Source organism: Numenius arquata, chromosome 6, assembly GCF_964106895.1.
Source record: "Numenius arquata chromosome 6, bNumArq3.hap1.1, whole genome shotgun sequence".
In the NCBI taxonomy this organism is placed as follows: Eukaryota; Metazoa; Chordata; class Aves; order Charadriiformes; family Scolopacidae; genus Numenius; species Numenius arquata.
This window is the reverse complement of record NC_133581.1, coordinates 8,971,385-9,115,563: the sequence shown is the minus strand read 5'-3', so window position 1 is coordinate 9,115,563 and position 144,179 is coordinate 8,971,385. Positions and strand designations below refer to the sequence as shown.

General features: G+C 43.2%; 1 protein-coding gene across 4 annotated transcripts; it reads right to left on the bottom strand.

Annotated features, from left to right (window-relative positions):
- Positions 1–48,106: 48,106 nt before the first annotated feature.
- BCL11B (BCL11 transcription factor B) lies at positions 48,107–138,270 on the bottom strand. Of its 4 annotated transcripts, none has more exons than XM_074148609.1 (4): positions 138,213–138,270; positions 124,114–124,482; positions 96,077–96,292; positions 48,107–50,118 (listed from the first exon to the last, which is right to left on the bottom strand). In XM_074148609.1, exons 1-4 carry the CDS (start codon positions 138,268–138,270, stop codon positions 48,107–48,109), a joined length of 2,655 nt encoding a protein of 884 aa, XP_074004710.1. The 4 variants fall into 4 exon arrangements, with proteins under 4 accessions (XP_074004710.1, XP_074004711.1, XP_074004712.1 ...); XM_074148610.1 differs by having other exon boundaries at positions 124,114–124,479; XM_074148611.1 differs by lacking the exon at positions 96,077–96,292.
- Between the last annotated feature and the right edge of the window lie 5,909 nt (positions 138,271–144,179).

Sequence of the window (144,179 nt, the reverse complement as noted above, 5' to 3'; positions counted from 1 at the left end):
TACTCCTGATGCATGCAAAGTGCATCATTAGAGACAGCGCGTATTAATGCCTCATGAGAAATTGTAGGTCAAACCACTTTTAGGGGCTATTCTTTCTCTGGAGTGTCTATTTTCTGGTTGTTTTATATATCTGTATCTATAATATATACACATGTATGTGTATATGTGTGTACATATAGATATATATATTTCACTCCTGTGTCTCCTCACTGAAAAGCCTGTCCATCTTACTCCCAGTCCCTCAAACATGAGAACCCCTCTGCTGCCAAGTACACTTTGGGGACAGAGGAAAATACTGGACTCTGGCCCCAAGCACTGACAGGAGTCCATGGAAGACTTTCTGGAGAGCTGTCACAGCAAAGAGTCAGGAAGAAGAGGTAAGGAGACAGCACTGAGTGGGAAGGAACGAAAAATATTCCAGCAGATGCCCATATCGAAGTATTTTCTGGGCTGACATAACTCACAGCAACACAGAGCTGCTTGATATTGCCTGGAAAGTCAATTCTTCCCCAGGCAGCCCAAAACTGGGGAATTAGAAAGTGGCCTTTTACATGTTCATTGTCCTTTCTTAAATACCTGTTTCAAACCATGCTCCTCAGCTCTGTTTCCTGCTGCTTCCCATCAATGCTGCCCATGAGAAGGCGGGCAACCTCCCCTACCTCCACAATCTGCTGACAAAGCACAATACAAAAAAGCTGTTCTCCAGGGTACACACCTGTGTTTTATCACACCACCCTGTCTCCCTCACTCCCTCCTCCCTCCCACTGCCATCCTCTGATGTCTTATAAACAGAATTTCCTCAGCCTGAGACTGTAAGACCCTCTGGGCAGAGACCTTGTCTGTCGGTACGTTTGTGAGGTGCTGCCCCCTTCCCTGGAGTTCAGCCCTTCGTTGCTCTTCCATCTCTTCAACAACACAGGGCTTTACTCTCTCTCTGACATAAAATCCTACTGTAAAAAGCTTTCGTACCGTTGTGGGTCTTGAAGCTCCAGCAGCAGCAAGGCAATGTGTTCTATAAATGGCACGAATGCTGATTGGTAATATCATGTGTTAATTGGCAATATCTGCCTTCAGTAGGCTCTGCAATATGTGTTGTATCACATTGACTAGTTACATAGCCATGATAGTAGGTATTAACTATTTGCAGGATAAATGTGTGGTCCTTTGAAGGAAGCATGTGAATTTAGTAGTTTTGTTTAATTAGCCTTTACGGCCTGTCAAAAGCAGGAAAGTGAAGAGAGCGTCCATCGAATGTGACATACTGTCAAAACCAGGCAAAGCAAGTATTGTCTCCCCCGCTGTACAGTTCCCTCAGAAACATCCCCTTGAGAGAATCATCTTAGCAGTATCAAACTCTTGGCAACCCTGACCTGATCCAGAGCTCACAAAAGGCAATAGGAGTCTTCCACAGACTTCACTGGTTCTCAAGTGCATTACTGTTGCTCCTTTGGTCTTAGCAGTTAGACAGGACCCAGTTCCCCCCAGGACCACTCTAGATAAGAAAACAGTGACACAGTACAGCGATCTTCTCTAGGTTGTGTTGTTACTTTTCCTTTTTTTTTTGCCAAATGGGGTTTCTGTACCCACTTTCTGTATCCAGAATTCACCATTCAGCACTACCAAGCTCCACACCTGAGACCCTCGGTCCCACTCCTGCCGGCCCAGCCCTGTTCACAACTGCTCCTCCTGGATTTCGGGTGGCTTTGCTGCCACCAGACGCTCAGCAGCTGCAAACCCAGCATCCCCTCCCCTATGTGCCACCAAGGAAATCCGCCTGCCTACATGCTCAGCTCTGACCTGGCATGTGCTGCCTGAAATCCCTCCACTGTCTCTGCCTGTTATTTCCTTCCTATTTAAAAAGGCTCAGTTGCTTCTTCTTCAGAGCCTGAAAAGGAGTGTTTGGCAAACCCACTGATTTTAATGAGATCTATTATTGTCTTTGGATCAAAGGCTCACTTGATGGCAGCTATTAGCACCTTTCACCATAACAGTAATTTAAAGGTGACCACAGGCATCTTCTGTTTACTCCTCAACAGTGCCCCCTCTTTCTTCCACCCAGACTGGAGAGGTCTGTGGGCACATACTTGACCAAGAATGAACCTGGTGCATGTCTTCACTGTAAACAAAGGTGTAGGAGGGGGAAAAGGGAATCTCGGTATTATAATCCACTTTATTTCCTTGCAAATTCAGGTGGAATAAAAGCTTTAGTTTTCATCCTTTTGTAGGCACCACTGTAATCTCTTCACTTACACCGCCAGCTTTACCTAGCTGGCATCCAATATAAACTAGAGCATTCAGTTCACCACAAGAGTATAGGAATATTTCTAGCACCCATTTTTTACCTTGCATAAGCCACTATTACTGGGGGGAACTACTGGTTTTACTAGGCTGGCCTGTTCCACTTAAGGGAAGTCATCTCCATCATTTCTTCTCTCCTTCTACATACTATCCTGCCACAGCTGCTTTATCCTTACGGGTGAAAATAAAACAGAACTTTCTTCTAGCAGCTTAAGACTTAAATTAGGCTATTTCTGAAAGAAAACGCAGGCCAGAAACCTAGTCATTTTAATAAACGGCCAAATTTCACCTTACACAGGACTGAGCTGATAATCAATTGACCATATCAGAGAGTAATATCTAATTTATAATACTGGTATCACAGATTAGATTTTCCAGGCTGTCCAGTTGATACACAGGAGAATGCCAGGTCTCTGGCATGTCATTTTTCAGAATGGGCTCCTGATAAGCAGTGCTGTATGTTAGAAGCCATTAAACATGCTAACATCTTCTTCTATCTTCCAAATATCTACTAAGCCAGGTGCAGAGGCACATGGCTGAACCTAACATCCTTTGCAGGGTATTAATGTTGCATATAACCACTATTTATTATAGGACTACAGAAGATGAAATATGGAAAATGAAACACTTGCACTATCTCCAAGAGCAATGGTTTCATTCTGTCTGTTTGCATGACCTATAAAGAAATTTCACGTAACTATTCTTGTCAATCATGTTCAAATAGCTCAGCCCTGCCCTTTCTGTGTCACTCTGCCTTCTCTCCATTGTGCTCACAGTCACTGCTGCCACCTTTACATCTATTAAAGCAAAACATTCAACCACAAATTGTTAATTTCTGCAGTTATACATATACTCTCTCATTACTATTTCGTGGAACTACCATGTGTGTCGTTTATTTTTTATAACGGCTTCCAATTAAATATCACTAATTCAGTCTTAACATCTCATTTTTTACTTAACTTCAAAGGCGACAAAGCAACTTATACACCAAATTAATTATGTCTATTATCACTTAAAGAAATCCACTTAATTCTGTCAAGCCTGGCGAATGATATAAAAATGTTGGTTTGATAATATTAACATCAACAACTGAAACTGTATTTAAACTGGGGAGGAAAAAAATAGAAATAATTAATTGCTCATCACAAATCTGCCCAATATGGAATGCCATGTGGTTCTGCTTTTCTAATAAATTAGTTTGCTTTCTCTGCACTATTCTTTGTGAGGTATATAAGTAGTTAAAGGAGCATATTGAAAAATGAACAATCAGGCTAACGAGGAAAGTGATTAAAAGTTATTAAAACCAGAGCCAAAATACTGAGGAAGATGTGGAAGTTTTGAAATGTTGTCCCATGTGAGCAGGACCAGAAGGAGTTCACCTTTTCCTTTCTATTCTTCTGTTTCTATTCCTCCCCTAACCAATATAAGAAAATTTTATGATGAAAAATAAACCAAAACAACAAAGGAGAGGAACTGGGACAACCATGTTGATTTAAGTGCTCAAAGCCACAAAGGGAGGGACAAAACTCAGGCGATCTCAGGCCTCCAATGTTACAGACGCTCACACTGTGATGAGTTTACTAGGACTCTGCGTGGGAAGCAGGGATGGCTGAGCAGACCCCAGTCTCTTTACATCACACCATGGCCAAACGTGGCCAGGAGCAGCCACAATCAGCCAGCACCCCTCCTCACTCCACTCCCCCCGGAGCGCCCAGCAGCCAAAGGGTGCAGCGGATGCCGGCATGGGCGAGTGTCACGGCAATCTAAACAGACAGAGCAGAAATGAATTTCACCACCAGAGATTAGCCAGCAAATTAAACTCAACTTCCCTGACGGAGAAGCACAGCGCTGGAAAGCGCGCTCCTCACTCTTCGCTACGCTCCCGACAGCGGCTCCCTCAGTCCCGCTGAACCCAGCAATGGGGACATCCCATTTTTTGGCTGGGCAGAAGCCAGAAGGAGATGATGCGCTGCTGGTGCAGCCCCTAAACAAGGGACGAGGCCTCAGGGTGGGCCACTTTCTGCGAAAGCCTCTCACAAAATAGATAGCTGGAGCCACCACAATTAAAGTTCATTAATCTGTTTACCCGAAGGGAGCAATGTTGACTTACACGAGGTGATGGCCCAAAGTCCCACATTTATTCCCAGGGCACAGGTTCATTTCGGTGTTCAGACTGCCCTCAAAAATAAGCACTTCACAGTGAGCGTTTGCAGAGTGAGGCACTATTTATCTATTTTCTGACACCAGAAAATCCCCCTCTCAGTTTGCCCGTCCACATTCTCACACGTTTTTCTCACTTTATCTTCTAAGGCCATGTTAGTCAGATGCCTACCATGACCAGAGCTGGCTGCAGTTTTGAAAGAACCAAAAATTCACATCAGAGTGAAGAGTAGAGATTCCAAAGCTGGAAATGGAATGGAGAATTTGGGCTGGGAAAGCTACCGTAGATGATTGCAGTGCTTTGGTTAGAAGTCCTGAGATCAAGTTCTGGCAGGGGAGCCCAAGCACAGACACCTCCAGCTCAGCAATGGCCCTATAAGCAGAACAGAGCCCGGGAGCCCCAAAACATCCTGCCACAGAGGCACACCTGGCATGGGGACCTGCAAGGACACTTGTGGGGCTGCAGGAGGGTCACACCAGTGGCAGGAATAAAGCCTGGGACCAGCCCAGCCCAGGCAGCCCACAGGGAGGACAGCAGAGAGGGAGCAGTAAGGAGCCAGGCTGGTTTTGATGGAAATCTGCTTCACTGTCCAGTTTTGAAATCTTTTGGAAGATGTGTCAGAACAGGCCTGTTCTTTTGAAATGTCTCGGTGCCAGCAAACAAGTGTGTTTTGAACGGAATAAATGTTTCAGCACAAAAGCTTTGACCAGATTCTCAGAGGAGCACAGTCTGCTAAATGTCTTCCTCAGCAGTCGATCTATAGGATATGAGAGTCTGCTTTAGCCAGGAAAACGAAAGCCCAGTTTTGTGCTGTCACAGCTCAGACCTTGTACCTTTAAAGGTCATCCTCCAGCATTTAGCCAGGACAGCAATCTGTAACAAGACCTCTGCTGACCACTTAAATCCATGTATAAGCCTGATCCAAAGTTCAGAGAAGATGGCAGGAGGTTTTCCATCATCCTCAGTATACACAAAGACCTTAATGAAGAGCGTGGATGTTCCCAGACAGTTTTCACACATTCATGACTGTTTTTCCACCCACTGAAAGGGCTGATTTTATCTTGTATTGCTTGAGTCCAACCATGAGATGTACTGATTGGAAAATCTCAGAGGAACATCTGCTAAATAGGGATACAGGATTCTGCCCTGACGCAGCCCCTTCACTCCACTTCAGTGGTGAAAAGGGGATATCATGCCTCCATTGTTTGCCAGTACTGAATTCCCAAAGCCTGCTAACCTCACCTCCTTCCCTGCAAGGCAGAGAAGGAAGGAGACATGTCTGGGAGGGTGTTTGAGGATATAACCTCCGTTTTGTCACCAAAACCTCAGTGGCAAAGATCCCCTTAGCAGCTGTTTCAAATCAAAGCAACAAAGCAACATCTAACTCACATGGGGAAAGAACTGCTGGGAAATCAGGGAGTCAGTATTCTACCAAGCAACTCCTGGAGTAGAAAAGAAATTGGTCTTGTGCATCTAGTGTCCTTCTACCAGAGTCCTACCCTCAGGAAAGACAGCAAAACAGAACGAAAATCACCTATAACATAGAGCAATATAGACATGGATAATTTAATAACTACCTGGAGAATGAGAGATTTAAGCTCTTGGACCAGCAGTGAAAGCAAGCTGTAAAGTCAAAGCCTTTCTCCTTGGCACACGCCCAACCAGCAGCTATTTCTGATTTGCACACACAAAGTGTGTTTATATCTTTCATGCAAATTCCTATGCAAAAGAGGGGCTGCACGGCAAAAATTACCCCTGGCCGCTTTCCCCTGTCGTCCCCGCTGGAGAGCGCGGAGCGTGCTTGAGAGATCTTCTCCAGCCCCACTGGGAGGCTTTGCCGAGAACCCGTTTCTAGCACATGGTCCTAAGTGGTATCAAAAATAGTAATTCAGCCATCTCTAAGCAAACAAAAACAGAGTCTGCAAGAGACAAGAGGCTGCCAAATCTGAAGTGATGCATGTAACGTTTTTCTTTCAGGAAGAAGGGCTGTTTTCTCTTTCATCTGTTTTCTGTTTGTTCATTTGGTTTCATTCATTTACAAGAGTCTCCTTTTAACCAAAGGGAAAAAAGTTGATGTTTATTTACATCCTCTCTGCATAATAAGGCCCTGGCCCTTACACACATATGTGTAGTACCGCTTAAGTCAATGGGATTACTTGCCTGAGGAAAGTTAAATAAGTACCAAAGTCCTTGAAGAAGCACGGCATAAAATAGCTACCTATTGACATAAAATAGCTACCTACTCCAGTAATAATCAGATTCAGCATTGTCCCCCTTTTCCCCCATTTAATCCATAAAGTAGTGTTCTGTTTTGTTGTTAAATCAACATAAAGTTATCACCAGAGTTAAGGGGGCGGCACCCAGTCTGATTTCCACACTGCCCGACATGCAGCCCTTTGTTATAATCATCATAATAATATTAAATAAAAGATAAGGACTGCTGTCAAAAAGTTAATCATCAAAAGCTGGAAATCACATAGTGAATCTGTCAGTCGTCTGAACTGGACGGGGTCATGAAAATGAAAGGGGAAGAATGCGCAGTCCGCAGACGATGCTTACATGCTAATAAAATCCAGCCAGGCAAAAACATATATGCACAAGACTGAGCAATTTGTCACCCTGGGCTATCATGGCTGTTCCCCTGCCTATTGTAACAATGCCAGCATTCAAAATAGTCAGAAAGGAGCTTACAGGAGCTGAATGCCAGCACATGTGTTTTTCCAGCTGGAGCCGAGTCCTGGACCAGCTTCTGAATTCTAGTTTAAGTTTCTTACTCGCTCCCTCAAACAGGAAAAACACATAATGCAAAGACTGAAAGCCCTAAAATAAAAATGTTGAAGAGAAACTAACGCTGGAAAGAGTCCTAAAAACATAGCTGCGAATTTGGAAGTGTTAACCATCCCCCTGCTGCACACATACCTTCCGCTCTCCATAGAGCCTCGCTGAGGCTCACCTCCCTGCGGCGCGGGAGCCTGGGGACCACAGACCCCCCCTGGGCACCCACCCTGCCTTGCACCCACAGCCTAGCACGCCCTCAGCCCTACCGAGGCTCTGGGGCTGGGAAGGGCTTTCTAAGTTTGCCTCAGCCTGTCATTGAACGCTGTACCCCCATAAACTTTCAAAATGCTTCACTCCTTTCACTGTTTTGGTCTTGCAGTATTAATAGAGCTTCCCTCTCAGCCCCTCGCCTTCTTCAGCAGGAATAGTTTGATGCTTGTGCAAGTGCTTCTTAAAAAAAAAAAAAAAAAAAAAAAAAGTCGTTTGCAACCCTCTCCAAAGTTTAGAGTCATCTACTCCAGGCATAATCATTTCAAACTCTGCAGCACTTCACATTTGGTTAAAACCACTTCAGTTTAGAAGTGATTAGAGGTTGAAGATCTGCAGTTTAAAATTTAAATTAAACTGTTTAAAATTATTGGAACACTTCACACATTTAAAGCAAATAATTTTTTTTTTTTATATTTATTTATCTTTCCTTTCCAGTAGTTCTGGATTTTCAGCAGCAAACTGCAGAGCAGAGGCAGCTATTAAGAATCAGGAGGGACCAGAAGTCAGATTTAGGTTTTCAAATCCTAGTAACTTAGAGAAAGCTGTGAAAAGGACTATGTTTCCACAACAGCAAGGACAGCAAAAATATCTGTAGATACATACAGAGAGAAGCATGGGAATGGATAATAATAGTGCGTGGTTTAAGGCTTGTGCTAAAATACTACTTCTGATCACTTGCAGCCAAATTCCTTTATTTATAAAAATCCCGTACCAGAGGCAAATAAGCACACTATACTCTTTTATCATTTCATTTTAGCTTTCTTTCATATTTTAGTTAGCCAAATTAACAGGACAGTAACAATAAATAAAAGTATATGTCTTCTTCCCCTCCCAAAGACACAGACAACATCCCCAAACTTATCACTCCTACAAATTTATGTGGCACAACATATTATCTTTACTTGACCTGTAAACTAAGCTGCTGTCTGTTTAATAGAAATTAATCCTGAGTTCCTCCCAAGAAGCACTAGTGTTTGCGTTGAATTGCAGCTCCCAATTCAGAACAAGAATCGCACAGTGTGCACACGTCCGTAAAAAACACGAGCCGTTCCACAGAGCACAGCCTTACGCTTCCAGCTCCAAAGGTCTGACAAAGCCAGCCGAAAAATAAAATATTTCCTAGTTTACATCACTACTAAAACCAGGCAAACCCCACTCGCGGATGGGCCGGGAGGGAGGAGTGGAGAGCAGCTCCTCAGACGGTTCAAAAACAAACCCCTGCTCCAGCTTTCCCCCCGACGCTCCCCGAGGCGGGGGCGGGCAGGGCCGGCAGCCGCAGCCGCGCTCCGGCCGCTCCCCCCCCGGCCCCGCTCCGCTCCTCCGCCGGGCTGATGGGGAGCCACCGGGCTTTGTGTGCCTGTCGGCTGGAAGCGTGGGCTTGTTTTGTTTCTTCCTTCAGGGACGGAGCTGAAAAAGAGGGCAGCCCTCATATGTAATTCTTTTAAGTGCCCCTAAAAATACAGTTTTATACATGTATATATACACTTATCACCGGCTTTCATCAGTGTTCCTCTGGCTTCAAAGATCAGTGAAGGGCCTTTATAGTTAGCAAAGAGGGATGTACAGTTAGTTTTTTACAGTGATTGGGCTCCTTCATATTGTCACAGAAAAAGAAAAGAAACATAAAAGTAAGTGAAAATCAAACCCAAGACATACGGCATCATGTTTAACAAACCCATCAAAGGCAGTTTCCATCCCTTTCTTACATATCCTTCGTATTAGCACTAGCTAACAAACCACGTTTCCTCATTAAGTTCATTGACAGCTATATATGTACATGAGAGATTAGATATACAGGTTGTATTAGACTCCTGTACTAATTCTTCATAGATGGGAATTCCCCATCTAAAACCCCTCAAAGAAAAAAAAAAAAAAAAAAGAGGGGAGAAGGGGAGGCAGAAAAAAAAAAAAAAGTTGTTTTTTTTCCCAAGTATCCCCAAGTAATACTCAACACTTGTACATTTGGTATTCAAATCTTTTATGATCTTTATATTAAAACTTCCTACTTGCCACATGCCTTTTTAAGCAGTACTAGTCTTTGACACACACACTGAAATCTACCCAGTGTGTTAAAGTTATTGAACTGTCGCGAGCTTCCTGACAACAGTGCTCTGCTAATGCCAGTTTTGATTCCGCTGACATTAATCTTGGTAGGGCTGAGATGTTGTTAATACTCACTTCCTAAGCGAGGTAACCCCTTCAAAGGCTGACACACACCACCTCGCCTTGTTCATCAAATATATAATCTTACTAAATGCTGTAATCTTAAATCCCAACCTAGAGTAACTAGCAGTGCTTACATTATCATTTTTCTTTAAAGTTCATCTAAAGGGAAAAAAAAAAATTATCTATTAAAGAATTGCAGATTTCAAAAACTACACAATCAGAACTTCGGACCAACATCTTCTCCATATACTGCACCAAACTGCATATTAAGCTTTAACATTAACACAATCTAAGATTATTCCTGCCTTTCTGCCAGTCCACCCACACTCCCATGCACACAACACACATGAATCTTCCAGAAGGTCCCATTGAAATTTTAAAGAGCGCTTTTTTTTTTCCCATTTGACAACTTTACATCCTCAAATTAAAAGGGGGGAATGTGGTTATAGCATATGATGTAGAAGGAATTATAAAAATGGCCCTTCATTGCTAGTGCTATTCAATGACAGCTCATTTTCTTGTGCCAATAGGAAGAACAAGATTAGAAGTGACTCTAATTCTTACCCAGACTTCAGGCCGGTGAAAGTCAAGTTAAAGAAATAAGGCTCTCAGTCTCTGGAGGGCAAGGGTACCAGTCACTTATTTCTTATGAACATTTGCTGACATGTGCACTAAGCATAATAATAATAATTTTATTTATAAAGTGCTCCCCCACTGAAGTGCTTGGGGCATTGTACAATATCATAAAAGCAATTTAAAATACATTTTAAAACATAGGAAATAATGGACCACCCTCTAATAATAATAATTTTTATTTAGAAAATTATGACAAGAACACTGGCCTAATGTTAGGCACACCCATTAGCTACAGCAGAGGAGAAAGAAAAAAGGAGAAAGAAGGAAAAAATGAGAGGAGAGGAGAGGAGAGGAGAGGAGAGGAGAGGAGAGGAGAGGAGAGGAGAGGAGAGGAGAGGAGAGGAGAGGAGAGGAGAGGAGAGGAAAAAGAAAGAAAAATAGAAAAACAGAAGGAAAGAAAAAAGAAGAAAAAGAAGAAAGAAAAAAAGAAGATGAAAAAGATGAAAAAGAAGACAAAAAAGGAAAAGGAGGGAGGGAGGGAGGGAGGGAGGGAGGGAGGAAGGAAGGAAGGAAGGAAGGAAGGAAGGAAGGAAGGAAGGAAGGAAGGAAGGAAGGAAGGAAGGAAGGAAGGAAGGAAGGAAAGGAGAGAAAGAGAGAGAGAATGAAGAGAAAAACCTCTTCTGGTTTTGATTTACAAGTTCTAAGGCTCCTAAAGCATCTGGGTTTAAAAAATCACACATTTGAAGTAGGGCTGTTTTCCTATGTATAATGAAAATCATAAGGGAATAATATGACTAACAAATTGCAGTCAGGTAGTTAATTCTCGGCTCCTGTTAGCTGGCATTGATGCTTCAATTTTCCAGACTAGCTTGAATTACTTAATTTCCTAGTTTTCACTGTTGTAAGTGATATTTCTTATAATGTTAATGCAGGAGCAGTTGGGTATTTTCTTTTCCTTTCATATATTTTATGTATGTAAAATTTTTAATTAATGTTTATTTAGGGATAAAAAGAAGAGTTTTTGCATCACAGGAATGGCCAGATTTATCACACATGCTAATCTACTACTGTCAGCAAAGCTACCCTAGGGATATATTTGGCTCTATGTATAACACTATCATATATAATTCCAATAACGGGCATCTCCTGGGGAACAAGAGATAGAAACCAGAAAGAGAACCGGGAAGTTCAGGGTGGGATGTGGGAAGGTGCTTTGACAGCTCCTGGCGCTGGATGGCTTCTCCCCACACTGGTGTAGAAGGGGCAGTAACCCCGGTGCCCCTATAGCACTGTCCTGACCGAGACCCCCAACCAGACCCCGAGGCTGAAGCACTGCTCACAAACCAGGGCTCTGCACACAGTGGAGCAAAAAATGGATTTTTTTTTCCTTTTTTTTAGGGGGAGGCCATCCATGAAGATGCCCACCGTGATCATCACACATCCAGACAGGTTCTGCAAACAGGTTCAGAACCACCAAAAATTTTGGCTAAGTAGGACTGGGAAGATCAGATAGAAAGACTTCCTTGCTAGGCACAATCAGAGAGCATAGATCACATTCCTAATTAGGACTCTAATAATTATTTTGAAAGGATGGATATGCTTAACAAGAAACTTCTGCTGAGTGTCCTTATACATTCCACATTTCCTGTGCCATCAATGTTTTTGCACCTACACTTAGAGGTTAAGATTTTCAAGGAAGACTCAAAATAGATTCATTTTAATAGAAGCTGCTGAATAAGCCTCCAAATTTGCTTTGAAAATTTTATCAACAGTGACAAGGAACCCATCTAGTCAGTCTCTACACTCCCAAGAGAAAGGTTTATAGCTTTACTTATATTTTGGACAACCCCAAGCAACTCTTGGTTGTACTTAGCAAATACAAACACATTCAGGTAGGATTGACTGGTCTCACATTCTCAAATGTGCATATGCATCCAACAGGCAGACAGCTCTGCTCAGGAACAGAACTGAAAATATTATAACCAACTCACCACTTGATTATTTTAAGCCTTTTTCTGTGCCCGTTGCACCTTTTCACTGAGTAGATTTACTTTGGTCTTTAAATTGTATTTTCCTCATTGAATTTCCATGTTGCATGTTCCTTTGCATGTTTCATTGCTCAGCATTATCATTCATTAATGTTTCAGCTGCTTTCTTTTGTCTGCTGCCCTTTTCCTGTTAACATCAAGTTTCTTTGCCAGTCAAATAAGTTATCCCACTCTTTTTATAATGCCGTGGTTTCAGCTTTTTAAAAAAAAAAATAAAAGCAGGAGGATACAAAATCTTCAAATGGCTTATTAGAATTCAGTATGACTGGCAAGTGTCATTTAAAAAAGAGATACTGCACCTTTAATAAATTTAATCCACGTCTGATTACAGAGGAAGAAAGCTCTTTTTTAATCTTACAGGGCTGGAATATTGCAATAACTGTTCCATCTGATTTTAAAAATAAGATTTGCTAAAGGTCAACATATCTCCTGGCCACATATGCAGCAACATTGAAATTTCCTTGGCCAGGGAATAAAAAGATTCTATCATTAAAAATAAAAGCGCAAGGACATCTTGCAAGCCCATAGGGTTTTTAGAAAGAGAAGGAGACATTTCGTTATCAACTAGCAATCATAAGATTTTTAAGCAATATCTCTAATCTGCTTCTCTTCCCCCCACCCCCGCTCCCCACAACCCCCCTTTCCTTTTCACATCAAGGTCTTTTTATCTTCCAATTTTGCATCTAAAGATGAGGTGAATGCCATTAGCTCAATTCAACCTCAAGTGTAGTCAGATGTGCCTGTGATTTCTGAAAAGCACTGTCTAAGGTCACATTAAAATGTATAAGAGCTTTTCTATTCCTGAGAAGGGGGCTTATTATCCATCCATGGTGTAAGGGAGTAATGTCAGTGGCCACAGACTAGGGTGAAAACAAAAGAGATACCAGGGTTTCAGGCTTTTGTCAGGGAACCTCTCTGCCTCCCTTTTATTGCTGTCTGAAGCCCTACAGATAGCGCCAGACTGTAAACTTGGGCAGCTCTGGGGGAGAGAAAAACAAGTTCAACAGGCTCAGACTCTCCTCCCCTGAACCCTCGCCTTCAAACGCTTAACTCTTTCCACAAAACTCAAAACCGAGAGCACAGCTCCGCACCCACCGAGGGGTTTTGCTCCACGCGTTTCCCAGCCGGAGACAGCGGCACCCGCTTGGCTTTGAACACACCAGTGTCCTCGGAAACCAAACTGCTAAATGCTCCTTGGGCTTAGAGTCAGGACAAGATCAGAGTTGCCAAATTTGGCAGCAACTTGGAGAGCCTTTTTTTTTTTTTTTCCCTTTAATTTAAAAACGGCTGTCAAGAAAAGTTAATGAGTGTTTACCTGGGCATGATGTCCGTATTTTCCTGCAATTGAATTAAGGAGCTGTCATTCAGGGATCATGCGAGTCATCAGTAAAAAATATTACAGTATCAACAGTTTCTGTTTTCTTCTGTTTAAAAAAAAAAAATTAATGATCAAAAGGAAAATTCAGTCACAGGGGCTTTTCAAAAACAGATATTCATGGCCTGTTTTGAAATAGGTTTCAAATGTAATTGTATATTTTAGACTCGATTCCCATCTCAGACCTTTGTGTGTGATGTTATAGCTTTAAGTACCTTGTAGATATCCCTTCAGGGCCATGTGCATGGCTGACATACAGCGGTCTGATGTCTTTAAGAGACTGCAGGCATGCTCTTTCTACTGTACGATGCTGGGCTGAACTCCCATGACCTGGTACAGAAGATACACTCTCTTGGTGATCTACTGCTGAAGCTGCAGGTAGGCCTTTTCTGGAAAAACAAGGGATTGTTTCCACAACTTCAACAGCCATTTGCCCTAAGGAATGGGCAAACTAAAAGCATGAGATAGGTTTTTTCTTCTTTTTTTTCTTTTTCTTCCAAACAGCAAGTCTGATTCATCTCCTCTCCGAAGCACATTAAACACAATCTAATTTATAAAGGGTGGGCCAAATGTATTCAGGGCATAACACTTCTGAATGCTACACTAGGAGTTAATCTGACCCATAATTTTCCAGCTTGGTAAATTTTCCCATCTTGCAACAGTGATGCCAGTTAAGTGACTCACTGTGATGAGATAATGTAGTGACTTAATTACCATTGTGAACAATGAAGTTACCATGCAGTTTGTGTACCTTAAAATGGCATGCAAGCTCATAAAGGTAATTCCTGGCTTTAGTGAGTACCAATGAGCTTATTAGAAGGAATAATAGATTGATATTTCTCTTTCTTTTTGAGTAGGGTTGATCGCTTCTGCAATATTTTTTCATGATACCGCATATTTGCAAACCTTCCCTCTGAACTCAGTAGCTTTTTCCCATGCAAGCGACTGCCTGTGAAAAGGGAGCTAAGGCATGTTTGCAAACTCCAGGCAGCAACACAGATCTGTAATGCAGTCTGCACAAGCATTGTGGCATGCTCGTGCAAAGGAAGCTTTGACATCTCTGAGATGTTTTTTGCCTGGTAGACAACGTGAGCTTGAGTAGAAATCACTTTGTTTCTACGTGCCAACAGTGCAGTTTACATGTACAGGTGATCCCAGTATATAGCTTTCATCTATCTATTCCAAGTACAAATAGAAATGAATATTCAGCATCCCAGGATGCTTAAGATGATATCCGAAGGCAGGCCAGCTCTAAGCACAGCAGAGACAAAGCAAGCTCTTCTAATCCTTGTGGAAAAATAACAACATGTTCCCTTTTCCTTTCTTGAGAAAAAAATGCCATTGGTTGGACAACACCCATTCCTGGCCTCATGTGGCAATAGATATAAAAAACTAAGCTCTTGGTTACATCACTGTATTTACCTTATTTGTCACTTGGTTACGTCAGTGTTGTCACTTTCCATCAACCCCACGGAGCACAGGCAGCAGATGGCCCAGCTCTTCAGCCTTTACCCTGGCCTCACTATGTCTAGAGGCCATCACTTGACCTCAGTACAAAGCACACCTGGTGCCTCTCACAGGACTGAAAACGCTTCCTCTGCAGACTCCAGCCAGCCTGGGATCAGAAGGATGAGTTAAATACATAACTTCAAATATAGTCAAAGTTGCAGTAGGCTACTTGGTTGGTTTCCACACCCCACATGCCAAATACATCCTCTAAATTACTTCCTTATTTGTCATTTATGTACTTTTGAATTTTAATGAATAGTTCTCTCGTTCTTTGCCAAACTCCTATATTCATAGAAAGCTGGCATTTCACAAATATCAAAGAGTGCTGCTAAGTGAACCAACCTCAGAGAAACTCGGGAATCATCATTCAAATTCCCTGTTAAAACAGGAAAACAGCTAACTGACATTTATCTGTTAAAATACAAATAATATTTCTGCTTATCCCTTCAGTGATCCTGCACAGCACAGGAACATCTCCCAGAGTGCTGGGGCTGCAATTTTGTTATGATGCCTTGAGCTTAGCCTTCAAAATCTGCAGCAATATGAATCAGATTGGACTTTCAGCTTTCTGCTGTTCTTTTTAATAGGAAGGTTCATAAAGAAATTAACCCCTCTTTTTTTGGCAGCCATTTGACAGTAGATCATCTTTCTTTTAGTAACCCACATCACTGTTTCCACAGTAATACCGCAGTATTTCCACAGTAATACTGCAGAGCATGGACATTAGCATACTGATAACTGCAGCAATGTGAAACATTTGTTTCATATTCGTCTAGTTTTGTTCTATTTATTTATTTCTTTAGAAGGAAGGGTTTTTTCTGATAAGCAATCTCTGACTTAAGGAACAGGTATAATTTTGTTTAGGGAAAATGAAAGACCTCCTCAGAGATCAAGGAAAAGAAACAGGGAAAGAAACGAAGCTGAAATCAACCCAGGTGATTTTTTTTCACAGAGCCTTCCAATACAATGCATTGGTGAAGAAACGCAAAGGCAGATATGAGACACAGATCACTATATTCTCCCACAGCACAGGGAAAAAAGATTTTAGAATCAAAGAGCATTCGGCTATCTTCTGTGACGAGAGATTGCTGCTTTGCTTAGATGGTCTCCACTAAAACAGAGAGAGTGACAACTTCTCAGGTACAAAATTGGCTTGTTACGTGGGCTTTAAAATAAGCTGAAAGGGAAAGCTTTTACTTAATCCAAAGAATCAAGAGTGTGCTTTTAACACACAAAATAAGACAGAAGTTGAGGCTCTGAAATAGAAGATGAATAATAAAAGTACTAAAGTCATAAAGTGGCTTTATGTGAATGGAAATTCTATATGGGAAACAAGCAAGAAGAACTAGAAGTATCACTAAATAATGGAAAGTATGAGTGAAAGTGAAACCTTGTAAAATGATTCTCATAACCAGAATATCAGTACAGACAGGTTCAATTTATATAGAAGAGATACAATGGGAAGAGACAGAGGAGGGATGGTTTTGTATGTGAAAAACATCTCCAGTGCCAGCAGACGACAATATGAAAATGGAGAATAGGGTAGTGAAATTCTTGGATAAAGACAAAAGGAATGAAAATCAAAGGGGAATCTACAGGAGGTAAATGCTATAGATCACCAAGACTGGAGGAAAGCAAGAATAATAATTCTTGGACCAACTCTCAAGATACTTGTAACCACAGGATACCCTCCCCATTAGAGAGTTTAATTTCCCAGATATTTACTGTGCAGCTAGAGCAAGATACAGGCTACATCAAAGAGATTTTTAAATTGTGTGGGAGACAGCTTCATAATCCTGACAGGAAAGATTCCAACCGGTGGAAAAGTCAACCTGGAAGTAATTCTTCCTCAGAGGCTTGAATTAATCATGTAGAAGCGACCAGCAAAGAAACTTAGAATGAGTTAACTACCATCTCCTTGCCCTGAGAGGAAGGGATTCATGGCAAAGTATACATTTTAAGAAGTCATATTCTGGGTAGGAATGTTAATTTAAACTCAATCCTCTTGCCTTCAAATCAGTGATAAAGTAATCATTGATTTTGTTCTTTGATGCTGGCTTCATCTGCATCTTGAAGTCACTTCAGATTGAGGTGAGAATTTGCAGCACACCAGCAATTCTGCACGAAGGGGAGGGATTCACCTACGAGATGTTACAGAGGAACCGTCTGAGACATCAAACCCAAGTGCCAAATCACACTACCTAGTCAAGAGACATCTCCCCAGGGTGTTTCAACCCACCTAAGATCTGATTGCCCTCTGGATACGACTAGGTTTCTATGTGAAGCACCTTAGGCACCTACAGTTAGGGAGAATTAATCTCCTCACGCGGATGCTGCTATGCTCCCACTAAGAATATCTTTATGTGAAGCAGCTTACTCTGACGGTATCCATATGGAGAGTGGATAGGAAATCGTGTCAGTGTTGCATATAGTATGCTACTTTTCCTACCTAAAGAAGACTGACAGATGTATTAAAATTCATCTGTGAGAAAGCAAGCTGTGAAATCTCAAAGGACATAAGAAATGTTTGGTTTTAGGGTCTACATGTAGCTCTCAGCCATTGTTTGACCACAGAATGGCGGTCTGGGTGATTTTTACACCATTTTTGCTTATGAAGCTACAAATAATGCTCCCATGCAAGAGGGCGGAGGCAGGACACTAGCTTCTCTTGTCGAGCTCTTTCTGCCTCTTCTCCTGAGACAGGTTCCTTGCCTGTCTTCTTCCCAGTAGATTCACATAGACATTTTTCACCCATTTAAGTTTATCTTTACTCAATAAGAGGGAACAGAATTACACTGTATATCCTATTCCAGAGGAGATCCTTCTCATGCCGTATGCAGCATCATTAATATTTTGCTATTTCTAGTAGGTGTGTCTTACCTGGGATTTCCTTTGCCTTTTTCACAGCCACATCATTGTCAATGGTTTAGGCACATCTCTGTGTATTAGTCTGCCATGTCTAAGATGCAGACATTTGTCTTCTGTCTAAATGAGTCTCATTTTTCTAGCAGAAATTGTTGTTATTGTTTCCTAAGTGAAGTACTTTGCACTTTGTACTGCTAAATTTAAACCAATTTCCGGTACTAATATTCTCCAGACCATTTGTATTTCTCCTTCTCCTAGCTTTTGGAAGCATAGAGCCAGTTATCCAGTGATGATGGAAACTCTCATGGTTTCTTGTAGCATGAAATCTGGGGCTAGCGGCAAAGCCCAGAACACAGAGAAAAATTTTCAGACTGTGTAAATCAACAAAGCTCCTTTGATTCAGTTTTCACAAGGATGTGACTCAAAATCTCTAGCATGTGTTCAAAAAATGCAGTCCAGTTAATGTGGAAGAAAATCCAAGTGCTATTGTTATTTTGAAGATTTAAGATTATTATTCATGAAATACACTGGGACAAGAGAAATCTCATAAAGACAAAGCAAACCAAGAAAAAAAAAAACAAATATGTAAGATTTAAAATTAACTTGAAGATTTTTATCTTAATATGGAAAATAATTTTTCTACCATAGAGTTGAGATGTTAATAAGTTTTCCCTTATGCAGACTAACTTGAAAAGAATACAAATGTCATAATCTGGATTAAAATCATTCCTACTCTATTTGAGATATACATCTCGTAATCAAGAACATCCAGGTCCCCCTTTCACAGGCACTGCTATATTCCCCAGGGGTTTTCCATGCTGAATTTAACTTATGCAGGTAGAAAATTTAGACAGAGTGAGGCTCAGAACACCAACATACAGGGCAGGAATCTATATACCTGAAAAAATGGATGAACTCATTTTAAAACTGATTTTGCTAGATGTACGCTGTCTCTTAAGGGCTGTCTGTTGCCTCTCCTGGGTTCTCAGAGCTCTCTGTGAGTTCGGAGTTGCAGCTCCTTACTGGATAATCACCAAGGCAGCTTGTGATAAGTATCACACACAGCGATGGAAGCAGTTCAGAGTTTCTGAAGGTAAGGTAAATAGGCTTCCATTAATTGGAAAGAGCACTCTTTAATTACTTTTCTAGCCTGGACTAGCCTATTCTAATATATATCATAATTCAGAATACAGTATACTAACTAACGTCTACAGAATTTTCATTACAAAGGGTGAAGAGCTAACTTTTTTGGAGCCAAAGGTAGTTATGCCATTGATTTTAACAAGGTCAAGAATTCACCACAGATAGATAAAGTTATTCCTGACTAGCACTCTGCTCTTGTACGAGCAAGAGCAAGTCACTTCTCCAAGCACCTGTGGTCTCTTCCACAACTTGTTTTTCCACTCAAGTCCATTAGCGCAGGGACTGTCTCCCACATTTGTTTGATTGGCCCTAAGAGGGTGGGAAGAGCAGCAAACAACAGGTCTCAAGGTGGCAAAAAAAAAGCTAATAAAAATAATAAAATATATCGAGTGTAAGACAAGATTTCTAAACACCGGACACATAAGAACATAAAACACATCCTGGATCAGATGACAATCTGCCCAGCCTGCACCCAATGATGGATGCCTGGGGAAGCAGCAGAGACAGAGCTCCAGTTTAGGTCAATCAGTTTTAAAGACCCCGTGAAGCAGAGTTTACTTCTGAAACATATGATTTAACAACCACCACTGGACTTCAATGAATATGTCTAATTCTTTTTTTAATTCATTTTGACTTTTCACTTCCGCTATATCCTATTCTCCATTTTGATTATGTACCGCACTAAAAAAGATTTTGCTTATTTCAAACCTAATAATTTCACTGGATTGCAAAAAACAGAGCCTAATCCTTCCCTAATCACATTCTCTGCTGTATTAATTTTATGATAGACTTCTGTCATATCCCCCCAGAAGTTCTTTTCTAAGCTAAAAAGTCCAATTCTTTCCAACACACTCTGTATGGAAGGTATTCCTGTATCTGGTAAAACACATCACATTTCTCTGTACCGCTTTCAGGTTACCTTTGTCTTTTTTGAGATAGGTTAAACATAAATGCATTGAGTTATGATACAGATTGAGTTAAGATACAGATATGTCATGAACATGCATAATAACATAATGATGCTTTTGATTTTTTCCCTCTATTCTTTACTTATTCTTAATGTTCCCTTTGCCTTTCTTGAGCTGATCCTTTGGAACAACTCTCCAAAAATATTTCAACATTTCTGGGTACCTATACCATCCTGTCCATAGATATATAAACATGAACGGGCAAGGATTTTAGGGAGGATTCCTCCCTTTATACAACTATATTGCAGTTAGTACCATTGTATTTCTTTTGTCATCTTAAAACACAGTCTATGTGGATCATGGCATACTTCAATCAAAGCTACTAAATGAAAGCCAGTCAAAAGTTAATTTTGGTAGATGAAACTTTTAATAATTTTCCTGTATAATAATTGGTCCTATTGTAACCAACTCAACTCCAAGTTATTCAGGAGTCTGACAAGGTTGCAGAGTCTCACTAGAGTTCCCACTGAAAATGAGAAGTAATATTGATGGCACAATAGATCATACTGATGCAATCTTATAGGAGCAGACAGCATACAAGAAGACACAGTTGATGCTCCATGTGGCAATTACAGAATTTAGCTGTAGTACTTCGGTTGAATACTTGTACCATCTCCTAATTAGATGATTCTGCTTCACAGGACAGCCATACAGTCCTCTGATTGAGTAAATAAAGGACTGTACAAACTTCCATCATCTTAGCAAAGTTTTTCACTTTTCCTCTTTTGCTTTTGGTCTTAGATGATCCCTCTGCTTCTGCACCTATCATAGGGTAGGAAATATAAGAATGGAAAACAATTCTGAATAATAAGTAACATAAGATGTTATGGAACTCAGCATCCCTGTGGAACATAGTATTTTCCAAATAAAAAGCACCCCAAGATACCCTAACTTAATTATATGTTAAATTTCTCCTGCTTCTGATTAAAGAAACCTTCCATTCTTTTCCAAAAATTAAGACGTTATGTGTATATGTATATATATAAAATATCTAAGATAACTGAAGGAGAATGTTTTCCCAGTGCTGAGCCAAGAAGGGAATCATTTGGTAAGTAATGGCAGGAGCCTGATGTCATCCCTCCACTGCACAAGACACCATCCAAAGAGCACCACACAGCTGCAGTTATACTCAAGAATTTTTGGAGTTCTGTGACAATACAAAAAAAACCCTTGTTTTCCACTTGTACTCTCAAGACAGCAAGAGCTTTTCTGACATTTTATTATATTTATAAAGATATATTCTAAACTAACATATAAACACATTATTTTTTACAAACATAGATATAATAATATACACATAAAATATAAAATATATGGTTATGCTTTTATAGATATGAATAAGTCCATAGGTATTCTATAGGGCTTATATAAAAATGTAGGGAAATTATCTACTGTAATGTCAGGGATTAAAGGAGCTATGCCCATGATGCCCTGTTATTTAATAATTTTATATGGTACACATCAGATATACAGCTAGTGGAAAAGCATGAAGAGATCATAGTTCTCAACTTATTTGGAAACTACCAACATATATGACATGCCATCATTCTTAGGCTGTTACGTTAGCATGAAAAAAGAGTAAGCCAAATTCACCTCTTCTGGAACATCACTGCACTGGATGATGGGTGAATTGCTGTAGCTTTTCCTATGCTGACACATCACACAGGGTTCATAGCTTACTGGCAATTTTATTTTAAGCCTTACGTTCTATTTAGGATGCATCAGTAATTGCAACTTTTAGTGCATAGCCTGGAACTGGCTTTTGCAAATTTGCAAATTTACCTTGTAAATCTGGAGAACCCCAAAATTAGGTTCTCCTCCTCTGTTTACAGAAGAGAAACGACACATGTGGTTTACAGAATGTTTCCCCAGAAGGAGAGCACTAAACATCTGAGTAATGCATGAGATTTACAAACTAAAGCCTACGAAAGTGGTTTTCCAAGAGTAGCAATGATTAACACAACCCGTCAGAGCTTTATTTATTAGTTGGGCTCTCTGTGCCAACTCCAGCCACAGAGTTGGAGGCATGAGCATGCGTGCACTCATACACACTTGTGCACACGAACACACGATGCATTTGTTGCAACATGCTATTAAGATATTTTCTTCCTTTCATATATAAAGCATTATAGAAAATTAACCATCTCTCCCTTTTCTTCACGGTGCTCTGTGATTCTCCAAACTCAGAATTCGTGTAACTCTGAAATTCAAACTGGAGGAGGTTTTCCTCATTCTGTGCAGATCAAAGGCAAACAGGGAAAAAAAACAAAATTATGCCTCATATACAATGCAAGGGCCTCTTCATTTCTAAGTTATGCAGATGACCCCTCCGCAAAAATAACAATCTCTAGGAACTTGGAAGAAGAAACTGTAGTCCCAGTTGCTTTGACCTAAATAAAGTGTCTGTGTAATTATCTTCAACAGGGCTTGCCAAAACATCATTTTATACTGTTCAAATGCATATTCTAAGAGGGGATGGAAATTTGAGGGACAGGATGGCAAGCAAAGTACATTTTATTTCTCTGAACAATTAGAAAGATTATAATAATACAGCAAATACTGTGCATCCTGCCACTATGTGCCATCTTTCATCCCAAAGGATCTCAAAGGGACTTGTCACTAATTCCATTTTTCTCGTTCCAAAATATAACATGTCAACCTTTAACTATTTTGTTCCATACAGTACAATAAGTACTTAAATTTTCTACTTCCCTTTTCATTCTCACAAATCTGCCAATGTGCATTTGTTTGGGTTTTTTTTTTCCAGAGAGTTGGGATTCCGTGCAGTCTTGATAAACAGGCATCTTTGCTCAAATACAAGCCAAATTTTGCTTATATCATAAATTTTGCTTATATCGTACCTTCCTTCTTCATTGCAGACACTTTGCAAAACTTTTACTTGAATATCAGAGAAGATCGGGCAATTTTAGTTATGCAATGAGAAAACTGATAAAATCTTATTTTGAAAGGATTTGCCTGGAAACAAAATCTCAGTTCAGTCAGTGAAAACTGAGGAAATGAGAAGTGAGAATTTTTTTGATTAATACATTTTTTAAAAAATTGAACTTTTGATCAAAATGTCTATTAAGCAAACAAACAAAGCTATTTTAAATCGATAATTCGTTACACTGGAAAACATGATTTACAGGATGATGTAAGAGTTCAATACCATAACATCCTTTCATGACAGAAATACAGATTGATTTGTGAGATACACACCCCAACAGCTGCCTGAAACAGAGGATATGTCAAAAAAATAGGAGAAACATATTCAACATTCCAAAATGTTTTTCAGATTTTTGATAAAAAGTGAAGTTCTATTTCCTCAAAATTTACAAAAAAAAAAAAAGAAAAAAGGAATAAACATCTCCAGCGTTCTCTTCATTATCTTAAGCTGACATTTCCTTAACCTGGCAAATTAAATTCAAGAGTCTTTAGGACTTGACTGTTCGTAACTTCGAGAGGGATTTTTATAGACAGAAAATTATTCCCTGACTTGGAGTCTGGCCAGGGCACTGCAGAGAGCAGCATCTTGAGAAAAAGCGATCTGGTCAAAACAAGGGATATGCTCATGCTAAACTGTTTAATATAAAACCCTCCTCCTGGAAACGAGACAAACTGTCAGACACCACCGCAGTGACCATCCCAAACAAAGCAGTAAAGCATTTCATCACGAATGTTATCCCACACTGTGTAATTTCAGACAATAGACACTAGTTTGTTCGCAATGAGTTTGAGCAATTTACCAGGAAATGTGAAAGCTGGTCAAGTAGAGAAAGGAAAAAATTTCCAGCCTATTACAGAAAACCTCAATGAGGAAAAAAAAATAGAGCGAGAGGATCTCTCCCACACAAGACCTTACTAGGTTGATACCTAGATGCATGACAACAGTCCCTGTGTTGTTAGGGCTTTATTAGAGCCAACAGCAAAAGGATAGGTAAGACAAAACCTGAGACTTCCAAAGTTCAAAGCATAAAATAGCTGATGTACTAGTGACATCTCAAAACTACCATCGGGAGACCCTGTTGGGATCAAATGTAATCTCAGAGGAAATAATATATTTGTGAGGAAGATGCGTGTGTTGATCAGATAAAGCTTCAATCATGTAGCACAGCTGTGTCTGGGCATATTATTCACAAATATCACAGATATACACTTATTACAAACTCGGGACATTAACATGAAGGTAGTACTGAGACTCAGTCAGCAGGATGTGGAAAGGAACATAGCAGACAAACAACCAGTAAACATCAGAACAGACTTTCAAAACACCCTGCTACAGAAGAACCAAATACAAGCCAGTCTCTTATCATCACAAGAATAAATTGCATTGGCACCAACATCAAGATGCCTGCAAGGTAAACACAAGACTTTGTACAATACTGGCATGAAAAAAAGTAACTCTCTTAAACCTAGAAGAAAACACCTTAATTCTCCAAGCGAGTTGGAAGCTCACAAAAACTATAAAAGAAATAACTTGGTGTGAAACACTGTTGAGTTATATAATTGATGAGAATTTTAAGTATATAAGAAAGTTCTGCTAACCGCATTTAATGTTGCTATTTTAAGTACGGTAAAAAGCACATTAGGAAAGGTGGCTTCCAAAGAAGGGATATTGCATTTTGATAGGCTGCTTATATGACATATTTATGCCTGGTATCTTCGAAAACTCTGCTTTCAAGAAGTGCTTTATGAGAGAGGACATTATACGTGTAGGAAGGACTAAAACCTGAACTATGGACTGCTTTGGATCTCTCTCTTTTTGTGCTTGAACATCAAACACCAAGGACATCACTTCACTTTTAGTCCACCTCTTTAGCTTACCCGATAACCCTTCACACTTTCTTTCAGGGAAGTATAACTTCTAGGTGCTGCCTCTTCTCCTTTCTTCCCATGAGTGCAGTAAAGATGAAGCTACTAATGTCCTTCAAATGAAATGACAACAGCTGTAAAAGAGAAGGCATTGTCTGGGGTTCTGAAGAGACATGTTACTTGTCACCTTCTGTGTTACCCGTTAGTGCTGTGCTGACTTACTCCTTTTTTTCTCTTTAAAGTGGATTTCACATTTTTCTCTAGCAGCTCCTTTGGCTTCTGCAGGCCTTTGTTTTCTTGTTTATTTTGTTTTTATCTGCAGGAACAATGCATGCTGGGTTTCCCACAGTGTTTTTTGTACACTGTGACCCAAAATCTAACACTTCCATTTCTTATTATCTACAACAGAAAATTCCAATATCTTGAATTAACTTTTCTGTTGAGACCAACCTCGTCCCAGCATAGGAACAATCACGTAGCATGTCTGTATGCTGTATTGCAGGTAGACGTGAACACTCTGCCAGTGTGCTAAGCCAACCACACTCCGCTCAGCCACAATTAGCAAAGCGTTAAACCTGACATAATAAGCCCAGCCGATAATAAACCCAAATATGCTGACTGCAAGAAGGCAGACAACTGTCCCACTGCTTACGATGTCCCATTTTCTGCAGCTCAGCAGGGTTATGTCCTCCTACATGTCAAATGAGTGTGCAGCTCATGCACCATATCAAGGCACCCACCTCTGAGAGGAAGCCAAGCCAATGGATTCATTTCATGTATCTACAGCCACTAAATATTTGCAGTGAGCTAAAACACACATTCAGATTACAGATTTCCCTTGCTAAGATTCATGTTTAAATAATTTTCAACTTCCTTTTTAATTATGTGCCTTAGAGCCCTCTTTCCAGATTGAATCTTTACACTAGGCAGACTGGATCTATGCTAGAACAGAATGTCTCCTTTCAGCAGGTGTCTGGTTGGAGATGTCACCCAGAAAGCCAATCGCCTTCTGCAGGGGAGGGTGAAACACAGGGAAGCAAAGCTGGGGGTGCTGAGGACCCCAGTACAAGGAAACACAGTGAGCAGATTTGGATGTGCATGGCATCCCTGTCCAGTGGTGTACTGGTGAGCAGAGTCTCTGATTCTCAGCCCCAGGCAGCAAGGACAGCTTGCTATGGGAGGGCAACTAGAGCCAGGCTCAGCCTTCTGAGGCCAGAATTTGCCCTGTCTACCCAAATTCAGAAAGGAAAGCAAGGAAGCTGCTGCAGATGTCCTGACTTGTTGGCCTGTCCTTTTAGAACAATGTAAATCATGTGAGAGGGATCAGCTGAGGAAATGAAGGAGACAGGCGGCTCCTGTGCTAACCAATGACCCTGTGAGGCCTTCCCATCACACATCTCCCCAAACCCCACCAACTGAGGCAACACTCAGAGGGACAAAGAAGTCCATCGTTTTCCCCTGAATACATCACAAACATCTCTTGCCCATTAAACCACTCTCTCCTGTACACCCAGAAAAATCACAAAGCCAAATTATCAGAACTCGTAAAAAGTATCACATTCAACAATCTCTAAAATACTCCAATGGCTGAAGATTGGATCTGATATGTCTGATGGTTATGGACAGCAAATTCCAAAAACTCTTTATCATTTCATTTCTCCCTGGGTGATTTACATGTTACTGTATTAAATGATGGCTGTTGGTTATCTGAAGTTTAATTTCCAGAAGAATTCTCTTCAAAGCTCCCCTTCAAAAAGCAACTAAGAAATTTGTTTTCCCCACTGAAAATAGCTCCTGCTTTTGGGCAGTATTGGAATCGGTCATTATCAATCCTTCTGTGTGAAAATTATCTCCCACAGGCAAGTCATCACAGCAGGTACCAACAATATGCACCTACAGACTTCCAGTCACTCGATGTGGGAACAGAACTAAGAATTTCTTCCTTCAGTCACAATTATTTTTTTGTCTCTGCCTATCTATAGCTTTCTCTGTAGGGAAAGTGATATTTGCTGTCATAGCTTCAGCCTAACTATGTAAGTTAAAAACATGCCCTGTCTCCATTACATGATTACAGGCAGACTTTCAACTCTGATAGTCTATGAGCAAGTCAAGGAACGTGCGCCAGCTGTTACAAAACAGTTTTCCTGGAAAATAGCCACCGGACCAGCAGTCAAACTAGGACATTCTACATACAAGGAAGAATAAAATAAAAAAAAAGCACAGCAGTACAACACATGATTTTAATAAAGTCAGGAATGCCATGAAATGTCCAGAAGAAAACATGTCTATACTAACCACTAAATTTGATGATCCATGAACATTCACTGCAAGAAGAGCACTGTGGCACTAAAACACTCACCCCAGCATCTTCACTTTCCATTGAAATCTGTTGCAGAAATTCAGGTGTCTTTCTGTCCTGTCGAAACTTGGATACTTGCTCATCTGAGTATCTGAGGACATCACATTATGTGATGTGTCTCACATCCATCACATGTTCTTTGTTCTCTCATCATCTCCCCATGGAGGAGGAGTATGTGGCGCCAGGCCTCTTGTTTTCCTAGGCATTTTTTTTTCTGGTTTTGTCTGCACATGTTGCCGCATACTGGATAAAGCAAGGTCACAAAGCATGTCTCACACTTGGAGTGAAAGACTGCGAGGCTTGTGATGGTCCTCAGTTTCTTAGGCTTTTGTTTTAATTGCTGGAGAGCTTTCCAAAGGCTATGTTTCCTTCACAGACAAGTTTTACCCAAATGGAAGAGTGTTCTTTTGAGCCAGAAGAGCAAAACTATCAGTGTCCACCACCAGAATGCCATTTATGTAGCTTTCTACAAACTTCAGTGGATAAATCCCAGGTGTCTCCTAGAGAATTCAAGTGAGTAGTTGTGGCTTGGGGCCATTTCTGATCAGAAATGACTAAGCCTAATGCTCCTCATATTATGAACCATAACAACAAGAGAAAATATAGGTACTCTAGCTTTATTTAACACCCGAAGCAACCTCTGCAACAAATGTTCGCACCATTTAACTTCAGGAGAGAGCTTTGGTGACTAAGTTAAGACTGAACTCCCATGTGTTCAGAGGCTGGGGGTTCAGAGCTAGAAGCCTACTCGTCCTCTCAGATGCCCAGGCTCTTATGCTGATTTCTTCGTGCCAGTATGGAAACAAATCACACCAACACTAACCACAGACCTACTCACAAATAGGAACAAACGTAAGGACTCAGCTCCCTCCAGACCATAATGTTATGTAAAATCCAAGAGGAGCAGTCGCAAGATGTGACAACACCGCGTGGCCATGATTGCTGGCATATATTATGAGAGGAAGGAGGATGTTTAGTCAGCTTGTCCAGGATGCATTGAGAGCTGTTGGCAGCCAGGAAGGACAGTTTTGGGCAGTCGTCAGGGAAATTGCAGATGGATTAAACATTTTGGAGGGTCCGGGTATCTCTGTGCAGGCGAACGAACAGCTGGGTGGAGAAGGGGACTGTGAGCACTCTCATCATGGCTAGGAGGTGCTTCTCCGGGACTGTCTCCAGTTGACCTTGTGCATTTGGATGGCAAGCATTTGGATGGCAAAGCAAAGCCATTCTGCCATGTAGAACTAACAGTGACTTTTTGAGTTCAGCTTTTTGGCTGTTCTGCTGCAAATTACCCAAAGGAACTGCTGTTCCTGGTGGCTGAGGTTCACAGTGTGGGACTGAACACCTAAGTCAAAGAAAAGGTAGAATGTGTCTATCTGTGCATGTGTAAATAAGCATATTAGCTATCCTGAAGATTCCAAACAGAATTAATTGTTCTAGAAGCAAGAAAGCTTACATTTAAGACAATGAAAACAATGTCAGGCCACCAAGAAAAAACGGAGAATCACGTTTAGCATATGCACATCAAGGTTTTTAATGTTATCAGAAGGGAAGTTCTTTTAAGAAATGCAAAGTATCCTGATTTGGCTTGAACATAAGTATTCCCTTAGAAATGCTAATCAGTGAGGTAAAAATCTACAGAAGAATATTTTGTACATATCTTTTGTCCTAGATATGGGTGAAACAGGAATAATTTCATGATAAGATATCTACTATGTTCCTCAAACAAGGCTCAGTATATCATCAGTTCTAGCTCTACCTTCATCCATGACAGCACCCCTCTCATATTTTTTTGCATTAGTACAAGCATGAGCATTTTACTGTACATTGCAAGCATCCTTTCAAGGCATCATATTCATGTTGTGCTTCTAAACATGCACAGATGTGTTTGGACAGGGCAATACGGGTTAATTGTAACTTTCCCAGTTATATATTGCAAACAAAACACTGACAATAAAACAAGAGACAGAAAATCAATATGGTGTCAGACAAATTAATTATCAATGGTATATGGAGTTAAAAATAATGGAATGAGATCATCCACTTAGTTATTTTCAATGGTCTGCCTATCTGTGATCCTCTTTTGAGTTTAGAAAATTCTCCACAGGTCTGCAAAAGCATAATTACCTGTTCAATCAAGCTCCTTTCTCCACCTGCTTCTGTAATGAAAACTTCAAACACACAAACACCAGCCTCACTCATAACCCTTTGCCTCAGATCATACCACTTCCAGCCTTGCTGGGACCTCCTGGTGCTCTTATCCCAACTGGGAAACAAGTACTTCCAATTTCTAAATGTTTCCCCCTTCTCCCACTTCCCTCTGAGGTGCCATCACTGAAACCCACCTAACCACACTGCTGACCCTCACCTCCCACAAAGCCCTGCTCTTTCTCACTGCCTTCCCATTTCCCTGGCCTGGATTCCATTCCCATACATTCCTTGTTCGCTCCTTGCTTCTTTTGGTCTACCCCCTGTTTTGCATCTTCCACATCACCCAGGCTTTCTGAACCTTTTCTTCAAACATGTTTGAAGGGCTTCCATAGCTCCATCCCACCTGCAGCCCCTATAATCTACTGTGCTTTGTGCCTTTAGGCCAGGTTTCCAAGTTGAATGATACAGTTACAGACTGTCCCTTTCTCAAGACAAACGTAAATGTCTTTGGGCCAAATCCTGAGTTCATATGCATCAGTTTGGCTCCTCTGATTTCAGGAGAAGGATGCAGTCACAGAGCAGCTCATACAGCTTCGCCCTAAGGGATGACTGCAGCACATCACACTGGGAGCTGAGAAGTTCTCATTACCCCAGTAATGGCTATGGCTAGCCCTGCCCAAAAGCCAAAGACGGGAGCTGGAATATTGTGTTTTTATAGTTGTGGGTCATTCACAGTTCTGTCAGATACATAATAATCACAACAGACTTTGTTTGGCTGTTTTCAAAAACTTGGAATTGCTTGGGGGGAAAGGGGTGAAAAGCAACAAAAGGACTTAATTTAAGTGTATTCACTGAGGTCACCAAGTTATGACACATACATTTGGTTAAACAATTACATTTTTGTTCATTGTCGCAAAAACTGGCAGTTCAGATTTACAAGGCCAGTTTGTCTGTTAGCTCACTGGTCTGTCTGGAGTCTCCCCTAGTGTCAGCGTGTGAAAGCAGTGGCCACCGATAACCAGCGTTTACATAGGACAAAACATGATTTTTGGAGCCCTCCTCCCGCCTGGATTACCAGCCTTTAATTAACAGGGCCCAGAGATCAGTAACTCAGACTTTCTGCATTATGAGACCCTTTCATCAACAAATTATGGCTCAGATCAGACCTCCAGGTGCATCCCCGGGGCAGCACTAGGTGATGAGGACGAGTCAGCCCAGGGGCAGCCCTGGGAGACTAAGCAGCTCAGAGACAGCCCCAGCAGCGGCACACAGTCCCCCTCCTGCCCCTTCCTCAGGGTAGAAAACGCTATCTACCACCAGCCTCTTCCAGCAGCAGCCTATAGCCCTCCCGTGACAGCCCAGCCGTCCCTCCGAGCCACTGCCCACACGCCTGCCCGTGGGAGAGGGAAGCAGCTGAGGAGCTCCACCCGCAGCACCACTGCACACCTGGGCACGGGCAGGTTCACAACGTCCTTACTCCTCTGCACGGACACAGAAATCTGCCCCGACAGGTTTCTCTCCCCAGCCGCAAAGTGACTGAAATATTCTGCAGATGATAGGTCTCTGAGCAAGATAAATGAATTAACAGCCAGGGCCAAACCCTCAGCTGGGGAGATTTAGAGCCGCACAGATTTGATGCAATATGGAGATTTGATCTTTTTTTCCCTCCCCCGTATATTTCCCTGCAAACCAAAGCTGTTGTCCAGCAGATTCTTCTTGGAGTAAACTTTGACTAGAGATTATATTATTGCTTTGGCCACCCTTCTTTTTCACCCCCTTCATTTTTATTTTTTTTTAAACACATTTTAACCTGAGAGCTTTTTAAATAAAACGTTTCAGTGCTTACATAACTTCCAGTGTGCCATCCTGAGTGATGAAAGCCAGCAAATCTCAGAGTAAAACCCGCCTGAATAATGGTGCTACAAATGAAGAAACAGAAGACACAGAAGACACTTAGCAGAAAGTTGCCAAGAGAGGCTGTGAGATGCCAGATAAAAGCCAGGGATGTATCTGAGGAAACAAGGCAACTGCAAGAGATAAGAAGGCAGATACAGAGATTTAAGCTCAAGAAATAAAGCAGATTTTTGTAAATCAGGACAACGATATAAAGACAAAGATGAGAGAGAAAACCAGGAAGAACAATATTGAATTTATCAAGACAAGACTGAACAAACAAAACAAAACTTGAAAGTACAGTAGTAGGAAGAAAGCACAAGAGAGGGAAATATCACTTTATTGCAGTGCTGGGAAAAAGACAGAACTCCGTAAGCGACAGGGCACAAATCATTAAAAGGACTGGAGTATTCTACAGAGACTTAGAGTCCTGCGTTTAGAGCAACTACCCGAGAAAAGAGTTTTTGCCTTCAAAAAGCACCTCTGAAATCACAAATGAATGAAATGCGTGGCCTGACCAAAGCATACAGTAGGTCAAGGCACTGGCAGGCAGTTGCCTTTGATAATCCATGGAACAGCCTGTCAGACAGCAGTGTGTCCTTTCTGATGTCTGTTTGGTGTCCTGTATAAAAAGAGCTGTTGGTTCCCCTTGCAGGAGATGTTTGTCTCTCTCACAAAAAACACCAGGGCAGCTGGCACGACTGATTCTCTGAGCAGAGATGCTGAGAGATGACTGGACATAGAGAAGTATTTTTGTGTAATAAGGGCCACAGAAACAGAGACAAATACAACATCACAGTTGCAAAAATTCTAGAAAGGTGGCCTGAAGTGCATACACCACAGTGCATACCATAACAGCAACCATACAGATTTGACTGTCAGCCCCTGAGTATGACCACAGCAGCAATGTGTGGCATCTGCATCTTCTTCCTCCAGCAGTGCCCAAATACAGGTGCATACAAAGCACCTAAAATCAAGGCAACATGTAAAACATTTCTCTAAATAGCCTTCCAGCCTCCACCCCTTTGTGGCTTAGCAACTTCCTAGGCCAGCAAGGGTTTCAGCATATTCAGGAATCCTCAGAAGGTTTCTCTTCTGCGAGCTTGCAAAGCCTCCGCCTTAAGGCATATAAACCTTTCAAAACATACAGTAAGGAGTTCTACAGCTTACATGCACACGGGGTGAAGAACCACTTGTGACCATCCTCAGCCAGACATCATTTCATCCACCCCTATCCACCCACACAATTTTACAGACCTGATCAGATACCTCTTTCACAGTCTGAAGAGACCTTTTCTTAATTGTCTTCTTTCCATATCTTGGATCTTCACTGTGGACCTTCTCTGAATAAGAACCATGCTGAACCACCTGAAAAAGCAAGCACCACCAAAGGTCTTTGTAGCTGACCTGTGGACCAATGGAAGGCAGTTTCATATCAGGATTAAGTGGGGGGGTGGGTAGGGGGATGTGGATTTAAGGACAGAAGGGAGCAGAATGGAAAACATTGTTTCTTTCAGGAAAAATAAGTCAAGGGAGAGTTGACAGTTCATGAAATGAACTAATTTGGGCCCAACACATGTAGATATGCAATGCAGGTATAACATAACATTTCTGTGATAGAAGTGGCCTGTACAACCAGAAGGCAGAAGAATTCTCCTTGACCTTTTTGGAGTCACATGTCTCTGGAGCAGACCAGCAGAACAGGCAGACTGTGCTAGATCTCAGACCAGCCCCTCTTCCTTACTGCCTTACCACTCTGGTCCAAGTTGCCACAGCACCAAAAGCCAAAGCCCCTTAAGGATGGCAGCAAAATACATGGTCTTCCTAATGAGCAGGAGGGAATTTCTGAGTTACCTGGGAAGCTTCATTCCACCCCTTAATCCAGCCCAAAATTATTCTCAGAGGAAGTGACTTTGCACTACTCTTATCTTAACTCCATTAAATCATCTTTAACCCTACAGTGGCCCTTAATTTTAGTGAGATCAACCACAGATAAGACACTATTCAGTGCAGGAGTGACCCTGCCCTCCATTTTTGCCTCTAAAAATCACAGCCTGGGAAACTATTTTATAACTGATATGTTACCTCCCCCTCCCAGATATTTAAGAGGCCAGTCTGTTTGTTTAGAGTATTAATTTGTCCTAGCCTAAGCAATCAAGTGCTACCCTGCCTAGGGAGCACAGCAACACTCACAGAGCACTAATGGACAAACGCTTACAGAGAAAAACAAGAGAAAACAAAGACAAAACGCTTGCAAATCCTTAAATCTTCTTTAACATCACCTACAACCCTCTCCCACAAATGCCACGGTAATTGCTAACACAGCGGGTATGGGCTCCAATTAGGCAATCTGCTGAGGGTAAACACTTGGGCCAGATCTTGGAGCTTCTGCTAGTTTTTAGCAGCTACAGATCTGGCCTGGGATCTGCTGTTTACCCGCGACAACGGCGAGAAAGAGTATGTCTTATACGTCCTGTTAGCATTCGAGCAAACATCGTGTTTAATATTAGAAGCCAGTATGCATGTGGTTGCTTAGGAATGAGAAACATCCCTTCGATATGCCCTCCAATATGCACCGGGTTGCTGTGGGATGTTTTTGTGCATTCTACTTGAGCAGTTACCAGGGTCTGGAGTCCACGGGAACATGACATTGTAATCTTGGTCATGTTTTATTTATGGGGAGTAGTGCAGCAGATAGGGTGTGTTAACAAACAAAGATGATTGCTTCAGGGGCACTCTCTCGTCCTGAGGTAATTAAGACAAAGTAGTTTCGCTGGTTGGGGGATTCATACTGCAGACAACCTTTCCCTTGCTAAAATGATCTGCAGCAACCGGGCCAAAAAGGCTAAATCAGAAGCAACATGGGTAGTGTTTTATCTTTGGTTAAAGGTGCATCATTAAATGGCACTGGCATAAATTATACTTCTTAAAAATCCATATAACATTAAAAACTACTGAGAAGAAAATGTCAGGCTCAGAGATGTGCAGATTTGCAGCTGGAGAAATATTCGAAGGATTGCTGCTGTGGCCCAGCATCTCTTTCACAGCCTGAACTGAAAACAGTGACTGTCACCAAGGCCACCCTAACCACAAACCCTGAGAGACGCTGGCCTGACAAAACATGTAAACTCGGAGTCAGGCTCAGCTGTCAAAGAATCTCAGCATCACGAGGGAAATCTATTCCACCATCAAAGGTCACAACTCAGAGACTTATGGCTGCTCACATTTGTTGGTTATTTGCAAACTGTACGGCTGTGATCACAGCCCTGCAGTACTCGCTCCAGAGGAACTCACAGACATACACACAAGGCATAGGGCGGGTTTCACCAGGAAATACACTCAGACACTCCTCCTCGCCCATCACCTCTTCTCTCTTTCTTTGTCTCCAGCCCCATCCCTTCCACTGCTGCAAGCCCAGGAGGAAAAATCCCCCCGGCTCCTTCTCGCTCTCCATGGCAGGTCAGGCTCTCCTGGTGATGGGCAGGTGCGTTGGGTGGCTGAGGTCAGGCTGATCCTTTGTCGTCCAATACAATCATTCTGTACTCCCCCCAAAAGCGGAGGATGGCCTTGCTCCTTGCAGTTTTTACCTGACCCACTGAAACCAATGGGGAGATTTTTCGTTGCCTTGGACAAGCTCTGGGTGAAGCTTGTGTGGAAAAACATTTTTTCTTACACCTTCAGATATCACATGCCATAACAACACATCTACCAATGGATGGACTTTCCTTTAGGACTGAGGAACGAGATCAAAACCCACCAGAGCTGGACTCAGGAGATCTGCACAAAACTTCTGGTTACTTCACAGAGTTTTTTTTTTATGACCTTAAACAAATAACATTTCTGTGCTTCAGATCCCCATTCATAAAGCTACTATAGTAATTTTTTCTCTTACTGTTTATATGTGCTGCCCAAAGATATTAAGTCTCTCACAAAGCCAGAGGCAGCAAGCTCCAGCGTTACTTTTCTGAGACAGTTATAGGCATATGGGGTATTTCAGAGACATCAACAATAAAGTATTTCATTTTCAGGATTCCCCATCTTTCACTAATAGGGTACATTTGCTGTGTAGGATGCTTACAGCAGTGCTGCTGTCTTCTGTCACCATTAACCCAGAAGAGTGGTCTGCTCAAATGAGAGACAATTTGAAAGGAAAGAATAAATACACTTAATGAAACCTGACAGGTACCTTTCACACCTTTCCAGGGAAAGACATTAATTGCCCCCTTTGCTTTTAACTGTCCTACGTTGATATTTTAAAATAGATCAATATAGTATAAAACCAGTATCTTGATTGCTTGAACTGTATGTTTAATTAGGCTAATTTACATTTTTCTCTGAGTTAAATTAAGGGCTAAATTCAGGTCTGGCAGAAGAAGGAGGAACTCTTTCAAAGGTTATGTTGCACTAATTTACACCAGGTCTGAATCTGGTCCACAGGTCTCTACTTACTTTTGATAAATCCTGGGTGAAGGCAAGTGTTGCCATTGAACTCCCTTGTTCAGTAAACTTTTTAAAAAATCTTTGCTTTTTTAAGATGCCAATCAATGGAGTCCTGACCACTGCTTTGTGAGGAAAGGAAAGGTTTGCCAAGGAAAGGATCTGGGAGTTGCATAAGGTGAAATTCCTTGTGAAGGTGCAATGGATATGTTTCTTCTTCCAGGTACCATGAAGGCGTATGAAACAATGGAAGGGGAGAACATCTTTACAACATGTTTTTCACTACTTGAGAAGAGTTATCTCCCTCCTTCACTTTGGCTCCTTCTTCTGCTTTTTGAAATCCAAATGATTTCAACATTTCCTCATCAAACATACACTGTGGACTTCTGATCACTTCCTTTGCTCCCTTCAGGACAACCTTCCAACTGGCCTACATTTTTCTTGAATTTTAAGAACAGAACCTACAACTGTGTGTCCAAAGTCCTCACCAATGCTGGCCAGAGTGGACAGAGTACATCATGTCATTTGCAGGCTACTGTTTTGTTGATACATCCCATGGTGGTATCTGCCTTTTTTTGCAATAGCATGTCATTGTCTCCCTGTCACTTGTGATCCTTCACGCCCTTTTTTCCTCACCGGTGGCTGTTTAGTGAACTTAGTGAGATATTAAAATTACTTTGAACAGCACCAACAACTTTCAACACACTTTTGATCTGTCCCAATTTGGTTTGGTCTACAAATATAAAGTGTTGTCTCTAACCCAATATCTAAGGTTTTAATGAAACACTGCACAGAACTGCTCCCAGTACTGACCCCTTAAAACCTGCTCCATTTTGAGAGTGGCTTCTCCAAGATGGCTTTGTTTTCCTCAGGTTGTGCGTCTCTTTCCCTGAACAGAAAAAGCACCCTGAAGAGAAAACCAGGAGCATGTAGGAATTCAAACAAACTGAAATACGATGTGTGACTGGTAGACACAGAGGCAAGCCAAGCAACATTTTACTTGTAGGTGCGCAGCTTGTTCTGGTGTCCTTTGAGCTCAGAGTGTCTGAATTAATTTTTGCTAAAGCTCCTATTTTGCTTAAGCAGCTGTTGTGTGGGAGAAATGCAGAAGCAGATCTCCAGTCCTCTGGGCCAGAATTGTTTCACAGGAACCAAGAATCTTTCCTTGAGGCTCAATCAGCAGTAAAAATTAATTCACATTAACAGTTTAGGGAGAAGTCAACGTCCAAGACTGGCCAGAGGAAGAATGACCAAAGCCTCATCTGTGGGAAAACAGAACGGTGAAGAGAAACATACCAGTTTTGCCATTGAGGAATCACTCATCACCAGGATTAAAGTCGTAACATGAAATCACGTCTGAGTAACAGCTAACAAAAGAAACAGTCTCTGAGTATGGAAAATCATGTGAACTTTGTGGCCAGAGTTTCTGCATATCAAGACAAGTACATACTTCTGGGAAAAATTGCTTGAAAGATTACGTCAGACTAAAATGACAAAAAAGTTACTTAATTCTGCTGGCTGATCATTCACATACATCACAGAAGTTCCTACTGACATGCACAGCCTACTTAATTTACCAAGAGCTACTGCTTGCTACTACTCTTTTTGAGGATTGACTTACTAGGGAATTCACACTCAGAATCACAAAGCAATCAAGGAAATTTGGTTTAAAACACTTCTAGCTTTAAAAAATCTGAAGAACATCTTAGTCTTTTTGAAAAATATAACATATTGAAACCATTTACCAAGCTGGGGTGGATAGCACAAATTTGAAAATAACTCTCAGGTGATTGGCACAACAGAGCGATGCTGATTTACACCAGGCAATGCCCCAGTTTGATTTGCTCTCTCACAAAGTAGAATTATAGAATACATTTTCTAACTTGCTACTAAAAAAAATAATCTGCTTGGAAGAGAAGCCATCTTTGCAGACATACCCCCATCTCCATTGGTCATTACCCCTGTTGTGCATACATCTGCTGTGGAGTATCATAGCGTCACAGATGGACGAGACATTCTACAGTCGTGGTCAAACACCCACTGCAGAGCAAAATGTGGCAATTGCAATTGTACTGCTGAGGTCCTCTCCTCTTTCCCTGACTTTGCACTAGAGTTGATGAGGAGCACCCATGCAAGCTATCCTGCAACTCTTTTATAGAAAGGATAAACTATGGCAGAGGAGTAAACTGCAAATACTTCACATACAAAACTTCAAAATTAGCACATAGAAATATTTTCCTCAGTGAACATTTTTCGTACAGAGACATGATTTTTGACTCAAATTGTGTTTTCCTCAACAAGAAACTTCATGTTGTTACTCAGTGGTAGTTTGGGCATTTTAAATAGCTACAATTTCATACTATTACTTCAAGAGTCTTTGCAATAAGCCAAATTATGGATCTAAATTTGAACCTCCAGCAGGTAGAGAGGTTTCCACCAGGGTATCATTCCAACAGCTTCTCCATAGGCTACTGGGACACTTATGAGCCGTATCAATCTGGAAATGACTCTGCAGTCTTTCATATCTACTGAAAAGGTGAGACCACTGTCCTGGCCATCTGCTGTTTACCCTGAATTTGTGCATTTGTTGGGTACAGTTATGGGTTTCTAGACCTGAAATATAGGGAGTTAGGAGTTATGTCTCTCTTTATTAGAGATGAGGTTAAGCCACAACTGAGACAAGATGAGTCTGGCATTCCAATTTCTCCATGTTCAAAAATGCTCAGACATTAAAAGTAATAATTTAAGACGTTGGAATATGAGCAGAATAATATCTATGACAGGATATTTTTTTTCTAAAATAGCTTTGGACCACTGCCTTATTTTCAAAAGTCACTTGGAAATGCAAGGCTTGTTAAAAATCACTGGGTCTTAGAACTCAAGTTACCTCTAAAATGGGATTTAAACTCCCATTTCACTTAGGTATTTTGAAATGTCTAACAGGCTTGATTCATCAAAGATCCTCCAACACACTCCTTTCATCTGAACATTATTACCATGTGAAACATGATTTTGTCTCTTGTTTATATGTCTTAAAATCTCCTTCCCTCTCCTCTTCTAATTCTGTAGCATATCATTCTGTCAGTCATTTGGGAGTATTTTTCAGGAATGGTGCTTTTCTTGGTGAAGCTGCATTATGTTACATCATTGCTAAGAATTCCAAGTATTCTGTGATAAGCACCTGGTTTCTGATTAGATTGATGCAACCACATCCTGAATAAAAACTACTGTTGCTATCAATATCAATTTTCTCTGTTTTTGCTGATGGTTCATATTGGGAATAGATCATATGAAGACTTTACTTCTTCGGCCTCCTTCTTCATTTCAAAAATTCTTCTCACTGTCACATCACAGAGAGTTAAATGATGAGAGTTTGTTCTGGAGTGTTTTCGTGTCTGCTCGGCTTTTGTAATTTATCTTAGTTTTGCTCATCTCTCCACGTCTCACACCGGTGGGAAGACCCATGCACCATGACAAGTGAAGCCTCACATCCCCCAAACACACAGGTGGTTATATCCGTCTTTTCATATAACTTAATAAATACAGTGAGAAAAAGAATTATAAACATACCTCCTAGTAGTACTTTGGTACTGTGGAAACTTCACGTGTCCTAGTAAGTCTGGCTAGTCACTGAACTTTGCTTTATGATCTATTGGTTTCTAGTAAAAAATGGCATTTTAGGGATTTTAATAGTGTCTGCTAGAATGTTATATGGACTTTGCCCACATGCAATAGCTACTCCAGTTGTGATTTCTAGAGGAGAAGCGAGGGGTCTTCATTTATCACTGTAATATCAATTTTAAATCATCTTTGCTAAAGTAACTGGCAATCTTAAGGATATAGTGTTGTGGACTAAAATGAGCTCACACTTGTCTGTTAATTAGGAGGAATTCGAACAAAATCAATATTATAGTCTAGCTTTCCACAGTACACTTGAAATTTTAATCTGTCATGCAAACAGAGATGTATACATAGTTTTTGAACACTCACACACCTATAACTAGTTAAAATTTTTTGAAGAGCAACGTGTATTTTTTGCATTATTGTAATTCCTAGCCAGTTTATAGGAATCATTAAAACGTGATTGTTTTTCCTTCACATTTTCATTAGCTTTGGTGTTGTCTGATGATACCTATGACTTCTACCATAATCAGCACTGGCACTTACCAACTCTACATTAAAATATGTAAGTGGTCTTCACTGGCACAGGAGGTATTTCACAGGTATCTTGACAGAATAAGAAATAAATAAAAAGATACTCATAAAAGGAAACCTACGTCTAACTTTTGCGCAGAAAAAGTAATCTGTAAATCAGTACATTGTATAACACAATAGGCTCCTGATTAGTATAGGAAATAGAGGAATTAGAACATCTTTTGCACCTAGTCTAACCCTCAAACTACAGTCCAATCAAGCCCTGGAGCATGTGTCCACTCTCAGTGGATGTAGTACCATATTGTTACATCCTGGGATTAAATCCATGGGGAAATGGCCAGTGACAAAACTGGATGAAGAATCTTTTCTTACCAGCCTTTTTTTTTTTTTCAATGGATAGGTATAAAATTATATTTGGTTCTGTTCTGCATAACGTCCTGTTTAGGAAATGTATTGAAAGAAATAATCTTGCACTGGCAGTGGATGGGCAAAAGGAGAGAACAGGTCTTTTCCAACTCTAACACATGTGATCCCAGTGAACAGTCTGTCATCTGTCACACAGTGAAATGTATGTTGTCATTGAGTAGCTAAAGGTCAGTGTTTAGCTGAGCTAGGAGAATAATTCAGAGCAAATCAACTATTAGGCAAATGTTGCCTCTTTTTTGCTTACAAGTTGTCTGCAAATAGATCACAATTTTCTCAAATATATTCATTATTCAGAATTATTTCCTGAATGATTTTGGTGTATAATTATTGGTCTGTTCACAAGCCTTTCAAGTGCTCAGTTTCCAAGCTGTTTTAATTGGACATACAGATCACATGGTATCTTTCTGTCCTTTGATAGGGTAAATGTAACTCTATGACTCTAGTTTCTGGTGAAAACGTCTCAACTACGGAGTTAGAGTTCAATGGCCACTGCTATCCTGTTATATGTTCTTATCATTTACGTAAATTTTTTGTATGTAAAACCCCTAAGTCGGACTCAATCGCATGGAATACTTATGTAAATCAGGAATAAATCTACTGAATCCAGAGAAGTAATATGATGTAGAACCACTGTGAGAAAAAAGGCCCTTGAGAAATTAAATCACCTTTATAACATGTTTCTTCATTATAATAATTAATAATTACAATGCTGACTTAAAGTATCTCTCATTTCATAGCAAAGTTTGAACTCCATTGGTTTCATTTGGATTTCACAAAGATTTTTCTAAACCTTTTTCTTTTACTGATTATAACAGAGTTCTTGGGTGACACAAGCATGTGTAAAACGGGAGTATCCAACGCGAGGATGCTGCAACGAGACTCATTTGGATTTAGTTGTTTGCAGCCTTGTTTGTGTGATTTCTCACATTTCCTCTGTCAAAAGGGTCTAATCTTGCTTTTTCCCTCATGCCAACGTGTGTGAGTAATCAGGGCTGTGACAGACAAGCTCTAGCAGATCCAACAGTGATGAGTTATGGCATTACCACTTGCTGGAGGTCCATGCTTCTCCTTGCTGGGAAGATACTACCTTCCCTAGCAGAGGCAGTGGACAGAAAGTCCCCCTGTGCCTCCGGACCCTCCCAGCCACTGACCAGGATGCTGCTGCTAAATCTTCAAACACCACACCAACATCTGCAAGGCTTGAAACGCCTTTAAAGCTGACAAAAGAACACAGCAGTGTAAAGCTCCACCAGAGTGAAGTCATGTTTATGGGGTGTCAAAAACACCCCATTCAAATGCAAACTGTACAAAATTTAGAAGTAAAATCTAACAGCCTTTACAGCTCACTGCAGAAGGCATTCAAAACGAACGTGGCATTTTGGGAATTACAGCGTGAACTATTGCCCAATATAATTGTCAGTGTCGGGTTCTGATTTCATTTTCACTGGTTTTTCATGAGTGCAACTTTTCAAAGCCTGTAACTTTTATATCGCTCTGAAGCCTTGATCCAGCAAAGCACTTACACACATACCTAAATTTAGATTGTGGATTCAGGGAGCCTGAGATCAGGAAGGGACCATCTGTAGGAGCTCTTCTGTAGCACAAACCACTTAGCTTCCCCTCCTGACTTCTGAGTTGAGCCAAGTACTTTAAAGTCCAGGAGCAGTTCCTTTGAAATGAATTTCAATTACCCACCTGCTTTGAATCACAAGCCTGTTACATGGTTTGTTGGACCAGGGCCTCCAGGAAATCAGAATCTGGTCTTCGACACTCCAAATCTTTCCTGAGCTTTCCAATAATGGTTTGAATAACAATTCTCTCATTTAAGATTTCCATGCATTCGCTAAGAGGTTGGCTTGATAAAGAATATCAGGACAGTGAACTGTCTGTAGCCGTCGGCTCTTATCCTCAAACTGCAAGTTGTGCAAAATTCTGCCTTTAACTGTGCATGCCTTTGTCCCTAGCTGAGGAGGAGGAGCAGACATTTAGCTGCAGTTACGTTTTGGTGCTTCTCACGTAATAATATAAGGTCTGTGGCCCAAATTCAGCTCCTGGTTAAATTGGTAAGTGTTCTCCCTATTTGTGTTGGCATCCAAGAAGCAAAACACGTTACCAAACTTAGGTGCATACAGCACGCAGTCAAGCTTATGGGGATGGAAAGAAACACAAGAGCAAAGTCCTCCCTTTCTTCAGAAAACTGTGCTAATTGCCCCAAACATTGCACAATTTCGTATAAGAAATTTGACTGTTTCAAGCATTTTTCTACCATTTTTTTCTCAAGACCCCTACTCAGGAAATACATTACATTATATTTATGTCCAAGGAATGTAAGCAGGACTTGAGCATCTGCTTAGCATCATGCAGGTGCTCACATCCTCCCCAGACAAGAATTCTCTCCTGATTTGACTCCCATGAGAACTGTCAGAAAATATGGCATGAGCTCTATGACCTGTACTGAAGCTTCAACTCCTCGCTCCCTCCTTTTTTCCCCTTCCCACCCCTCACTTTCAAAAAAACAGGAAAGACAAGATTTGGAGATCAAGTCAAATGTCCAATTTATTTTTATAACTTGAAACTGGAACAAACGTTGTTTTGAACGAGCGTACAAATGAAATGGTAGACACATGCTGAACTCAACATTGTGACAATAAGGGAAAAAAAAAGAGGCCAAAAATCTTGTACAGAGAATAAAAGGAACAATAAATATTTCACTAAGCCATATTGAAATGACCTCCAGCCATCTCAACATTTTATCCATAATAAAAAAAAAAGTGCTCTTGTTTTTTAAACAGAGCACAAATACCAAGCAATAATAAATAGTTCCAAACTTGTAGTAAAAGACAAAACCTCCAAGTAAACAACAAAAGCTCATACAATAAGTAATAGAAAAAGGTAATAAAAATATTTTGCCTTGCCGGTACAAATGCAAACAACTTAAATCAACGTTACTTTGCTTTGCAGTTCTAAAATACAAAGAGCACCATAAAAATGAGTTTGCCTGTGATAAACAAAACCTTGGACTGTCTTTTACATAGGACTGGGATGAAATGCTGATTTTTTGACCCTTTCCTTAAAAATCAGTATTTTTCTTTCTAAAACCTGGTTCTCAGACCTGTCCTGTTGCCAAGGGAGTCGACTGGAGTTTTTCTCTGGACTTCAAAGGCAGCAGGACTAGACACAATGGAAGTAATAAATCCAACCTTAAAATAATAATTAAAAACTATTTAAATTGTGAAGAGAACTATGGCAGCATTCTAGCTATTTTATCTCTATGTAATATTGTGCTTATGGCCTAGTAAACTACAGTTCTTCTGAGCAAGAAGAAAAGAAGGGCCATTTCATTGCCACTACAGTCTGCAGAAACACAACCCTTGTGCTTTTGGGTGACTTATTGTTAGTTTCCATGATTCAAGTCACAAAATTAGACAACTGCTGGTGTTAGCTATGCTGGATAATTAAAAACAACAGGGAGACCAGAGCTCCTAAGCAACTTACACTAAAATGAAAGGTAAACTTCTTTCTTAATGAATTGTGGATTGAAAATATGCAGTTAACTTCTGATCTTCGTTACACCGATGCATGTCCAAGGAATTCTGCTGAGTTCTGTGACATGACTCTGGGTATATATGAATGCCAGAGATCTGAATTTTCAACAAAAAGTGAAAATGTGCCTTTAAGGGACCACATGCCAACCTCAGCTATGCTGGAGTAATCCAGGACTAAGAGTGATGAATAATTCCTGATTTATATCAGTTTAATTGAGATCCAGAATTTGTCCAGAAGTCTTAAGGGTACGTTGTTCAAGCCAGGAAGACATATATTTATCTGTTAGGTAGCTGGACCAAATTCTCCCTGCTGTCACACCCATGCCTCTCCAATTGCTCCAGCAGTTCTGCACTGATGAAAGCAGCAGAAGAATTTGGCATGGCAATATTTTTTTTTCTTGTTTGTGTTTTAGTTTTACCGTCATTTCCTGCAAGAGCGGTGAGCATTTTCTCCTTCTCCCCTTCACTAGAGCATCAGTGCCTCTTCTGCCACCTGTCTTCCCCTCGACCCAAAAGGGAGAGAGCATGAGAGAGAGAGAGAGAGAAAGAACAGCAAAGAAGAGAGAAATCAAAAGGCACAGGATTTCATCCCAGTCCCTCAAACATTCAGAAATTTATGGAATGTACAATTAGGAGTGAACAGCAGCAAAGCAGCTAATAACATGGACTGGCAAGACCTGTACACAGAGTAGGTCCTGTTCTGACAGGGAAGAGGAGGGCTGTGCCTGGACCAATTTTACTTCAACCCGGTTACAGCTGTACCAACAGCAGCCCGTTTTACCATTTTACGTCAAAGTGGATGCAAGACCTCTCGCTGTTTGCCGTAAAACGTCTTTCTTCCAGAGGGCAGTGGCAGGGTGAGGGGAGCAGTGAGTAGGGGGCGGCCGGGAGAGGGGAGATGTGTTGGAGAGCTTCTTGTTTGGAAGGGAAGGGGGGGGGGGGGAATCTCCTCTCTCTCTCTCGAATCTGTGGGGAAGCTCTGGGATGTCACCCCAAACACCTTTATGGGAACTGAATTCCATTTCACACGAATAGGCAATAACCATCCAGCCTGGTTCAACCATACCTGGTAAAACCTTGATGCAAGGGGTCCAGGCAACTTTTGAAGTTATTTAGAGCCCTGTGGGAACAGCACTTTTTTGTAGGCCATTTCTGACAAAAAAAATATATATACAACTAAAATTATTTGTGAACAACAACAACAAAAAAAATAAAAATAAAAAAGCACTTAATTATTTTGTTTTGTTTCTTTTACTCAAAGGTCGTCTAACAACCCCCTTTTTTCCTGTACAATAAGGACTTCACATACAAATTTTTTTTTATTTTTGCAATATTTTATCCTGCCAAATTAAAAAAATATATTATGGCAGCCTGTTTGTTTGTTTTTATTTTTATTTCCAAATTCACTAACAAAAAGGTACATTAAATCCCTTTAAAAGGACAAGCGTACAGTTAAAAAATTACAAGCTTCAGTAAAAATACAGCAAGTGCCTACATCATATGAATCAACCAATATCAATATCCATTCCAGAAGGGGAAGGGAAGGGGGGAAGGGGAGAAAAAAAGAGAAAAATAGGTACAGGTCAGAAACGTGATTTTTTTTTTCTGCAAAGCAATAACAATATTAAGCACTTTTTTCTACATACTTTTTCTACATGGTGTAGCAATCACCTTTTAATCCCCAGTACAGGATTCTATACATTTTTTGAAATAAAAATTCAACACCCAAGGCAGAAAAAAATTTACTAAAACTCAAGACTTTACAGTTACAGTGACAAGAACAAATTTATAGACCCACCATTTAAATTTTACTGCAACATTTTCAAGGAAAAAAGAAAAGTTTTTTTTTTTTTTTTCTTTCTGGTTTTGTAAAATGCCCAGGCATTCTCCATTATTACAAATACTGGTCCACTTTTACAGTAATCAAGAAATTTTAATATATATAATATATACTAAAACCCCGTCACCAAAAGAAAACAATATACACATGGCCATTATGGCATTTTTTTTAATAACCTATTAAGCAAACTTTGAAAAAAAAAAGATTGCTCAAACACACATACACACAATTTCTTTTTTACCCTTGTATGTATTCAATACTGTAAACGTATTTTAAGACAGAGTGCACTAAATTTAACTTTTAAAAAAATTAGCCGTTGTTCCTGAATTGTTTTTTCTCATTCAATGATAACAACTTGTAATTTGTGTCATTTGAGTTTTAATTCAGCAGTAAATCATTTCCATTCCATTTCCTAAGCAGCGTTGTCCTGAAAAAAAAAAAAAGGCTGAGAATAATTCAGCTAATGGATGTCCGAAGTTGTGCTGGGTATACATCTTCATTTGATTGGGTCTTATGGCATTTTCATGTCCACTATCTTCAACCAGTAATTATTTTTTTTAAGTAAATGTGGCTCTTTTTTTCTAAAGAATGTACTTTTCTTGTTTTACTTTTTTTTTTTTTAAAAGTCTTTTCATTTCACAAAAACATTTTGCATTTGTCTCAAGAGACTCAAATAGGAAGATCAGTTTTCAAGGCACTCACGTCAAATTGAATGGCAGTAGAAAAACTGTCCAATAAATTATTTTATTTATTTTTCTTTATAGTGCCAGTATTGTGAATGCCATGCTTAGCAACACTGACACTTAATCTCAGCTGTTCCCTTACAGTTTAACCCACCTTTGGGCCAAGTAGAAGAATATGATGTAATTTCTTGTTGAGAAGCCATTTTTCTCTTAACCACAAACAAAAGCTTTAAAGTGCGGGTCAACATAATTAAAATCTCTAACCATAATTGTCCACTGTTTGTTAATATTAGTCATAAAAAGCTTTAAAAAATTTGGAATTTGAAAGTAGAGCAGGTGCATTTTTCTTTACTTTTTTCTGTCATAATGCTTTTCTCTGAATGCAATTCCATTCTGTTCCTAATTAAGTCAAGGGGAAAGCTTTTAGCGACTTCAATAGGAGCAGAATCCTGCCAAGACAGGTAAATCAACTAGAATTTATTTTTCCCTTCCTTGTAATAACATCATTGTACATCATATAAGATAGTTCTAATATTCCCATTCATAAACCAAATGCCTATGAGCTGAGGCTTTTCATTGAGAAATTCACACACTCTCATCCTCTGGTAATTATTTTAACTACAGAAAATCTGGACTAAAGTTGATGTCCTGAACTCAGATTTATGATTTTGCAGTTTAAAAAGAAAAAAGCCTTGGCTGCCCCAAGGTTTGAAAAGACTATTACAATACTCAAGATGTACATTTACTGTCTCTGGGAAGAGTGGCAGGAGGGGAAAAGGGAGGGACAGACACTCCAAAAAGTGACAAAGTGGCACCATAATGTTGCCATAGCTTTAACAACAAGAAGAAACTTTCCAAGTAATGCACAATTAAGAAAGTTTATGGGTTTTGAATGTAGCTGCCTTCTGCACCTATGTCTTTTTTTGTTGCCATAACTTCAGTGATGAAATCCATCTAGAAAAGGCCTCTATCGTCAGCGACATTGTCAGTGCTACATATTCGATCCAATTCCAAATGAAAGTGCTAATTTCAAAGATTGTTATCCGCTGTATAATTTTGTTTTCCCTAATCTTCAAGGTTATTTAAGAAGAGGAAAGGAAAAAAAAAAAGAAAAGAAGGGAAAAAAAAAAAAAAGAAAGACTTCTGTTCAAATGCTGGCTTCTTCACAAGAAATTACACACGCTTAGCTTAATTTTCAACAAAGCAGCGGCCCAAAAATTATAATTTAAAAAGATATGTTTCTCCCCTACAATGCAAGTAATCTCAGGCTACAACTGGGTAAAATTAAAAAGGGATACCCAACAAAATTTTAAAAGAAATTTAAACAGAAAGAATAAAAAAAAAGTACCTGCACATGCCAAAAAATTACAAAAACCCAATAAATACAGAAATTATTGCACAGTTAAAAGGCTCCACAATTTTTACTGCCTTAATCAACCCTCGGGTTTAATAGAACTTTGTAGACACAGGTTATATTTTAAGTGCCAAAGTCTGGCACCTACCATAGTTATGCTAAGTTATGTTTACGGAGGCAAGTTAGGTCATCTTTTCTCAGTTGGCAATAGTTAAACTGTACAAATAAAATGTTACCTAGACCCCTGAAATTTAACCTAGCGGGGGTGGGGGGGAAGGGGAGAGGGGGGGGGCCTTAGCTTCTTTCTGCCTGCTCAATTTTGACGTCATTTGTCAGCAAATGTTCTCCATGCCACTTTTTCATGTGTTTCTCCAGGGTGCTGTAAACACTGAAGGGCATCTGGCAAATGTCGCAGCGGTAGACCTCCTTCCCTATCTGGCCATGCGTTTTCATATGGCGCGTCAGCTTACTGCTCTGGGCACATGCATAGTTGCAGAGCTCGCATTTGTAAGGCCGCTCTCCAGTGTGGCTCCGACGGTGCACCGTCAAATTGCTGCAGTTCTTAAAGACCTTGCCACAGTACTCACATGTATCGCTCCTGCGCCCTTCCTTCGAACTGGGTCGCCCGGGGCCGGGACCGCTGATGTGGGGGGTGCTGCCTCCGCTCGCCGTGCCGCTGCGCCCTGAGAGCCCCCCGTCCAGCATGTCCCCCGGCGGGGTGGAGAAACGCAGGCTCCCGTTCTCCGACGAGTGCTCGGAAGAGGTCGCGAAGGGGGATTGTCGGGAGTCTGTGAATCCGAGGAACGGATCCTTCATGAAGTGCCGCGATGCTGCGTACCCTACCAGCCACTGGGAGTAAACGTTTTCGGAAGGTATTATCGTTGCTGGTGGCAAGTCCAAATCTTTCTCTACCTTTATTCTTTTAGAGGAATTGTTTAAACTGGGGCTCGTGATAGGCGTTGGCTTGCGGGGGAACAAGTTTGGGAAGGGTTCGCCCGGGCCAAAGTTTCTTCCATTGACCGTCCCTTCCTCAGTGCGGTCCAGCTCTCCTACCACTGAGTCTTCATCGCCTGGATCTCTCTGACAGAGGTCTCGAGGACACAAGTCTCGCTGGTCGGAAGACCTTTTCATGAAGCCACTCCTCTTCTGTTTTTCAGCTAGCATGTCATTATATTGCTGGATGGCACCTAGACTTACATTCTCGATGACTTTTCCCAGGACAAGGGATTTCTCGTCCGGTAGCGACTTGGAGCCATTTTCTCTGTTACGACTCAGCTCTGAGTCCATACTGAAGCTCGACTCTGGCCGGCTCTCATTTTCGAGCTCCTCTTCCTCCTCCTCCTCCTCTTCCTCTTCTTCATTGTCATGGCCCAGGGAAGGATCGCTCTCGTTCCTGAAATCTGCCTCACTGGATTTCAGTCCCTCTCCAGTGAGCTCACTTGTGCCTGGCTCGGGGGAACTAGTGGTGGACAGTCCATCGTCTGACCTGCCCGTCATGGAGCCAGCTTTATGCATATGCGTTTTCATGTGGCGTTTTAGCTTGCTGGCCTGGGAGCAAGCGTGGTCGCAGAGCTGACACTTGTAGGGCTTTTCTCCTGTGTGGCTGCGCCGGTGCACGATAAGGTTACTCTGGAACTTGAATGTTTTCCCACAAAATTCACAGGACTTGCTCTTGGCCTGAGGCTGGGGAGGCGTAGTGCTGCTGGGGGGCATGGGGGGCAGTGGTGGGGTGCTCAAAAAAGGTGATTTAGGACTCGGCTGAAAAGGATTCAACAGGCGATGCATAGGGTTGGTGCGACTGGGCGAGACTGGCGGAGGGGTGGAACTGTTTCCTGCCAGTTCTCGAAGCCTTCTGGAGAAATCCATCGCTGGGGACTCAATTGCCATGGGGTTTAAACGCATAACTCTGTCAAAGGCACTGGGATGCTGGGCAACTAACCCCATTTCTTCGGCACTAAGGCGATGTGGATCCAGATGATGACGAGGCGGTGGGCTGAACAGCGGAGGCGTGTTTGGGAGCCGACCCTCACCAAAGCCAGGGTGTTCACGCAAGATGGGTCCTGTCATCCGCAAAAGATTGAAAGGGTTGTTGTCTCCAAGGAAATTCATCAACGGGGACTGTGCAACAGTCTCCGGTCCCAGAGGAGGAGGGATGGTGATGCGTGGAGTAAGGGAACTGTTTGAAGGGCTTGTTTCCAGGTAGATGCGGAATCCATGTGTGTTCTGGGCATGCTGAAGCAAGAACCAAGCGCTATTAAAAGGCTGCTTGCATGTTGTGCAAATATAGCTTGAAGGCTCATCTTTACCTATAGAAGAAAAACAGAAAGAACACTCAAAAAATAATACAGCGGAGAACATTTAAATACAGTTGGCATGTGCTTTATTTTGCTAACACATTTCCTCCTTGGCATTTCTGAAAGGAGGACTTAATTGCAATGTATTGACTGATATAAATTGTTGAACAGCACATTTACTCACCACGCTTATTCACTTAACATGTATGACAAATATCACACATACGCATTGGTGCTATATACATTTATATCCTCTAACTTGCAAATAAAACCTTCCTTTATGATGCATAGGGATCCAAACCCTTTCACGTGTTTATTCCACAAAAAGGAATTTGTTTCAAGGGATTTATGACTACAGCTGAAAACCAAGGAAAATGCAGTGCGGTAGGTTTTACAAGGCACCTGCAAGGAGCTTCAGTGTCATTTTCACTCTTTCATTTTATATTTTTATATAATTCATGCAGCAGTCCCCTGAGATCTTGCTGAATTTAATTTATACATGCTTCAGTCATGCCAGCATTTCCATTTTTAAAATACTATGTAGGTATTTAGCTGCACAAGTCCTATTCAAGTCAACAGGAGCTTGGAAAACATACCCTTGCATAAACCACTTTTACATTCTTTTTGCCAAAACACCAAGAAGCCACTTAAATGAAACATCCGGTAATCAAAGCCGACAGCACAGTTGCAATTAACAGTAACAAATGTCGGGCCGTGCTTGAACTGGGTCCCAAGAATTTCTGAGCCTGAGCCTGTCCTCCAATGCAGAAATGCTCACCGGAGCCAAAAACATTGTTCTGTTTGCCTTTCTAGCCTCTTTGAACAACTGCATAAAGGTGGAAAGCATTCCTTTAACCTTGATTCAGCTTTACATAAAGGACAGGTGTGGACAAGCCTGCACTACAGTCATAATTTTGCTAGCTAGAAAATTCCAGTCCTGGGCACAATATAAACTACGTGCTATCTTCAAAAAGCACTTCCTCCCCCCCTCCCTTTTTTCAATGCCTCTGCAAGACTCTGATAAATTCATAAATATGTGTCAACTTGAAAATCATGATCCAGGATTTGGTTGGGTTTTGTTTGTTTTTTTTAAATGAGGGGGAGGTTTCCGGAAAAACAATTACCCGTTTTGGAAAATCTAAAGCTAATTTCTTATTTGTTTGTTTGTTTATGAAAGCACATATAGCTGCACCTAAAGGCACTAAACTTCCTGAAAGTTTAAAGCTGAACCAAGCTTCCCGCCTGACCCGTATCTGCATAATAACCCTAACGAAGCCCGATCCCAGCCTCTCTGCAGGAGCTCAGATCCGAAGCTGAACTACACAACCCCTTTCTATATGGACGGGGGGGCGGGGGACGGAGACAGCTGCGATTCACAAAAGCCTGTTGCTTGAGCTTGAAAATGAAAGAGTTTATAAGGTGAACAGAACTGTATTATCCAAACTACCTCTGTAAAGAGGCCTGACTCATAGCAGTCAAAGAAAAAAAAAAAAAAAAAAAAGGAAAAAAATTTAACTCCGGCACACCAGGATTGCTGCTGACTGAATTCCCCTCTTCTGGCTGTTGCAGGAACGGCTGCTGCTAACAAAACCTACAAAACCTTAGACAAGGAGGCTAGAAGATTATCTGCCTACCTATCAGCCTGTCAGTCTATCTAATCTCATCACCTAATGTACATCCATAAAAGCGGAAGGGAAAGCACATCTTTCAGGCTGAGACTTATTTACAAAGGTAGGTGATAAACGTGGCGCAGCTCCTCACGCTCCTATTGATTTAGTGGGGCTATTGCTGTGGATAGCAGCTTCAGACGCCGGGTTTGGAGAAGCCGGCTCTCCACAGCCAAGAAAAACCATGCAGAACACGGTGAGGGTTTCTGCCTGGCTGACATGGCCCCCATGCCCCAGCCCTGTCGTACGGGACAGAGCCGGTTGCTTTGATTAATCTCTAACAACCGCTATTGGAAAAAAGCCCAACAAGTTTGGGAACTGCACTCGGCTCGGAAAAAGTGCCCGTAACTGCTATTGACATTAACGAAAGCCACATACAAACACGGAAAGGAACTGATACATTATCCCTTAAAAATCTACTCAGCACCGAGGCAGTTAGGGAGCTTTATGTCAGCTCTGCAGCCAAAGCAACAGTAAATGCTCCCATTATTACTTCAAAAATTTAAATTTCTGTTTCTTACAGAAATATGATGAAAATGTCTAGACCTTTAACTTTTCTTGAACGGCAACATGTGTAGTATAAAAAGTGACAGAAATCACTGAAGCAGACTAAAGTATATAACATACTCTGTCAAAAGGTTTTTTAACAATATGTTTTACCTCAGCTCACCCTAGAATAGATTTTAATAAAGCCCCTTCTGAAGTGTGATCTAATAGCAAATGAAGTGCAGCATCTTACAAGGTCATATATCTTCAAATTAAAGAGTGCTCTGCACCCTTCACCTTCATTTTATCCACTCTAATTAATCGATTTATTACCCACAGCTGTTCAATTCTTTCATTTTTAAAGTCACAGCATGCATTCTTTTTTGTTGTGGAGTTTTTTTTTTTTAAAAAAATAAAGAGTGTGTGTGTGTGCGCATTCTCCTTGCTTAGCTCAAGAGCTGACAGGAGGAAGAAAGCAGCTGTGTATTAGATGACGACCACGAAAACAACAGCAACACGTTTACTTCAGCAAAGGCACATACATAAGGAGAAAAATTCCTGAGCAGGCTGAGGATCAAGGCCAATCTAAAAGTGAAATGGCTGATTAAAAAAATTACCCTCAAAATGGCAGCTGGCTGGATGCTTGCTACTACATGTTACGGAACTGAGATGTTTTGTTTTGTTTTGTTCTCCAAAACTTCACCTCCGTGAAATTCAAGAGAGGAAAGTAAATCCCCCTCTTTTTTAGTTTTCTTTCAAACAGAGCAAATTAGTGCTATTAGTGATCTAAGATTTACAAGCTAGCAGTCATAAAACAGTCTTCTCTTCCTTTTTGTTTTGTTTAGCTTTTATGCTCCTTAACACTCCTCTTCAGGAGACCCTGACACAACAGCAAAATTGACTGCAGGCTACCTGGCTACCAGTCTCTGACTACTTCACGTCTGTTCGTGTCTGTGCTTATATATATTTTAACTTTCACAACCCTCAAATACTCTCCCCAGACTCCCCATTTAAAAAAATGAAAAAAAATAAAATAAAATGTTCATTTCCATATTATCACTTCATGGTTATCTTGCCTAGAAGTTGCCCTGAGCGGTGTAGATGCTCACTTTTAAGAACAGAACAATGTCAAAAAGTCTTTGAAGATCCACTCTGAACATTTTTATATTCAAAAACTTGCTAAATATTTTAAACATGCCCAGAAACAGCCACGTATTGCTCAAGAATGATCCTTATATTTAATAATGCAGTGCACCTACACTATAAAACTCTTTGTTATAAGGCTACTTTTGATATATGGCTATCTTAATCCCTTGCCACCTGCACTGAAGTCTGTTTAAGTACCCACTTTATGACAACTAGCTATATAGGCTTTGCCATATGCAGTCTTTATCATTTTAGCATATGCTTGACTTTGAGCATGTGAGTAATCAACATCAGTGAAACTTAAGCATAGGCTGAAGTGCTCTGTTGGATAGTGATGAAATTATTCATGTGCTTAGAGTTAAGCACAAGCCAAGACTTCATTAATACTGTTCAATGAATTGCACATGGATTCAACCCTACAGTCTGTAACTAGGCACGATTTGGGGGGCTGATGGTTCAAGTATAACTTTTTATCTTTATATTGGTTGATAAATACGGCGTATGTACTGAGATGAGACATGCAGGCCATAAGCCCTGAGCAGTCAATGGTAGCCTCAAAGTTGCCCTAAAGCCAAATAAATACTGCCACTGGAGTTCAGACATGAGACGGGTTTGTAGGGCTGGACACTACAGGTCTATAGGTTCAGAAATATTGATCTGAAGGCTACGAAGGACAGTGAAATTAAAGAAACAGAGGAGTGGGATAATCCTTAAGGGTTACTCTTGTCCAGTTTCTGACCCAAGGGATGCCCATATCTATGCATCTACTCATATCTACAGCAGATGCTCCATTACCTCATCTCAAAGGCCAGATGGAGAGTCTACAACCTTCCCAAAGTCTACCTCATTCCTTCTCTCCTTTACCATCATGCAGGTTCCCCAAATGCCTAATCTAAATCTTTCTTCCTGCAATTTAAGATCATAATATTTTGTCTTACCTACATACACATGAAAAACATAGGAAACAATTTAGTGTACACCTCATATGCAGATATCATCCCAGTGATTTGCAGTTGAACCACTTCACGTCTTCTCCCAACTTGATTTGGAAATGCCAAGTGAGAGAGAATTCACTATGTATCAGAGTAGTCTGTGGCAAGGGTTGACTATCTTCAGTATTAAAAAACCATCTTCTTTCCGATTCAGATTGCTGAGTTCAACTGCCAACCATTAGATTTTGTTACATTCTTATCTGGTAGATTAAAAATCTCCCTAGTATTTTCTCCCTAAGCAGATAATTATAAACTAGAAACTTACTGAACACTCTTGCCTTTTCTCCGTATTATGACAAAAGATGGTCTTTTCCAGAAATATTAAAATGTGTTCCCTCCATTACTGCCTGACAGATTATGTTCCATTCAAAATGTCAAAGCAATAATGAGCTTTTTTCTCTTTCGTGAACACCACAAAACAAAGCTAAATTCCGATCCCACCCCCAAGATGCTGCCCTTACAGGGGGCAGTGAGAAAAGACAGGTCGGTTTGCCCAGCCCAGAAGAAGAGTAGCCTGGGTCTGTGGACATTCATCCCGCTGCACCAGGCAGCCTCAATCCCCCGACTTATCTGTCTTCTGCAGTCTGACTTGTATCATTTAGCAATACGCAGATCTTCCTTGCCCGGTTGGTACACAACTTTCTGTATCCCCTGAATGCTGAGTGCCTTTGCCCTGGAGATAAATTTCCCTCAAAATATCCTCAGTTATTCTGGATACCATCAAACAATAATCAGTGTGAGATAAGAATGGTTGAGAATTCATTATTTTCTGCTGGGTTACAGTGACATCCAGTGCCTTACGAATCCTTCCCTCAGCATGCCTGAATAATTCCATTAGCTATAACAGAGAATGAACTCTCCCCCCCGCTTTTTAATCACCCACCCATAACCCCTGCCAGGACTGCGGTGAGGACCTGCAGTCAGGTACATATAACCACTGCCATTCCTTACCTCTAGCAATACTTTCCAGATAATGTTTCTGGTTCCCTTTACAAAGTTACAACAGCAGCAATAAAAATGTTAAGGAATTTTAATGCTGCTTTACTGCACCTTTAGAAGTTCAGGAAAAGTAGAAACTTGCGAGCTTTAAAGAAAGGACACCTTTTATTGTAGCACTCGTGAACAGACACGTATCAGGTTCCTGCGATCTCTCCACCAATGTTACTCTCTTCTCCACCACTCAATTTTTAATGAGCATTTAAATAATTACTCCTGGTTATTATGATGGTTACTCTAATAATACCAATAAAGGTAGCGTGGATGTTCCATAAAAAACACACCTTTAATTGAATTATTATTAAATTAAAATGCCATAATTGAGAACACTACTTTAACAAGTCTCCTTATAAGACCAGCTGACATTAAAGAGAAGGGCATTAAATACTGGAAAGATTTAGTGTTTCATAGTGAAGAAAATACATGGTTATAGGTGGTTTGATGGGTCACCTAGACAAGGGCCAAATACTTTCCAGGTGCCTGCAGTGTGGATCTGCAGTGTGAACTATATCGGTCCATACCCGATGCTTAATTGGATATGCAAAAATATCTCTAATATAGGTATTTCTGCTGAAGAGGTTTTATAAACCATATTACCACTCTAAATGATCCAAGTTAGCAAGAACATTTACTTACATATGTTTATGATTGAATAAACGTATGCTGAGCACACCCCGTATTGAGAGTTTTACCTTCCCTGCACTCCCTGGGGTGTTTGGAAGCGCTGCTACCTCCATTTCAGGGGAACTGACAGTCTCAATAAGAAAGACAGAAGTGTGAAGTACTGTCCAAGCCTGGATGAGGATCGCCACTGCCAGTCACTACTTTTAAACACCAAACCCAAAGGAACCATCTCTCTTCATTTTAATTTTGTTCTGATGGCAGCATGAGCTGAAGATGTAAAACAAGCACAACTGCTCTATGCATCCCCAGAGCTAATGCAGCGCATCCAACCCTACACTGCCTTGTCTAAAGAGAGGGCTTGAGAGAGTCTTGCAGGACATCCTGCTGAGGGTGACAAGGACTATCACCAAGAATTCATAAAGCAAGCATCAACTGGCAACTAACGTTGGTGTTTTATGACTTAGGAAGACGCCTGCAGTCTCACAACCTAAGCACCTCCGATTCTTCACTCAGATAAACAGCCACTCTCCTGTAAAGCTCAGCCAACCTGAAGTGCATCTCAGTCAAGAAGAGGAGATGAAGGTTTAGGTGCAAGAGCCCAAGCATGAGGGGCCACAGAGCCTGTCATCATCTGGAAATGGGGAATCTCAGGATGAGGTCGGTGAAAGGAAAAAATGTGACAAGGAAACAAAAATGAAATGTTTTTAAGAGGTGGATGGAAAAATAAGGGTGTTTGAAGAAAGGAGGAGAAGTAACCAAGAAGTGTTACTTCTCAGTAACAGAATCCTGTTTCCTCCCATACTAGGCCCTGTTCTCTTTTTCCACCTTGCCTCTTGAGTAGCCTATCTCCTCCAGAGCCATCTTCAAACAGAAGAAAAATCACGACTTCATGCAATATTCTTCTCCCACACACTGCCTGCCTGTTTTACAGCTTTCTCCATCCTGTTTCTACCTTGACTAGTGAGATTGCAAGTTCTCTACAGAGATTATGCAAGAAGCTTTATGCAAAGAAAACCTACAAACCCCACAAGACCCTCTCACTCCCAGCACTGATTTTAATTAGCGATGTGAGTATTCTCGAGAGCATTTTCTACCTGTTGCAGATCTACAATAGCACTAGTTGACACCAATATTAAAATATATTAATATTATACTACGATTAGTAGTGTGCTACTAATTCTTTCTACGCTAAAGCCAACTGACAAAATCTGGTTTTGGTGGATTAAATACTGCCCCACTTTTGCGAGTCTATTTTATTTTCTGAAGTCATTTCTGCATTTCAGCAGTGTTTCTTTTCTATTAGGCAGGACTGCAAATTGCCTATCATTCTTGTAATAATAAATATATTTTTTGTCAAATGAACTATTTTATCATATGAGTGGAGAACCAAATAGATTAATTACCAATCACATAGTTGGGAAGTCAGACTGTCACGCTGTCTGTCTACAGCCAATCCTTTCATAATTCCAAGAACAAAGAACATGAGACCTTGAAAGATTTAGAGATATCAATCTGATACCTTAAAATCATACTCTTAACCAAACTCTGATTTGAATTACCCTGCTATGAATTCAAACTAGCTCTGATGACCACCACTGCAGACTTTGAATTTTTCCAGATAAGCTATACCGGGTTATCAGAAACAAGGATCTTAACTAGGCTTATATGAATATACCAAGTTGTGATTCCTTTTTTTTTTTCATTAAACTTTCCCCAGAAACACTTTATATGTCCTCTCTGGCATTTATACTTATGAAAAAGAAGGAGACTGCAGGCAGACTACAGCCATGCATAACACAAACAGATGCTTCCTGCTTCTTAATGGACACAGGCGACCTTTGGCTGAAGATGCAGCTTGTGTTCAATAGACCCATTTTCTGTGAGACTTAATCATACCTCAGATCTGTACTGCCAGATTCACATAAATGAGCCAAATGCACAGCTCAGTTTAATTTCTAGTGCATTACAAAATGGCAATATTATATTTTTAGGTATAAAATGTCAATAGTCATTTTGGGCAACTTCCTTCTGGATGTCCAATTTCTCATTCCTTAAAAGAGTTTGTGGCTTACTGGAAGTTAATGTTCAGCCTACAGAAGTATAAGAAGTGCTTTTACTTAGTGCAGAAAAAGAAAGAAAAATGCTTAGCAAAAAATTGGAACTCACAGCACAGGGATTTTGACCCAGAAGCGCTATTAAAATGGAAGATAAAAAACGTTTGTCATCTCTGAACACCTTCTTCTAATTGGTGTTAAATTCTAAAATACAAAGGCAATTTATAACACAGAGAAAGGGAGAAGTGTGAAAAGTAAGGAGCAAACAGGAAAATCAATATTGAAAGATCAATAGTGAATGAGTTAACTTTTAAATTAGCCCTTTGTGATACAACAGTTTCAATTGACTCCACCTTTAGCATCTAAACAGCTTTGTGTCTTTTAGTTAGTTTCTCTGAACCTAAGACATCAGCTAGCAGATTGAAAGGCTGCTTTACAAACCTGTTGTACAAAACAGTGAAAACCATCAGTGAAAATGGGGGATGTAATACTGGGGGGAAATGTACCCACTGATAAGATGAAAAGACCAAGGACTACCCATGGCTGGTGGTTTAATATATAGGATCCCATTTACAGCATTCATGAAAAACCCTTGTACTGCTCAAGGACACTTTTAGGCCTTTTCTTTGCATAAGGTATTCAAATACATTTGAAATAATGTCAGTCTTTTCTACAACATATGAAATATGCCAGCAGCTTCCCTTTAAATCGGTTTCCTGTAAGTAGTTTTGTTTGAAAACTGGCAAGGGCTGGGATTTTTTTTTTCCCACAGACTTTTCTAAGGTGCCATTTTCTCATCTTACAAGAAAGAATTCTCAGTAATCTGAATAGGAACTTAAAGGAGGATACATAAAGGAAATTGTCCATGTCATATAATGGAAAAATAAAGAGTAAATTAGGAAACAATAAAAAAAGCCAAAGGGTGAAAACAAATTTTCCTGTTTTTTTCCCCAGGAGTACTTCAGCCTGTTTTACTACAACTATTTCTTAAGGGTATTAGGTGCCTATTCATAGTTAGCAAATGAAATAGCATTTTTGTTTTAATTCATTGCTTCTTTAACAAATGCTAACTCCCATCTCTGCTTCTTTAAATCCACAAAATCTCCACATTCAATCCTAAGAAGTATTATAAAGGCTGTAAATCTTGTTTTAATGGAATGTACATTTAGCTATGAGGAGATAATTGACGTTATGGAGGGCCTAGATGCTGAATTATATAGGTTATCTAATACAAAGGGGACTCATTACCGAAGCACTACAAACAAGTAGTAATATATGTATATTGTTCTGAGTGGCGTTATAGCAAAAGTGTTCGGGTCTGCAGGGATTTATAAAACACAAGAAAACAGCAGACATGCACTTGTAAATTTGTCTCATTTGTCTCTGAAGTTAAAGGTTATTCCCTTGATCTGAATTTGTAATAAAAACATGCTAGACTAAGGTTTGTAGAGAATGTTTGAATATGTAAATTGTGTATAATGATAGGCAATTATAGGGTAAAAACTGGACCTTATGAATGTTACAGAATTGCATGGAGCATCAAAGTATTTTCCTTCAGATGAAATATTTATCTTTTATGCATGTTATAAGCACTTTTTCAAAGGTATTCAGCAACCTATTTGAGTGGAGAGTTGACAAAAATCAAACCATTATAACCAACTAAGACTGTGAGCTTATGCACAGGAGAAGCCACAGCTTTTTACAAAATATACATAATAAATCTCTTGAACTAATGGTTCCGGAGATGGATCCTCAAGGACAAGTTCCACTGATTTTCACTCCTTTAGATGAAAGCTGGTCAGATGTTTCTGGATTTTTTTATTTAAGAAGATGTGGGGGTGGAAGTGTGGGGACGGAGACTGGGGAGAATAACTAGGTAAGAATGCGAATTTTCTTGGACTGATTCAATGAAGCCCCATTTCCCCTTCAGTTCGTTGGCTGCTGTTTTCAGGGAATAATATATATTAAAAAATAATAATAATAATAATAAAAAAAAAGGATGCTGCAGTGAAATAGAAAGGAGCAAAGCCAGGAGATGATACTGTAGTTTATGCTACTGAAGATAAGGTTTTCTCCTTCTCTGAGCACGACAGTCTGTTCAGGTTAACCAACTGCAGTGTTAGAATAACTCCAGCCGACTTGTCACAGAGTACAAAAGTCATCAGCAACTGAATGTTCTTTTCTGCACCGCAATTAAGACGAATCAATACGACGTGCCACAAATGGTATTTTACTCTCAATAAGAACTCGGGCTGAGTTTATTCAGAATATTTTAGCGCTTCCCCAGGGGATTTTGGTCCGACGCAGATGGCAAATAAAGTACTCAGCCTAGGGCTAGAGCACATTATGCTAATTCTAATGTCAGATGTACTTTAATATACAGCTCTATTTAATCACCCCATTATTTCACATTTCCATATGAAAAACCTGCGGCACTTCTGCAGAGCTTTCACTCTGCGACAATGCCAGCTTCCCTCAACTAGCTCGCTGCGAAAGAGAAAAGGAGACTGGTCATTCTCGCCAGTCAAAATGTTACAGTTTCAAAGTTTCAGTATTCCTGAATTTAAAGTGGGTCTTCCAGTGCAATTAGCAGATCGCTCAGCTAGAATGCTGATATGTACAAAATGCTAAGGAGGTGTGATTAAAAAAAAAATAAAAATAAAAATAACAGCCCTCCCTCTCTACCTCATCCGCTCGCGCATACAGACATAGGCAGGCACGCATCACAAATCTGCCCGCAGAACAGTAATAATAAAAATAATGAAAATATTTTCATAGTGCAATTCAACCAATATTCTCAACACTTGTCACCAAAACACTGCTATTCCCGGCTGCATGGCTTCCGTTTCTCAGAAGAACAGACATGGCTGGCGCAGCTGCCAACCTACAGATGTCTCTGAATAAAACCTTCCTTGTGTATCAATAATTTTTGCCCGCAACAAACTACACCTCTAATTAGGTTTAGAAGCCACACAGCTTCAGCATGGGCCACTATCCAAATTATCTGTAAATTTACCTTGATGCCACATCTCTGGTGACCACAGAATTTGGACCTACGGACTTGAAGATAAAATGAGTCAAAATTGCATTTACATTGAAAAGAAAGAAGAAAAAAACTTTGCTATGGAGCTGCTTTTCGAGCCATGTAGGCTCTTGATGTGCAGACGGGGAAAGCAGAAGCAGTCCTTGGAGCACCTCTTCAGCATCCAAGCAAGCTTTCCCTTTAGAGTAATTCTGTGAAGGACCCTTAATTCAGCATTCGTGTATGATCACCAGTGAAATGAGTTTCATGGTCTCAACAAAATCTTCCCCCAGTTTGGCATAACTGGGGCTCCATGACAGCTAGCACTGCACATCAGGGGGAGCCAGGTCGGGACTGGATTATACCGAGCTGCTATTAGAGGAATGTACAAAGCTTAAGTCGATCATTTTTTTAATCATTGCGTTAAACCTACAACATATTTCACAAAAAAAACCAAAGATCTATTTAGGAAAAGACCTACTTTTTCCTCCTCCAACCACCCAATCTGCATCCTTTAAAAATTGTTCAGCAATGCATGCAGCAGCCAGCACCTGGGGCCAGATCTCACCTGGTTTCACTGTTACGCATCAACATTTAAAGATACAGAACTGCGCTGCCGTGCCTTGACACGGCATATGCCACAACTTCCACATCCTAATTTGAACACAGTGGATGATATCGCTCACATTCAAGGCAGAAATGCTTCCATTTTCAAGCTTTCTTTTATTTTTTTATATGTATATATGTGTGTATGTGTGTGTGTATATATACAAGTATATATATTTATATATGATTTCCTCCCTGTAAGACTGCCTATGAATACAGCACTATGCACAAAGGAGAAAGGGGGCTGAGGACAGGGCAGATGTCCATCTTTCACCAGCTATTCCAACTAGACCTTCAAAAACACGACTCAATCTTGGGAAAAGTGCATACAGCAGTTTCACCCTACTGGAAGTTTTGCCTGAATGGAAAATAACAGCACAAGTTAATTTCATAAATTAGGCCAACTTTAAGATTTACTAAGTAGAGAGTATCTCACCCTGAATATGAGTAGTTAAATTCAAAAGCACAGGAAATGAATGTTTAGTATCCCAATACAAAGCCCACCAAAGTCAGTATGAATCTTTCCACCAGCTTCAATGGGCTCTGGATGAGGGTCATCTTCCACGATGGGATTTGTTAGTCTCAAGACACTGTCTTCAATGTAGGGATAAATCTGGTTTGTGGTGGTGTAGTTAAAAGAAGAGAACTGAGTTCACAGCAGCTATAAGCCTAAAGAACCCAGCTGTAAATATTTTAGAGGAATAAATGGAGACATATCTTGTAAAGTATCTTTAGTTAAAAGAAAACAATTGAAATAAGAGAAATAAGAGAAATACATGAACTGAAATTAATCCTTGACAATTCTGTTTCTTTTTCTTATGCTGATATTATTTTGGGTTTTGGAAGTAAAAAAGGATAGTAATAATTCTCCGTAGATCTATCCTATTTCTTTAGCTCACTTTACATAAACTGACTGCATTCTTAAACTCCGTTATTAAGAATTACTTGAAAAAATTGTAGCTGAGACTAGCAAAATTATTTTTTTAAATAACATATTTATTCTTGGCAATAAACAAATTTGTGGAACCCCATTCAATTTCCATCATGATGGAAATTTTTTGAATGCCAGAATGTCTGCAGACACATCTTACACTAAATGGTTCCTACAGGACTCAAAAGTCCTGTAAAGGAAAATCCCAGACTGGGTGAACAAAGAAGCAAAACTAGCAGAAACATTAGAAGTCTAAATATGGGGGGGGGAAGGGGGCACAAGGGAAGAAGGAAGGTATAAAATACTTAAGGTGAAAAATAAAATGCATGAGTTACAGAAGCAGGGATTTTGGGTGTTGCTCTAGATTAAACAGTTAAATTGCAATCCATTACTATGAAGTTGCGAAAGATTAATATCAAATCATACTTCCTGAAGTGCAAAGATATAAATACAGTTATTGCTCCTTAAATAGGTGGTGTTTTATGCCACTATAACACTACAGAAAATAATACCAATGTTGGCTTAAAAGAAGATCTTAAAAACTTCCTGTTTTATTTCTATACAATCCAGATTGATCACCTAAGAGAAGCATAATTAAACAATGCTAAGCATCCCAACCCCTTTGAGAATGCGCTGCCGAAAAATATTTTTAGAACAATCACTGTAGTAATTCTTCTTAGTTGTAGAAACACTCCAAATCAGAAAGTCAATTTTTCCTCTATTTGCAGAAGTGTGCTGGTTTTCACTGGAAAGGCGCCTGTGTTTTGTTTGGCTGCTGTTCATATACTGCCTTGGCAGGATTTCCTTGGATTGCTTACAGTGAACATTGCTCTTGCATACAGTAGCACTCCCATTTTAACCGTCCCAGCCACACGTTTTCTAATAACACACGGAGAGCTGCAAAATCCCTATAAGCACAGCTCTTTAGAGCAGCAACAGAAGGGGGTGGGGGCGGAGGATGGGAGCGGGGGGAGGCTCTGCCTGTTCAAAATCCAGCGCTGCAAACAGAGGATAGTCCTTTTAAAAAACAACCAATGTGAATTGTGTTTAAGGAGCAGCTTTCCAGGAAAAGAAAAAAACATCTCCGAGAAGAGGGGCCTGATTCAGCTGATTCACCAAATCTGATCTGCGCTGGCTGGGCTCCGAATGTCACTGAATTGGGTCCTAAGTACCATTTCTTTTCTTTTTTTTTCTTTTTTTTTTTCTAAATTTTTTTCTGCCCTTCTGAGGGGCATGCAGATAACTTAATAATTCCTGGTATTACCTTGCGTGTTTGAAACCCTGCACCTGAGCCTGTGTTCATCATGCATCCCAATTCTCTGCCCCGTCAGGGTGAGGCTGGGGTGCACGGGGCGCACAGGGCTCCGCTGTGGGAATGGAACGGGCAGGCGAGATGAAAGAGGAGGACATATATCTCACTGAAATAGTCGCAGGAAACAAATGCAGCATTTCTACCTAGGGCTGAGAGAGAGAGAAAGCCAATAACAAAACCGTTATTCAGCTCCGTGCCCTTTACAAATAGGACTGACTTGTTAGTGGACAGCTGCAGCTCAGCCCCCCTCCACGCCATTCCAACTTGCTGCCTTTGCCACCCTGCTTTTGGAGATCGACAGCAATTTGCATCTCCATGCATCTCATTTCTCGTTAAGTAAGTTGATTAATTTGGGCGAGGGAAGTTGTCATTCCAAAAAAGAAAAAACAAAACCCAGAAATTTCCACTGGCATTATTTCTGCTTTTCAAAATTCGCTGACCTGCGCCGCAACCCCCCCTCCCCGTCCCCTGTCCCCCGTTCAGCCCCCACTTCACACCTCTCTTTCTCCCTGTCCCTTTCTCCCCCCTTCTCGCTCCCTCCCTCCCTCTCCCTCTTTCTCCCCGTTGTTTACAAAGGTTTCATTATGTTTTCAACTAATCAGAAAGGCCTACTAATACACAATTAACATGTGACTATAAAAAAAATAGCTTCCAGAAGAAGGAAAAGTAATTAAGTAGAGAATGCTTTTCAGTAAGTGCTCGCTTTAACCCATCGTCAGAGAACAGAGTCTAGGTTAGTCCACAATGGATGGAACAGATGCCAAGGGCGAAATGTTAAAAGCAAATAAAAAAGGACATTATTTTCTTTGGGAATAATAACTATCAACGCCACAAAACCGAACATCAGACTGCAGTTGTTTTTATCTGACCTCCTCCTCTTTCTTCCACTTTTCTAAAGTGCCTTTTCTGTGTGTTTCATTAAAATAAATACAAAAATAAAGGTATCGTTTATTGCATCTTTGCTTCCAAGGTGACAGGAAACCCAGTAGTCAGCATCACCATCACAATGGCACAATGCTGTAGGTTATTAAAAAGATTTTACTTTAAAATATTTCAGGCCTGAACATACACATAAACTAAGCTCCCGGGAAAGTCGGTAGGAATTCTGCCCAAGAAATTACAAGGGGTGCTGGACCCTCTGCAAGTTACTCTGTGTTATCTCAACATATAGGACCTATAAGGGACAGTTTTAAATATTGTAGTGCTTGCAGGACTTCAGTTATTAACTTTGGACCTACCTGCTGACACTGTCCTCAGCCTGAGAGTTGCCACACTGAGGACACCAGCATATATATAACGTACACCACATATATATGTGAGTATATGGGGTGGGGGGATAAATTAAAATGTTGCTTAAATAGATTCAGCCTTTTTTTTTTTTTTTACCCAAGGATTGTCAAAATACGTCCAAATGCTCCCTGTGTTCTTGATGCATTCAGCTGACCTCCATAGCAAAAATGGTTCCCTTTGGGAAAATGTATATTCCTCTCGATGTCTGTCCTTGGAGTAGAGCATTTGGGATATTTTTAATTTCTGTTCCCCTCCTTCAAATGAATTCTAAAATGAACAGACACTTAGTTGTGTATTTTGAAAACCAAATTCTGCATGGAGCTCAGTGTTTTCTGCAGATGCTGAACACCACTTTGGTCCCCCTGAAATCAAGGGGGAGCTGAGGGGTGTTAAGAGGAACAAGTCCTCCGAAGTCACAAAGGACCACATGCAATAACAGCTCCCTTTCCTTACATTCCCCCCGCCCCCCCCCCCCCCCAATGAATTTATATTCCAAACTATGTATCACATACAGAGCATTTTTTACTATCCAAAATCCCATTAGTTTCATTGGCACTTTAGGTAATAAGATTTGCATGGTAAAAATTCCATTTCTATTAGATTGGGTCCATAGGACTCACCAGCCTGATATGATTGTCAGAGGAAAGGGAGGATCTGTGGGTTTGTTACAATATGAGGATTTGTCCACACAGAATTTGGCACCAGTTTAATCAAAAGAACTCACTTAAACCAGTGCAAACCCCAGTGTAGCCTCTATTTCTGTCAGCTTAAAACTGGCTATATCAGGAAATTTCTCACTGTAAATTTATATAGGTATGCTAAAACAGGTCAGCTAAACTCGGGTGGCAATCAGTTAAAACAATCTATACCCTGATTCCAATTCTGGATTATTTGTCTGAAAGACCCCTTGAGTTAAACTAGTGGAAGAGAATGTTCAGGCCAGACCCAAACGCTGCATTGGCTTCACACAGGAAGCCTCTAAGAGAAATTATGGCATCCTGGGCTGGAACCTCGAGGTCTCTTTCAGGACAGAGTGAAATCAGTGAGATCCCATCAGCCAGACACTACTGCTCTTGCTCATATAAGTATGTAAAATCTCTGGGTCGTGCCCACAGGCAGGACCTTGTTTTCAACCATGGCCACCAGCAGAAGCTTAGGGAAAGAGCATGTGAATCAGGGTAGAAAAAAGATCACAACTAGACCCTATCCAGACCTCCCAGCTCCTAGCAATCAATGATTAGTACCAGGGGTTGATCCAGACCAGATTATCATTTTTATTAACCACCCATCAAATCTTCTTGATTTTGCCCAGTCAAATTGACTGAATAGATTCTTGTTCTGTTCCCACTCTAGGTTTACCATATAATCTAGGCTTAAACGTCTCAAACAAAGGAGATGTATTTACCAAATGCTAGGAGATGGGTTATAAGTACTTCGCTGAAACTTGGCATTTTTCCACCTCTTGAGAACACTCTACAACCTGAAAATCAATCATTGTAGTCACTGTCTGGAAGTTTTTCCTAATGCTCATTTCACACCTAGTTCAGTCTACCTATTACTCATGGCTGTAGTTCTCATTCTGAAAATGCACCTGGTGCGTAGCATCAAGCCGATACTGAAGCCCCATTGGCTTCATGGACTTCATATCCTCACTCCAAACCTTCTGGAAATCGGGGAGGTGGGGGTTGGAGAGGGTGTCACACTACTGAATCACCCCCAGTGTTCCCTGTTACTTGAATCATATTCCCTCTACCTGCTCCTTATTTAACTTGCTCATATATTTTTAGTTCATCTTTCCCTATGAAACGGTCCTGCCAACATTTGAATTGCTTTTGCTTTTCTTCTCTGAATTACCTCCAATTTGACAACATCCTCCAATTAGCAAGGTGTGCAGAATTATACACAATCTTGGGTCATTGTTCAGTGGAAAAATCGTTTTCCATTTAGTCTTGCTGTGGATCAGATTCTGACTTCAGGAACACCCTTGGATGGTGAAACTGAGGACTGAATTTGGCCCATGTGTATAACAAAGGCTGACTGAAGTGTACAAATTGAGAAGTAAGGGTATTTTCCTCAACTCGGTATCATTGTCCCTGGATCAAGCAGTAATTAAGAGCCTTCCCTCCTCTACGACCCCTGAGACCAGCAGATGGAGCTGGGTGACAGAGGGATTAATTGACAACCTTCAGTCTGGACTGTTTTGCCTTTATCAATCTCAGGCAGATGCTTAACTCTACTGAGAAGTTATTTTCTAACCAAAACATCATGGCACGCCAAATTTACAAAAAAATGCAATCGAGGGATGTGGGATGCAAAGCAGCAAGAAGGGCCCCGGACATGCACAGAGCAGACAGCAATCAGGCTGACTTATAGCCAGAGTTTGGTGGGAGGCTCCAGATAAGCATCCAGGAGTGTCTGACAAGGGACAGATAGTGAGGATGCCAAGGAATTGTTTGGGGGATCCCACTGGGGTATAGCAAGAAGTAATGGGATTTAATTGGGCCAGTGACAGTGTAGGCTGATTATCAGGAAAATGCTTCCTAACTCTGAGGCCAGCAAATCCTTAAGAGAAGCCCCAAGCCAGCGGCGTCTCAGACGAGGAGGAGCACTTGAGAGTACATGACAAAAATAATGTCGCATTGCCAGAGTCAGGGCAGCATTATGAAACAGGCATTTTCTGCTTTCTAAATTTACAGCCATGATTCACAAAAAATGAATCGGGTTGCTCCAAGTACCCCGTTTAGAAACACCGGAGTCAGCGTGAGCTGCACACACCCCCTCCAGCCTCAACGGAGGCTGTGCTGTATGGGAGCCTCGGTGTGCTCCAGAAATGAGTGTTATCAATATCAGTCACCGAGAGATCAGGTCAAAACTGTTAATATCTCATCAGTCACACGAACTGCGCCTCTTTCCCAGCACACACCTACAGATTTATTATTAGGCTACTTCAGCTCTTTTGTATTTTTAAATCAAGCTGATTCACATACTTTAATTTTCAATATACAATTAAAAATATATGGTGGTAAAAGATTTTTTCCTAACTCATTAGGAAACACATATGATATATGTTTATAAATTGCATATTATCATCTCTTTAGACCTAATGATGTGTGCTTTCTCAGGCAAGATGACCTGTTACTCAGCCTAATTGATTCTATTTTGTATCTACAAGCACAAGGTATTTTTATCTAAGCTTGGTCATTTGGCTCTATCCGTAAAACATGTTCTTTGGGTTTTGCTGGGAGGGGGAGGGTAGAAGGGAAAGAAGATTGAACGCTTGAGTCAATATTTATCCCTTTGTCAAGATGGATGAGGAATGGATAAATCTGGTGTATATGCTTCGTCTACTGAACTTGGCAACATGGACTCTGCTCAGCAGACCCATCAAAGTCAACAAATACTCTCCCAATTAACTAGCAGTGACTGCTAGGTACCAGACATATAGAGAAGTCCTGACTGCTTCGGTGAGTAACATGAACTTTCACGATGACAAAATGAGCAGCCCTTTCCACTCCCCCCAAGAGATGAGATAAACACTAAAGGTTGTTGAAGTGTTGAGAGAAATAATAAAATGATTTTTGAGGTATCAATTCAAAAATGCCTGTTTCTAGAGCCGCTTCCTCCACCCCTACATTTAGTGGCCTTCAGTTCTTCCAGACCCCAATGCACGCACAATTGTTCTCAACTGCACTCGTGTTTCAAAAAAGAAATAAGAGTAATGCATAAACCTTGCCTTCCTGAAGTCTAAAATAGGACAGGGGCATGAAAGCTCCCCTAATTCTCTAGCCCTCAAAGCATGAAAAGGGACTTGCATCTTTTTATTCTTCAAATCAAAGAGGACTTAAAGTGGCCACTCCTGCTTCAGCCTATGGACCTGGCCTTCCTTGGAGATTCAGAGCGATTTGTCACATCTCCTGCACAGTGTGGGGTGCTCTGAAAACACAAAGCACCAACCAGTGAAGGCTGGAGCAGTATTTCACACGGCTCCCCACTGCCAGCTCTCCCTCCCCTGGGTACACCAGTGTGTTTGTGTCAGGCTTTGGAGCTGGAGGCTGACCGTAGGCAGACCAAGTTCCTCTGCACCTTGGCCATGCGCTGCCCCCCTCACAGCCATCACCAGCTCTGCAAGGAGGAAAGGCTGCGGCCATGGCGCACACAGTCTCAGTGGGATAGGGTAGGGCTGAGAAGGGACATGGGGACCGTGAAAGGTAACCAGAGGTACTGCTTGCAACAAACCCACTGGGCTCTGACAAGGAAATCCAAACGACAGCAAGGGTGACATCTGAAAGCTGCCCAGAAAAAAGGACCATGAAGCTCCATTGAAGCTACAGGGAACTAGAGATCTAAATTCCTCCCTTCAAATCTCACTCTGTGATACACACACTCCATTCCTATCTTTTCCTCACTAATTATCCTTCCCTCCTTTGCCAGATTCCCCTTTGTTTTACCTCCTATCATCAAGCTCTCCTCTGGTGGCTTCTGTTTAATTTTTCCACTGCTGAAGTACCAGTCGGAAACTGAGGAGACCAAATTTTGCCCTATTGTAAATCTACCAGAGCCTTTTACCAGAGATAAATGTAGTCCTGCTGACACAATAGGGTGCAACGGAGTGGCATACGGAGAGATCTGATTTTCATTACCATGAGGATACAAACAATGCAGTTATGTGATGATTATTATATAACCCACACCTCTATAATGGACAAACAGGAGTCAAACTTGTGCACTTAAGTAATAAAAGGTTTACAAATGGGCCTCTTCTATTAATGTAAATAGTCTTCTCTATTTTATTAAGATCCATCTATTGTACGGTGCACTGAGCTAACAAGCAATCTGCAGTTGCCACCTCGCGTGTCTGCATCGCATAGTACAATTCCTCCTAGATAAATATCTCGAGAGAAGCAGGAAAACAATTAAAACTAGAAGGTAATAAATGATGAAGAAGCCTATGAACAGCAAGCTGGCCCTCTTCCCAGTCTTCATTCATGCATCAAAAAATCCCATAGCTCTGAGTCTTTGAGAGGGCAGCTGGGCAGTAGGGATGTCCACAGTAATATAAATGGGAATTAGATATGATCGAATGTGCTCATTGCATTTTCAACAGCACATGTAATCTTCTCCCCCCTTCCCTCCAGTTCCCCCACCTCTCACCCTGCTACCAGAATAGATGACAAATGATCCTGTAACCAAGCAACTGGGCAATTGAAGAGTTTCAAAGTTCCAGTACATGATACTTTAGCTATGATCATTTGGGTGATCAGGCTCTGACTGGAGACGCCATCCCTATTTTCTGAGTTAAATACCTTTGCTCTCTCCAAATAGCTTTACCCTGGCAAGGGTTTGCAAGAGTTGGCAGAGGTAGAATTTTGTCCTCAGAGCTTAGCAGATCTGTCCATTACTTCTGCTGCTCCCTGACACATGCAAGAGGATGATGACCACCGAGGAAATGAAGATGAAGATGCATCTACTTGACAGTCACCTGCATGGCAGCAATGGAGGCAGCCCAGTTAATACAGCCTTGGTGATACTCCATCAATGATATCCCAATGAGATCATCCCCAGTCAGTGACTGCTCATACAGAGTCCATCGGTAGGTACACTTAGCACAGTTTAATCCACCATTATTCTATTTCTTTGCATAATACAATAACATTATTTATAAGAATTAAGACAATGAAAACATTTTAAAATACCTAAATCTTTTTTGTGGGCCTATTCTAACTGCAGTAGCCCTTTCCACTGGGGGATGGATTGTGAGATAATTGATTTTGATGCCACCACGTGCGCCCTTGCTTTAGACTCAGGACACATAACTCACGTGGAGGTCAATTATCTCATAGCACAGTCCCCAGTGGCAGAGTCTGTGGCTTAAAAAGATCCTATGCTAGAAAAAGTATACCATTATCACAGGCTGGCATTTGTTTCCAAACAAAAATTTAATGGTAAAATTATGTTTGTTGCCTATCCAGATATACGTGTGGATACGTGTGTGTTTATAAAATATATATCGAATATAAAAGAAGTATGTTGAATGCATGTCTATTTGTACAGGTATGTCTGTAACTCTAACAGCTGCAGTACCTTTGATATAGATATAGAAAAATATACAGCAAGGATTTTTAACTCTTGCATTACAAAGAGAATGTCTACAGTAAGGACATTTGGTTCTACCCATTTGAATAAACAAGGAGAATAAATGTCTTTAAAAGAAATGCAGCCCACAATCTGCTAACTATTTTTAAACTCTGAGCTGCATTAAGCCTTCTCAAATCCTTGGATATCCTGGCAACATTGAGTCAGCATTCCCATATCATCCATAATTGTTAACTAGCCATCGCAGATGAAAACTATTAGTAATAAAACTCGACCCTATTAGGTTGACCCAAGATTAAGTTTTCTGAGTGATCACTGAATGGGGGTGGTCAGACATGCATTTGTACATCTCCATTTAGGAACAGGGGCCCAGAAGAACGTGGCAGTATCCTAAAGAAAACTAGTCATAGGTAACTAAACCCCCGACAAAAGATTTGGCAAGCCACCCTGAGACCACACTGCCAAATACCAAAGAGGGGTGAGTGCTTTCCAATCTCTCACTCTTTGGTGAGGTAGAGGTTAAATCAGTATCAGGTAAAGAAAATTGGTGAAAACAGTGGCATCTTCACCAGGCTGGCATTCAAGGCTGCGCAGTAAGAGGTAGAATGCAGGTAAGGGGTATGACAGGAAAATCAGTCAACTGCAAAATATCATATACCCTTTCTTCAGCCCAGCTCCCTGATGCCTGTCCATAAGCACAATTCTCCAGTCTTGGTTTTTAAGTTACATCCAATTTCTGACCACTGGTGAATGTTAAAAGTATTCACACCTTACCACTTACAGCTCCATTTGTTTTTTACCACCTTAAACCCACAGCATATAGCCTCAGCCACTTGATTACCAAGCCTCAAGTTGATGTTAGCCCCAGTGAGACATTTGCCAGTGGGACTGAGATGTGCCTCAAAGCGAAGACAGTGAAAGAAATTAGGAAAACTATCTTAGGAATACACATCCCTGTGAACATTTAAAGCTAAATGAGACCTGAGTTCCTTTTCAAAGTCAGGCTGAAAATCAAAGAGCTTCAAGTAAGAAAACACACACTTCGGGAAATTAAAAGGTTAGTGCAGCTGGACTTTTTTATCACTCCTGCTTAGTGTAGGTTTATTGGCCACTTTTAAGTAGAGAAAAGAATGTCTAGCAAAGATCATCTCCAACATGCAGAGCTTTAAACCTGGAACTATTAGCATCCTCTTCAGGGTGAATAATTACAATCAATAAATTCACCCTCTTCATCCATGTTAGAATTACTGTGGCCATGGATAGTGCAGATATGCTGGAGGGATTTGGGAAGTAACCCTCCCCATTGCACTGCTTTCACTGAATTTACATCTCATTGTATTGGGCAGTAATTAACAAAAAACAAAACGACTAAAGAAAATTATTTTAAAGAGAAAAAAGACCACAAAACCAAAAGAAAAACCCCTGCAGATCTTGTGAACTGTGGGAGTGCAGGAGGCCAGGTCCCTGTAGAGTCTGGCTGGTTTAATAACACTAGTAAGAAAACAAGAGTGGTAAAAAGAACGATCAGAGTGTTCAAGAGCAGCGAACAGAATATCAATCACAGCGCAACTGCCAAAACGCTGCCCGTTCTCCTTCTTGCCGAGACAACTAACCCCGAACAATTTGCTGCAGCAAAGGAGCAGATCTAATGAAACAACATGGCCAGGAGGGTTGCGGTGGCAGGACGCCTGGCAGACCATGCTCGGCAGCACGCAGGCACCAGTGCTGGGCAGCGCGTGGGCTCCCACCTCCTCGCAGGGTGCTGATCCCCTCCCCTGCTCTCCAGCCACACGGCAGTCCCCGAGAAGCTGTGCAGAGTCACAAGTTCACCCACTCCTGCTCCCTCCACCCTTTCTCCTCTGGAGCAAACCCCAGGGATGTAGCTCATGCGCTCCAGAGCTGGGCTGGCGTTGGAAATGCTGATGTGAGGTGAAGCAGGAGAGGAATGGAGGACACTCTACTGCTCGCACAGTGGTGTTGGCAGAGATCTCATTCTTCCCTTACGAAAACAATTCGGAAGCCTCCACGGATGCTGACTTTGCTCCCCAAAACTGCTCACTGATCTTCAGGAAGACCTATTTGCAAACAAACTATCCCCTGGCAGGGTTGAAAGGACTTGAGCCCAGGGGGCCCATCATGACAAACCTGAAACTTTCAGTAACTCAGCTTTTGTCCCAAAATGTGCCCTCCTAAGTTTGAACAGAGGTGACCAGCATGTCCTACATCTGCTATTATGATTCCTGCTTGATTAACAGACTGCTCAGTCTCCCTGACCATGCTCCACAACCCCGCATGCTGCATGCGGAGCAGCACGGGCCCATCAATTCAGCCTGACACGAATTCTCACAGTGGAGTGATGTTTTGCACCAGGCTATTGTCCACAAACCATTATTTGTCGAAAAACAAACAAAAGGAGAACATTGGAGATACTTTTACATGATACTTTTCTGGTTCCTGAAAATGTGAGATAATGAATAAAAATGTTCATTACAGAATTATTCACTTTTCTCCATGATTCACGTCCCAGTAATTACCGTGACCAGCCTAATAAAAACTGCTACAAAACGAAGGTCAACTAGCAGTTAGAAGTGTTCATTTTCATTTCAATGTATTCATCTCTGGCTCCTAATGGCCTCATTTTCTCCTATGCTCTTTAATAAATACCACTGAATTACAGGTTAAATAGCTAAATTAAATTATTGCAATTACAGCGTGCAGAGCACTGAAACTGGTTTACCTTTCCCAGTTCAATTAGAGGGGAAGTTTCAACAGCCTGAGACTCCTGATTGCTGTCAATATTCTGAATCACTAGGAATCCACACTAAAGGCCAGGTTATTTGGTTACAGACTGGGTAATTTCTACACCCCTCTTCCTCCTGTATAAAGAGGAATGACTTGAGCGCTCTCAGCTAAAACAAAATGAGGCAATCAAAGTATTTTGGGGGAAAGCAACCGCAACGCATAATTGATTCTTTTTGACTGAAGAGGAGGAAGCCTTGAAGTGGCTCAGGCTGAGGGAGAGTATAGGAAACGACAACCTTCTTCCTCTAAAGGAGAGGCAAGTACATTTTAATAAATATGAATGCTTAACCTGCCATCGGCCCACAATTGTTTTACACGTACAAATTAAAGATGTTCTTCATTATTTAAATATATTCCAGCATTTGTTGATGTTGCCCCTTCCACAGGCTTAATTATTTAACGTCCCTTTATAGGAATGAATATCTTAATAATAAGAACTGTTGGAAGAGAAATTTTTAAAAAAAGGTTTGTTTCCAAAGATCCCAGAGCATGCAGCGATATTTGTTGTGGAAGAGCTCCCCCTTACTTCTTCACTCTCATGTTTGCAAAAAGCACCAAAAAAAGCTATCAAGGATGGGGGATTCTTTCCTGCAATGATAACAGGACATGAAAAACACAGGCACGCTCAAATACAGTTAGAACGAGAGACCGAAATATTTTGACTGCTCAGTGCTACTGCTATTTCTAGCATCAAGGGGAAAGAGAATCTGTTTGTCTTCCACCAAAATCCACATGTTCAAAGCCACATGTTCTGTACTGCACTTAAACAGAGAAATGATACTGTCACTGTGAGAGAAGTGAGGTGGACCACGCAGCTAAATCACTCACAAACTTGGATTACTCCTTTTTAGGACACCTACGGGAAGCAGCAAGAAAGGGAGCTACTTTGTGCCAAGTTGAGGAGCCACATTAAAACATCTCTACAGCCAAAGGAAAAATATATATACTCATTAAGGTAATTGGGAGCGTACACAAAATCCTGTTCTTTTATTATCTCATCTTTAGTATGTTTTGCCACTACAGGTATTTAATTCCTGGTAATCAACTGGGTGTAAGCAAGAACAGAATATAGCCAACACACCAAAATGGATCTGGGATTAATATGAATGTTCAAGAAGAGGACACTGCTAGAGACACAACTGTGAATTAAAGATGCCACCAACTCCTTGCATATGCCACATCAAGGCTGTGGAAAATAAATATGATTTTGCCTACTGGATTTTGGGTGGGGTTTTTTTGGATGTGGATCCTGCTGCAAATGAGCCACAATATTGCATTGGTGTTTGTTCTCAGTAGCTTGAGCAGAACTGAATCCCTATCATATTTTCTACAAATTATAAACCACATGTCTCATGAACTTGGGTGGAGAGACAAATTCTACATGTGAATTACCAAGAGAAGATCAAATCTGCAAGGAGGTAACCTACAGTGTGCGGCAGATCCTGAACTTTGTAACAATGCAAGAGCTAATTAGTGGCAGCACCTGGAGCCCTGAAGGAGAGGAAAGCACTGTATAGCACTTTGGGTGACTCAGCGGAGAAAGCCAGAAACACAAATAGAGTGAAAGTATTACCCAGGATCACTGTGAAGTCCTGAGTAAAGAGTACTAAAGGTCTCAGTGCACATGGGAGTAGAGGAAGAGGATGAGGAGCTCTGAAGGTGTGAATTTCTCAGACTCATCCCTCTAAGCAAACTTGAAAGGTTTGATTCTCCACCCACGCTTCCTCAACCTGAGAGCAGGGTTCAGTTCACATACAACCTTGCAAACTGAACCCTGCAGGGCTTGAACAGTTCTAGCCAAAACTGTAGCAATGGAAATGAAATGAGTGTTTTGTGATAGCTGACAAATTAGGTTACGTATCGCCGACTGTGAAGTGCATCCACTCTACCAGGTATGATTCCACCGCTTTCCTCCCAGATCTAAGAGGGCACCTGTAACACCCCAGGGATGAATGACCCATGTCTGGACTTTCAGATCCTATTTGGAATCTAGCTGGGATAAACAGGGCATGGAAGAGACAATTGGAAGGCTTTTCTTATATCTATCACATTTGAAAAGCTCTCGGAGGATAAGTGTACCAGCCAAGCAATGTAATCAATGTATAAAGCCCATTCCTTTTCACAGGACACCACAGATCCTATCTTACAGATTTGACTTACATGGTTAAGTTAACAACAAGTTTGAAGACTGGGGACTAGAGCTGCTCAGAACACTTTTACCAAAGACTCTTGACAGCTAAGATGACCTGAGTTAAGAGCTGAGTTTCAGTGAAATTTCATCAGAAAGACTGTGCGAGAGAGAGAAAGGGAGATACCTAGTGGTCAGGACCTCCCCTGGTAGTCATGAGACCCATATTCAACTCCTTTTGTCAGACTGCAAATGATTTGGGAGAAAGATGCTGAAACAGCATCGATACTGACCAAGAAGCCACCGGGTTTGAAACAAAATATTGTGGCTTTGCCTAAAAAACTGAACATACAATTCCATTTCTCAGAAATCTTTAAGTTTGGGTTTCATTCCAGTAGGAAGAAAAACACAATTTGAAACTTTAATAATTGATGCAAAGCGAACATTTGTTATTCTTCTCAATTCTTAGGACACAAATCCTTATGAGAAACCTGATAGAAGTCAACACAAAGTTTCTAGTGGGCTGAACAGACCACAGTTTCACACCTAGATCATGTGGGGGGTTTTCCAGAACACCAGTGCTAGCAGCTGAAAAAGTGAAGGAAAATTAATTTTTCTGGGCAATTTCAAGCTATTATATCACTACCAAGTTCAAGTTTCCTCAGCTAGAAGCCAGGTAGTAAGGAATACTAGTGCATTAATAAAAGGAAACATAAAATGTACTGCTACAATTCCTTGAATTACAGAAACCAATCAAAGCTCAGACCACTTGGAAACACAACCCAATGCTAACTTCTTTTTGGCTCTTTTTGTTTTACCCTGTGAAGCATAGTTTGTACCCTCTAGGGTAAAGCCTTTATTATACTCCCTAGGCAAGAAACACCAGCTTGCTAAAGTCACTCCTCCTCTTATGGCTGAATTGCCACTCCCTTCTTCAAGGTGAAGAGAAAGGGTAATATCACCATAATGCACTATCGAGATCTCAACGATTTCAAGAGACTCCAAACCAGCCTCTCAGGGCTGGTGGTAAACTGCATTGCCTGAGGTAGGGTAGCGATAAAGTCTAGAGACTTCTCCAGGGCTGACAACTGTATCACAGCAGTCAGATGCAATTACAGACTGGAGCAGCTAGCAGGAAGGGGGATTGACAGTGACCAAGACAGTGGAAAGGCCTGGGAGAAAGCAGACCAAACATTAGTAATGCAAAGTCAATGCCTAGATTGCTAAATCTATGCGTTACACAAAGGACCTCTTTTGGCAACCGTTACTCAAGATGACTAACGTTTGCTCATGCTGACTTCAATGAAAATTAAGTGCCTGAGAAACTGCTACCTAGGGTGAGGAAGGGTATGTCTACATGGTATTTGGCAGGCTGACAAAGGCTCACCCTGCCTGCACTCCAACCTGGCCAGACACAAGCCAGCACCAGTGCAAAGGACATGTAGCTGTGGTTAGTACAACCCCAAACCCGAGCTAACAAGCCCTGCAGAGAGATGGGAGTGGGGTTCAACATCCTCACTCACACAGCTGTACGGCTTCCGCTGCAGGGCTGGCTTGTGTCCAGTTGGCTTGAAGCATGGGCAGAACAAGCTCGTGTCTGCTTGCAAAATACCACGCACACCTACCTTCACACAGCTCTGACTTTCGTCCAGGAGGTTGAAGAAATGAAGAAATCCCACATAAAGCAACCATTCTAGATTCTTGGCTTCTTCAAAACCCAGAGATTCACACTGTAGAGCCAACCCTGGTTTGCTATCCTAGCAGGCTCTGGGTATCAAGTACTTAATCTCAACAAGATAAAATTAGTTGCATTTAAATTTTTCAGGTCCCCTCTTTTTTTAATTTGTTTCACCTGTTCTCAATTACAGTAAAAGTTAAAATTTTAGCAGATCCCAGAAATGCTCCAATATCTCCATGCATATGTTTTAGCCCTCCTAACTAGGAATTTTAAACGTACTTTTGTCATACATTTCAATTCTGACTACCTTGGGCCAAAATACTCTTATCTCCTGCAAGATAACTTGATAACTGCTGACCTGGATTATGGGCTTAATCCAAATCCAAAGAAAATCATGTTCAACTATACATTCACTTTACGTCTATTGTTCATGTAGCGACGTGACCAGACCAGATTTCTAGAGACTGGGAACTTACTAACCAAGCCTGTGCCCAAACCCTTTTTTTTCTCTGCTTGTAAAATGGTCATACTCACCTGTGAGGGCTGATTAGCAGAAACCACAAAGATGAACTATGCTACACAATCTCAGGCAAGTTGCAGCATTTTTAAGGATTATCACTCCATTTCTAAACCACCAAAAGACTACACTTCAGAGAGCAGAGGAGTCAAGAAACACTACACTCCCTGACCCCTACACAGCTTAAATTCTTAGGAATCTACATGTCAACGTGATGGCCTCTAATCATAAGTAACAGACCTGGCCACTGTACCCTGGTGCTTTCCAATCAGACCAGATTGCTACACCCATTGCCAAAAATAATGACTAATGGAATGACTAAGAGGGATGGGTAACTGAAAAGGAGAGACTGCAGAAGGAATGACACAATACTGTGAAGTATTAGTTCTGTAAGGGAGCCTGGCACTGTTTGAGTATTTTACATCCTTTCCTCTTTGGGAACACAATCCCAACCCAGTCTGGTCATTTTATTACATAGGAGAGGGGAATTCCTCCTTGCAGCAGGAAAATCATCACTGCAAAGGAAGAAGTAAAGTCATCCAGAGGAACAACAAAATGTTAAAGCAAGGCTGTATATTAGAGCTTAAAGTGGGACTCAGAAAGGCAGCAAACGACAACTGAACCAGAATCTTTTCTTGCCACTTATGGACACAGACATAAGAAGTGAGATGGGAGCATGGCAATGCCAAAAATGAGGGGACTGTTCCAAACTTTCTCTTACTATCCTTGCCAAAATGCCCTGTTGTTTCCTGAAATACAACATAATGGCAGCCAGGGAGTAAGAAGCCTGATCTAATGCTCACTGAATCAATAGCAATTGATTTTTCTGATAACTCCCATGGACTTCATCTATGTCCTGCCCTGAAAGAGTTCATTTGTTCCCTCGCTATTTGATCATATTTCTTCCTAGACTGGATCTCCAAGGGCTGAATTTCTCTGAACATACAAATCTGTTCACAATAATCCTGTTTAGGTTCTTGCACTGCTTGCTTTATCCACATTCCCGTTTACCTGAGATTAAGCCTCATGTGTTATTAGCCCTTCCACGTCCCCACTAGAGCGACACACTGAGGGAGTAAGGGAGTTGGCCAGTTTCACAGATCGACTGTGTGATGGGGGCAGCAGCAAGAAACCTCAATTTCCACTGGCTTCCCAGTTCGGCATTGGAGCTGCAAAACTATCTTTGCTGTAATGACTTGTGTTTTATTTTTTATTGTTTGTTCCATCTTCAAATTAGAAGTGCTCTGGGCTCCTTGGGATGAAAGGTTCTAGTTAAGTATATATTGTTGTTGTTGTTGTTGTTGTTGTTATTATCATTAAGATTATTCACAAATAGAAGCGTCAAGGTAGATTCAGAACAAGTTCTGCTGAGGCTCATATATCTTCCAGGCATCTACCCGTGCTGTTATATAGTATTAAGGTGTGAACAGAGAAAATCATGTACCCAGTCAGCGCTGTGTTTGAGTGGCCTGCCAATTCCAGCTAATCACCAAGTTATTTACTTCCAGTTTATTAGGCCGAAACTGCCACTAGCTGTTGGCAGCCTCTAATATTTACACCTTACTTTCCTGGGGTCTCTTCAAGCACTGCTGTAATAAAAAAGCCATTTCTTCCAGTTTAGATGCAAGAATTAACACGCAGAGCACCACAAAAGGCCAAGCCAAATTCTGATCTCAGTTACAAATGTGCAACCCCATTGATTTCCAGTGGCTTAATTTGCAATGGTCTTGAGCTGCTGTACCTGAGAGCACAATTTGATCCACCGTTTTCACAGAGAGGAGTAACAGCAGTACCTCTTATACACTTGTGAGTATTTTAAACACAGTAACAGTTGGACAAACATCAATCACTGTCAATGGCCCTCAGACTCATTTCCATCACATCCAATACCCAAACCCAGAATGAGCAATTACTCAAAAAATTAGCCTAAATTATTTTCATTCATTTTATATACCACTGTGGCTTTTTATTATTTTAGTATCTGAGCATCTCAGAAACTTCCACATCTTTATCCTCATAATACTCTTGTCAGAGAGTGGTGAGTTGGAATTCCTTACTGAATTGGTGGGAGAATTTCCATGGAGAAATTAAGGGACTTTTCCAAGATCACAGGGAAAATTCAATGGAGAAACAAGGCTTGGGTTTAGATTTTTCAAACTGTAGGGAGTAAGACATGAGATACAAGAATCTCCTTCTCTTATTAATACTTTTCACGAGGTAGCAATAAAAGCATACAGCAAATTCTCAAATCCACTCACAATGTTTTTCAACATGGATTTTCCTTTTTTAGCCAGATACAGGGTCCTTTCATTGATATCACTGGACAGGACCTCTGGACAGGAATGCTTTATTTTCTCCCAGTTGTATAGACAGCCTGTTGTTGGCCCCCTAAAGCTGCCTTTTCCAAAGTACGCTCCCTGTGCGGTGTTCTTTTTTGATTTTAGATGAATGATTAAAACTTAGAGCCATGCCCTCAGTTGTGTAAGGCCAACAGAGTATCTGCCCATGCAGAGCAAACATGAGATTCCTGATGCTGAGCCTCTGGTGTGCATTGAGCTATGTGCTCCACGTGAAGTTCCCAACCCCTTCCTGCTGCCAACACAAGGGAGTTCCACAATTTGCTCAGGGCCAGGCACACCTTTATTCATAGGAGAACCTGCTAAGAAGCAGCCAGAGCAAACCAATACTGACTCATAGCACATGTGTACTTGCTCAAGTGTCCACTTCCAGAAACAATAAAATACTGTGGGACAAGCCCTGTCCTGCAAAACTTACACATTCACAGCTCATTTGGCAGGTTGGGTTCATTGCAATGAGGAAAGCCACCATGTTACAAAGGATAGCTCTCTTTACACATTTTCTCAAGGATGTTTTCTCCTATCCCAGGTAAGGATGTAGGAACGACCAGTCAGTAGACTACACTAAGAGAAACTGCAACACATTTTGCTGACTGCGCTGTAGGCTGTGCCCCATCTCTTGACTTCAGTCCTGGCTCACCTCCACAGAAATGGAAGTTTACCATGTGCTACAGACTGACCAGCAATGGTATCAGTCACATGTGTATCTCACCAGCATCATTTAGGAGAGTTGTATTTGCATCGATTACATTTCTTCCCTATAAAAAAAGAAAGGTAAGAAAAAAGTAGAGAAAGAAAGAGAAGTAAAGGAAGACAAAAAGCAAGTTTTGTTTTTTAATAACTTGAAAGTGTGACCTGACAGGGAGAGAGCTACTGTTTATTTTATTTTGGTCCACTTTCAGATTTCTAGTCACTTTGTGAGGTGTATCAGTTGGGAACTGTTGATATTATAGCACAGTCAGGTAGATACAGGCCAGAAAAAAATCATCAGAAATAATCTAAAAGGCGAGGTTTTACCCCAGTAAAGTGTAGTTACTTTAACTGAAAAATTCTCACTGCTCAGTTCAGTACCATCTATGAAACAAAACCCAAATATTTTAAGAAATAATTATATTTTAAATTAATCTTGTTATAGTTACACCCCAAATGGAAAAAACAGATAAATATATAACCAGTCTCTCCTCCGTTCTCACTTGCCTGCGGTATGTAGAGTCCTATTCAGGTACCAGGGGAACAGAAGGTCCCACTGGAAGTACTCTTCTTTGCTGTAATTTTTACATGACTACAGTACATAAGCTGATGTAGCCAGAGCTCTGGGATGCCAGTACCTATCCTTCTCCATGACTCCAAGTCCTTTCTCTGAACCTTTCATCATCCATCTCCTTTCCTCTCCTCTCTCTTTCTCCTTCCATACATACATATCCTAAAGCAGCCTGATTTATAGACAGCAAGGAAGGTTTGTGTTGGTCTTTGCATCCCCATCTGCCCATCTGTGAAACAGTTTTCTAGTCTGGTATCATCTGAATGATGATTTCATAAAAAATAAAAATGCAAAGGCCACTTCACAAAAAAAAGCAAAGTGACTAAATCTGTTAAGCTAAGTCTTTTTTTCTCTTTTGTTCACAGGAATACTGGTGAACATTTAAAGATACCAGGAAAGATTTTTAAAAGAGGCTTTAAAAAGCAAGCCCTTTCTGTTTTCTGGAAACACTGTCAATCCTAGTGCCATTATTAGAAATGCTTGCCCTTGGCCAAAATTTCTCCTCCACTCTGACAGGGACTGGCTGCTAACCTGCTGTTACTCACTGGCTGGGAAGCCGTACTCCAACGGCCAGGAGAGCACCGCTTGTGAAAGAACTGTAAAGCATCACACATTAGTAAACTGGAGAGCCCGCGTAAAAAGATCCTGTTTGTACCTGCTTTTATCTAAAAAGCTGTTGCACTTATTGTGTGCAGGTGTACATCAGCGTTGGTTGGACGCTACAAAAACTGATCTTGTGCCCAGGAAATTCAGTCTTTTGCTCCTTTTACTGTCTGTTCTCCACAGCTCTGCATGAACTCAAGCTAGCAAACTCTAAAAGGCAATTCACCTGGCTTGCCAGAAATGCTTGAGCACCTAGCCAGTCCACAAATAGAAAAGAGAACAGTATCAGCTTCATTATTATTTTTTTTTCCAATGGGTTGAATTAACTTCAGAATCAGCACCGCACCTGCAATAGCACTGGAAACTGAACTTACCTGGCCTCGGACAACGTACCAACACTACTCCGTGAGTAAAAAAAGAGAAACAAACTCCTGGTTGTAATCAATTCACAGTACATTCTCCCGAACTGGAGTTTGTCAAGTATTTCTGACAATTTGAGGATAACACTGTCTTGTGTATAGATATTTCATAAGCACAGCAAAAAAACTACCTGGGATACATTATTTGTTAACTGTTCACTCAGCTCATGATAGGTGTGTGACTCTGAACTGTATTTGGCATTGAACATCTCTCTTTTGATAGATAGCGATATCTCGGCAGCCTGCTCTCTGAGCCAGTGCAGACAAGGAATGGGCAGCACACGTTCATCAAACTAACATCTGCTTTCAATTCTCATTTATAGATGTGGAATCCTTTCAACTGGACATTAATCATTCTCTACAGCAGCAATTAGATACTTGAGACAGATCAGAACAAATCAAATTAGCCTTATTTATTAAACAAAAAAATCCTAAGGAGTAAATAAAAAAGACACCAGACCATCCTGTGTGCAGCATCAGAAAAAGAAAATTAAGACACACAGGAGTCTAAAAGCTTCCAGGTGCTATTTTCAAAGCCTCAACTGTAACCATATAGCAGAGGGCTCAACTGAAGAATGCCTCATGGATTATTTTAGCAATAAGTTATAATTGAAAGGATTAACGTGAATGTAATGTTTCCCTTCCAAAAATTCCAGGAATGCAAAAATGACTCTCATCTGCACTGCGTGACTCATGTTTTTAATGCTGGAACTTCATTTTCACTCATGAGGAATTCAAGCTCAGGGAAATGTTACCACAGAAATCCTCATTCAATTGACAAAGGAAAATCTCTCCCTCTTTCACTGCAGTTAAACAAAGCCTAAGAATTGTATCTTTGGAGAGTCTGGCTTGGTTCAGCTTCAAGTAAAGGACATCCTGAACAGAGACTGCTCTCCCTGAGGGATCAAGCAGATCACCCTGAAGAGCTCAAATTCTCCAGACTAGCTTGAACACAGCAGATCTGCTTGCTCCTGTTGGGTTTCCCCCGCTTAACATGCTAGACCTTTCAGCAAGCAAAGTGGGGGACACTGACACATTTGCATGGAAATTAGTAGCAAAACATCTGTAGATCACAAGACAAACCTGGACTGGTCGAGAGGAAGGTGTGCAGGTATCCAACAAACACCTGATACTTTCTTTCTGCATCTTTCCTTCAATTGCTTTTACCAAAAAAAAAGCTTTATTTTTTTATTGAGGAAACAATGTAACGTGTTTGTTACAGAAAACTGGCAATGCCTAAGTGAAGAAGAGCTCTCACCACCTAGATTTCATATATCAGCAGCATTTCAGGTTTTTTTTATAAGGGGGGCTAAATGTTAAGCAGATGAGAAGTTTCATGAAAAAATATGTCTGAGAATGACAAGCAGGATTTGGCCGTTCACACAGAAAACGATTCGTGTCTGCCTGTGCCATAGATCATGAAGCTGATCATCTGCTCCCATCCAGAGAACCCCATCCTACGCCGGGCTGCCTTTGCTGCTGGAAAGCGCCAGGATGCGATGAGCAGGTCCAGAGGAAATGTGGTTCTGCTGCACACTATGGAAAAATGTGCTGCTTTATCGCCTCTCCTCTCAGCACCTATTCAGGGTGTCCATGGGTGGGACGGGGGCTTGCATGGGAAGGAGGAAGACACTTTTTCTGGTGAGCCCATCAGACCTCTCTTCCTCCTCCTTTGATATCCACAGCCTCCCATGCTGATCTTTCCCCTTCGCTTCCCCAGCTCCACATACACCTGACCGTAATAACAGCAGAGATACCATCTGGGGGTTAGCTCATTACATGTTTATTACTCCTTTGTTTATTTCTTCATAAATATAAACTGTTGTTACCTGTGCAAGCCTGCACATCTAGCCCAGTTCTGGTGAGCCTTAAAAGCCCCAAATTGAAAATAGCCTAAAGATGTGAAGAATCACGGCCGGCATCGCAGCCCAAAAGGCAACCAGTTAGCCGAGGTATGGAGAAAGAACCACTGCAATACGCAGCATGTAGGGATGGTTTTATATTTAAGATTTCCTGGCTCAGAGGTAGTGTGTTAGCTACTTAGAGGTGGTTATAAATAGAAGTGCCTGCTGACATTAATCACCATAATTTGGTGATATGGCTACTGATGTGAAATTACGAAAGGGACAGGTACCCTACAAAGCTAAGCCCAGTTTGTCATTGGCCAGATTGTTTATCAGCCAGTGAAAATAACCTCTCCTCCATGTTCTGTGGTCTCATGCAGACGGGAATCTGAGCAAGAGAGGAAGGAAAGGGTCTTGAGTTTTTATTTGATTTGATTTTTCATTTGGTTCAATGTAACTTTAAGAAATATTAATCTGCTCCTTCGTTTAATTTCATCTGTACCACTGGCCAAGAGAAATGCACTAATTTATAAGTTGAAGCAAGCCTTGAGATAATGTCACCCACCATTCATCCAAATTTGTCACTAGCATCCCATTAAAGCCGTAATTATTTTTTAATTAAAACTAAGGAAGCTGGCATGCGTGTGCCTACTTTATACATCTGTTATGGGTTAAAATAGCTTTTAAAAAATGTTTTTTTAGACCGCAGTCTTTTGTGGCCATGGCCTATGCCAAAGAAAACGCAAACTTGCTTATTTTCTCCATGGGGCGCAACACTGCCTATGTGTGCCTGAACAGATTCGACTGGCCGTGAAAAGAATTCTAAATAAAACACAAACATGGAATTTGGCAACGCCACAGAAGCGAGCTTAAGACTAATTCCAGCATGCGGACGGCTCTCACACAGCAAGTCTGGCTCCACTATAAATGAAACCAGGCTCTGTAAAATCGCCAGTAAAGTTTGAGTTAGGATTTAAAGAGACAGCACTCTTATTCCAAGGTTTAAGGGGAAAAAAACCACACGCGCGCGCAAGCACACAGTTGCATACCCCAGCTTATTAAGGAAATTCATGCTGGCCCAATAAGCCTGCACGTTGCAAGCTGTGTTTATTTTCAGCAGTCATTTCCATTTAAAAAAAGGAAAAAAAAAGTGAAGTTAAAAAAAGAAAAGAAAATTCATTTTGGGCTTGATTTTTAGAAAAAAATGCCGCAAGTATTACTGTAGGGACCACTGACAGAGACAGCAATGAATGAAGGACCTACCTGATGGCAAAGTTGAAATGATATATTGAAAGAAAAAAAGAAGTATGTAAGTTTGGGGCAGAGTAGATGAAGGGAAAGGTACAGATGGGGAGAAGCTCCATGGCCAGGGTGGCCATGGACAGAGCAGCCTGTTCCCATCAGACAGCCCAGCAAGCAGGATGGTGACTCACTGGGACTTGCTGGGAGGGAGCTATATGCAATACAGGCCCGTGCTGCCATGGAGAGGGGCAATGTGACCCCCTGGGTAATACCTCCCTGGCAGTCCCAGCCAGCCCCAGAATAAAGACATCTGTGAAGAAAGAGTGAGGAGAAAGTGAGAAACAGCATTCACTCATCTTTACCTATTAAGGAGAAAACAAATTTAAGAAATCCCAGCTTACAATCACAAGACATGGCCTGGCAAACTTAAGAGGAAAGGGCAAGGAGCAAATAATTTAAGGCAGTGCGGTACTGTCTCCCACACACCCTTATTCTCCCTTACAGCTCTGGATGATATCTGGATGATAACTGATGGTCAAACCCTGACCATCAGTTTTTTCCTCAAAACAGGGAGAGCATAAGGAAAGATCTGCTGGCTAGAAAGGCTCTAAATATGGGAAGAACTGAGACATTTATGGGTGTGCTCAACTGCACTAATGAACGTTGACAGTGGTGATGGAGGCAGGGGCTAGCACCACTGCAGCTTTCACACCGCTCCTCGTGGAAAACATGTGGAGAAACTATGAAGAAAATTGGGACAGAGTTTACAGCAGTTTCACAAGATTTTGTACAACTATTCTATGTATCTATTGATAATGAGAGTGAAGGGTTTGGCTTCAGCAGTTTTTAAGATTCTACTTCGACTTTACAATGGAGTTATTAGTTCAGTTCAAGGAGAATCCAGAAAAAGAGAAAGAGCATCTTTTCTATTATTATTATTATTACTATTATTATTATTATATTTTATAAGGTTTTGCAGAAAAGTAAAGTTACTCACTAATCTTGTCCTCACGGTACACAAAACCACAATGATCCTATTCTCAGTTTAATCAACAGTTCACACATTTTTATAAAGGATTTGGAATAATCAATCCGTAAACACTCAGACCTAATTTTTGGACAGACTTTGCATTATAAGCCTGACTGTGCCATAATAAATGAACTTACTCTCTCCCTGTTTGACTAGAGGAGAGGAGAAAATAACCCAAATCTCTGTTAGAAGATGCAAACTGAAAAAACAGTTCCCTTCAGGCAAAGGGTGCTGCTGCCATGTTGAGGTCTTACTCTGTTCCATGAATTTTTGTTTTTCACCCTGAATGCCATGGACAGTTTTAAATGGTACATATTTCCCAACAATACCCTGATTCTTACTTAAATCTCTGTACATCCCTGAATTCCATCGACTGTGTTCACAGCTGGCATAACAGCCCAATGCCACTGAAGTCAGAAAACACCACGTAGAAAGATGCTCAGCTAAGCATCTTTAGGCAGTCCCTAACCCATCCCTCAGTGGGCTGCTGGCGCTGTACAGCATGCCCTGGAAGCACCATACTTGTCATGTGGCCATGGAAGAGACATCAGGATTGGGTTTAGATCTGAGCCTCACATGAAGTAATCTAGGTCAATATAGGACATGTAAGGAGACAGTCTGACACACAGAAAGGATAGGATGCTCCCCTCACATTGCCAGGGGAAGTACTGAAAATATTACATGTACAGTTTGCTCCAAATAGCCAAGTGACGTTCAAACAAGCACAAAAGCTGCAGGTACGTTGTGCAAACTGGCCTCTCTCTAAACAGAGATTCTTTATGTTAATAGCAGAGACAACAACTTAGAAAGCACCGTTTCATGGCATGATTCCAGCGCCTGTGTCTCCCCACTGCCTTGCTTAGAGCCTGCATTAACCTCATTCCAGAAGTCCCAGGACCTCTGACTCTTACAGCTGAATTCATAAAAAATGTAAGCCCTTGCTATGTGGGATTTTTGCCTGCTTCCTTCCAAGTGCATGTTTTACTGACTCACTGAACCTGGCTTCCCCAGCTTGTGCTACGGCAGGTTGCATTAGCTGGAACAGGGACCCATGGAAAGGGTTTGACTAAGACGAAACCATCCTGGCACCATCCCTGGAAGTGTTCAAAAGACAGGTTGACGTGGTGCTGGGAGACATGGTTTAGTGATGGTGTTGCATTTTGTTGTTTTGTGGGTGTTTATTTTTGTCAGTTAGGTTGATGGTTGGACAAGATGATCTTGAAGGTCCCTTCCAACCTAGAAGATTCTGTGATTCTGTGAAAACAAGAGGGAAATAAAGATAGCAGAGGCACGTACCACTCTCTAGCCTACCAGATTTCTGTACATACTGCAAAAATGCTTGGGAAAAGGCCTGCCCAAAAGAAAGCAAACAGCATAAAAACGTATGCTGCTAACAGTTGCTCAGCTGTTTACTGCTCAGCAGAAAGAAGGACCAACATGCAGCACACAGGAGCCCAGTGTGGCACACGCGAGGAGCATCAGCATGGCTTCTTTGACTCAAATTCCTTTCTGAACACAAAGCATCCCATCTGAGCACCGGACTCTTCCTTTCATCTATTTTTATGAAGCACTCGGAAAAGAAAGAGGAGCCCAGGTCCCCTGAATTAGGCAGCTCTGGAGGGACATGGGGTAATTTTTTTGCAGTTCTCTGGCCTATACCTGAGCCACCCCAGGAATATGTGATCAAATTCCTCTAAAATAAAATAAAACAAAGCTATTTTACTACAAAATGTACAACGCCTCACTGTTGCCTCCACCTTTCCCTCTCTGGCTTGTGAACTAAAGAGCGGTTCTCATCACAACTGCCTACACCATACACCATAGCTCACCCTACTTCCTTTGACGCTGAGCATTATATTTGTGCACAAGAGATTTATCTCTGTTCTCACAAACTGAACAGCCCGATTCGCTTCCTGGCTCAGACACACAAACACATCCGCACGTATCTGACAGAAAGCGAGAAGAAAAGTGATGACAAAAAGCTACTGCTGAAGGGGCAGGAGAAAACTCCATCCTGAATATGCCAGGTGAGGCTGTACAAGTGAACTGTTTAGCATATGCTATGTACAAATGAATGGCAATTCACTGAAAGAAACAAAGAATAATTGCAAACATTCATGCCTCGTGCATGTGTATAAAAAAAAAATAAATCAGCCCTTAGAAAGCTGGTGCATTGCCCAACCAAAAGGCAAGGCACCTGACAAACGCTACCCCTAATTTTGTCGCTTTGTAGGTGATTGCTTCCTTCCTTCTCTTCCTGCGGTTGATTTCTTCTCTTTTTAGGAAGCGTTCACCAAGAAGCATTCAACTCCCTGAAAAGGGTGGCAGCAGGGAGAGGCTGGTCCTATCCTGCACACCATCCCTGGCAGTTACTCTGCTGCAGAAACATGAAAGCCATTCCCGTCCCTTTGCTGAATACGGACACACACCATACTACAACTTCAAAAATAGGTCTGCTCCTCCTCTGGACAACTGAGGTGGTTTTGGACATAATGGCTGCTGAAAGCTACAGCAGTGCCCGAACCTTGCCTACGGTGCCCCACTAACGCAGTCTTTATTTATGCCAGTGTCTTCTGGAAAGTGCTGCATAAACGCCAAGAAAAGGGAAGACTGTGATTTGTTTGGGTCTTCTGTCAGAGCAGCAGGCAACTTGCCATCAGTGGTGCCTCTTTGTAACTGAGCTACTCTCTCCCTTCCAAACTACCGATGCTCCTAAATATTTACTGCATGAAGGGGAAAAAAATGGGGCTCCTTACTAATGGGAACAAGGCACGAGAAAGGAGCACTGTAAAAAAAAACCTGCTCAATGACATAGAACAGAAATACTCTTGCCTTGCTTTCCCATAACCTCCCCTTTTGCTTCATCTCCCACCTGATACCACCAAAGCCTGTTCGTGCTTTAACAAAGATGGATCAGTTGCTGTGCGGTCCCCTGGTGCTTACCTATACTCTGAAGTCACCTACCCCTAACCCAGCCATCACTCAGCAAACTCTAAAAGGAAATAAATTCATTCATTCCAATAAGCAAATTATAAAATCACCTTCATCCATCTTGTTCCTATATTTTTAAATTTGATTGTGGCCAGAGAATTGCTGGCTGGGAAGTACCCTTCCCCCACTCGCACATACACCCTTTAAAAATGCAAAATCTAGCCCTCTATTTCAATATTTCTGATGTCAGTGACCGGTGTCGGCTCTCCCCATACAGTAACTGCTTTAAAGCGCTGCATACAGCACTGCATTAAAAATTAATTACACATGCTATTTTATTGATAGTGCATAATGTAATGAGCACCAGCTGTGCTAAACATCCAAACTCCTTTTTAAGACAGCTATAAAAAAAGAAAGAAACTGCACTTCCAAATGCTTCTCCTGTCAGAGGAGAAAAACAGCAACATCTTGGATGGATTTGAAACAGGATTCTTTGATTTAGCTCTCCATTTGGAGCGTTTGAAGAGTTCAGACTCTCGGGCTCAGCGTAGTGGTATGCGATCGAGTTAACTCTCTCAATGTTGGAGCCATTGTCTTTACTGCAGGCAATGTTGCCTTGAACCCTTTTGTCCCGAGACTACCAGATTCAGTTCCACCATTAATATTGCAATTAAGGGCTTTCCTTTTTTTTTCCTGGGATGTCTGGAAATGGCAGGCATCCACTTTAAAGCACCTTTAAATATCGCTATTGCTCCTGCTGGTTCTTAACTTGACATAATTAGGACTTGCAAAGTTATAGTGATCGGGCATCTGTCTAGAACAAAGCCTCAGCCACGCTCAAATTGCCAGCACCTCTGCCCCATGCAGCACCCTAATTTTAGCCGCCTCTTTGCAGTCTTAAGGTCTCTTTGCTGCCTCTTAACAAACACGCCATTCAGTCAAAAAATCAGTTTGTGATTAGATCCGTCTATTTTGAGTTAGGATCTGATTTTAATATCTGGTGAGACAGACAACTGCATAGACAGACAGGTCACATATGATTTTAATACTTGGATAGATGGATGAACACATAGATTGATAGATAGATGAAAAGATGGATGCATACACTCAGACTGATGCATTACTGGTTTTAGTGTATATATCTCTCACACATCCCTGCACTCTGTAAGTACTGTCCACAAAGTCAATTCTACTATAACATGCATTAAATATTTCACTAAAATAAATAAATACATGTAACCATGACTAATAGGGACTTCTCTCCTGAATGTTAGCCAGTACTTTATGCAAACCTCTTCTTTATACAGCAAAAATGAAAAGATACATTTACAAAGAGCCTTGGGGAAACTATAGGTCTTTGTCTGACCTCAGATACATATACTCAATTCTTCTTTCTCCTCTCGAAAAAGCACCCAGTGCTGCTCAACAAAAAAATGAAGACTAGAGTATGAGCCATCGTCCTGGGACTTGATGAGTTAGGAGGTTTTTGCTGGATGAGTTTGCATTCTCCCCTCTGATTACTGTTTTGTTTTCTATTGATCTTTCTACGTTAATAAAACCCAGTCTGGAGTGAACAAAAGCTTGTTTCTTATTCTAGTAAGAAATGTGCCGAGTGCATACCGTATCATTAACATAAAAGTTTTTGAAATAATACTGCTTTCTAGACAGACTGTATTAACAGCATCAAGCTTTTTACAGCAGGGTGGTCTAATCTAGCTCTTCTTATTGGCTGACTCCAGTTATAAAACCAACACAAAATTAATATGGTGATATAATTGAAGGAGGGAAAAGTATTCTTTTAAAACCTCTTATTTAATTATAGGTACTTCTTTTATCTTTACTGTCACCTTAACCTCTGCCAAGAAAACACCAGACTAGTTAAATGATGCAGTAAGTAGAATTTCAGTAGCCAAGTAAATTGATACTAACTTTACAAGATGACTGTGATTTTCAGAATGTCCTAATGACTAATACAGCTGATTCCTTGAATTAACAGAAGCCTGTTTCTCTCTTCTGAGATATGGCCCCATGCCTTCCTCTATTTTAGACCCTAAAGTTCACAGCCCTGTTCATTAATCACTGCTGTCCATGCCCACTTGCTGTTTTTATATATGCAACTAAGTACTGTAATTGTTTTCCACCTCCTTCCATCAGCCGACATGTGGGAAGGAGGCAGTTTCACCCGTTAGCTGAATATATGTGTATTGGACAGATTTAATTATCTTTACAGAGGTACATAAAACCCTCACTTGTGGGCCAAGGTCCAAAGATTTTGGATCAGGTATATATCTGAATGGAGGTGTAGGGGATAAATTATTATCTGTGCCATTAAAATTCCCTTTGTTTTATCGCGATTATAATTCCATTTCTGGGGCTTTTGCACTGTAGGATCTTCAGGGCAGGGACTTTTTTCTTTGGAGAGCACACTGTAAAGTGCCATGCACTTCTGCATTGAGATTTTCAAAGCTCATTTCTCGTTAACTTTAATGGGAAATGGGCATCCAAATCTCTTAGGCAGCTTTGACAATTTAAGCCTTAATGTACAATATTAATAAATCAGCATCATAAAAAGAGCCTTATGAAGATGTATTGTGAAAAAATAGCCCCACAAAAAGCATTGCAGTGTATGTGTGCATGCATACGGGTATATACTTTTCCTTACATAATTATGTCTCTCAACAAACATTTGCATGTCTCTGTTATGCAAAAAAACCTGTGTGTGTTTTACAGTTACTCTGAGCAGTTGCAATTCATTGAAATGAAATAAAAAACAGGCTCAAAAAAGCACCCTAATCTGGCAAGGGGTAAAGCAAAATGAATGCTTTGCCCATTTATATTTTAGATCCAAGCTACACAACCCTGTGAATTTCATGACTCTATTCCAACTTCTAATTAAATAGGCACTAAAAACGTTTAAACGGGAGAACCCAATTCAACAGACAGAAGCCTCTGAGGCAAAAAATAAATAAATAAATAGACTGAGGGAGAGATTGATCCAGTGGTAGATTTTTTTTTTTTTAAATCACATGGAAAAACATAGACCTTTACTTGCAAATTCCTCATCCTGTGGTGACCTGAACACAAAGAATTGAACAAAGGCAGAGGGAACCACGACCAGCACTGGCAAAGTGACACAGTGGACCCCAAGTGGACTTCCCAGCATCATTTACTGTGATTGAAACTATCAGTAGCCCCGTTTTCTAAAGATCAAAAACAGCTCTGGATGAGGCAGGATGACTACCCCTGTGCATGACTGAACGCTACTCAACATTCCAAGGCCATCGCTCTTATCTGGATCAGAGACTTCCAAATGCAGTTTTCAACGTGCATACCCCAAATTCCATCAGCAGCCAGAAGTTTAGATTCTCCACAGTACACAACTGCTGGGACCCTTGAGGGCCTGATTTGTTAGTGCCCAGCAGAGATTTGGGAGGATCTGCAACTTCGAGCCTTCAGACTTGCAGCCTGCTTGAGAACTGCACAAAAAACTCCAGGTCCTGAATTAAATGAATGCTGAAAAACAGGAAAGGTAAGAAATGATGAAGGAGGAGGAGAGGCGGGAGCTGTTGATGGCTTTTGTTCAAAGAAGGAAACAATTCTTCAGAAGCAAGAACAGGGCTGACAGAATAAAAGGCCAATCAAGTCAGAGAGACAAGCAGATGTCTAAAGCTGGAGCAAGTGACTGCTGTAAATGTCTATATTAAAAAAAGGGCACAATGCAGGGATCGTCACTGGATTATTAATCAACACAAAGAACTCACTTTTCTTTCATTTCCACAAAACATTTTGGGAGCTAGAAAGATCCCATAACCCTTGCCACCGGGATTAAACTATGCCCAGGCTCATATACAGCGAATACTACAGGAGCTAAGAAAGGGTTAAATAGACATAATCTTCTTTTTCAAGGGAAGAAAATCTTTCTTTCAAGCAGAACTTGACCAACTACTGTCATAAACATGTAGCATGCACTTTGATATAACCTATTCTCTAAGTGCCGCAGACTGCAGCAGTAATTACAGGAAGCCATGATAACAGGTCTCTCTCTCCACAGAGCTGGCATCGCTCTCCCAGCAAACAGGCAGTTCTGAAAACTCACAGCACACAACTCCAAAGTGAGAACTCAAAGTACGCAAAGTACAAAAGCCTCGCCTTCCCACGTTCTTTAATAAGTTATTCCTTCCTTCCTTTTCTATTTTTAGTTGTACTTGCTTCCCTCCCCACTAGCTGCTGGCATCAGAAGCAACAGGGAAGCAGGGCATCCAGTTCACTGTTACTACCTGCCTACCAAAGGCACCCGCGTGCATACTGCACCAGTGAAGACAGAGAACAGCAAAGCATGCGATCAGTTCCAGTTTGGTTTACTGGTTACAGGGAGGAGGGAAGTGGAGAGACAGGAGAGGTATCTGACCCTCTGATCCAGTGCTCACCATTTGGAAGAGCCCATTTCTACACCCGTCTCAGGCCAGTTGGTCAATCTTCTGGGGCTGATGAAGCAGAGCCTAATTAAAACAGCATCCCCCCCAACACTGTGCATGGCAGCTTGGATAGGAAATCTGACCAAATGCCCCCGGATGCGCTGACCGCACTCCACCACACAGCGCATTGCTGCAAGCCCAGTGCCTGTGACCCAGCACAAGGAGCCTTCCTCACATGCTCTGAGCTTCACCCAAGGTCCAAACAGGACCCTGTGGAGTGCTCTCAGCCTCCTCCCAAGAATATTTTGTCTTTTGAGACCAAGGGTTTCCAAGATAGATACAACATTTTTTGTCTCGCTTTATTACAACAATGAGAGATGTACAGGGACACTCTCATGAGACATAGTGCACTGCGGCCAGGTGGTACCACTGCCTGTGGAAGAAAAACCTGAACACAGCAAAGTTTTGCCAGCTTCAGGGGGATACGAGGAGCCATTTCCCAAAGGCTTTCTTCCTGACAGTCGTTGCTGTCTCTCTAAATCCTCTGGGCCTCACACATTACTTATCCAGCATAATTCTGGGAACTCCTTATTAAAACTCCACACACGTTAGCATGAACGAGGGCTGCAGGATTTGGCCCACCACAGTGAGACTCCATAAACGCTTGCGGATTTTGCCACAGCTGTATTTTCTTTTAAGCCCTCCCCGTTTTCACCTCTCCAGCCCACAGTTCACCATAGACCCAATCTTGCAACTGAGCCACGCTTAGAAACACCCACTGATTTCAAAGAGATCGCTGGGTCTGAAATGATGGGGTCTGGTAACAATATGTCTGTGTCCTCTTTGGCTAGCTCAGTGCGCCCTCATTTCCACATCACTTTCCCCTCCTTGCGGTGACAAAAGTCAGGCATCCAAAAGGAATAAAAGGAAAAGAAAAGCTGACGCTGGGGAGAGGCGAGGGATGCGTGGCAAGTTACCAAGGAGCATTTTCTCAAAGCAAGGGAGAAAACGGCATGGAGCACATACATCCTGTGTGCATATGGATGTGGAGGGGAGCTTTTAATACAAATGATTGAGGAGGGAGGGGAAAAAAAGGAGGGAAAACAAAATACCTCAGATGTTAAATGTTATCCAATTAAGCTTAAAATAAACAGCCCAAAGAGATGAAATCTTGATACTGGGGTATCACATTCTGTCAGAAGTCTCAGACATTTGTTCACAACGTGGCACTAACGGCCTGGCAGTGGCCACTGGTGACAACTGAAGGTGGGCAGGCAGGAGGGGAGGGATGGGGAAATGGAGGGAGTCGCAGGCCTTTTCCCCCTCCCCATCCTCCACCAGCATGGAGGGGGAAGGAGGAAGGGGAGGAGGGTGGTTTAGGGCATTTTCTCTGCCTTCCCCACATGACCCAGCAAAGGCAGCTCTCCCACAGCACAGATGACATCACTTGGCAGCACTACTGACCTTCAGATAGCAACAAAAAAAAAAAAAAAAAAAAAAAAAAAAAAAAGATGTTTCTATTACCTGACAACTGACAATGACATCCAAATGTGCCTGACGTCTCAGTCTGAATCTCAGTCTGAGTCCCGCCAACTGAGACTGCACGTGCACCACAGCAGGGCAGGCTAAGGCAGGGCGGGAGGGAGGCCAGTGCGCGGAGAGGTGACGTGATCACGGATGTGTGAGGGTGGGAGGAGGCAGCTATGGGAGCCCCCGGCAGGTTTGCAGGCCTGGACGGCCCTGGAGAAAAAACAATAGAAAAAACTGTCAGTCGGATCTAAGTTTGAAGGGACAGAGGAGGCATCATCAGGGCAAACAGGCGAGGTGGGGGCTGGCTGCCTAACGCACGACATGCTGGGTCTGAACCCCTCTCCAGGCCCGGATGAGGCTGGTGGGCTCATGTCGGGCAGGGGGAGAGCAAGAAGAGACCTGGGGGACCCACGAACCCGGGCTGGGGTCGGGGGGGGGGGCACAGAGAGGGGCAAAGTAGGGGGGACGGCTGGCCTGGCATGGAGCAGCGTCGGAGGCGGCGGACGTCGCCACCAGCACTTGCTGTGAGAGATGGAATCAAAAGGGGGATTATTGTTTTACGGCTGTGTTAATGCACTGAGCCGACACAAAACTGGGCAGGCTTTCTGCCGAGCCGGCGCTGAAGCGGGCTCCACACACCAGCCTGGACAAAGCGCGGTGACTTAGAGCTCAAATGGCTTCAGCGAGGTGCCAGGAGCCGGGCTCCCAGAAGGAAGCGCTGGCGGCCGCTGAGCTGCCTTCCCGCTTGAGCTGCGGCCAGTTGTGCATTTTGCATGCCCCGATTACGCAGGCTGCTTCCCTATCGAGCCTGAGAAGAAGGGAGCAACCTTTTTCCTGGTAGCTAAAAGATGATATTGTAACCTCCAACGGTATTATTCATTTTTAACCCCTCTAGGATTCACCTGCCATTTAAAAGCTGTATTTAAGAGTTTTCTCCTGCTCCGCTGGAAACACTCGCTCCTCCTGGCACTAGTCCAGACTGAGCTCTGGTTTTGAAAAACTAAGATACAAGTCTTCAATATCAATATACGCCTGCACAAATACAGATATGCACAAACACACACACAGAATCAGGTAGGAGCTGCATTTTTGGCTGGCACAATTTAGCAGAGTTTAAAGGGAAGTTGAGCAAACAGCACCACTTTACATCCACCAAGAATCCCACCCCCTTCATTTAAAACTATGCCTGCCACTTAATTGTTAAATAAAGGGTAGCTACTAATCAAGGGCAGTTTCTAAATGAAGATATGTGGTGGAGTGGTGGCCATTAAAAAGCTGGCATTTGCCAACAGTTACCGCACAGTGGTAGATCAGAAACCACAGTTTCCCCCTGTATTGAGATCAGGAAATATGTGTGTTAATTGTGGGGTATCTTCTGGCAAATGCTGTCTTTTTTTTTTAATGGTAGCAATTCTGTCTGTGCATACGTGAGTGCCTTGCAGATACATGCAAACACCCTGGCAGCAAGCAGAAATATTTATCTATGCTCCCTCCAACCCTAGAAAAGCAACATTTTCTAAGGGAGCTTACACTGTGGCAGCAAGGAGAAGTATTTATCCACGCTCCTTCCAACCCTACCTAGAAAAACAACATTTTCTAAGGGAGCCTCTCCACCTCAAGAGTCCCAATTCGGAAACTAGGCCTGCATGTTGATCTGACAGCTACACATGTGAGGCAAACGGGGATACTTCATCCTTGGCACAGCATCCAGCGCTCCAGTCTGCAAGGACTGCATTTGATTTTGTCGTTTATCTTAAATGGCTAAGAGACCACCAGTGCAAAACATTTGTGTGAAGCTTTTGCCAAAACCACAAGTGAAGAGTCTAAATTCCCTGTGTAAATACTTGAGCTTCAAGCATCAAGGATAAAATTTGTGCTCTTTTGTGAGGACTGGTTTTAAATAGAAGCCATCTCTGTGGCTCATGGGACGAGGAAGGATTTTTTATTTTGGGGGCTCAGTTGCTTGGCTTTTGTAACTGTTTGATCTCCCTGGAAGTACTACACAAGCAGGTAATGAAAACTACCATCCAGATCATACTTACATTGCATTTTGGACAGGATTGTGCCCTAGGTATGTGGAAACTGATGTCAGAATGGATTTCTATGTGTGTGTAAAACACTCTACTGCCACTGTAACATACACAAATAATAAGTTGTTTTTTTCATGGAACAAGCAAAAAGTAACAAAGATTTCCTCCAGTGATTTAAGAATTGTATCTTATATTCCTAATATTATAAAAATAACTAGGCTAGCATAGGCTATGTTGAGCCACCTGGGCACTCATCCTTGCTGGGAAAGTTGTGAGCTTGAAATCGGGATTTAGAGTAGGGACACAGGTTACACCTGGCCACAACTACAGGCACAGGTCCTGCAGTCGCTTGGCCCTCTGCACACCATGGTGCCATACTACAGGTCTTGAGGGAGCTTATCACACAGAGAAACTGTATGATACCCACGAAGTGCACCATCAACCACAACTGCACAGGGGTTTTAATGGGAGGTGCACAGGTCCAACACTACCCCGAGAGCAACAGGACAGCAATGCTCCTGTGTCCTGGTGGGTCCCATCTTTCCACTGGCAATGAATTTGATAAAATCTGCACAGCCCTGAAACATCTGAGAAGATGCTAAGAGCTCACCAAGTACCTACAGGGAGGTCCTCCCTGCTCCTGTCCAATATGTCTCCTCTAGCGTGGAAAGGGAATTAAGGTTTCAGATAGGAGGTTTCTAACCATCTGGGCAAAGGGATCCTGTAAGAGCCTTCCAACAGAGGTACTGTGGGCAAGCCAGCAATCCATTTTAACAAGGTGCCTAACAAATTTATGGGAAGGACTACATAAACCAGTTGCCAGTGAAGGGATGGAACTGAACATATCATTCAGAAGATCCTTTTCTGTCCTTTGGTGTACGTATGAGGAAATCTAAAAATTGCTAACGTAGTGTCAGAAAGGAAAGGGTTGGTAAGGAAGAAGAAGAATGGACAAAGAGAGACTCTGGCAAATCCTCAGGGAGTCCCACCACTACTCCCAAGTCCAGTGCTAGGAGACAAAGATCATAGGGCTGCCAGACCAGAAGGCTATGTCTGCCCCTACAAGCGAAGTCAAAACAGATGATTCCTCCTCCTCTTTGCTGCCACTTTAGGGTTCGCTTCTTTGTCACAAACCAGGACAGTCCTATAGAATCAGATCGAGTGGCAAATAATGAAGAGGGAAATCGTATCTACTGGCCTCGAGGAAAGGCATGGAGAAAAGGTGTGCTCCACCGTTAGGTATGTGATATCTCTTCATAGATATAGAAAGAATAAGAGAATTGCTCAGAAACCCTCAGCTCGTGTTTGCTAGGAACATGCCCATGTTTTACCTCTCCAGCTCTTCTGTGGGATTTTTCCCCATAAAGGCTCTATTTAAAGCTGAAAATTAAGACAGGGGCTCTACCATTCTTCAACTTAACTGCTACAGGTGACGGACAAACACAAAATAAACAAACAGATTAAAAGATAAACAGATATAGGTAGATAGACAGACGGTATCCTAAGGTGGTGCTGAGAGTTTTCTGCTTAACCCACACAGCACCAGGCGAGGGAGGGGAGCCAGTGTCTGGAATTCTACAGCCGATCAACCACATCATGTTGCACACAGGTTTCAAAAAGAAAATGCTCCTGCAAGCCCCTGACTGCCATAAGGAGCACAGCCACAACTGGCACTGAGGGAAAGCAGACCGCAAGAACTGCGCTGCAATCTTAGAGGCAAAAATCCGATCTGACTTGGGGTGAGCGGGCACACACATGCAGCTCTGTGTCTCTCAGACATCACTGACACGATGTGTGAGGCTCGATTTTCCTCTTGGGTCAGCACTGGGAAATCACTCACCTGCACTGCAGATCTCAATTATATATTCTGCATTCATTCTGCACGGATGTGAAGGGGAGTTTTGCACGTAGCATGAGTGTGAAACATGAACAGGGACTGTCACCATGTAAGTAAAAGATCTGCATTGCTGATGGTAAAGGAGGATTTTGTCCTCATGCAGGCTCGGCATATACTCAGTGCCTGTACACAGAAGTAGCTCACAGGTTATGTTGACTCCCAGGCACCACTAAGAGTAATTTTTTTGCTCTCTGCTATTTTTAAACTTGCAAAGAAGAAAATAAGGTAAATTGGACATGACCCCAGAAGATGGAAATGAGCATAAGAGCCTAGATGAACATGACAAAAGCCACAATCAAGGCATAAATTGCATCCTTTTGTTGTCCCTCTCCCTGAGCCTAGGCATGACTGGCCATATGATATGGTATATGTAAAACACCACACTCCTCTGGCACATCTGCGGAAAAGTCCCTGAGCAAAGCACAAAGCTGGAGCTGCAAGCAGCATTCACAATGTCCCACCTCAGCCTGGTTCAGAGCAGGGGACCCGATCTTAATTTAAGAGATCTTGCTTTACATCTTGTTGTCACCTGAAAAAGCAGTCACACGTAGCTGTGTAGCTGGTGGTTCCCTGGGGTGTTGTGTGCTTGCCTGGGTGGGTGCCGGAGCGCGTGTCTGCGCACAGGCAGACCGGCAGGTACACAGGCAGACATCTAAGCCACTTAACAGGGCACAAACCAAGTTCTTCCGAGTGTCTCTCTGTGCCTGTCTGGTGATGGAAAATCAATCAATAGCTGGTTAGAGACTAAAGCTCAGTTCCATTATTAAAAAACTCTCTTTCAATAAAAAGAAAAACATCTGTTCAAACAGTGTATGGCTACAAATTCAGAGTGCAGGCTGCAGCCTCCTCCCTGCCCTGTGCCCGTCATGTTCAGGGAGAGTATTGCAGATGTTTTGAGATGGGTTTTACATTTAACATTGCAGCAGCCTTGAACAGACACATCCAAAAGTGAAAGACAGATCTATTCACTAATCTTTCCAGCAGATTTTTTTTCCAAGCTTTTCCTAAAACAAGTTGTCTCATCTGTATTACACTACACAGACTGTTCCTACCTGACGTTATTATCTTTCTACCATGTCTTTTTACACAGACACCAAAAGCATTGATGAAGCAAAAGTGCACAAGCACAAATACGTACACACACAGAGTGCACAGAGGCACAAACACTTCCAACAGCAGCGAGCAGAGCAATGCTTGCACACCCTGCAAGCAGCAGCCACACACAGCATCCCCCAGGAAAGGCAAGAGGACTCAGTGGTACAGGCAGACACGGTATTATACACCCTCACGCCCGGAGTCCGGCGCTCAACCAGACACACCTGCACACCAGCCTTTACCTCTTCCCCCAGCACACACACAGCGGTTTTGGAGCAGTTCCCCTGCACCGAATTACAATGCTAAGATTAAAACTTTGCTCAAGCTGGAAATGGAAAGACTGCACTGGGGAAAGAAGGAGGAGGGCAGGGAAGGAATTTTTTGTTATATTTTGCTAAGGGATTTATTTTTTTTTTGGCAGACAAGGATTCCCTTTGAATTGATACATTTCTTTCTCCCAAGAATTTCGAATGATAATGCATAAATGAGTCATAGATCAAGAACAGCGACGTGGTGAGCAAGAAGGAGAAAGAGTATGAGTGAGGGGCACTGGCACAGAAATTTGACAGTACCCCAATTCCCCCCCTTCCTCCCCCCATGCCAAGACATTAATTCTCACAAGTCGGAGAAAATTACTATGCATGAATGCAAAAAGCATGATCAGGAGTAATTAACATGGCTTCATATGCAAATTTTATTAATGCAGAAGTACAAAGTCATTATGCAAATGAAACTTACGTCAACTCTCTTGACAAATATTCATCTCTAAAGCTCAAGTTTCTCCCTTCTAATTTTTTTTTTTTAATTTTTTGGTGTAAACCCCCCCCCAAAAAAAAGAAAAGTGACGAGGACTGTTTGACAAGTTTGCAAAGTTGTTTTTCAACTGGAGAAATTTATTCTTGCATTGTTGATATATTTTTTTTTTGTTGTTGTTGGCAGGTACACGACAGCTCATGGAGGAGAGCGGGAGGATGGGGGACGCGGGCTACCAGCAGCAGGCAGCCAATCAAAACGCCAGCGGCTGTAATGAGCGCGATTGATGACTGTTTGGCTTTACTGCAGGGTAATGAACTAGAATCCAGTCTGAGGAGGAAAAAAATATGAATATTCATGAAGCTGTGCTCCTGCCTTTGATGATTAAAGAAATTTTTAATATTCAAATAAGCGCTTGCCAAGTGATTAACAAAGAACAAGCACGCAGGAATATGGAAATGGAGCTGTGGAAGATTTGGGAGTCACAGTCTGTGCAGAAAAGACAGCACAAAATTTCATAAACAAGATAGGCAGATAACCCAATTCAAATCTGAGCAAATAAAGGGGGGAAAAATCCCCTTCTTTTTCATCAGTTTGGATATTGTATCAGACACTTTGTTTTAGAGTGCAAAGGAGAATAAAAGCAACTGATGCAATGAGACGCGGGGAAAAATCCAAACCCTGAGAAACCCAACCCAGCAATTACAAAGTAAGAATCCTGGGTGAGAAACCGATAGGAAAATGATGGCTAGGTCCACTGTCTGCTGTGGGCTATTGCTTTTCAAAAGCAGGAGCCTGCCTGATGCTGAGAGCCTACCGGCTACTGAGAACCACCAACTTGTTGTATATAACAGGCAGGAGTCAAAAGTATCCTGAAATAACCAAGCCCAGTCACCACCACTAAATCCCTTTCCTTGGCTAGAGGGTGCACTGTGGGTCCTGACCACTGTCTGGGAGAGGAGTGAGGGAGGGCAGCAGAAAGAAGAAATATTATTGCCAGGGGAAGAAAAAAAAAAAAGGTAAAATCAAAAAAGTGGCAAAGGAGGGTGCAAGGAGGTCTCAGCTGCCCACCCTGGTAATCAGTTGGTAAGAAATGTGTTTTCCGTGTCTGAGCCAGACAGGTCCTCCACTCCCCCTAGGTTTCTGAACACAGATACAAAATTCAGCCACATTACAAAATGTCTGATAAGTTCAGGCTCTCACAGTTTAATAGCTTCACTAAGGATTCACACTGAAGCACATAATAACAATATTAGCTGCTAAAATGACTTTGCAGTTAAAATACATCTAATTAGCAGCCAGTGACATCCTTTTTTATTTTTTTCTTTTTTGGAAAAACAGTTAACTTCAGGGCTACCTTATACCAGGATGAAATCTGGTTATGCCCTTTCTGTTACTCAAAAAACAGAGTAAGGATGTCTTCAAACTCTTAGGGCATTGGAAAACCGACTCACCGTCTTTGTTATTAGATCCTGGAGTTTCACAGGCCTGTTTGGCTTTTCTGCAGATCTTTAAAACCTCTGGTTAATTATTTCCTATTTAAAAATCTAAAGAAAGCACAGTCTAGGTACCATTTAATAATTAGCTGGTGTCTTCAGAATGTAACATTTCAACTCTACTTTAAAAAAATACATATAATAGTAATAATAATAACAGCATGAGGACAATGCTACAAAATGCACAAAACGGCCATGACCGGAACCTTCAGAGCTGCCGTGAAAACACATCATGGAGCTAATGGGATTTTTTCCCCCCATATCTGCTCCATTTTTGGAGATACAAAAATACCCACTATCGATGCACCACAGGAAAGAAAAGGCTGGGGGGGTGCAGGGGGGAGAGAAGAAAAAAGGAAGGAGGAAAAAAAAGAGAAACACCTAAACGTAAGTAAAGATAAGGTTAAACACCATGCAGGGGTATTGCTGGGAGTCTTTCCTCTGAATAATACCGAGACCTTTTGAAGATGCCTGTTGTCTCTAGGTGTGCGTAGGCGGGTGAAGTGTGATATTACACAACACACAGGCGGCAGCGGCCATGCACAACCGTGCTGATCACAGCGCTTGACTGTGAAACTCAGGTCTCCATTTCCTGGGCTGGTCGTAGCTCATGTCAGACCCTTAAACACCATAAATGTTATCCTTTGTCTATGAGATTCCTTGGCTTTATTTTAATCAATGCATTTTCTTTTTTAATGACAGAGAAGCAACTACCAGCTCATACAGTTGGTTGCTTTGGAGCCCTTCTTAAATGGCAGTTGAGTTCTACCATATAAATGTGAATGCTTAATATTTCTGCCACATTTTCTTCCTTTCTTTAAAAGCACCCCATTTACATATTTCTGGAGAATAATGATACTTCAGCAGGGCAGGTGAACACACATTTCAGCATATGGAGTCAATGGGAAAAAGTATTAAGAGTCAATATTGTAAAAATCAGCCCCTAAATTTAAGTGGCTTGAATTGAGCATGCAGCTGTGGTTGCCTGTCAGTAGTTAGATGCTGTAATAATAATAATAATAACAACAACAACAATAATAACAATAATAATAATAATACGCCTTTCATTTCTCTAGTGCCTTCCACGCAAAGATCTGGAAGCACTTTACAAAGATAAATAAACTGAACTTGGAACACCCCGTGTGGTTAATAAATATCCTAATTTATCTAAATATCCTGTTTTGAGAATGCAACTCTTCTCACTGCATAAAAATCCACATTTTAGGTCATCCACATATTTGTGCATGGCATTTTGGAGGCTCAGACATCAAGGGCAGGCTGTGGAGATTTTTACTTACCTAAAGTAAAGAGACCATGTGGATTCCCAGACGTAGCCCACGCTATGCCTGCAAGATTGCTTATGCAGTGCCAAGACCCGAATTTTAGGAAATGGGGGCGTGGGCTGTTGCTGGACCAGCTCTGAGGCTGGGGTGGGAGGCCCACAGGGACATCCAGGTGCTACACGGCAGCATCACTACGAGCCAGGTCCCTGCAGGGGCTCCTGCAGGACCACCCGTTCCCCTTCCCACCTGATGCTCATCCAAACCTGCTCCCTTGTCTGTGCTTTGAACGTGAAGCTAAGCAAAAAATTGAAATATCTTGGCTCACCCCAATTATCCACACAAGAAACAGGACTCTCGCCCACCCCAAGGCTGCATTCATCGCTTCCTCCCGCCGTGCCTTCTGCCCACCTCACCAATTCAAGGAGGACCATATCCCTCTGCTATGAGAGCAACCAGGAGCAAAAGCAGCGGCAACAAGGGCAGGATCGGGCCTAAAACAGCGTATCAACAGATGTGATATAACATAGGAAACCAGGGTGTTTTCTCGTCTCAGGAGGGTGGTCTTGCAGACAGGGCTCTGGGCTGGGAAGGGTGCAGGGGGCACACACCCAAGAGCACAGTGCCCTCCCGGAGCTCAGCATTTCCCTTCCCACCCTCCGCCTGCCTGGTCTGTTCAGCCCCAAAACGCTTCCAAGCAGAGCCCAGCTCTCGCTCCGGGGGTGCAGAGCGCATAACACAATGGTGCCCTGATCTGAGCTGCAATGTCCAGAAGCTACCGCAATAAACTAACAAATAACAATAATCACCCTGATTTGTGGAGTTTGTTTTCCAGAAAAGCATAAAGGGTTGACAATAAACAGTTCATCAATTTTCCCAAGTTTGTTCCCCAACTCTTGTAATTAAGTCCTGGGAAGTTTCAATGGCTGTAAAAATCCTTATGGGGATTAAAATTTTTAGTCATGATTATACCGTGAATATTTCCATATACCAGCAAATATTCCTGATGCAATTGAAACATATAACCACCCCAACAGATGATTGCAACAATTTAACAAGCCCTGGAATTAATAAAGGAACTCAGTGGATGAAAAGAGCTGTTTCCAAAGGGCAAAATAATATATACAGGCAGCTAGAGAGAGAAATACCACTATAAATAATCTGAGGGCTTGACCACAAGAGCATGGCCAAGAGGCTAAAACCAAGGAAGTGAAGTGGCCAGGGAAAATCCCCGGAGAGGCAGGAGTCAGTAACAACTTCTCCTCTGCCTTAGCCACTCCGGAGTGAGCCCTGCTTCCACCTGCAGACACTGCGCTGCACACACCTATCCTCAGGCAGAATACAGCCTCTGGAAAAGGCAACAGCAGGATTTGCTTCTTGGGTAAGTATCTCTTCATTGCTCCGAAGTTTGCCTTCTACTAGTATTTTTGAATTTTATCCCTAGCCCACGCTAAAAAAAAAAATCATAAATGACTGTTGGAATGAGGCGGGATGAGGCTTTAGCAGTTCTTCAGCTGTTTGGTAGCAAAAACAATTCCTGGAAGGGGAGGGAACCCAGGGAAAGAGAGGCAGATGAAGTCACTCTGCCCCTCTGTGCCTCAGTCTCCCCATCTGTGAAAATCAGCTAATGACATCCACCTGATTTCGTTAAATGTCCTGGAAACTAAAAAGAGTCTGTAACAGCAATATATTAAGCAGCAGCACTGTTAACTCTTTGAGTGCTGGAAATGCGAAGGAGGACCATCAGGTGATGCCGATGTCCCTGCAAAGCACAGATGGACAAACTTAATATACAGGCACAATTAGCTTTGGGAGAGAATCACAGCTCCTGTTTTTTTGGCTCACCCCTTGCCAAAAGCAATGTAAGTGGAGGCACTTCGTAAGTGCTGAATTTCAATGTGAAAAATAGTCTACCTGCCTAGTGTGAATACATGCATTACACTTCAAGTAACATAACAGGGTTTGGGGGGGGTGGGGGGTGTTCCATTAATGCGCATGTTTATAATTTGCAAATTTCCCCTGGTGCACAGAGCACGTTCACACTCAGCAGAGCATTTCACTAACACCAAGCAAACTTAAACAAGCAAAGCAAGGAGAGTGACTGGGGTGGGGGGGTGGGTGGGAAGGAAGCAACAGAGATTTTTAAAATGAGGATTTCCTTTGTGTTTTGGATCTCTCAGGGGAAAACCAATCCAGATGCACGTGTGCAAGCGGGCCCAAGTCTGATAACTGAATCTGTCAAATTAAATGAGCGGAGCAATCAACTGGAGATGGTAAAACAATCCACCAAATGAGGGGAACCCTGAGAATCTAAAGCTTCAGTCCTCAATTTACTGGACACCAGCACAACTGAGTAAATAATGCTCTCTGAATGGAAAAGAGGCTAGAAAATTAACTACCTTTTAAATAATGAAAGAAAGCAGACAAATAAACCAGCAACTAGGAATCTAGTTCAGAATATGATGTAAGTTAAAAAGGGAAATAATAAACCAATGTTTCATTTGCACAAGGAAGCGTGTTGCGAACCTGCGCCCCATCCTGCTGCTAAATAGCACAATGAAAAGTTTCACCCAAAGACTTGGATCCGAGCAGAATTTGGCCAGTCACCACCGCTAATTAAAAAGGATAAGTGAACCCTCCACCAGGAGAGGTAAAACACAAGTACGGCATAAAAACAACCCCTTACTCCTTTCAGTACGACACAAAACCGCAAGCAAAGCCAACTACAAGAAACCAAGAACCATTCTGCATACATGACATTTTTTGTGAGGTATATTTTTCTGGACCAGATCCCCCCATAACTCATTTGCCCACTTATTTGTATGGAATAGCATCTTTCTCCATAAGATAAAAGTGTAAGGTACTAAAAGGCTTTTTATTATCAGATCTGTTTAAAATGGAAGCTGAAGTTGATTACCCAGGAAAGTGTATTAAAAAAAAAAAAAAAAAGAGAAAGAACAAAACTGTACAAACCGAGGTAAAGCAAAAGAATTCGTTCAAACATCCATGGTCAGGATAAGGAAGTGATATTAAATTTATACCTATCACCCCAGTAAAATAAAGGCTAGGAGGTTTTTGTTTTGTTTCTGATGAAAATGTCAATACACTCAAACGGCAGCTTATTCCTGTATATCACAGCCTAACCAAATCTTTCTATAACCTCTTGCATTACAAACAAAATCTCTAAAATGTCACCAACTAAAAAATTGAACTAGCCTGTAATTAGTTTCAACAAAGTAGTCCTTTTAACCCTAATTTTCTAAATGTAAATGGCATTTCTGAAGTAAGCGTTATGAACCTTCCTTAAGGACAAGCGGAATCAAATTGTAAAATCATAAGCAGCGATCTAGTAGCTCTTCCTCTAAGCAAGCTTTTTATTTCCCTGTAATAAATTCAAATCCAGTCTTCAGTCTCTTAATAGGTGATCAGAGAAAATATGCATGCACACCTAAACCGCTACAACAAAGCTTATTTTTTAAATAACACTTCAATCACTAATATAATAAAGACTGTTATAACACGTTAGCACTGGTATCATTATTCCTTATGATTCAATATTCTAATGACTGGCTGTAAGAGAGGTTTATGTTCTGCCGAGGTTTATACCACTATTTAATGTAATTAAGCAAACTGGCAGCCAAAGCCTCTGTGGAAATATCATTTCTATCGCAGAGTATTCCCACCAGAAATTCAGAGGAATCATAACATACAAACTTTGATTCTGTTTATTTTTTCCCCTGTTCTGAAACTGATCTGGCATTTCTTGGACTTAGTAAAGGGGAAGAAGGAATTAATTTGGCTTCTGTAGACATGTTATTATTGACAATACTAATAGTCTATGACAAATGAGCCATCCCCGCTCCTCTCTTTCAGCAGGCATTGCAGCCTGCAACATCGCTTTGCACAACCCCAGAGCTGGACTTTCGTTGTGCCGGGAGCCCTGTGAGTGTACCAGCAATGGGGTTTTAAGTAAGCCATTAAAATGCTAATATTCAGCACGGGCCAGATCCCTGTTACCACTGAAAGCAGAACTAAAGCTCCTCTGGAGACAGGATAAGGCCCTTCCAATGTGATCAAAGAGTAAATACATGCAAAGCTCTGATGGGAAAAAGGATCTTTTTTCTAATTTTAAAACCAAACAGGGAGAGTCCACCAGGCTCATAATCCATGTTACAGTCACATCTGGGATCACTGACATCTGGGATAACAGCAGCAAGCAGCCTGGTCCAGGCTAAAAAGTTGCAAAGAGGGGCACTTAGTACCCAGGATTGCATCAAAATGGTGTTAGTTACCTTTTGGGCTACACTCCCCTCCGCTCAACATAGCTCTGCTGATGACAGCAGATGTGCCACATATATATATATATAAATATATACATGCAGATATAGCTGTGCATGGCTTTGTCACGTCTGCATTCACCAGTAGCCCTCAGTCAAGCAAGAGGTTCATGGGGCCACTCAGGAGCGCAGGGTCTGGAGCAGAATTCAGCCACAAAACACGAGTTCACCCACTTGCCAGCAGAGCTCGCGAGCCGACTTGGTTAAAATAAAGGCTTAGTTATGTCTCCCTCCCAGCTGTAAAGCTCTCAGTAGAGGGAAAAAAAAAAACCCAACAGCTGAAACAAAACCCACACCCATTTGTGGGGGGAATGGGACATGGAATGATAATGAGAAAGGGAAAATGTCTGGTTCCTATTATTGCTATCTCCAGCGCTTTCACCTCCACAAACAGCTTAAAGGAGGGCTTCTGGAACAGAAGTTACACTTTCCTTAATCTGGGCTCTTAAACTGCCAGGATCTGGTTACATTTTCTCCTTCTCCAGATTTTAATACTTTTATTTTATATTCTAATAAGGGGGGGGGGGGGGGGGGGAAGGGGAGAATCTCAGTGTCACCGAAAGAAAGAAGTCACCAGGTTTTGCGATCCAGCAGCTTCCTTGGCAGAGGGAACTGCTGGTTGGCATAATCCACTCGTTTGACAAAACTACTATTTCTGGGCACAGGCTCAAAAACAGGTAGGAAGCAAATGCTGAGAAATAAGGAAGTAAAAACAGCCAACAGATTTTTCACTACCAAGAACGCCAAGAGTAAACATGATTTATTTAGCTGTGTTTAACATGTCTCTTCTGCACTAGACTGCAGAAATCTGCTTGCATTTAGAGCAGGAGGAGGAGGAGGCAGGGGGGAGGGGATGAAAAGGGAATCCATTACGGCGCTCCGCTGGTACTTTCTGAATTGTTCACTCACACAGTTTTATTGAGTACAAGTATTTTCTAGCCCAAAATATATTCATGTGTCAGAAGAAAGCAGCACTAATCTGCTGTTAATTAACAAGCTGCCTCTAACAAAAGATGAAGGACCCAATTCATACAAACAATATTTACGTGGGTGTCGCATGATTTTGTCACAGATCTTTTCTTTTCTCCCCCCCCATCTTACCCCCACCTACTCCTCTTCCTCAGCACCCACTTATAGGGATGCAGCACGGAGAAGTCCCCAGTTCCTCTTGGGACTAGCACCCACAGGGGAGGTGAGGGCACCCAGCCTGGTCCCAACCCAGCCAAACTCGGACAGGATCTCACCCGAGGCACGCGGCTTCAGGGCTCCCATCTCCCCACGCGGGGAAGGGCTCTATCGTATGCTCTAAAGTGAAATTTCCTTAGATCCTTATTCAATTATGAGGCAGAAGCCATCTTCTGGCACTGTGCCCACAGTGGCAATGCTGCCGAGGCTCCGGGAAGTGGCATGAAGCCTCTCATCCTCTATCCATCCTCACCGGCATCGCGCGGGCTGTGAGACGGGTCAGGCGAAATCGCCTTCCTCCCTGCTGCCCTCCCTGTGATTTCACATTTGTTTAATCTGACCCTTTCACGGAGGAGTTGGGGGGGGGGGGGGGGGGGGAGGAGAGGGGGAGGGGAGGAAACTTGCTAACAGCAGGGAGAACTGGAGGGATTTGGGCTTGTTCAAAAATATCAATGCATGCACAAAAGGGTAGGGCTGCGAGCAGTGAACCAGAGGGCAGGCTCTCCTGGCCGTAGCCCCACTGCCGTCACCCGCTCCCTGCTGTCATTTTGGATGGTGGCATTGGTGTCCTCATCCAGAGGGGTGTTGAGCACGGCAGGATATCCTAAGCTCCCGCCGGACACAGCCAGGCACTTTGGAAAATCAAGCCATTCACATCTTTTCTGCCTCATCTGAGAAATGAGAGTGCCTATCTGCATATCTCCTGTGGGCAGTTTAAAGCTGGCGCTGGCAAAGAGATGGGAGGGTTAAAACCGACAGAAAACGAGCACTAAAAATTCCTGGACTTGCTCCGCTCCTGGGAACAAAGGTGGGATTGCAGGGTTGGAGAAAGGGCTGATGGTCTCCTGCGCTTTACCCATCAAACCACACAGACCTGCCCTAGAGAAGGGTTACAGGTATGGAGTTTAGGCTCTGCTCAGCACTGCCATCACACAGCCAGGGCTGGGAGAAGTGTAGGGACAGGAGGGTGGGAAACAGATGTATTCAAGCATGATTTTAGAAGTGCCAAGGTTCTCCCGTGATGGCACGCTGGGATGGTATTTCTGCTAGCACAGTGCTCTGCACATCCCAGTTAGTGTCTTGCCCTGAAGGCCACGGTTTCCTCGGTAAGAAACAAACTCTGCTGGAGCATACACACATGTGCCCTTCCAGGTTTTTATTCTGTACCCTTACCCTGTTCCCTAAAACATGGGATTTTCACTGCAAAAGTCACAGCCACCCGCTCAGCACATGCCCTGGGCGCTCTCGCCAGTACCCAGCCCCACTTGCTGGCCGCAGCTCTCCCCCAGGCAGGACCTGCCCCCAAGAGGGACCTGCCCTGAATGTAAACGAGCCTCGACTTCCCTACATCTTCCCCACTTTGTGCATGTCCAGAGTCACCTTTGCCATTTCTAGACCAGTATTTTAACAAAGTCCTGGCCTGGGCTTTTTCTAAGATCTGGTTTTCTTAATATTTTTTTTTTTGTTAACAGTGGTATTTGAAACACTGACATTTACCATTTGAAAAGCAAAGTGAACACATTTAAACAAGCATCTTAAAAGAGCTAATGAAAGAGAAACAGATCCATCTGTATTATATTCTCCACCCACCATCGCTCAAAAAGATAAACCTTTCCAGACAGCAGGGAAGTCTCCCAACAGCGAAGACAATAGGAGTTCCCAAGCTTCCCACCGAGGGAGTGAGGACAAGGGGTGCATCACCCCACCTAGGTAATGCCTGCTGCAAGCTGCTGGTCCCCCGGCACAAACACTAGCCCAAGCAGCCCCAAGGCTCCAGCACGAGCACAGACCTCATCAATCCTGCTCATCAGTCCTTCCAAAACAAGCAGGTGCCTTTGCTAGGGGTCTCGATAGACCCAACTGCATCCATAACCTCCCCCTGCTTAAATATTTCTAATGAACATTAATTGTCAGATAGGGAGCACTGAGGATTGAGGGTGTTTTTCTTCACCTGCAGAGCAGAGGTGGTAGGGATGAAGCAAATCCAGGACAACACACTGTCAAAAGCCCCCTGACCTGAAGGACGAGTGCTTATGGTGGCCAGCGAAGACGTCCTTGGCTCCTGTGTACTAGCGCTGCTAACAGAAAACTACCTTGTGCATCCTTTCCAAGAAACAGCTCCGATCAGGTATCCTCAATCGACCTCAAAATCAAAAATAAGGTGCATCATCTTAAATGATGAACTTTGCACTAAGAAGATCGCATCCTTCTGTGGAGTCTGAGGGGGCTGGAGGGGGGCTCAGGGTTTTTTTAGGGGGGCTGGGGGTTACTGTTTTAACTTCTTTCTGCAAGAAGGCCCTGTACCATAAGCATTAATCAAACACTATATTCTGCCTTTTAGTCTTGAACAATTATGAGTACAGTTTTGTGATCTTTAGCCATATTTACTGATACTCAAAGGCAGATTCTATCTTGTTAGATTGTTATAAATGGGACCCCAGGGAATCAGCACACAGGCGGAGGCAGATGTGAGAGAGAGCCTTCTCAGAGCTCGGGTGTGCTTCAGTTTTCTACTGCTGAAATTACGAATGTTTTGCAGAAAAAAAAAAAAAAAAAACAACCTTAGAATCCTCTGCCAGATCATTACAAAGAGCTGTCCATAGGCTAAAAAAAAAAAGTTCCATTTTGCTGAACTTAAGATTTTTTAAGGTTAACTGTTAAATTTCAAAGCGTGGTTTACATGTGCTGGCCACTTGCATGCACAAAAGTTTCAGAGACAGACACAGGAAAGGTCTCTGGTAATAAACGATTAAAGAAAGAAACCCACAAATTCTCTCTCATTCCCCCTTAGTTAAATATATTGTTTCTGCTCCAGACCTGCTTCATAATACCATAAAATAGAAGTATGTTTCCGACACTAGATTTGAGAAGTTGTCACATTAAAGGTAAACTTTTAATCTGCTATAGACAAACAGCACACATTTTTATTTCCTGAGTAACAGCTCTGGAGAAATGTTTAAACAAGAATTTAAGAGCTTTGTGGCGAAGCCACATATAGGGGTCTCAGACAGCTACTGAGTTTGAGCTTCTTTTCTTTGTTCTTGCCCTTTTTTAATTCTCTAAATAACCTACTCAAAAGTAGACTTCTAGGAGCAAAGTAATCAAGATGCACGGTAAAGTGAACCTCTAGGCTTGTTTTTATTTCTACTTAAAAAAAATGTTTAAACAGAAACGCAGGCCTGAATTTCTAGCTATTCACCCCCATCTTCTTATTTTCTTGGGACTCGCAATCGAATACTTTTAAGAAGTTAATTGTGTCACAATTAGTAACACATTAGTCCTCCGATATTTTTAATAGCAACCCAGGTTTTTCCCCAAGGCACTTAAAAATGGCAGGCTCTGCTATACTCTTCTTTTTTTAAAACTCCCATGCACTTTCTTCTTTAAAAACCTCCCACATGCATTTCACTTGGTCTGAAAATACCAGCACAGATCTTAATCCTGCCAACGCTTACAGACATGCTTAACTTTCTGCACATCAGTAATCCCGCTGACTGCGAGAGGACCCTTGGCGTACCTACAGCTCGGCACAGGCTAAGGATGAAATCCTGCCTTCGCCAAAGCCAATGGCAAAACCCCCATTGACGTCAATAAGGTTATGATTTCACATCCAGTTTGTTACAGGATTGGGACCATCCTCATTTCAAGGTACTTTCCCAAACTTGTTGGTTTTGGGTTTTTTTTAGTTCTTTTTTCTTCCTGCTCTTTCTCCCCCTTACCTCCCACACTCACTCTTGTGGGGCCCCATATTGAGGCCACTTGAAAACTTCTGCCTTTCAAACCCCTCCGCGAGGGAAACCCCCTCGCTGAGACGGGAAACATCCTTTGCAGGTAAAGCTGAAAGAAACTATTTTGCCCCGCTGTGTGCGTTTGAGTAAACTAATTAAAACCTGGGAACTTGGGTTCCAAACGATGCCAAGAAGCAATTGTTAATACGAGCTGAAGTTAAATGAGACACTCCAGACATTTAAAATTAGTTGTAGGGAAAGGAAAAAATAAAAAAAAAAAATGGAAAAATAAAGTGGAGGGAAAGAATTTTTTTGTAATTTTATCATAAAGCCAACGTGATGCAGCTTGGACTGCATGGGGTTAAAATGAATTTGGGGGCTTGCTCTACAGTGAAGGGGGAAAGAACTGCTGAAAACCAGGGGAGGGGGAAGCAGCGGCAGCCGGCTCGGAAGCGCTGCAGCGCTGTGAAGAGCAGGCAGAAGTGAGCAAACCAGCTGAACCGCTTGCAGAATTAATCAGTAACAAAGAGGCTGGAGCTGTTGGCGGGCTTCAGCCCTTGAACCTGGACTCTGCTCTATAAATTTCAACTTGGAATGGCTCTCTACTTGTTGAAAGACAGGTTGGCTTCAGGCCAAGCCATAGGGGGAAAAAAAAAAAAGCCAAAAAAAATTCCTTCTTGCTCAGGAAACTTCCCTTCAGTTTCTAACTCTTTTTATGAGCTAGTAATAGGGCACTCTAGAAAAACGGGAAACGAAAAGCCGGTATTGAAAGGAAAAAATGAGCTGGGAGTTGGTTTAATAAAGAAAATAAAACAAGTAGGTGCTAAATTCAAAACTGGATTTTGCCTGCACGCAAGTACATCAGCTATAATAGAAGACTTCAGAGTGCCTCGCCAATATTTCAAAGGAGACTTTTACAGTTACATTAGCTGGCTACAGGTTTGACTCTGAAAATAATAAATGTCTTAAAAGAAGAAGAGAGCTGTTTAATCCCTGTCTGCAGTCTCGTCTTGTTCTCTCCTCCCCCACCACTCCACCTTGTTTAAATGACCATTACAAAAGCAGCATGGTATAAAAAAAACATGTAGAACCGTCATTTATTCAGCACTATCTCTTTCCTTTCTTATTTTTCCCCGTTCTCCTCATCCTCTGCTCCTTGCCAAGGCAGTTTCAGCCACAAATACCTTGCTGCTGCAGTGCTTTCCCAGCGTGAGCAGACAAGGAGTGGTCTGGGGCAGAGTGAGGGGCTGGAGTGCGGAGGGGGGGAGCTGTCAAAGTGGGAAGAAAGAAGGCAAACATCTATTCAGGGGCCAGAGGCACCGAGCAAGGTCAGCTGCAGAGACGCAGCCCCTTGCAGCAGCTATGCAATTATGTCCGAAGTCTGCACAGCACCGGGAGTCCCACAACCTGCATGCAAGGGCTGGACTGGAGGATCTAGGGAAGCTGGAAGAAGGTGTATAATGATTTTAATTGCTCTTCTGAGATGCTAAAGGGTAGATGAGATGCTCTTTAGCTAAAGCGGGGGGGGGGGGGGGGCTGACGGTCTATACCGCTTGCAAGAATATGTGCAGATAAAATACCCTAATGAGAGAGTGGAGATAGAAATATGGTAAGTGCCATCCGTGATCAAAAGGTGAAATAAAATATCAAAATAAAATGCAACCTAATCAGAGCATGGAGGACAGGGATACACAATCTCTTCACCAAAAGTGTCTGGTAGGTAAATTAGATTAATCACTCCCACCTCCCTTCCTCCCCAAACTCCCTTGCTTTTAATGAAGGGGCTTACTCCTCTAAGGCTGAACGCCATCCAAGGCTGCTGGACATTTAAAGCTGTATACATAACACGCCTGTGACAGACACGCATTCTGTACTTCCACTTTCCAAGAAAACTGGGATCTGCTACTTGGTAGGTCTTTTCCATCTGCAGCTTTTATGACCCTGCCGAGGGACCAGCGAGCAGTGTCCCCCTTTTCTCGCTCAAGAAATATGCTACCAAATGCCAGAAAGAGCGAGTTTAAGAGCTGTTGGGCTTAACAGTGGTTTGCGCTGATCACGCTCGAATCTTTCTGCAAAGGCATACATGCAAAGAGGAAAAAACAACAACCGCTAAGTAACCACTTCACATCTGCCATTAAGATTATTAAACTCCTTACAAGCGGTATCTACCCCACCTTCCCCACTACACACAAACATACACACGCCCCCAAGCTCTCCAACGTGGCAACTAGGAGCCAAGACGGCTCTCCTCTCCCGGCTGCAGCAACCACATTCGTTCCTGTTAAGGGGTTAACGATTCGTTTCCACTACTTCTCTCGAGAAAACCTACAATGAAAACATTGGCTCACGAAAGCGTTCTCACTGCCAGAATGCCACAGCGCGAGTGAAAAGTCCGTTTTGTTTTCATTACATCTCTGGGATTTCCGGCTTAACTCCTGAGCTTAGACACCAAATCCCTAGATACCCCACCCACCCACTTTTTCTTCCTCCCTTTTTTTTTTTTTTATAACATTTCTACTGCACGGCCCACCAATTACCGTTTGGAGGGTGGGAGGGAACGGGGAGAGGGAACCGTGCTGAAAAGGATGCTCTCCTCGGAGCAAGCACGCGCATCTCCCAAACCAAGAGCTACCCAGTTTCTCTGGGCTTCTAGGGTTGTCCACTGAGAAACATGGTTTTATTGCTGTACCTGCCCTCTCTCCTCTATTTCTCACCCTCTGGGTTCCCATCTTCCCACTCAGCCACCGAAGGCAGTGCTAAAACTCAGCCCCAAATCTATGCCCTTTGAAGTTATGTGACATGACATAGAAATCCAAGCCTTTCTTGTACAAAAAGTATGATTACTTCACAGGGGTTTTTTTTCTTCAGTTATGATAGAAAAATGTTCCAATCTCCAAAAAGCCCTAGAAAGGTTCAACCTTTATGTCACAGCCGATTTGGTCACTGTGTGTCTAGGCAGCCTAGTTCAAACACAGGCTGAGAAAGAAAAACAATCTATGGAAAAGACATGAAGGGAGGCAGCCTCATGCTATAGCGGCACTTCTGTCCTGCTGAAGCAAAGGAACCATTTCCATGCCTCTATGTATTTATTCACCATCGGAGAGGAACAGCAGCTTTTTCTATCTATACGGGCACTTTTCTGTTTTACAGTATTTCGACGCAACCATGTTTCCTTAGGCTACATCCCAGTGCAAAATTCCCCTGCGAACTACACAAACTCCTTTCTTGCAATCAATACTCTAGCATTCTATAGGATGGTTGGGCACTAGTTTTACTTTGCTCCTAGCAGTTGCCTGCAAAGTTGTAAAGAAAAATGAGTAATGACTGGCTGACCAGTGCCTTTTTACCATTTACCATTCATGTTGTCTAAAAAATCTACCAGTCTTTCCATGCTAATAATCAGAGATATATACGCAGTTTCTGGTCTCCCACACGTGGCCCAAGTAATTTCACAAAAGAGCACGAATAAAGGCAAAAACCACTTTGTTGGGTGATGTTTTGACTGGGCTCTACCTCTGAGTAAGTCCAGAGTCCTTCCACTGAATTAAAAGTTATTCTATTCTATCTATTCTATGATTCTATGGAAAGAAGGTAACAGCAGTGCCAAGCTGGTGCAAATGAGCAAGTTTTGCTCTTAAAAGAGTGACTCCTGATAGGCATCCACCCCGGAGGGAGACAACTCTGGCCACGTGTACTGAATGACCTTCTTAAATCCCCTCTCATCAGCCTGCAAAATGGCACTTCTGTCGAAAAGGTTTCACCTAGTGTTGACACACGTAAAACCGAAGATGACTATAACTAAGAGAGATTAGAGCAAAAGAAAAATAACAGCAGCGAGCTCCTGTTTCACCGTCTGGCACCCTGCTCGTTTGGGGGCAGGTCCCCACCCAGTCGATGTGGCATGGCACCCCCGGTTTGAGGGGTGACACCAGGTGGGAGCAGGGTGAGCAGGACCCCTCACTGCTCCTGCAGCACCGGCCTGGTGGGTGGGGGTCCAGCTAATAGCACACAGGGCGCGGAAAATGGCTTTGAAAAACAGGGTGGTGAGAGGAACAAAACAAAAAGCTAAAATCGGCAGTGAGAACCGAGGTCGTAACATTCCTCAGTGAGTTTTTTAGCCTGTTTAAAACTCAGTGACAGACTTGACTTTCAGGGGTGCCGGGAAAGCTGTCCGGACCCCGGGCAGGACATGGCTGGGGGCAAGCTGAGATGGCGGCAGGGAGAGGGCGGCCGGTGGCCCCCAGGCCCGGCCGGGGCTGAGCAGGGAGTGCTGAAATCGAGCCACATGGGTGCGGTGGAGTTCAAGCAAGGGGAAGAAAGGGTTTTGTAATCGGCAGGTTTCTCACCTTTAACTCTTGCTGGGATTAGCAGGGTGCTCACCGTGGCCTTGGCAGCGCCCGGCAGCCACGGTCCTTCTGTCCTCACTGCCAGCTGGGGGGGCAAGCTGAGGATGGAGGGCTGCCGAGCCGCCACAGGATGCCCTTCACATCAGCCCCTCTAAGGGTCCCCTAAAGGGAGGATCACATCCCCTCCACCTGACCTCACCAACACCCTTAAAATTTTTAAACCATCGATCTTTCGGCAGCCCCTCCTCGTGCTTGAAGCCGCAGCGAGCCAGAGGAGGGCGGCTGCCACTGCAGGCCCCTGCCATGGGCTGGGGGTGGCCTGTCCCCGAAGGAGAGCCAGGCTCCCCCGCCGCAAGCAGGGCTCTGGGTGAGATCACCCGGCTTCTTTTTCTCCCCAGGACCCAAGTCAGGACCTCAGCCAAGGTCCCCGGGGGCAGGAGGTTTGCTCGTTAACCCTGCTCTCAGGGGAGCTGGGCTGTGCACCTGACCTCCCCCCCCACCCCGTCCCCCCCCCATGCTGCTCAGCCGCACCAATTAGCAAAAAACATTGCTAAATACCTGGTGAAGCAGCAGAAGAGGAGGCCAGGTAACTCCTCTGCACTCAGGGAAAGCCTGGCAGACGCGAGGGAAGAAACAAGCCTGGAAAAGCCTCACGAAAACTATTTCAGCTGCAACCCGAGTTTCTCAGGCCGTGTTACCACACACTTCTGGAAGCCTCTTCGTCCTCACATTGCATTTTTCCTGGGCCAGCTTTGACAAGTCACTCCTGCATGACCCACCGCCTCGGGGAGATGCTGGCAGCAGGACCTGGTGCCATGGCAGCCTCGGGAATGGATGACCACCGTACCCCATGCCAACTCAGCGTTCCTCAGGACACCTCTTCCCAATGCACCTGACATCACTGCCACTCAGGACACCTCTTCCCAACCTGCCCAACCTGCCCAGTATCACCACCACCAGCCTTGGATTATTTCAGCTTGTGTTTTCCTCCCCTCATGTGTGAAGGCATCACGATGGCTGTCTGAGTCCTACAGTTAATATGGGTGTGCGGGTCCATAATGGTACATTGTAAGTGAATGTCTCAGGGTAGACAGCAATAATAATTAGCTGTCATGATTTGAAAAAAGGATAATCCATGCCATTGAGTTAACAATCACTCACACAACACACATGGATTTAACTAATCTTAATTTGGAGAAAAATAACAATTCTAAATATATCAAATAGCCTATTTCATGGCAACCTGCGGCGGTGTTTATCTCTGGCTTCCAGCACATGCGAGTTATTTAGTTTCTCTCACTGGCAGTTTTACCATTCAAAAGCCTGAAATGAACATTCATGGAGCAGAGGTTGCAGTTAAATCCTGCCTCTGACAGGGAGCCTTTTTTCACGATGCACATCTAGTTCAAGTCCATAATGTATGGAGCCCAGCACTGGTGACCAGGACAGGATGAACGAGGAATTCCAATCAACTCCCTCCCTGTTCCAGCACCATCTTTGCAGAAATTAACTACGCTGTCTTAATGAACCTCTGCTGCTGGTGTGGTTATCCGTCCATGAGAGCATGCTGCCTGGAGCGTGCAGACCAGCCAGTGAAGCTGGAGAAGGTCTAGTGCACATGGTCCCTGCCCCACCAAGGCTCCTTCCTCTCTGCCGCAGTTCTCTGAAACCATCCAGCATTAAGAACAAGCCAACCAGTACTTTTTCTTTACTCTGGATCATTTCAGAGAGCCCCGCTAACAAACAGCCTGGTGGCCTGTGAGCCCAGCAGGGCCTATGAGGAGATACCATCAGTCAAAGGACAGCAGGAGCCACCTTCCCAGGGCTTTTCTTCAGTCAGGACAGGTCACCTGGTTACGCCCAAGATCTGATAAATATGAAAGATAAAAAGAGGCATAAAATACAGCAGTGGCCTAATTGTTTCCAAAATACCTGCCAGCGGTGAAGCAAAAGAAGCAGTGACTGATAACTCCTAGGCAACTCATTGGCCTGGCTGTGTTTTGCTATACGACAATCTGCTACATCGGTTTGATACTATCACACCCTCTGTACCAGAACTGATTTTCAAACAGGTCAGCCAATTTGAAAAAAAAAACACTTTACAGGACAGACCGCTCCTAAGCAAGTCAAGTCCTCCCGGTGCCAGCTAACATGCTACCAAACACCTTACGGACAGTAGTAACTAAATGAAAGCACCTTAAAAAGCGTGGATTTGCAAGTTACGAGTCAGGAGAAGATGACAGACTTCATTATCAGAACGTCTTTAAAAGCTGCTTGCGGAGATAAAGTTGCCTTTGTCTTTACTGATATCTAGAAATGTCAGTTGGAGATTTGCGTTACGTGCATGCGAATTCTTGCAGACTCCAGAGCTCAGCCTGCCTCCCTCAAAGCAACACAAGGTCTGTTTTGTGGTCAAGAGACATTGAGTGACCAGAGCAAGCAGAGTTACCAAGAAAGAAAGGCAGAAAGAAAGGCAAAAATAAAGGAAAAAAAGGCAAAAAGAAAGAGAGGAGGGAAGACCTCGGGAATCCGGAGCACTCTGTGTCAGGGAGAATGCTCAGCGCGGTGCTGCATCCCAACATCCTTACGCCCAGAGGGAAGAGAGGTACGACAGCAGAGCCAAGCTCAGTGCTTAACATACCCTCACTACACTCAGCCACGGGAAGCTCTGAGGTTTGGCAGCTTGGGCACACCTGAAAAAGGCCGCACAAATCATTTAGACCAAATAAGAAGGTCTACAAAAATAACACAAGATCAAGGAGAGGAGCTGAAACCTATTTGAGGGCAGCAGCGGTGGCAGCATATTTCAGGGAGCCAGAGTGGCGAGTGGGTGATTTCTGGTTTCCCTCTTCAAATATAAAGACTCAATTATCTTTGAACAGCTTGCTTTACACATGAATTGACACATTTATTTTACAATAAATAACTGAAAGTTATCTATGTTTCCTTTACTGTTAATCTACACAAAGAAATAATAAACAGAGCTTGTCTACAAAAATGCAACTACTGCAGTCCTCAGAATTCAATTAAGCTAAAATAATTAATGCTTCCACCATATTAAATTACTTTATACATTTGAGCCACTGAAGTTTTTTTATTCTTTAATCTTTTTCGCCTTTTTATTTAATAAAAAAAAAGTTAGTTTCAAAAGGGGGGGGGCTGGCTAGGAGGGGGAAAAAGAGCATGATTTGCTGTTAAAATGTAATGGTCTCCTTTAGCTGACACAGCATGTAGAGTGTTTTGTGCCTTTGATTAAAATAACATTTTAAATGCTTTGAACAAACATATCTCCCCATACTTCTAAGGGATTATTTTACATATTTCTTAGTGGAATAAAGAAATTCATTCTTCCTGTCGCAGTACAGAAAGGCTAAGAATATCTTTCGTCACATATAAAGTAAAAATACTGTAGGCTGTTGCATTATTACCAAAAAAATAAAAAAATAAAGGGAGGGGGTGGTGGGGTGGGAGAAAGCTGCCTTAGAGATTAAGTTTCCCTTTTATGAAATCGTATTTAGTCTCTTTTTTTAACAAATCTAACAACAATGCTCTACAGCCGCTCACTGGGAAATACCTTTAATGTTAAATGCAGATTCTGATTTTCTTGGCTAATGCAGAAAGCCTTTCTATTGAAATATAAATAAGGGGTTTGGTATATCCCACTAAAGCCTTTCCAGTGAATGACTTCTGTGGGTTTTTCATGGCTACCCTCCATGGCTGTAATGTGAGGCTTTTATCCTACTATTGAAAACTATCCGCTGCTATTAAAAAAAATATGGAAGGACACTGCACCTTTTTATCTCGGAGCTGGGCTCCTAATTGAGAAAGCATTATTACTGCACTATTTAGTGGATGTCCCTATCTCCGTGCACTGCTGAGAAAATGCCAATCAAACGATAAACCCTTTTATTTTTCTCAATTCAAAATCTTTCCTACATACTTTCATTTGATATTCAGTTTAGTCTGGAAGAGATTAGGTGCTCCAGATTGGCTTTTAAATATTTTTTTATGCCTTTTCCACGTGTGAACACCCCCTTCACCCCCTCCCCCAGCAGATTTTCTGCATGGCAAAAGTGCTTTGTTGATGCTGACCCCCAGAAGCTGGGATGGGTTGGCACCCTCTGCGCGGGGTATAGCCATTGAGGTATTTCACTATGGACTGAATTTGGGCAGAGATTAGTAAGAGATGAGATCTGGACTGCAACTACAGCATAGGTCTCCTGGACCTCACTAAGCACTGGCCACCCTCTGCGAGTGGCTGAGCGCCATCAGCTCGCACAGAGATCAACAGCTATTGAGAGTGCTCAGCACCATTCAGGAGGCCTTCAGCAGCTGGGGGAGAAGGTCCTGAATACTTCTCTTCTGCTCCCACCAAATGGGAAGGAAGTCTAGCCTTCAAAGCTGCTACACCATGAGATAGTCATCTCTGCCAAGAAAGGCGCTCACAACTGCAAAAGGATAGGGAAAGCAGAAAAAGGATGAGGGAAGGATGGGGTCAGGTCTTACAATAGGGTTGCTTATAACACTACAGCACAAGCTGCCACTGCTAATGACCCCAAAGACCCAAAGATTCCTAGAAGACAACAAGGTAGTCAATGGGTGGCATGTGCCGTCTCTGGAGATCTGAAGACTGCAGCAGTTCAAAGCCCGCATCCTCATTTACATGGTGGCCAAGCCCATCTGAAATGCTGGGAACTGACTCAGAGACCTCCAGTGCTAAAAGAGGGAATCTCCTACGCTTCAACTGTAAAGAGAGGAGCCTCTCACAAGTCTTCTGGGGATCCCTTCAAGGGAACATCTCTACTACAGGCAGGATCCTGGACTGTCAGATCTAATCCCATAGGACAATTCCTAGAGAAATTAGGATAGCGGCAGCAAAGACAAATCGCCACTGGTCTTCTGTATGGGATACAATTGATTTGAACATAAAAGGCCTGTTTGAGGGGAGATCCTGCTGTGTAACATAAAACCCCCTCTCGCTAGCAGGGAGCAGAGTCTTCCTTGAGCACACCGCTGCAGAGGGGAGAAACGCCCTGCACGACGGAAGCGGCCCCACACCGGGTGCTCTGCAGAAACCGCTGCGCAGCAGCTCACCCAGGGGGATGCCATCGCCCACCTGCCTGCCTCGGAGCTGGGGGGGGGTCCACTGAGTTAACCGCACCGTATCCGAGAGTTTTAGAAAAAGAAATGCCTGCAATTTGTTCACCTGGGCTAGCCTGTGCTCTCATCTCTGCTTTCCAAATCCCTATTTGGGGAGTGTATGCGAATGGAGGTGTCGCCCACCCAACTCCAGCCATCTGCAGAGCCCCAGGACAGGCAGCACAGGTGGCAATGCAGACCAGGAAGTTGACATCTACCCCAGCAGAAGGAAAAAGCAAGGACGTAATGAACCCCTGCTTTAGCCCTCGCAACCAAATCCTCTTTCCAGTGCAATCAGTGGGAAGAGGATTTTTCCACTGTCTTCAGGGGAGTTGGGATTTGAGCCTTTCCAGAGGGTCTGCATGTTGCAAAGACTGTCTAAACTGGACTGAATTGAGCATCTCACCAAAGTCCCCTATCACTACACCACTGCTACCTGCTTAAAGACGCTCCTGAAATTTTTTCTGACCCCAACCTTATGCTTTTTCCTATGTGTACAGGCTGCCACTGGGCTCTCCTGGGGGATGGAGAGTCCCCTCTCTCCAGGAGCTGGCCCTGCACAGATTGCTGCACTGAATTAAACATGGAGTGGGCAGCCCTGCTGAGCCCTGCATAGCCGTGAGGATCCTCCAGACCATGGCTCCTATAAATACCTGTTACTGAAGCCTCTGTTTCATGGCACTTTCTAGAGGGCTCTCGTTAAAAGATTACCTAGGCAGTTGATTGAGTGTAAAACATGCTGTACCTGCAATGTTCTCCTGCTTGGGGCAAATTCCTTTTGTAGGCGTGAGAAGACGGTCTTCTTCATCGGGTGTGACTTGGATCCCGATTTCCACTGGCTCTGACACTTTCCTGAGCTCGGCGCGTGAGGAGGGGGGAGGGCTGCTCTTATCCATGCTCTTTTCATAGCAGGCACCACCAGTGCCATTGCACTGTTTTCTCTTGTGCTCTATAAAAACCAAGATGTCTCCCAGCGGGAAGTTCATCTGACACTGTCCACAGGTTAACAAGTCGGGGTCTGTCCCGCCTGCGGCGATGCTGATGCCACCCGGCTCTGCTATTGCCAGGCTCTCATCCTCGTCGGCGAGTGCCGGTTCCACATGGTCAGCCTCTGCTTTACATGGACAAGGAGAAACAGGGAGGAAAGGGACGAGGGAAGAAGAGAAAGAGATTGCTTTGAATGTTCACAGACATTACGAGAGGCCCAGCCTCCCCTCACCCCCCCCAAAGAAGCCAAGCCTGATTAGATCTTTCTTTTATTTTTCAGCTCTTCCGCTCTCCCACAATGATTTCAATATATTTTGCAACCAAGCCTGCCTGAAACGAAATGGAAAGGCTGACCTGGCATAGCTTTCCTGACAGTTCCTTCCTACTGCTGCCAGAGCTGCAAGGATATCAGCAAAGAGCCATTTTGCAAATGCTCGAGCCTGGAGTCAGTTTTTGAAATAGTTCCTCTCGTTTTATCCCACCTTCTCATTCCCACCGCACCTCCCAGCCATCTGGCCAAGGCCCCATCCAGCAAAGCCTATGCACCCAAACCTCTCCTGTTTCAGAGAGAGGGGCAAAAAGTGCCCGTGTGCTCCGAGCAAGCAGGATCAGGCTCTACGTGGCATACAAAATTAGTACCACCTTGTCCCATTACAAAGATACTGGCAAGGTTAAATGACCACCCATCAGCACAAATTACAGCGAAGTGTTTGCCAGAGGCAGGTAAGCAGGGTACAGTCTCAGGAGAACTGAAGGGGTTTCAAAAGTGTGTATAGGGGGAAAGAGAATGAGGCACTTATTTAACATACTGGAATATTGGCCAGTCTGAAGTCTTCCACTCGTTTTCCTGATGTCAGATACCCCTGCCATTGCTTTATAAGTTAATAGAAGTTTTTTGTTTAAATCTTGCCCACGGACCTGATGGATTTCATACCATTACCCCCAAAGACTGGGAAAGCATTTCTGAGTGACCTGCATCAGTTCCTAAGGAGTAAGTAACTTCTCATTTCACAATTAATAAAACACAGTGCGTTTTTAGTGGGTATTTTGAAGATAATTCTTACATTATAAAATAATTACGGATCACAATCTATTTCTGGGGAAAAACGTGTTTTTTGGTTTGTTTTCTCTTGTACTGCTGTGTAACTGCCAATTCATACAAACCCTGGTCTTTATTCAGGCAAAATTTCCACTGACTTTTGCCTAAGGCTGTTTTGCCTCTGCAAGGACTATAGGATTTGGGCTGAACAAAACAGAGGAACTAACAGTATGTAAATCAGCGAGTGAGACCTCTAATCGAATCAGGATTAAAGGAATAGGAGGAAAAATGTTCTCTATTACCCAAGCGGTTTTCTTATGGATATCCTGGGGAAAGCAAGTCACACAAATATCTCAAAAGAAGCAAGACCGAGATAAACAGATGTTATAATCCAGATCTGGATTCTCCTCCTGGCCAAACACAAATATTTTGTCCCGCTCTTCACCAGATTGCAAAAAAAAAAAGTCACATAGGAAAGGGACAAGAGGTAGAAGGTGAAATGTATTACCTGGCAACAAAAATGGCTGAGCCTTGAAAAAGGCAGTTTAGAAAAAGAATCACCCCCATTTTCGCCTTCCAGAATAAATAATTGATCGGTGTATCCACCAGCTGTATTACAAGTTGCATCAGAGCTCACTAACAGCAAAGCAGAGAGCAGCAAGCACCAGCGGCAGCAGGAAAAGGACGGGGACCCCAGAGAAGTGCCTGAGCACGGACCGTCCTGCTGGAGCCGACGATGGGCACGGGAAAGCTTCAGTTTCCTAACTCACACCAGTCTTACCAAATACACAGCACAATATTCATTCTGAAAACCATTAATTACCTTTTTCCCCCTCTTAATCTAACTTTAAAAGGAGTTTGAAGACAATGCTACATAATTAATTCACCAATTTATATCATGAAAAGATGCCTCCTTGCTTTAGTGAAAATGTAACCATAACCCTGCACTGAACAGGGACTGTTGGGAAGGGAGCGGATGCCTGCGAACAGAGTGTCACGACGCAAAAGGTAATTATTTAGTGCTGCGGTTCCCTTTAATGATCTAACATTGAGCAATATTGTTTATATTGAAGAGAGCTTGCACCTTTAATTACCAATTACATGTACATCATTTTAAAGCCGAAAGAAAAGGACTGTGAAAAGGGTCCTTTAGAAATGTGCGCGCTATTTCTAGGAAGAATTCCTATTAAGGGGGAGCAGAGTGTCAAAATATTAAAAAAAAAAAAAAACACACAGAGAAAGGCACACACAAGCACGCAGATACACACGCGGGAGATGGGACAAAGAGCTGGAAAAGACAACACGAAAACAGGAACTGAACCAAGGGTCGTAGGGAAAAAAGGTGGCAAAGGGGGAAAATGCTTGTTACTGGTTTCACCTCACATTCCCGTAAAGCCTTCAGATTAAAGGCTGTCTCTTAAATTAAAGGCTGAATTTTGGCATTTATAGATATAAAACAAATAAAAAGAAAGGGACAGATCTCAACTTTATTATCTTTTTGATGTGAAGATTTAAATTTTTTTTTTGCCTGTGATTTAAATTGCGCTCTTCGGAAAACATAGCAAAACTGCTGCATTTGATAAGGCTCCTGACCGGGCGTCTGTGGAAACATGGAGGAGGTTTAAACAGCTCAACTGTTGCGAATTCTTTTCAGTTCTACACTTCATTTGAATATTAGTTAAATCCACATATGCCTATTCACTTACACTCGCTCACTCTCTCTTTCCAAGGACTCTGCAATGCCACTTTTTTAAAATAACATCTGGTATTCCTTCATATTTTGGCAGTCGTCACACTACCGAAAATCAGCTTTTCGTTTTCTTGGTACGCCGAGCCCTCGTGATCGGTAGTAATTGGGTTTCAAACTATCAAAAGATTTTTTTACTCGACTCTATTTCTGATTTGAGCTTAATAAATCATCAAGCATGAGACCAGCCGTACACCCAACAATGCAGAAGCTATATTAACATCCCCTTATTCGGGACATGGAAAACAGACATAAAAGAATGAAAAACAAAATACTGAATAGATCTTCAAATGCATTTTACCCATGTCAATTTGCATTTAATTTTTTTTTCTCGGAATAAAATAAAAAAAAAAAAAAAGAAAAGGCTTCCTATTGACAACTCAATTAAGCCATTAAAAACCTACATTCAAGTAACATTACAGGAGAGATTTAAAACCCACAAAGGAAAAGAGAAAAAAGCCTGCAAGTCCAGCCCATAACGCATCGGGTCATGCCTAGTTAATACAACAGCCAAGATCTTACGCTGTTTAAGGAGTCCTTTAATACCAATGGGGCAATTTAGACCAGTCTCAATCTAAAGTTCTGACTCCACTTGTGTCTGTGGGTTTCAAATGAGTCGCTTCACATTATTTGAATTTAACTCTGTGGTTTTATTGCTGTTTGTTGGTAGCTGGGTTTGGAAGGAGGAGGGTGTTTCTTCACGAGTATTTATTTAAAATTAATTTATAAATTTTCTTAAGAAGGAGAAATCAAGCCACACAAAAAAAGGAGAATGGAAAACATCTCATCTCCCTTACGTGGGAAAAGGAAAAAAAATGCAAACGAGCTATTTCCAGCCAGGACTCGTGCCCTGGTTCTTCCAGGTGTGTTAAGGTGTGCCCAGCATTTTCCTTGCAGCCAGCGATTCCTCCGAAGAGGATTGCATTGGCATTGCCTGCCAAGGAAGCACAGCGAGTTGGGGATGGGCCATCTACGGAGTTACACTGTTGTTACCCAATGGCTTCAAAAAATTAGTGCAGCTGGACAATCTAAATAATTTGCTCTTTACTTTGAAAAGCATTGCACGCGCTGGCTGGACTCTAAGCAGCATCTCCAAGCTCCCTGGCTGCCTACCACACCAAAATACAGGGGACAAACTCCTTAATTCTGTAAAGGCACTGTCACAAAATCACCAGTGCTCCTGCTTCAGCGTGGTGACATCATTAGAGCATATGTGCCCCATGCAAACAATACTCTCATGCCCAGTATTAAAGCGAACGCACATGCTAACTGCTTTCTGCCTCTAGGATGTCTCAAAATCATACCCATTAATAGCGAAAAGGACTGTGCTACTCAAAATCATTTCCAAGGCCTCTAAGGACAAAACTGTGGGTGCTTATTCACGGGGTTTGGGTGAGGCTGGGTCCAGGCAGCAGTAATTTATTTTCTTGCCTTTTTATTGCACTGCAGAACCAAGGTAAGAAGGGAGCGAAAAGTTGCCAATCTATTCTCTTCCTTATTTTTCCCATCCCGCAGTGCCAAAAGGAGGCAGAGAAAAGGGGGGAAGAGGGAACGGTTTGGTGCTGGGCCAAAGCGCTGCGTGTGAAACCTCCCCTCCGCGGTCGGGTTCTGCACAAATCGATAACGGGGTGGTTAAGGCGAGTGCTGCCAGTGCCTTTGCCACAGAGGTGCTGCTGGGTGCCCTGCCTGCCCCGGCACACCACCACAGCCACCAGCCACCCTTGTGCCCACCCGGGGGGCAAAGTACAGGCTACCCCAGGGGCCACCCATATTTGGGACAAGCTGGGGGTGCCTGGGGTCCACCATGGTGCCCAGGCATGTGAAGCCAGCCACAAGCGTGCCGCAGCACGCCGAGCGCGCCGTTCTCCATGCACAGTCGCTGCTGTCTTGAAGGCACTTCCAGAAAATGCTCAGCCCAGTTGGGGAGCGAGCACAAAGAAGTGACTCGCTCTTCAGGGTGTTGGCCCAAAGCAGGCCTGAAAATGATGTCCCTTCAATCAACACCCACATGTCACATTTACTGTAACATCAACATGCTTAACGGAAATAGCTCGGATCACACGCTCTCTAGCTGGGTTATCGCCGAGATCGGTGTCAGGATCCTCGCTGCACAAAGACTAACGCTGCTCAAAGCGGGCGGCGGGGCTCCTCGCCGTCGAAGTTTATCAATAACCTGTTTCCAGAGCCTCCCCGCAGCTGCCTGCAGCTGCAAGGTGCAGAGTTGAGCTTATGCCTACATATTGCATCAGCATCACGCGCAGCAGTACTAGGCACTGCTTATCTGCCATCAATCTTTAATTTTTCTGAGGACCGAAAAACAATTGTTTGTAGTACTTTATATATATTTTTTAAATAAAAGTCTAAGGCTGAGTTGGCCACAAGAGGCAACTTGATGGAGGAAGCCCCCAGAGGCTCAGGGGCCGGCAGCTCTGCCTCACTTCCCCAGCCACCCTCAGGCATGTGCAAAGTGCACAAAGGCAGCCGGAGCAGCGGCGAACCTCCGCCGCTGTGCAGCTGCCGAGACGCCGCCGTCCGGTCATCCACCGCCGCACGCACCTCAGCCCGCCGTCCCCGCGTGCAGGACGGCGGCACGGCTAACGGTGGCCAGCGGTGGCCAGGATGGACTGGCCACTGCCACCCGCCCGCAGCAGTGGAATGGATCCCACCGCCCTGGCACAGACCGCCAAGCAGCCCCCGCTGGGTACCGACAGCGAGGGGAAGCAGGATCCAGCGGCGGAGGAAGGGTGGAGGGAAATAAACCGTTTTGCTCCAACGCCTTAGCGAGCCCCACGCACAGCTGAGAGTTAAGAGGACTCTCCCGCAACAGACACCTTTTGCAGAAGTAGCCCGAATCTCTCAGAAAGCAGTTTAACCCTCTGTACACACCTGAGACGGAGCAAGCCCAAGCACTGCCACAAAGAGCCAGGAAACGCATCAGGGTTTAGGGAAAAGAAGAAGGAAAATGACACATTAACCACGCCGGACCCAAACGGAACAAAAGCCAGGAATATCCAAGGATCCGCACGAATCTCCTACACTTGTCAGATGTTATTTCATCAGAAACTATGTACAGTGTTAAAGAAGGGAGTGGCGTGTCTCCTCTTAAGTAAACTATGCGTTCATAAAAAAATATTTACTGCTTTTGAGAGCGGAAAATGCATAGGCTCTTCTATAGACTGCAGAAGCTGTAAATCTCTGCAGATAAAATGGGATGTGATGATGTGATATAAAAGCATTCTTTGTTCCCCAGTGAATACATTTGTTTTATTTAAAACTAAACGACAACCAAGGAGAGAAAGGAGCGCTTGGTGCCACAAAAGGAGAAGGAGCAGTATTTGGGTACAGGCTTTTAACTGGCATAGAAAAGGATATTGGAATCACAGATTCTTACCCAAGGATTTAAAAGGCATGATCAAAATTAAGTAATTAGTTTTGAGCATGTATTAAACACACAACAGCTCTGTTCTTTTCTTAAATATCAGGCTCAAAAGAGACTGTGTTTCTCAATTGTGTATGGCACACTGTTGCTCATATACAATTTTCTTAAGCCTTTTTTTTTACTTTCATTGAAGCATATTCATTATAACATTCAGCGAATTTATGGCTTCTTCCAGTGGCTTAGTAAAAGGGGTCATAAAAAAGTTAAGTAAACCAGTGTGTTTTTTTCCTCTCCCTTAACTTTGGATTCCTTTTTTATACTGTGCTGTCTAGTGCTTAGTCTTTGGAAAGTACCTTGGGCATATCCAGCACACACACAAATTATCAGCTGCTCCAGGAAAAAAAAAAAAAACATAATTTCTTGCACTGAGGCAACTACACAAAAGACTTGCATATGTCAAAAATACAGAACTAAGTCCCTGTGAATGCTGCACCATTAATCAAATCCCCGATCTGGTGTCACTTTTGCCAGTAAAATGATGATATTCTTCTAACCCCCTTCTACTGGCGCGTGCCTGCAACGCGTGAAGTGTGTCCCTCTGCTTTAATTTGTTTTCGAATAGCCTGCTTTAGGCATTTTTTTATATATTCCTTGGAAAAAAAAAAAAAAAAGGAAAAAAAAAAGCTGCTACTTAAAGCTCCAGCAAGAGTCTACAGTACCAAAGCGGCAACAGCTTTTTGGAAGAGAGAGCAGAAAGCGAGCAAATTTAACTCATGTTCAGGAGCTGAACACACAACTGCCTCTGAGGCAGTAACTGTGGGTGCCGAGGAACGGTGTGCAGCCTGCCCAGATACATTTTAAGAAAGTAAATAAACACGAAAGAGGAAGGTGCTGTAGTAAGAGCAGCTGAATGAATCATGCATTTATCAATGCACGAAGTTATTGATGTCTTTTCCCTCATTCGTTAAAAAGATACATATATATAAATCCGTCCACAGCCAATGCTGATGCTTCACCAAGTGCTTTTATGGTAACGCTAACTTTAAAGCAGGCAGTAACCCCCAGCCCCTGTTTATTTTTCCTTGTGCTTTCTCTGGAGGCTACCAAGGGGAGACCAAATTCAACCGAGAACTGCAACACAACCCTGGAGAAACCAAACTGCAACCAAAAAGAAGGAAATGCTCCAGCAAGGAGGCAGAGAGACATTTTGGGGTAGCAGGTCTCCACAGGGAGACTTTTCCACCAGGCTTCATCCTGGGGGAGTAGGACAGGTGGAAAGTAGAGGAGGGAGCAGGAGGAAGGGGAGCACGGCTGTGCGTGCACTGGGTGGGCAGAGGCGACAGGGAGGAGGAGAGGGGGAGCGTTGTTTCTCTTGGTAAAAGTTAACAGTCATGGAATGGAAGGAAAGCCACAATCAGTGAAGTGTGAGGTTTTGGGAGGGGAGAAGGGAAGGTTTTCCCCATGGCTGGGGAACACTGGCATCATCAACGGCCCGGGTACTGTGCTCATCAGCTTACCAGTCTGTCAAACGAGCTGGCTGCTGTCTATATGCTTCCAACTAGCTCAATTCAAACACTAAATGAAGTAGAGAAATCATCAGATAAATTGCTGGCCCTCTCTACCCAAGAGTGAAGGGTTTTTGTACAGCTGATGACAGCCCTGATCTTTTGTCTGACCTAATTTACTTCTCTTTCAGGTTAGAATAAAGCACGCTTTCCTGTTACGGGATAACCTCCGTCCACATATTGTGCCCTAAAAATAAGAAGACGCCTGTGCTATGTTAACAATACCATAGCTTGACGAATTTGGGTGAAATAAACATCCATTGATCAAAGCTTCCCGTGTGTACACCACGAAATTATATGTTTGGGCAAGAAAGTGTCCCGCTAAAGTCCATCCACGACGCGCAAGCCGACTGCAACAGAGACCAGCACAAGCCCGACGGAGCAGCCTGTGAGCTGCTCAGCAGCAACTTCTACATGACAGATGTGATTTTGTGTTTGTTTCTCTAGGAAAAAAAAAAAAAAATGCTTATTTTCATTTGCAGGAACTGTAGATTTTTTGCTGTAAGGACCTGAGGATCAAAGTACGGTAAACTATCCAATATCAAATCCTCTCAGCAGGGGTACATGTGGCTTTCTGACATGTAATCAACGCCAAATTATGTACGTGTATGTCTGCTTTATTACACCTTCTCCTAGAACTCCAGCTTCCTCCCTCTGTGTTTTTACATCCACTGGAAGAAACAAATGGATCTCCGCAGTTTTTCCCCCACACACACACAGAGACTCGCTCATGTACAGGTATCATTACCCCGATCGCTATCTGACAACAACAAATTGAGAATTTAAACATTGTATGTTGACAATAAAAGGCATTGTTAAAAACTAATTTTAATTAAAAACTCCTGTCCGCCCGAGTCGATTAATCAGCCGCGATTTAGCTAAAAATAGATTTGTCTCGCTCGCAGCCCCTCTCAGCTAGCGCTACATAGATCTCCGCATGAAAATCAATACTACAACTTTACACGGAGAACATTTTGCAGCCCCCGTGAGCTGTGGGAGCGGTGGCTGTGATTTCCGCGGGCTGAGCATCCCGCGCCGGAGCCAGCCCAGCCATGCGACAGGCTGTGAGCTCCCCCTAGTCGCCAACACCCGCCACTGGCAGCCGGGCCACAAGGCAGGCAGGCTGGCGAGGAGACTCAAAAGAAAAAAAAAAAAAAAAAAAAGCCAGCAAAGTTTATTTTGGAATGGGATTTTTTTGTTGGTGTTGTTTTTTTTTTTTCTTTTCCTACGCGCAGACAACGCGGAGCGCAAAGCAACGCAGGTAGGGAACGCGTGGAAGAGAAGCAAAAGTCTTCTGCGAGGCGTTTTTTTAAGCGAAAAGATGTGCTGGCAGCAAGCTCAGCCCTGGGAAGAGCCGCTGAAGAGGTGTCAACTGAAGTCGGTAACTGATATCAATAATTTGTACTACTTCTATGAGCGCACACTCCTCTAAGTCATAATTATTGTCAAATATGCCACAAGACAGCCCTTTGTTCTGCAGAGAAACATACATTTTGCGCAAGACATTCCCATTAAAGGCAGCCAGGTTGTAAAATCTTGAAGACTTTTATTTCTCAATATTTAAATAAGCCTGACAAAATATGCTCTGCATCTGCCGACCAGCAAAAAAATGCAAAATTATTTCTCACCCGCTGTACATCTATTTAAGCCACTGAGCACATCAACCAAAAAGGACGGAACAACCTAGATGCACAATCTAGATACTCTGCACCAGTTTTTAAAAAATATTTTAAAAGACCAGAAACTATGAAAATGTGACAGTATTTTATTTAAATCTTGGAAGTCCGAGACAAATAAATTCAAATGAAAGGCGACCTGGAAGTCGACAGCACACAATGTTATTTTTTTCCCTGTCCTATTTAAAGCCAACACATGTAACATCTTTTAAAACCACGTTAAGCCTTCTGTGCACAACTATGCGGGTATTATGAAAAAGTCAGCCATCTCCAAAACAGTAATAATTTCCTCTCTAATTCTTCGGTCACAGCTTACGGTCTCTTTGTATGAGTTGATTATATTGGTGTGGGGTTTTTTTCTGTAGGAAAAAGTGCATTAATTGCACTAAATCTAAATGCATTTTAAGAGAAGCTCCTTGAAGCAATTTGCAAAACTTAAACATGCGAAAAATCATGGGGTTTTTTTTTTAAATATTTTTAATGACCACATACAAATACAAAGCGATAAAGGAAATTATTACTCCTCCTAGGGAACCTGTTGACCGGGTACTGAGGAGCCTCCTTGGGAAACCTGGCTCTCTACCTGGAATTGTGTGATTTTACTGTGCTTTTCCCTCTCAGTCTTTGCTGCTGCTCTGCAGAAATGTTCTTGCTTTGCCGCCTTCTGCAAAACTGCTATCAGCGAGCTTTTCACATGCTCTCGCCTTTCACATTTCCTTCAAATGCAAAATGTAGGGCCAGTTCGAAAACAGATTTCTCAAGTTAAAAAAAGAAGATCCTAAGCTGGAAAATCAGCAATTTGAATCAAACCAAAATAACGTTTCTTTGCACAGAGCAGCTCAGCAGCTCAGCCTCCTCTTCTCTACATCATTGCCTCTTTTGCTTTGTCCACCTATTTAAGTGAGCTGAGCTACCAAGTTTGTTCCATCCACCACCACTGAGGAAAGGTCCAGGGCTGCTCTTTTCTCTGGATGTTTCCTCTCTTTTTGTCCCACACACACATCCATTACAAGGCTGCCTGGGTGAGCCTGGCAAGGACAAACAGGCCACTCTGCTTCGCAGTCTCAAAGACCACTGTGCTAATGAGAGGCTGCAACTCCGGAGCACAACTACACTGCAGCCTCTCCGCTTTTTGTGTTTGTTTGTTCGTCTCACACTCAGGATCTAAACGTTTTCTCTGAACACCAAGAGCATGGAACCCAATAAACTCCAGCTGAGCAGTGTCAGAAGACCCTTCTCTCTCTCCCCATCTCTCTCCCAATCTCTCTTTCCTTGCCTGGCACAGACCTTCAATCCATCCTGAAATGCAACTCTCCTGACAGATGCCAAAAAGGGAGAGAGAAGGGGGAGAAAAAAAGCCCAAGCTAAACATGACATAAACGCAAGATTTCAGAAAACAGAATCAATTCATCCCGGTTGTGGGGGCTTGGCTTGGGGTTGGCTTTATTTAGTTGGAAGTGTTTTGGTTTCCCATTCCGTTGCCCGCTACTTTCCGAACTCCCCCTTGCAGGGGATGGTCTCCCTGGCTGCTTTTCCCCCACGAGTGACACCTTCCCGAGGAGTGCGGGGATTGCGGACCCCCCCACACACACACCCCTCCTGCAAGCCTCCAGCTGAGGCTCAGCGCCTGTGCGCTGAAATGCCTGCGCTTCCTGCTCCCCCCAGCATCAACCCCAGCCCTCCCCCCCCCCCCCCTCGGCTCCCACCCCTCCTCCCCTGGATACCTTCGGGTTTTTCTGCCACTGTTCAGTATGCAGCCTGATTTCTCCGCCAGCTTCCTCGGGATGGAGAGAGAGATAGATACAAAAGGGGAGGGAGGGAAGCTGCGAACCGCTCTGCTCTCCATTCCTCCCCAGCCTCCCCGCTAAACCCATTGTACACGCAGCTCTTCGGCGCCTTTTAATGCTCTCCTGCCTCATTATTTACTTTCAAGTAAAGCGATCAGAAAAGGAGATCAAATTGGAAGAACAAACCTACCTGGCTCTCTTCTCCACCCCACCTTCCCCCCCCCCCCCCCCCAGCAGTAACAGCGGCGAGAAAAGAAATGTTTCACCCCTTTTAAACAAATTCAGACGTGCGCAACAAACCAGATTTTCCGCACACCCCCTTTCAACACCCCACATCTCCTTGCAACTGAGACAGAGAAGAAGTGGGAGAAATTGCACAGGGCGATTTAGAGGCATTAGGATGGTTATGCTTTTTCATTAAAAAAAAAAAAATTAAAAAATTAAAAATTAAGAAGCCACCAACAAAAAAAAAGGGAAACGCATTTTCCAAAACGGGTAGTTAAAAAAAAAATGCAAGGCAATTAAAGAAGGGGGGGAGGAATCCACCTTTTATGGTGATGCAAATCTGACTCCAAAATAACAATGAATTAAAAACAAACACCCCCCACCCCCAAAAGAGCTGAATACCAGATGCATCTTCATTTGTGTTCCACCAGCTGATGGACTTGAGGGGGTGAAAGGGGGGAGAGGGAGGAACGGGTTAAAAAATAAAGGCACACACCAAAAAAAAAAAAAAGATGAAAAAAAAGAGGGAAAGACAGAGCGAAAGAAATTGAAATTTCGGGACTCAAACCGTCCCCCCACAACCGGCCGCTACGAAAAGAAAAAAATATCACAGGAGGGGGAAAAATTATATACACATATATATCTCGATTCCCAAGGAAATCTTACAAACAGAAATTTATCACCGGTAACAAAGAAAGAGAGGAGCTCGCAAGCACCAAATGCTCCTGGCAGATGGCTCCTATTCTTGGCTTTCAGGGGAGGGGAGAGAAGCCGGGGGAATATTTTATTTATTTATTTAAATTCTTTAAAATCTCAACATAAATATTCGGATCCGCCGCGGCTCAGGCTCAGCCCCGGGCTGGCTCCGTGCGCTCCGCCGCCCCCCGCAGCACACCAACTTGCCGGCTCGTCTTGGGGAAGTGGGGGGAGGAAAGGGGGTGTCCGGCCGGCCTTCCCGGTGGGGTGCGGGGCCCCGTCCCGGCCTCCCCCCCCCCAAACCTCCTTACGGTACACCGAGCGTTTTTCACCAGGCCCCCGAAAATGGGTCCGATGCTATAGGAGGGGAATGGGGACTCTCTTGACCACCACACACACACACACACCCCCAGTACCCCGGTGGCAGCGGAGCAGCGGGGAGTGCTGGGGACCCCGCGCACCGGGAGGCGCCCCCCCCACACACCTCCTCCCGGTGTCGTCCCCCCCACGGCACAAGCCCCGCGGGGACGGGAGCGGCGGAGCGGCGGAGCAGCGGAGCGGGGCGCCCGGCGCGGGGACCTGCCCCCGGCTCTGCCCGCAGGCGCTCGCCCCTCTCCCGGGGCTCTAGGGATGGGAACAGGGAGGAGGGGGGGATGGAAGGTGGGTGGGGGCGCCTCCTTCCCTCCCCCGGCTTTATCTTTTCCTTCCCTACATATATATATATATATATATATATATATATATATATTGGGGGGGGGGGGGGGGGGGGGGCCGTATGTGTGTGTTTTCATTTCACAATGTGAGCTTCGGGAAAGTGCAGCCTCCGCTCCCGAGCCGGCACCCGAGCCGGTGCCGCTGCCCGGCCCGCATTTCGTCCCCTGCAGTCCCCTTCCCCCGCCTCGGTTCTCCCCGTGTCCCCCTCGCCACCGCCAGACACCCCCTCCGGCCCACGGCCCCTCTGCAGCTCCTGCCCTTGCTTCTAGCCCCCCACCAAGCCTGCCTTCCCCCCAGCTTTGGAGGAGAGTTCTCTCCCCCCGGAGCCGGCGATGCACCTGGGGCCGGCAGGGTGCAGCCTGCCCATCTACCTGCCCCGAGTCCCACGGCCGGGGGGCTCGGCCGTCCGGCCCACCATGTGCTTCCCGTTAAGTGTGTGTCCCCCCGCCCCAGAGCCGCTCCGCTTCTCCCCCCAACGCTGCCCACCTTGATCCGCCCCCCCCACCCCCCCACCCCCCCCGGCCCGGCTGTCACGCCGAGACAAGGCGCTCGGCCAACTTTTCCCGGAGCGGTGAACGAGGAGCGGGGCCGGGGGGCGAGCGGCGGAGCCCCAGTGGGGTGACCCGACCCGGAGCGGCGCGTCCCGCACCGCCCCCCCCCCCCCTCCGCACACGCACCCGGTTCCCCGGGGGGGAGCCCCCCACGCCGCCCCACGCCGCGCCGCCGGCAGCGCCTTCCCCGCTCCACGCCGCCCGCCCGCCCGCCTCACCTCCGCACCGCTGCAAAAACGCACGGCAAACTTCGGGCTTCTCCCCCCCCTCCACCCCCAGCCCATCCCCCCCTAGCCACACACCCCCCTCCCCTCTTTAATTCCCTTCTCCTCTCCCTCTCTCTGAAGTCATTTACCAGCTTTGGTTCCTCCTGGAGTCTCTCACCCCCCCACACCCCCCCCCTCCCCGAACCGCTTCCTCCCCTTCCCTAATTTTGCTCCTCGATTTCGGCTCGGTCTGGTTCCAAGTTCAAACTTACGTGTGATAATCTCTCTTTGTGACAAGTGCTGCGGGTTTCCCTGCTTGCGACGGGACATTGCCCTGGCATTTACACTGGCATCGCCTGGAGAGCTGCACTGGTTTGGGGGGATGTGTTGGGGGGGCGATCCTCCTCGTCTTTTTTTTTTTTTCCTCTTTCTTCTTCTTCTTCTTTATCGAGTTCTTCTTTCAAAAAAAAAAAAAAAAGAAAAAGAAAAAAAAAGCCTCCTTTTTGCTGCTGCTGTGTTGCACTGGATGGGATCCCCTCTCAATTAAAAATCATCATCATCATCAGGAGAAGCTCTTTCTCGCTCTTTTTTTCTGTCTCTTTCATACACTCTGTCTTTTCTCCACTGCTTCTGCCACTTGGACTTCCAGATCTCTTCTTGAACTTAGGAGGATATGCACCGCCAGTGACACTTTTCTCTTTCCCTCTTTCCAGAGTGCTTGGCAAATTGGCAAGTGCGCTTTTCCACCAGGAGGGTAAAAAAGAAAAAAAAAATAAAAAATTTAAAAAGAAAAAAAAAGCAGTAATATCAAAAAAAGTACTGGAATTGGGATTGCCCCCACAGAGAAAAATTGCCAAAAAAAAAATGTTTTTCAGAGATTGACCCTTGCTGGGTAGATATATAGAGAGAATTTTTTTGAAAAGGGGTAGCCAAAACTGTGTCTCCTCTTTCCCAGTTCAAGTGGCACTGCTTTGCCCTGGTGCTTTTGGATTGCCAGTGCTCCTGCACCACTTTGCACTCTTCCCCCCTCGCCTGGCACTGGGACTGGAAGGAAGGAAGCCCCCAGTGCAGCTGGGCTGGTGCTGGCTATTACTATTATATATTGCAATGTGAAGATGGCGGAGTCCTGGTTCTCTGGGAGCGCTCTGTCTCTCTATGGCTGGGGCTGCCTCTGTACAATGGGATAAAATTCAAGTTCAAGTGCGGACGTGACGTTTAATCTGCACTAGAGACAAAAAGACCCAGAGAGTAGGAGCACTGGGGGCGACTAGCGGTGGCTTTTTAACATTGTACCCTGCAAGAGAACAAGAAACGCCACTCGCACACACCGCACACACCCGCACACACCACACACACACACACACACACGCGCGCGCGCGCGCGCGCGCGCTCTCGCACACAAACTAAAGCACATGCGGAGCTGGGGGAGCCGCTCCGCGCTTTGTGGCAGCGCTGCCTTCTCCGGTACGCGGAGTGCCGGCAGCGAAGGAAAGCGGGGATTGGGGGGAGGGTGGGGGGGGAGGGAAGGGGGGGGGGAAGGAATAAATCCGCATCCTCACGCACGGCCAAACTTCCCAGAGCCCGGCGGACCGGGGCGGGGGCGGCTGCCGGGGGCCGCGCTGCGCCGCGCTGGGCTCCGCGGCCGGCGGCGGAGGGAGGCGCGGGCGGGAGGCTGCGGAGCGCTGCCCGCCGGTGCCGGTGCCGCCTCGCCGTTACTCATTGCGGCGACCGGTCTCCGCCGTCCGGGCTCGGCGTTGGGTCGTGCTCCCCGCCGTCCGTGCCCGGGAGCGGCAGCTCCCGAGGGGTCTCTCTTCCCTCCCGCAGCTCCTCGGCGGCGAGCGCGGTCCCCCTGCATTTCTTTCAAACAGTTTTACAACAACACAAATATCTGTGTGGGTTGGGGAGAGGGTTTGGTTTTGTGTGGTGTTTTTTTTTTTTTTTCCTCCCTCCTCTCTCCCTACCCGCAGTGTGATGGTAGCGGGACACGCGCGCACACACTCCCGATCCGCACACGCACACGCGCTCCGACCTTCTTCTCCCACACCCCCCCTCCTTCCCTTCCCTTAAAATCCTGGCAGACAGGATTTTTTCCGTGGAGGAATTAAGTCTCCGCCACGAATCGAGAGACGCCGGGTTCCCAGGGACCGCATCTCGGTGCGCTTTTCCTCCTATTTCACACGCAGGTAAATGCCCACAACTGCGTGCGCTTCTAACTTGGGAGAGTCTTGGAAACCAACTTTTTCCCCTCTGCCTCCGCTCTCCCAGCCCATCTCCTGCCTTTTTTTTTCTTCATTTTTTCTTTCTTTCTTTCTTTTTTTTTTTTTTTGTTTTGTTTTCCCCTCTCTCTCTCCCCAGACAAGGAGATTGTTCGGTGCAAACAGCTTTTCAGCACCAGGTCTGGACAGGGCGAGGGGAACGGGGAGAGGGGGGGGCCTGGGGGCTTGAAGGCAGATGGAGCAGAAACCCAAGAAACCCAGCCTCCACCCGGAGCAGGCTAGGAGAGCCGCTCTGCAGTCGTGTCATTTACTTTCCACGTTAAATGAATATATTATTTTATTATTATTATTATTAAATCGCATGAGAGCCTGGGGGGGGGGGGGGGGGGGAGGGCGGAAGGGGAGAGGGGACACACACCAGAATTCATCTCGGTGCCCTTAAATCAGCTTTGACTAGAATTTGGCTAAACAGCAACGCTCTCGCCTCCTCCAGCAAATCTGCCTTTTCCTCCCCACACCCGCCCGCCCGCTCACAGCTCCCAGTTCGGCGCTGCCAGCCCCCGGCCCCCCTGGAGCCCGGCCCGACGACACACCGAGGGCAGCCGGGCCCTCCCCATTCCCCCCAAGTTCCCAGGCCGGGCGGCGGGCTCCGGACCAGCCTTGCAGTGCCCTCTGCCCCGGCTCAGCCCTCCGCCTCTATCAACGCACGGCAAACACGTAAAAGACGTTTAACGGCGCTTAAGCTGTTTAGATTCTTCGCCGTGTGTGTTTTGGTTTGTTTCGCAGGGTTCTGCGAAGAAAAACGAGCGTGGTGGTGATGGCAGGGACAGGGCGGGACGGGACCCCCGGGGCCGGCCCTGGGGGGTCAGCGCTGTCCGCACCTGCGGGGGTTGGGACGTGGCACCCTGGCTGGGGGGGCGGAGGGAAGGGGCTCCCTTCCGCTGACCTCCGCACCCGCGGGGAAGGGGGCTGCTTTCTCCCCGCTTTGATCCCTCCTCTCCTCCCGGCTGGCGAGGCTTTGTGTGGCTGTGCCTGCCGTGCAAAGCGCGGCCCGACCCGAGGGGGGCAAGGTTGGGGGGGAGAGGGGGGGATGTCACTCCGCGGGGCTGCAGCCGCGGTCACGGGTGGGTTGAGGGTGGGGGAAAAGGGAGCAGGGGTGTCACTTTCCACCCTCGGGGGTGCAAAGTCCGGCTGGCAGCGGCTGCGGCCGTTTCTCAGCGAGCTGCAGGAAGCTGCACCCCTTCGGAGCGTAGCTTATCGGGAAGTTACTGGGCATCATCTGTTGATTAACCAGTGTCTTCCAGTGGGCACCGAGAGCAGGAGATAAAGGCCGGCAATGATTGACCAGGCGGGCGGCCCGGCTGCCCCGGCCGCCGGAGCCCCCTCCCGCCCGCACCCGCCTGGCCGGCTGCGGGCAGGGCTGCGGGGGGTGAGCCCCCAGCCTGTCTCCTCCTCCTCCTCCTCCTCCTCCGCCGAAAATACATCCCAATAGGGGGTGGGGGGGGTGGGGGGTGGGGGAATTAAAAAAAAAAAAAAAAAAAATTCCAAAGTGATTTCTCAGTCTCCTCTTTCCTCCCCTGTCTGGCACTTGTGATCATTAGCACTGAAAGCTGTTAATGTCTTGTCTCACAGCTCCCCCTTTAGTCTCTCTGCTCTCCCTGTCTCGCGTTCAAAGCCAGATCAATAGCAGGCTCTTTCTAACCTTGACCTATCCCTCGACCCGCCTCCATCTGCAGCTGGCCCCGCGCTTGTGTCGCCCCCCCAGCCTCCTACCTCTCCCCCCTCCCCGCCGCAGCCGGTGGCAGCAGCCCCGCAAGAGGGGCCGGGGTCCCCCGGGGGCTGGCCCGGGCGGCGGCAGCGGCCCCCGACATCGCCCCGCTTTGTCCCGGGGCTGCGCGGCCGGGCTGGGCTCCCGCAGCCGTGAAAGGGGGTCCTGTGCCCCCCACCGTCCCAGGGGCTGCGGCACAGAGCCGGCCTCCCGCCACCGTCCCGCAAACCTGGGGTGGCAGCTCCCCGTAACAACATAACAACACACACCGAAGAAAAAAAAAAACCCACAAAAAAACCAAGCAAACAAACAAACAAAAAATCCCCCAAAGAAAGAAAGAAACAGGCAAAACGGGAGCATAACCTGCAATAAGAGAACAAGCATTTCGCTAGCTCTAAAGGTGCTATAGTCTCTTGTTTTAAATTAGGGGGGGAAAGGAGTCTTATGCACAAAATGTCTTGTATTAAGGTAATCATCTTTTCTGTCTTCATAATAAAGCAGGGGTTTGAGGAGTTTTCATCTAGAAACAGTGTGCTTATCATAGGGGAAAGCAAGCTAATGGGATATTAAATATTCTATTTTATCCTATATACAACAAGGCATGCTGAGTCAAGAACTCTCCGCACGCACATGTTCAGCTTCTGGGTTTCTCTTTTCTTTTTTTTCCCTTTTAAATCGTGCAATGTCTTTAGCTAAAATTTGGCACGGATATAAATACATAAATAACAGTGGCTTCAGTGTAAAGAGGAAGTCCCAATATCCTCACAGAGGATAAGCTTGATGTGTCACTTGGACACATTTCGAATGCATTTCCACTTTCTCCCCATTTGCTCAAATAACTTTTCAGTGGAAGAAAAATTGGAGCTGCAGATTCTGTGTGATGTGATTTTAGTTTCTTCCCAGTCTTTACTGAGAAAGCTCATGCTAAGTTAGAAGTAAATTGTTTTTGATACAGATCTGGGAGTTGGGGGGGGGGTGGAGAGAGGAAAGGAAGGAAGGAAGGAGGTTTGAGACAATCTTGACATAAATGAGGCTGCTGTCCTCATTCTCTTTGAATCTTTAAATGTTGCTGCTTGGGGAAAAAAAAAAAAAAAAAAAAAAGAAAAAGAATAAACATAGGGCGTTGATCTGATCGGCTTAGTTAGCCGCTCCACCTTGTGAAAAGACACAGAAACACAGGATCTAACCAGATCATATTTACATACATATTAATAAAGCTCCCGAGGTGGCAGTTCAGCCTTCACATACAGTGCAAGGATCTCTGTGAGTTCTCATTTTAGACCCATAAAAAAAGATAAAAAGAGGTCTTTTGGGCTTCCCTGAATATTTTTCTGCGGTGGTTTTATATCATTTCTGAAAATTACATAGTTAAGTGGCATCAAATTTCTGGGTGATATAATAACTCAAAATGTGTAATTTTTTTGTATCAAATCACTTTGCAGCCATAAACAGAGCTTCAGAACCTCAATCAGAGGAATGATTTGGTGGGGTTTTTCATTTATGGCAAACAGTAAAATTGTTCTTGTTATCTATTCAAATATATATAAATTGCAACATTTATTCACTTGATTTTCTTTTCCATGATGCTGGTATATTTGAGGGTGCAGTGAAATGAAGGCTTAAGAAGATAATGTATTATCCCCTGCCCCATTCCCAAGACTTTTTGGAGAGAGGCAAAAGCGATGCAGATTTTGCTGTGTTTTCAAGACATTTGCTGTCCCCTTATTTTCGGTGGTTGTCACTTGCTCATGTTTTCAGGAGTGAATTTAGAAAATGAGATTTCCTCAACAATTACATTCTAAACCTTCCCAGGAGTCCTCTGCTCAGTCAATGGTCTGTGGGGTTTCGGGTTGGGGTTTTTTTTGTGTGTGTGTGGTTTATTTTTTTTTCCTGCAGAGTTCTTCATTTTTCCAACTCTTTCCAAGCGTTAAATATACTAAATAACAGTCCAAATTCTGGGGGCCAGTTTTCTCCCACACCTTTTTTCAACTAAAATAAATAAAATCAAAACAATACTTCTCCCCCCACCCCCAAAGAAATAATCATGGAACCAGCAAGCAAGAAGAAAAAGAACGAACAACACTGATTTTTTATTATTTTTTTTTTTAATTGGATAAAATGCAGGATTGGGCCCTATTTTCCAGGTGCATTGTTTAAAAGGTGTATTCCTAAAGGCAGAATTTGGTCTATTCAAGCTTTAAACTTTCTGACAGTAGAGATTTAGTTATGTCTCCCCTGAAATCACTTGCAGGACC

What these genes read in the sequence shown, in the direction of transcription:
- BCL11B (XM_074148609.1), bottom strand. Translation starts at nt 138,270, where the DNA reads ATGTCCCGTCGCAAGCAGGGAAACCCGCAGCACTTGTCACAAAGAGAG. An exon ending in CAAGCAGGAGAACATTGCAG is followed by an intron (nt 96,293 to 124,113) that starts GTACAGCATGTT and finishes TTTTTTCTCCAG; the next exon opens with GGCCGTCCAGGCCTGCAAAC. An exon ending in ATGTCATTGTCAGTTGTCAG is followed by an intron (nt 50,119 to 96,076) that starts GTAATAGAAACA and finishes TTTCTTCTATAG; the next exon opens with GTAAAGATGAGCCTTCAAGC.